This window comes from Melanaphis sacchari, unplaced genomic scaffold (assembly GCF_002803265.2).
Source record: "Melanaphis sacchari strain LSU unplaced genomic scaffold, SCAv2.0 Contig28_pilon_pilon, whole genome shotgun sequence".
In the NCBI taxonomy this organism is placed as follows: Eukaryota; Metazoa; Arthropoda; class Insecta; order Hemiptera; family Aphididae; genus Melanaphis; species Melanaphis sacchari.
In genome coordinates this window covers 1,518,774-1,662,952 of record NW_020271162.1, presented here as the reverse complement: position 1 = coordinate 1,662,952, position 144,179 = coordinate 1,518,774, and the positions used below count along the sequence as shown (strand labels likewise).

General features: G+C 26.2%; 5 protein-coding genes across 8 annotated transcripts in view; 2 read left to right on the top strand and 3 right to left on the bottom strand.

The window, feature by feature from the left end:
* The window catches only part of LOC112595682, a 58,968-nt gene extending 36,536 nt beyond the window's left edge, over positions 1 to 22,432 (top strand). For both annotated transcript variants that reach the window (XM_025340981.1, XM_025340980.1), the window contains 8 exons: positions 823 to 1,084; positions 6,959 to 7,089; positions 7,350 to 7,545; positions 7,653 to 8,027; positions 8,156 to 8,728; positions 11,309 to 12,112; positions 14,194 to 14,417; positions 21,489 to 22,432. In XM_025340981.1, coding sequence (XP_025196766.1) covers positions 823 to 1,084; positions 6,959 to 7,089; positions 7,350 to 7,545; positions 7,653 to 8,027; positions 8,156 to 8,728; positions 11,309 to 12,112; positions 14,194 to 14,417; positions 21,489 to 21,965 — 3,042 coding nt within the window. In that variant the 3' untranslated portion in view covers positions 21,966 to 22,432. The remainder of the gene's footprint in view (positions 1 to 822; positions 1,085 to 6,958; positions 7,090 to 7,349; positions 7,546 to 7,652; positions 8,028 to 8,155; positions 8,729 to 11,308; positions 12,113 to 14,193; positions 14,418 to 21,488) is intronic.
* A 7,567-nt stretch (positions 22,433 to 29,999) lies between these two features.
* Positions 30,000 to 39,449, bottom strand: LOC112595656 (chromobox protein homolog 3-like). Its single transcript, XM_025340939.1, has 3 exons — positions 39,302 to 39,449; positions 30,555 to 30,995; positions 30,000 to 30,368 (listed from the first exon to the last, which is right to left on the bottom strand). The coding sequence occupies exons 1-3, from the start codon at positions 39,310 to 39,312 to the stop codon at positions 30,086 to 30,088; spliced, it is 735 nt and encodes a 244-aa protein (XP_025196724.1). The 5' UTR covers positions 39,313 to 39,449; the 3' UTR covers positions 30,000 to 30,085.
* A 9,107-nt stretch (positions 39,450 to 48,556) lies between these two features.
* Positions 48,557 to 55,830, top strand: LOC112595650 (claspin-like). The gene is made up of 14 exons (XM_025340932.1): positions 48,557 to 48,792; positions 49,545 to 49,744; positions 50,346 to 50,494; positions 51,082 to 51,384; positions 51,515 to 51,649; positions 51,732 to 51,964; positions 52,031 to 52,080; positions 52,144 to 52,380; positions 52,452 to 52,570; positions 52,632 to 52,768; positions 53,027 to 53,119; positions 53,274 to 53,480; positions 53,604 to 53,834; positions 55,542 to 55,830. Exons 1-14 carry the CDS (start codon positions 48,790 to 48,792, stop codon positions 55,683 to 55,685), a joined length of 2,241 nt encoding a protein of 746 aa, XP_025196717.1. The 5' UTR covers positions 48,557 to 48,789; the 3' UTR covers positions 55,686 to 55,830.
* Positions 55,831 to 56,202: 372 nt separating this feature from the next.
* Positions 56,203 to 59,448, bottom strand: LOC112595649 (cytochrome c oxidase subunit 5B, mitochondrial-like). The gene is made up of 3 exons (XM_025340931.1): positions 59,176 to 59,448; positions 57,237 to 57,310; positions 56,203 to 56,600 (listed from the first exon to the last, which is right to left on the bottom strand). Exons 1-3 carry the CDS (start codon positions 59,276 to 59,278, stop codon positions 56,385 to 56,387), a joined length of 393 nt encoding a protein of 130 aa, XP_025196716.1. The 5' UTR covers positions 59,279 to 59,448; the 3' UTR covers positions 56,203 to 56,384.
* A 10,379-nt stretch (positions 59,449 to 69,827) lies between these two features.
* On the bottom strand, positions 69,828 to 135,672 carry LOC112595680 (lysine-specific demethylase 3A-like). 3 transcript variants are annotated; one of them, XM_025340977.1, is made up of 15 exons: positions 135,157 to 135,672; positions 92,396 to 93,374; positions 83,143 to 83,447; positions 81,361 to 81,625; positions 78,107 to 78,325; positions 74,921 to 76,750; positions 74,702 to 74,855; positions 74,513 to 74,643; positions 73,674 to 73,925; positions 72,702 to 73,025; positions 72,392 to 72,634; positions 71,891 to 72,174; positions 71,504 to 71,805; positions 70,383 to 70,699; positions 69,828 to 70,166 (listed from the first exon to the last, which is right to left on the bottom strand). In XM_025340977.1, exons 2-15 carry the CDS (start codon positions 93,233 to 93,235, stop codon positions 69,906 to 69,908), a joined length of 5,727 nt encoding a protein of 1,908 aa, XP_025196762.1. In that variant the 5' UTR covers positions 93,236 to 93,374; positions 135,157 to 135,672; the 3' UTR covers positions 69,828 to 69,905. The 3 variants fall into 3 exon arrangements, with proteins under 3 accessions (XP_025196762.1, XP_025196763.1, XP_025196764.1); XM_025340978.1 differs by having other exon boundaries at positions 71,504 to 71,790; XM_025340979.1 differs by lacking the exon at positions 92,396 to 93,374.
* Positions 135,673 to 144,179: the final 8,507 nt, after the last annotated feature.

The following is a 144,179-nucleotide window of genomic DNA, read 5'->3' as shown; positions in this document are numbered from 1 at the left end:
ATTTTTTCCGAAACTCCATTAACCAATTATAAATGTATATAATACGAGTAAGTTAATGTGTTCATAGATGAATAAAATATTATATTAATTTCAATTTCAATTAAGTATTGAGAAAACCTTGATCTTGTTTTTATACTATAATTTATATCAGGCAAAGCCTTGCGAATACTAAGTTTTGTCCGGTTATGTCAGGTAAATTTCTTCTAGCCTTAAATTAATGGTTAGTTCGATCAGCAATGCAATATGGATCGATAGTGCGGTCCTCTGAAACAGCTCAGGATAAATTACGTATCAAACGTGCATAGAATCACTTGCTTAGAGTGATTGCTCGATGTATGAATATAAAACACAAACCACGTGACTACCAATCCGTTTAGAATATCAACTTTAGATAGTCGTAGGAATGATGCTGATGTTAAGTTTTTAAATAATATAGTTTTTATTAGTATTCTAGAGTTGGATTTCAAAAAGCGATAATGGGTATTAGAACTCATGAGAGATATCATGTATCTATGGTACGAACAATAACTACCTAAAGGCTAATCTTAAGGAAAGCCATGTTTCGGGAAAACCATAACGACATTTTTTGTAAAATCGTATTTTTATATTGATAATGTATTATTTTTATGTGTAAATGTCCTAGTATTTATTAAAAACAAAAGCTGATGTAATTTATTAATTTAAAAAAATAAAATAAATAGTTATTATTTATTTATAGAAAACATAATAGCCAAAGCCTTAAAATCATGATAATACCTAAATAATATGATTATTACTTATTAGTAAGTACGGTTATTATATTAAACGTGTTCCTATTAACAGACTTCAACTGACGGAAACTCGACGACAAGTGTATTGACGTTTGTACCTGTTAAGCCAACGACCAAATCACGTTATCGAGAACCCGGAGAAGCTGACGAGCATAGAATACCTGATTATGACGGCAGGTTAACTTGTAGGGCCGAAAACCCACAGCACCAACTGTCGACGTCCCAGCGTAAGCACACAATAGCGGGTGGTAGTGATTCGTCTGATGATGCTGGAACACCTTTCATACAAAGCACATGGTTGTTACGTATACAATGTGAGTATTGTAGTGGAATTGTATATAAATGACTTATTATTTTATTCATACACGCAAACAGCTGCACATGTTTCTCAATAGCTACTACACCTGTACAAATATATGGACTGTTCTATAAATTATTTATTATTAGGACTAAAGTTTGCAACTAACCATGAAACCGTATTGGGTAATGAAAGGATAAAGGATTCGTTTACTATTTTCTTGTTCGAAGTTGTTATCGTAAAAACATTCCGAATCAATATTCTTAAATTTTAAATCCAATAAAGATATATTTATTTCGAGTTGACTTAACTATAATATATAGTTCTAGAAGAAAACTTAAATAACTACTCCGTTTTTAGTAGATATATCATGTCGTAAACAAGATGTTCTGTACTTTTGTTATCTATTAGTAATAACCATAAAATTTTAAAATACCTATATACATTTTCAAATAATTTTATAACTAAGGTTTATTTATTACACTTATTGAACGATCAGCATAAAATGTCTTTATTTGTCAGCGAAAAAGTACAAAAATTATAACTTGTTTTATATCTTAAACTTATAGATTAATAAATATGTACGTAAATAATAATTATATATTATTTATTGATTATTATATATACACTTATTAAGTATTGTATTTGTCGTTTTAATAATTAATATGACTGTGAGTACTGGATAGTTTAAAATACACATTTATATTTTAAATAAATCAATTGATATTGATAATTTAATTATTTGTGATAAAAATAAAAATGTAGAATTCCTAAAATCAGTTTACATTGATTTGTTACAGTTATAATATGTCTACTCTTAGTGTCTCTAATATGCAAACTAAAAATTAATATAAATCATTTTTTTTTTCTCATAAAGTTGGCTTAAAATTTTTGATGAATTAAGTCTTAAAATTAAATAAATACATAAAACTTAAAAATATCGAAATAATTAAACCAAATAAAAATAATATATCACATCTTCTACGTAAAATATCATTTTTTATACTCCTCAATAAAATACAATGTTTGATAAATCTATTTCTTCAATATTTTATGATGTGTAAACTTATAGTAGAATTTAAGTGTTATTTTTAATATTTATATATATTAGTATTTTTTTAAACAACAGTAATATACTAATGCACAACAGCTTAGTGTAATTTATAAGGTCGTAAGCAGTAAGCTATTAATTACTATAGCAGTTACACAATTCATTATTTCTATGGCAACGTTTAGTTAGGTCCAGATCATGAAATGGCAGAAAATGTACCAATCTTTTGAAATGGGAAATATCACGTTTTGTGTATAAATATTTATATGAACATTATGTAGCATTAAATAATTCAAACTTACTTAAAGCAAATACATCATTCAGTTTGTATTGTACCGAGGTTGTTTAGTATCGACCTAGATGGTAAAACGTAAAGACGTTTAATCAGTAACTTATTATTATCTACCATGTCGACGTATCTAGCTTCCGAATGTGTATACCTATAGTTAAAATAGTGATTTGTAGAGATGCAAACAATAAATAATTTTACCAAGTAAGTTTGACCGACTTTTTTTATGTTTTATAAAATATAGAAACGTTTAAAGTTTTAAAAGTTTTAATTATTTATTGAAAGAACAAAATTAATTTTAATATATTATTTACTCTAGAAAACTATATTCTACACTGTACCTTTTATTATTAATTTTGAATAATTTTAACCCTCGAAACCTGAATCTTGATATATAACCTTTTCATGATAATGTATTTAATTTGTAATTATTGTAGTATAATATATTATATTTTTATACATGAATAAATTAAAAATTTCGAGATTCACTGATAATGGAACTTCGAGTTAATACAAATTACCAATTTACCGAAGTTAATTGCTTTTTTGAATTATGAAATTGTTATCTTTTATTCTTTACTTATTTACTATATTGAGTATTTTCTGGAAATTTAGTGCATAATTAATGATTTGATGATAATTGGACGTTTCACTATTCAAAGATTAGCTAGGGTTTCTGTAATTTGCATTGAATGTCATGTCAACTTAATGTTCTCCAGAAACTTCAACACAGACACATATTTTCTCAAATGACAATTCAAGCAATTAAAATAGAATGAATGTTAATTCAATTACGAAACAGTTAGCAAAAAGATGAACTTGTAGTTTAACCGTTCGCTTAAAATGCGTACTTGATTAAGTGTAATACTATAATACTGTATGCTTTTTCTGTTTTGCTTACATTTCAAAAGAGCACGTTACGGAGATAAATATAATATAGTTGTTGATAAAAGGATAAAAGATGCACCATGCACAAAATACGCCCATAATATCTTGTAAGAAAAACTTTACTACAAAATTGAATTTAACTCATATAGTAGCTAACAATTTAATAAAAAGATGAGAAATCAGGATTTACTGTTCATTTAACTAATTAATATATTATTATCGTATAAATGTATACGATACATATATGTATTATAGCAAATATTCTTATAATTTTACATACTTAAATTACATTGAAAAATATCTGTATATATCATTTATGTAAATAGATATTGAATAATAAATAGGTACATAAAAATATAACTAAATGAGGTAAATAAAATAAGAAATTGCTTTAAATAAAACGATTTTTGAATAAAAATGTTATTTTTTTAATACTTTTTATTCGTATTTAGATATTGTTACAGTTCATTCTTATCTATTATAGAAATGGTAAGAAAATATTATTCTCTGTTAGTTGTCTTTTTGTTTACAATGAATATAATATACCTTTTTATATTACAGTGTAAAAATAAATAATATTGCTAATAATGAAATCTCAATGATATCATATTGATATATTTTAATAGCATATTTTTATTAATAAAAAGAGCGGTTATTCTATGTTTTATAGTCATAAATAATATAGTTATAATTAAGATCTAATTGTTATTAACAAATATAATAAAATTTTAATTACTTGATGAAAATTAATATTTTTTTTTATAGGTATTTCAATAAAAACTTTTATGTTATTTATTTTCAAATCAAATGTGTATTTAATAACTAATTATTATTTTGTTACAATTAATTAAGTACTTTATTTATTTTATAGTATTAATTTAACTCAATTTTATAGTCAAAAACATAATTAATTGTAATTGAAAATGAGATAGATAATACTGGATATTTTTATACTTCTAAAATAATGTTCTACAATTATTTTGTTTATTAAAATACTCAATTCTAAAATTATAATATACTTATTATTGTTAGTATAATACATATTACGTATATTTTAATAACATACTCAGTTTTAAAGGCTAGACATAAATGCCTTAATTATAAATACTCATAACATGCTACTTTTAATGGTGTTATTCTATAGAATTTAAAATTTTATTAAGTATAGTAGATGATAATAAAGTTAGGTCTATATAAAGTTATGTTATTAATAGTTAAATACTTATTAGCATGTTAGTTGTTACCTAAATATTTAGTTTATCGTTAAATTGTATATTCTATCTAAATCATTAAAACAAAAATTGAAGAACAAAATAGACTTTATAAAATAATAATACTTGCTATATGGTAGAATAATGCCGCAAACTTGTAAGTTTCAGGGGAGCGGTATTCGGATTTGTTTTAGTGTTTATAGACAGTTCTCAGTAAATTGTACCTACCAAGAAACTTAAGTTCAGTTGTTTACGACATATCTAGTTTCTTCCTATAAATTATTACTTCTAACAGATCGTTAGAAGTTTGTACAGGAAATAGGTACTTTCAGACTTTACTATTATTCTAGAGATTATATTCTACTTATTCTAATCACGTCGTTTCCTTAATGTTTGAACTGATCGTGTGTATTTTATTTTCTAAAAAATCTTTGTCATTCTAAATCTTGGAAATTAATGTATACTATCTAACTATCCTCAAGTGACTATATAAATTGTTCTCATTATGCAGAGCCAGTTTTACTTTTTGCTATATTTTCAATTTATTCTTTGATTACTGTAATTATAATAATTAACTACAGACTTTTTTTTGTACTTACAAAAATAAAAAATATTAGTGTATAATATTAATTTTAATCTTTCTTCGAGCTATTTGATTATTTACACAGATTGCTAAAATTGTGGTTGTTTTAATCGATTAATTGAAAGATATATATTTTATTTAAATAATACATTCAACATTACAAACATTGCCATCAATTAAGTTTTGTGAATCTGAAAGTGGAAAGTAGATATTTACTGGTAATACTATTAAAATTTACAAGTACTATAAATTCAAATATTAATTAAAAATAGTAATTATTCTTATACATTTAAGTTACAATGTAGTAGTAAATGATAAAATATTTTGAAATATATGGGTTGTATTATATGTTAATATTAAAATTTTATATCACATTTTTTGTTAGGTATCTTAGCTTGTTTTATCGTATATTCCAACTAATTCTTAAGATTAGTGTTAAATTATGTTCTCAGATTAGCTTTATAGATCTTTACAAAATGTAAACTGTCCATAGTATGTGGTTAACTCAATAATTGTAATAACTATTATTAACTTTAGAACTTACAATATTTACTAAATTACTAGTAAACTTGACTTAAACTTATAATTTACTGATACTTAATATTTTATATACCTAATAGGTATCAAAACTAATGAAATAAAATATTTTTCGTAGACCTTATAGGTATTAATTAAACTAAAATTATTATTTGTTTATAAATTATGACAAAATATAAAACATTTTTGTTCTTATACTGAACAAAGTATTGATGAAACTTAAAATAAAATTGTTGTTAAAGTACATATTTTACGGATTATAAATGTAATTATATTTTATTTTTATTGTTAAATAATCTAAAAAGTAAAATGTAAGCTAAAGATTTTTGAGATTTGGGTTCTTAAATTCAAAATATAATATTATATTTACAAAAAATTAAGGTACAAGTAATCTAAAATACATGAAAATTTAATGTTTTGAAAAAATGAAAACTGGTCATTGTATTATACATGAGAATTTAAAAATAACAAGAAATATAAACATGGAAATATTATTCTGAAAACAATGTATAATGCTGAACTTATACAATAGACAAACTTTGCTTTTTTGGTTTATTACCATAACCATACAATATAAAACTAACACACAAGTATAAATCAATATATATTACGGTGAAGGTAACGTATTTTTTAAACGTACGTTCCGTCAATTCACCTTTTTAAAAAATGTATCATAAAATACATACTATACGTTATAAGTTACCGTATATATGTATGTATTTTACGCGTACACTAGCTACTGTTGGTCGGCTTTACTACGTAAAACTGTCATTCTGTCATCCCGCAACGCTGCGCTGCTATAGCTCGTCATTGTCGTTATGTCCGGACCATTTCTCGTTGAACTCTGTCGCCGTGCCAATTTCGTATAAAGAAAAAGTGTGTTCTGCGTACATAAAAAATAAGTTAACTCACAATGTCTCGTCGTTTATTATGATAAAAACTATACAGAGTCGGTGGCATGAATAGTAAGGCCATTTTTTATTGTATATATACGAGACGGGTAGGGTTCCCATCCGCGTCGTGGTCAATCGGTCGTGAAATTGCTCTTCCACCCCTCTCATCGTCTCGTTATTCAAACGCTACCCTGCCTGCCAAAAAGTTAAGTCACCCAGTTAATAAGTTACCGTTGCTGATACTATAGTAACTATTGGGGATTTAAAAAAAAAATATTATTGAACAGATCATATTATAATAAATTGCATAGGTACGTAATTCGTTGGCAACGATAACACAATATATTGTATGGTACGCATCATATCTTTTACAGGGCTTAATGCTGTAAATAACTATCAGTTTTAAATAGTACATACCTAAAATATATCATTTTCTAGATGTTCCCGAGACTCAAATCACATTGGGTACAAACTTACGAGCAGATGACATACGTGAAGGTACAGATGTTTATTTTGATTGTACAGTGGATGCGGTGCCGCCTGCATATAAAGTCCAATGGAAACGAGATGTACGTTATTAAATTATAATATATTTTACAACATTAAAAATGCAAACCATTTATATAATTTAAATATATAAATAAAATGAATTCCCATTGAAAATTACAATATAATACAATATACAACATTATTTCAAAAAGTTCATCATTTTAAATATTATGAAAATCTCTTAAATTATTTATAATTAATAATATTTTATTAGAGTTCATTTTTGTTTTTAAACATTAAACGTTATGTATTATCAATTTATCTGCTTTCAATATCTTAGGGCGTTGAACTTCATCACAATGCTGGCGGAAGTGGTTCGATAACTGGAAGCGGATCAACCACAACAATTATTATCAGTAATCAGTCATTGGTGTTACAAGGAGTCAGTCGCCGTGAGTCGGGTCATTATACATGTGGTGCCGAAAATGCTGAAGGTCCCGGACCTCATAGCAAGTCTATTTACCTTGATGTTCTCTGTAAGTTTCTATTCATATATGATAATTATCAATGATAAATATTTTATTAAGTGTTATTTTAAAATAAAAAAAAATTATGCTTAAAAAAGTTTATGAATTTATTTTAGACGCTCCGACGTGTACACCGAGTAATAGTGCTGGGAAAGCTGTTCAACGAGTTGTTTATGGTGTAGCAAAAAAAGAAACCGTAACGATTGCTTGTCATGTACAAGCTAATCCTCCACCAACAGAATATCGTTGGTCATTCAACAATACAATTTCTTCAATTGCTACTGGTGGTGGTCCTGGGTCGACTTCAACGGGATCATTAATAAAACAACGATTCAGTAGTATTGGAAATTTAGCTGGTTCGTCTTTGAATTCATCAAGAGTTTTAACTTATGCACCGAGAACAGATTTTGACTATGGAACGGTTGAATGTTGGGCTCGAAACCGAGTGGGTATGCAAGCACATCCCTGCGTCTATCACGTTATTGCTGCAGGTCAGTAAGCAAAAGTGCCTATATTATTTGTATTAACATATTAACTATGTTATGTTTTAATATATTTATCACTTAACATTTTATACAAATAACCTATTTATTAACTATTATATAAATATTTTTTACAGGTCGACCAGATCGTGTAACTAATTGTACAGTAGTGAACTCTAGAGCTGCCATAAATCTAAATGGTACAAGAAGATTAAGAAGTTCCAAAAACTCAGGATCTCACATTTTTATAAGATGCACTGAAGGTTACGACGGTGGCTTACCTCAACGTTTATGGGCTGAAATCAGAGAGGATTCTAAAGTCCAACATTCGGACTTAGGTGGCGATGATTTAAGTGGAGATTTAGTACTTAATGTCACAGGTATTGATGAACAAGACCAACCAGGTTTCTCAGATTTAAATTCGGATGAAAATAAAAAATCGGAAAATGCAGCTTCCCCACCAGTAAAAGTATTTGTTGCAAGAGGATTGAAACTAGGAGCTGTTTATAGAGTGGATGTGATGGCTAGTAATGCCAAAGGGAGGTCAGAACCATTAACATTAATGGTATCAATACCAATGGGGATGACGGCAGTTGATTCTAATGAACAAAATCAAAATGGAATTTCAAATACAATGACCACAATTGAAGGTCAAGATCCTGACAGAGCTCGAAATTTACTACTGGAACAACAACGAGAACAAGAACGTGGTATGTACTATTTAAATATTGATAAAATAAAAAAAAACCAAGCTTAATTTAAACGTGCATTATTTTTTCATAAAAAAATATATAATATTGGTATACATGCGTGTTTGATAAACCGTGTAAGATAGTGTTTACAAAATAGTATATTTTAACAAGTTTTTCAATATTTTTTTTTAAGTAGTTAGAATGTAGTATATTATTATTAATAAAGTATACTTGTTTTAATGTATAATATAAATTAATCAAATAAAAAAAAGATAATTATTTATTTTTATATTTTAATTTAATTAAAACAACAGATATTTTAACCTATTAAATGTATTTAATTAAAAATCTCATAAAATACAAATGAAAGTAATGTAGTATAACAATTAGGCAAAAAATAGAAGTATTCAAAAATACCGTAGAAAGTAAAAAAATTATTTACAATGAAATATTAAACAAATAAATCAATATAAATAGCATTCCCTGCGGTTAATTAAAAATCTTAAGCCTAATTAAAAAGTGTACATTTATATTATTTAGTGAGAATCGTACCTGCAGTATCATTGAATATTTATACGTTAACAGTTTTCTTCATATACTATTTATTTACAGAAGCCGGTAACAATTCTCTTGTGTAACTACAGTCAATGTTGTCACTCTATAAATTAGTTTTCCCTCGCTACAATCAAGTTTATTATATCTAGAGCGGTAAAAAGCGCCTGTTACACTCTAGGTAACACTATTGCCTCTTGTGATTTTTATCCCCTTTACCTACCCTAGAGAATAAATTTATAGAAGGGGGAGGGGGGTTATAATTACATGTTATAAATATGTCTAGTAGTACAGCAGTATTAATTAAAAATGCAATTATATGTATAAATTTACACGTTACAACACCAACCGGAGGAGACAAAAATTCAAAAGAGTTTATTGCATTCGGTTTAAAAATATCTATATTATAAAGTACATTAATACAGTATATCCTAAGCGACCTAAGCTAACATGAAAGTAACTTAGTATGATACTTTATCATTTATAGTATTACAAATCAATAAATCTAGTAAACACAAAAAACATGTACTATTTTTATTTTATATCGTCTATTCATTATTATTTACATTAATTATTAATAACTAAAAATGAAATCGTAAGATTGAGTTATGAAGAATATATTCATCCTAAATACATAATATTACAATTCATACATCATTTTCAATTATTAAGTACAAAATAAATACTTTTAGGCTAAGTACAAAATTTAATATATTTTTATAACATTTTAATGAATTATTCTAATTTATTCTGTCTACACGTAATAGAATTAACAATAATAGTTGATAGTAGGTATATCATAGGTATACACTATTACAAAATATAATAAAATGTACCTATATTGTATTTATAATATACATTATACAATAATTTATTGTAATTATTTTGCTGATTTAGTTCAAAGCTTTAGAAACTTAAGTGAAATTTTATTTCATAATACATAAGTTATATTATTTAATTTATATATTATATCTACATTCTAATTACTTCTAAACTTTTAAAGTTTCAAACCTGTTTTTCATTCTCATTGATAATTTTAATTATATAATCACTCTTATTCTTACAAGAAACATGTACATAATTATATACATTATGTACTTTTAAATATTCGATAACCGGATGATACTCCGCGAGTAAAAAATTTAATTTTAGAAATTTAAAATAATTTATTAAATAATAAATACTTGACAATTTAAAAAAATAAATAATACTTACATAATAATTTTATATTATAATATTTAGATAATTCACAACAAATTAATTGCAATTTTTGTAACGTTATATTATTAATACATCACACAACTAACTGCATATGCAGTCTATGCAGTCACACTCGTAAGACGAACATCAGTCCTATAATTTGAGACACTTAGTGCCAGAAAGCCCATTATACCAATTTAATCCACCAAACATGTATATAATAATAGGTAGGTACCTATTATAGTTGATAATTAAATTGACCAAACCCTTTATAAAAATATTTTCTTAAGTAAAAACAGTTTATTGAAATACCAGATAAGCCTTAAATAAATATTCACAAGATAATCATACTTATCCGATTCTCGAAGGATTAGGACCATGCGGACCTGTTATGTAATTTTAGGTCTAAACATCTTAGATGAAAATTGTAAATAGTATTATTTAAAGACTATTAAATAATCCGCGTCTTTTAAAACGACTCAGTTTTAGGGTACTTACATAATAACACCAGATTTATAGGTACTACAGGTTAGTGGTACTAACATTGCGAATAATGCACCCCTGACTAGGATTAATCGAGATTACAATGATTCCTTTAAGAACACAGATTATTCTTTTTTTCTCCCGTTATGTTTTTGTTTCTTTTTGTGATTTACAGTTAATGATGAAAACAACTTAAAGCCGTTCGGCATTTATTTCGCGAGAATACATAAATAATATAGTTAATGCAGCGGGGCTGAATAATTGTACACGCTATTAATCGTATTATTATACGAGCGCGTATCAAGCGTAATTTTGCGTGTCCGGCGTTGCTAATCGAGAGCGGGGGGGGGGAGTTTTTTCGAGATCGGAGGCTGCAAGAGAACGGCGGCGGCATGGGTGACTTTCGGATGACGCGGGCCATGGCCATCGTGCTGCTCGTTGCCGGGTCGCTGGTGGTGGTCGCTTGCGGAGCGGCCACGTTCCTGCGGTACCGCCGGGACGACGACGACGACGACGACAACGACGAAAACGACCGGGACAACGGCCGCGGACCGGAACGGACCGTGGTGGACGCGAGCACGGTTTGCATCGCCGGGCCCAAGCCGGAAGGACCGGTGCACTGTCAGCCGGCCAGCGCGGACGGTGGTTGCGCGGTGCCGCCGCCGCCGCCGAACGGCTCGATGCCGAACAACAACAACAACAACGGGGGCGCGAACAACAGCGGCGGCAAGAACGTGACCGCGTCCGACGGCGGCAAGGAGTTCCACTGCGGCGGCAACGTGGTCGGGGGCCGAGTGGTCGGCGGCCTGCAGAGGATCTGCAGCAACACGATCGGCAGGGGCGGCGCGGTCCCGGTGGACGCCACTTGCGCGGACGGCGGTGGACCGCTACAGGACTCGGTATCCGGGACGCCGATCGCGCTCGTCCCGCCGTCGCGCGCGTCCCCGACGACCCTTTTGCGCGGCACGCCGTCCTCCAACAGCGCGCAACAGCAGTACGGCGCTACGTGCAAGCCGCCGTTACAGCAGAAAATGTCGCTGTCGGGTTCGGCCACCTTCGACCAACCGGGACCGGGACGAATGCCGCAGTCGTACCACAGCAAGAACCCGGACATCATTCCGGCGCCGCTCATGTCGCCCGGCAACGTTTACAACAACTACAACGGCGGTAAGCATCCGTGTCGGTTTTCTCTGTCTTATAATAATATTATGTTCTATACCCGATAAAAGTATTCGATTAAATTTCACGCAGATGGTTTTTTTAAAAAAAGTGTTTGAATAATCGGTAAAAAAAAAATAATAATAATAATAATAAAAGAGTACAAATCACAGCATTCATAAAAATGCTTGACGTTGATCGATTATTGTTCGTCAACGAAACGGCCGCTATTTGTTATCGAAGAGGTGAATGTTTGTGTTGTTACTAATGCAAATAAAGACGTTTGAAATGGATTAAATAATGTTAATATTATTATGTTAAAATGACTGATATACTCGTATAAAAAATATATTCATATAGGTATCTGTGAATAGAGCCGCACTTTAAAAGTATCTTATCACTTGTCATAACAGTTTAATTTGTAAACACTCACAAATATTTTTTAGCATTTTTTTATGTTCTACATTACATGAATTCACAGATAATTTGTTCCTCGTATCATTCAGTGTGACTTTAAATTGCTCATATGTTTTCTTCCAAAAATTATTTAATTTTTCGATTAGGTATAAGTCGCACAAAACGAGTATATTTTATGCATTACGCTACAGTAGTCTATAGAAATATTCTAATAATTGTTTTTAAAAATATTTTATTTTATATTTTGTAAGCAATGACCGTTCTTATTTTTTATACATCAATAATTTACTGTGAAAGTATTTATTGTACAGAACACTAGACCCACTTTATGAATTCGTATCATAAATAGTAATAAAATTGAATTTGTAATATTTTATATTTTAGTGTGGATCACATTCACTGACTCAAAGATATCCATTTCTCATTTTTTTTTTTTTTTTACATGATTTAATTAGTATTTAAATACAGATACTTTGAGAAAGTTTCTAAAATATTTTTTTCCAAGTACTATTTTCAAACGAATTTAAAATATATATTTGAATACTTAAAAAGTATTTGAATTATTTTACTTAAGTACTTTACAAAACTTGATATATTTAACTACAATTAAATGCTATATTATCATTTTTGACTTATTCACTAGGGTTCAACTATTGAGGAGATGCTAATGATGGTCCTTGAGCATCTCCTTTAAATTCGATCCTTAATCTATAATCATACATTTTTAAATGTATCATGATTCATAGTATCATACACTATACATGTTATGCTATGATTAGTTATTACGTACAAATCGTTCACGTTCTATGAAATTGTCAATTGATACCGAAAATTGGACCTATGTAGCCAAATATCCTTTTTAGGTGTAACGTTGAAAAGCTTAAAAATAAAATATTTTACCTTGTAATAATAATATAATTATTATATATGAGAAAATAACTGAACATGACATTTTAGATTATGTTGATTCCGACGGTTAAACAAAAAAAACGAATTATACATTCGTATAAAAAATGTTCTTTTTGAGTATAAACAAGTGAACTGTCATGAAATTTAAAATTTTATTATTATTTTTTATACAAAAGTTATAAAATATACCATTTGAAATATGTACAAAAATTCAACTTTATTGGTATTTTGGTAAGTTATACAAAATTTTAAAACTATCATTCTGGATCGAGTTACGCTTACGATTTATAACACTGAAATTACTATTTTTATTGTAATGTTGTCAAAGACGAATAACCTAAATATTTTTTTATTTCACAAACGAAAGCATAGTAAACATTTTTACGAATATTGAAGTATGAATACCAAATAGATAGTTATTTTTATTAACAAACATTTAAAGTTTGAACGAGCAGAGTACAATTAAAAAGAGGCTCACGTACGTCGTACACATCACAAGTATTCTTGGTTCGACAAAATAATTAAAAAAAAATCCACTATTGTAAAAATAATAAAAATTAAATTCTGTCTAAAATAATGGTCTTATGAATATTGTTTTCTTTAAAAAAACAAAAATGTCTTAGAAATTTGATTTTTATAACACATTAGATGTATATATATATATCTACAAAAAACTATTTATAATTTTAGTCCATCACTACATATTATTTTCCTCATTATTTACATTATAATATTTACAACGAAATAACTTTGGTGTTTTACAGATCATGGTGACCCAGTTGACTCCATGACTCATATTATGGCTTCGTCTACGTCGTCATCTCCGATACACAACCACCGTCAACAGCAAGTCCACCACCAGCACAACCGTTATAACCCACCAGGACAATACCAACCGGGCGTCATGACGCTCCGTCGGCCCGTCGTTATCAATACGCAATATTATGGTGGAGGTAATCTTCAAAGACACAACCAACAACCATCCGATGTAAGTACCAAAAATCAATAGAAAAATGACAATTAACTTAACGCGTATATTTGTCTAATATTTGATCTGATACACATTGATTTGTTAAAAAATAATAAATTGATTTTAAAGTAATAATGTTTAATTACTTATTTACTTCTATAAAGTAAAAGAACTTCTTCTTACTCTAAATGAAACTATTACCTTTTTACTTTTACATCATAATAATTACCACAAGGCACAAAGTTTATAAACTACAAAACCTAGTATAACGTTTAGAAACAGTTCTTACAATTATTAGGACACTGCTAGCCCATTTCTATAGGGATCACAAATACGAAAATACGAGTAGAACCAGTACCGTGCTAACCATCAGTGGCGCCCTAGGGCAATTAAATTTGGCGCCCCTAATCTCAAGTGGTTGTAAGAGAGAGGAGGGAAATTAGACATTTTCTTAAAGCACCCCAAAAATCGAAACTATTCAAAATGTTATTATTATCCGGTCACTTCACATTGAATTATTTATATTTATAATAATTAATAAATAAACAAGTAAAACAACTTAATTAATAAACAATGAATTTGGTTAGGAGGTAGTAAGAATAAATGTATAAAAACATGAATAACAACATTTTTTTTTTATTATAATATTGAATAACGAGTTTATAAATAACTTTATACAAATGTTTTTTTTCTAGCTTTAAGTTTTGAGAATTTTTTAACAAGACTTGTCCAACTGATATTCTTGACAATTTCATTTTCAATACATAATATTGATAATGCTGATGTTTTCTCATTTGATAATGATGACCGTAAATAGTTTTTAACTCTCTTCAAAACACAAAAGGACCTTTCTCCACTGGCATTAGAACATGGCATACAAATAAATAATTTTAAAGCAATTTCAACATTAGGAAAAGTTGTGTTTAATGATGGATTGTTATTAAGGTATTTTAACATTCCTTGCATGTTTTTGGTTTCGTTGGGAAAATTTATTATGTATTTTTTAAATTGAACGATTTCTTCAACAAATTCTACTTCTAAATCATTAACATAATACTCCACAAGCTTTAATGCTTTTTTACGTAGTTCACTTGCCTCAATATTTTCCATATCAGAAAAAAATCCGAATTTGTCACATAGCTTTGTATATGCTTCTTTTCTTTCATTTAGTTGAAGAATCAATGCATCCATTATAGGAATAAAAGCTTCATTCTTCATTTTGTCTGAATTAGAAAATATAACTTCACCACTAGGCTCTTCATCAAAAAATATATTTCTGCGTTTAGTTCTAGTTTCCTCCCAAGAAAATTTGTTTATGCCACTAATTTTTATCGCTTCACTTAAAAATATTTCAAAATTGTTTCTTTGCTCTTGAATATAACATACTAATGAATCATATAGAGAAACTACACACGACAAATCAATATTAATTAACTGAAGACTTTTGGAAGTTTTGTCAAATCTTTCTAAAAGAGGCGTCCAAACAACTAAAAGAAAGACAAAATCTAATGATTTTATTTTATTGTAAATTGATTTGGCTTCATGTTTAACTGCATTTCGTTGATTTAAATCATTATATATTATTTCTAAAGCAGCGAGAATTCCAACATATCCATTTTTAATTGATTTACAAACAGAGTGCCGTGATGACCAACGAGTAGGGCACAAGTTTTTTAGAAGTTGAGCATTAGGAATTTGATCTAACTCTTTCGATAAAGTATTCCACCTCGAGGTAGACGCAGAAAAAAAAGTATATAGGTTTTGAGCTCTCAAAAAAAATGTATTTCCCATGCTGGTTAGTTCTGCAGCAAATGTCCCAACTAAATTTAAAGAATGGGCTGAGCATGGTACAAATTCTGCTGTATTTGATTTTTGCTTAATCCGTGCTTGTAAACCATTATAGATGCCTGACATATTATTAGCGTTATCAAACGACTGACCTCTGCAATTTATCATATCAATGTCCAAGTTTTTAAACATTTTCATTAGTTCCAATTCCATTTCTTTTGCTTTGTGACCAACTGAAGGAAGAAACCCTATAAATCTCTCTACAGGTGAACCATCTTTGCAAATGTACCGTACTGCCACGGTTAATTGATCCACCTTTGTAACATCTGGCGTTGAGTCTACAATTATTGAAAAATATTTGGCAATTTTTATTTCTTTAACAATACATTGTAACACAGTTTTACTCATAAGATCAATAAATTCATCACATATTCTACTTGATAAATAAGATACATTTCCACGACCTTTATTAGAGTATTTATCAATGTGATTAGCGAGAAATGGATCAAACTTTGATAGGAGTTCGAGACAGCCAAGATAATTTCCATTAAATTTGGAACCAATTGTTTCATTGTCTCCTCTAAATGCCAGACCTCTTGTAGCTAAAAATAATATTGTTTCAATTAATCGATGAAGTAATTTTGTCCAATACTTTTCTTCTTTATTAATTTCTATTTTAAGAGAATTGTCTATACAGTATTGGTTATCAAGCTGCCTAGAATGCCATTTACGGACTGATTCAGTATGCTTAATACATTTTTCATGGTGATTAACATCCAATAAACAATTTTTCCAATCAATATACCCAAATCCTGGACGACTAAATTTAGTTTTTCTCTGAGCAAAAAGTAAGCAATAGAAACAAAATAGTGAATTTTGAGAGTGAGAGTATAAAAGCCAATTACGATGTTTGAATTCGCCATTTAGTAATTTTCTGATAAATGCTTCACGTGGCAATTTCCTATTATATTTACCAATTCTTCGAAAAGTTTTGTTAAATTGGATGTCCACTAAATTTGTCGTTACTTGATTTTTAGAATAATAATCAAACTCTGATTCATTCAAAACCCATTTGGCTGGATCATTACTAAACCAGCAATCATATTGAACATTTGTATCTTTTACATTACATTTAACCTAAAATTATAAAATATTTATAAGTAAATGCTTAATTTTAATATTAAATATATTAAGAATTTACACAAGGACATTTTTTAAAAAATGGTTAATACTATGGCACTTTGACAGTTACTAATTTCTTGACATAAATTATATTATTGTTTTGACTTACTTCCTTTTTACCATCAACATTTACAACAGACATGGGACACCTCACATTAATCTGGTTTTTGGCTTGAACTTGTAGTAATTTGTTGGTTTCATTCTAAATAAATAATAAGTAGGTACATATAAAAATCAAAAATATTAAATCATACCTAAACTTTTATTTGATACTTACAATATCACAACTATTACTACCGTCTACAGTCATGTCATCATTAATTTTATAATTATGAATCTCTTCTGTTTTTTCATTTACTTGTAATGTAGGAGTATCTGTTACAACCTTATTATGAACTTCATTAGGCTAAATCAATTAAAATTAAATATTAATGAACAAACAATTAACAAACATTTATTTTAATCAAGATTAACCACATTGTTCTAGTAAATATTTTAAGTCCCTTGTGGCCTCGCACAATTGTTATTATTATTATTAGTATTATTTTAAACTAATATAAAAGCATCAAAAGAGATTCGCCCTCCTAAAACCACAAACACTATTCCCTAAAGTAAAGAAATAAGATTTAAATTAAAATTTTAAAATTTACACTTACCTTTATTTTAAAATAAGTATCTAATTTTGTAGTTTTTTCTGACTAAATTTTCTTCTCTTTCTTTTTTTGCTTTCGACATTTTTCTGTACTGAAAACCACTTAAACGTTTACGTTTATTTGCATCAGCCATTTTAAAAAATAAAATGATAATCCACTTGAATATAATAAAATAACTCAATGTAAATAAACTATGTAAAAATTATAATAAACTCTTAAGCCTTCGTAGTTCGTTGTACGTACAATTGTCACTTTCCATCGTATGATGAAATACTGAATAGTGTGTGACACTACGACAGTGCGAGACCGTTTACGATTTACCATCATATTATTATTAATAAAAATATTTATATTAGTATATCAAGTTATTATCATGTCGATTATTCAATAACAATAAATTTTCCGAAAAATGGTTAAAAATAGCTTGCTAATTACCCGTTCAGTCACCCGCCCCTGCCGCCACCCATAGGTCAACAAGCCAGTGTAGGCACACACACCAGTCCATAATCATTACAATTTACAACACATTTTTCGTAGATAAAATATTTTATCTTAAAATAGATAGTAGATATTTCAATTTTTGTGACCGTGGCGAATTTGGAGTATAAACTAATGGAAAAGTACCTACTTTTTTGCCGCCCTATAAAATATTGCTACTTTTGCCGCCCTGGGGCACTTGCCCTAATTGCCCCCCCCTTTGCACGGCTCTGAGTAGAACAAATATTATTTACAATTTATTGCAATTATTTATGTTGATATCAATTCAAATCTTATAAAAATAATTATTTAGCCTATTAAGTACTTGTATATTAATATATAAATAATAGTAATACTAATATTAGATTATCAAAAATGAGTCCATCTTTTTATTCAACTATTTTTAACATAAAACAAGTTTACCTACTATAAATTTACTACGTACTACGTATTCCTAATTAATGATTTCCACAACTCACATAAATATAGATATACCTATTATATAAACAATTTCCTGTAATTGGCTTTGTCTGTTTTGTCAACTTTTGTACTTGGCTGTTATTTTCGTATTTTACAGAGATGAACAAGCTTTAAATTGGTTATTGATGAGAACTAGTGTTCATCTTTTATTCACGTCGCTCAAAATATTCATAACAGAGCAACGCACAACTAAATTAGATTTTAAAAAAATGCACCATCAACTAAAAGTTTATAAAAACTACTGGTTTATAGCTTAAAATATTGTGTCAATTTGTTAATATATTTTTGAATTCGACGGTGACATTAAAATAATATTAAGCACACCATTTTTGACGAATTTGGGTAATTAAAGGTATTTTTATTTTATCACTAATTGAGATGGTCCACTTATCCCTTTCAAAAAATACAATAATAATATTCATAAACCTTTGAAAAATAATAAACAATTTGGAGTTGTTCTGATTTATTTCCATTTTTGATTTTAATCTCATTCTACTTTCCATTTGTATTAATTATAATTTATAACTATCAGCAACTTCATTGTGTAATGGTTGTGCTATTTTTTTACAAGTCTTTGAATAGATAAATAAAATATTATTATATTTTAAGTACTTTTACTGCCTTTTACTATACCAAAAAGATTAGCCGGTCTTATAATATCCTTATAAATTATAACTATATAGAGCTTATAATAATTATGGACTAAATGTCCTAAAAAACCCTTACGATAAAGTATTCCCGTAAAAATACGTTATATTTAACTGTTATTATTTCACAACACAATTTTTATTGCTTATTTTGGATTATCTACTATTGCCATGTTATTTTGGTACAACAACAATCCGGATTAACAAAAAAAAAAAAAAAAACGCGTGTAGTGCGTTATTGATATATGGAGGAGCATTTCGCTATTTCAACAACATAAATGTGCAATGCATTGCATTTATAAAAAAAGGGGGGAAGTGGGTAACTGCTTTGCTGTACTGTAAATGTTGAATAAATCTCGTTATTGAAGAGTAGTCACTTCAAAAGTGTAATAAATGTATTAAATTTGAATTCAAGAATAAATCATTGTATACGAGAAACGATTCTGAGCGAAGACAGTCAGCATACTCGTATATCACTAAATATAATTTATGATATGTTTTTCGATATTTTTATAAACGCAATCTATTTTACTGTTAGTAATACAGAAGTTGAATTAATTTTTGCTAAAAACATTACGTTTATTATATTATTGTTATCAACTTTTGAGTCAATACCATTTAACCGTAAAACAGTACGGATAATTAGTTTAATAGTATAAACTTAATAGATAATAGTTTAAAACTAATCTAAATATTTTAAAAATATCACTGGGTATAGTGAAATTCAAAATATACACAAAAGTTTTATGTCCTCGTGAAAAATGTTTTTTTAATTATAACAGAATAACATTAATCTTCGTTAAAATATGTAACTTCGTCCAAATTTAAATTTCAAATGTTAATGAAAAAAAATTGTAACTACATGTTTGTAAAGTTAATATAAATATTTGTAATATTTTGTATCAGTATGAAGTACTTATGAGCAACATTTTATTAAATTAAATTTTCAAGCCAAACTATAAATGTATGCGTGTGTGTGTGTTTAATTTAAGCACTTAGTAAATTGTTTACTATTAAATTCAAAATTCTAATTTTTTAAATACCTGCCTAAAAAAAATATTGTGACTATGTATTTTCGATATTTTTTAATAATTAGTAATGATTAATGAACAACATACGTGGAGCCTTGTAGAACATTTTCAAACTTTATGACGAATGAAAATGTTTTATTGACACTTATAAAAAAAAAGGTTATACATTTTAAATATCTTTAAAATTTCTATAAATTGCTGGAAAAGAATCAAAATATTTCTGTAATTTATCGAAAACGTTAAAATAAACATTCAGAAAAATGTCAGGTACCAACGATTAGGTTAGATTAAATTTTGTCAAGTACAAATTAGTACTGATTTTGCGTAATAATTTCGGCTTTTCCTTAAATTTTTTCGTGTTTTCAAGTTATTTTGAAAAGTAGGTTACTACAAATGTTGACAACCTCATCCCTATAAGTACCATCTATATTTCATTTACTATCAAATTATGGCAAGCATTTTCACTGCATTCTTGCTGTGATAGCAAACAAAAAAAAAAAAACAAACAAACAAACAAAACAAAACAAAAAACAAAAACACACACATTTTAAAATCGATATATATTCGACGCTTCGCGCTCAGAGTCTAAAAATTAGCTGCGATTATAAAGGAAGAAAAATATGTAAAACATCATGCAAAAACGCTTACTAAAACCTTCCGGTGTATTATTATGAAACACATTTCCAGATAACTTAGACACTTAGTAGTTAGTCGTATTTTGAATTATTAATGAAAAATATGCAAATTTCCATAAGCCCTTGTCAGAACTTATAAAATATATTATTAGTTACGTCGTGCATAATAATATCACGTGTTTACACTGTCGAGCAGCCGATCGTCATGGTCAAAGGCGGCGTTTCGGCGGGAGCCGTCAATTATCCGACGACAACGTCTTCAGCCGCGGCCTACTGCACCCTACCGCGGTCCTCTTACCACCACCATCACCACCACCACCAACAACAACAACAACAACACCACCAAAGTCACAACCCACACGGCCACCCACACCACCATCAACAACAACAGCAACACTGGCACCAGCAACAGCAGCAACAACAGGCGCACCACCCGCAGCAGCAGCACCAGCACCAGCTTCCCGCCGACTTGAAAGTGGACGTGGTCGAACCGCCGCCGCCGCCCTGGCCGCCGCACAACCTCGCGGGCGCTTATCCGGCGACGGTGATTGTCGTACCGTCACCACCGTTGCCCTCGCCGCCGGTACCGCAGCCGACGTCGACGGCCGCGGCGGTCATCGTTCCCGCGCCGGACAAACTTCAAACGGTCAACAAACGAGAGAGCGCGGTATGACCGCGTCGGAGCACGGACGTCTGAACGACGGATATTATAAAAAGTATAAAATGATTATTATTATTTTACTGTTATCGGTTAGCAAATAGTTATAAGTAATAAAATTCGATTTCGTTTGTTTTGTTCGCATTACTTTTACCAGTTTTACCGTTATGGGTTTCGTTTTCGTTATTGTTGGGATTTTTATTCTGACTTGTAAATTATTATATTATTATTATTATAATCGATTATTTACGACTTCTTGTACCGTACTATACCTGACGTGTGTAAAACCCCACACACACACATATATTATACACGCACTCACACACACACCCACTCCCATGTCCACAATAACACACATACGTCGTTTGCACTTAATTTATAATTTACCTTTCCCTCCTCAAAAAAAAAATCCAACTCTTCCCGTTAGCAGAACACGTTCTTTTATAAAATATATGAATATATGAATATAAAATACAGTTGTATACTATAAATAATAGTAATAATAAAATTATTATTATTATTACTGTTATTATTATTATTATTATTATTATTACTATACAATTATTATTGATATTTAATTACAAAAAAGATTTTTATTAATACAATTGTATTCACAATATGTTCGTTAATTTTTTAATTCTGTACAAATACCATTAAAAAATATTATTGCATTGTATTAATTTATATAATATGTAATAAAGTTTCATTATTTCAAATATTTAAGAAAACAAGTACTTTCATATAACACTATAGAAATTTTAATAACTTTTAAGTTGTAATTTATAATATAATTTATGTCAATAATGCCGTTATGCCATTTGAGTAGATGATGGTATACTTTGGTAGCATGTGGCAGTTTGGGCTGTGATGAGATAAGTGAGGGCGGCGCCTCACCTAAGTATATAATAACTTGATAATTAGTTTTAATACAAATTGTTTTATTATTATATTATTAAAATTTAAAAAAATATTTTAGTACTTAAGTCAAATTACATTTTAGCATCAAAACAGATCTATTTTTTTTTTTTTTTTAACAAATTGAAATATTTAACTTTAAAAACTATTAAAAATATTTCAAAGTTTTCGATTTTTTTTCTGTTCGATATTCTTTATAATTTGTTTAGATACTAATTGTGAATTTATCATTTGTAAATAAAATAAAATACAACTAATTTTACTTATACATATTTATATTTTAATTTGGCCTGATTAAATATAACACATTGGTGACTTTTAAATCAAAGCCTAAAGCCCAAACATATTTAACATATAGACACTATAGTCTATATCTTCAGACTAGACCTGGTGATCAAGAATGGAAAAAATCGTAATACAGACGTGCTCATGTACAGTAAAAGTTAAGTAAACATAAACGTGCTGACGGAAATCAACTGTTCGTGCTGTGATGAAGGCACAAAACGAAGTTCATTAAGAATTATTTATTAATATGGCAGTTAGGTAGCTGTCAAGTAAGTAGTACATTAATGATGTAATACTAGTTCCGTATTTAAGGGAAATCGGGTTAGAAATAATTGCTCCTTATGATACTTCTCTGGAACCGATGAAAATGTCCATAAATGTTAGTAGAATTTATTGTTGGATACGATAATAACAACAAAAATAGAAATTATATAGTTATTTTTGTAATTCATTTTTACAAGTTTCAAAAATAATTTGAATCTATTGAAAAAAAAAAATTGACATTAATATATTTAAGTATAAAGTTATTTAATATAAACATTTTACTGGTTGTAGGTAGTTTTCTAAATTTAGTTTACTGAAAAGTGCAGTTAGTTTTTAATGAAACAAGCTGATTTGACTTAGTGTCTCTAATACGTATCAAAAATCACTAGTTAATTTCTATCTATTTTTAACTTTAGAAAAATGTAATTATTAAGTAAACAAATTTGAAATTATTGATATCTGATTTTTATTCAGGAGAATTGTAAATATTGATAGTTTGCCTTTGTCTAATATAATACATCTAGCATAAGAAAGTTTTATTTTTACCCCGTATTAATTATTAATCTAGTGAAGTGATAAGAACTCTGAAAACAGATTTGATTTTTTTTAAAGTTCTACTTGAGATAAACTTTTCTGCTTTGTTTATTCTATCCACATAATCCTAAAAAAAATTACAATAAATAAGTACAAATTAAAATATTAAAAATTTGGAAAACAACAAAGTCAATTGTAATTTCAGAGTTTTTATTGCTTCACTAGATCAATCATTATGTTAGTAATATATCACATTTAAATTATCATGTTGTGCTTGTGTTAGAAATACACAGAAAATCACCACTTCCAATCCTCTTAACATGGTATATATTATAGTATGAAGAATATAACTTAAATCTTATAGTAAAATACTTGACATTTTTAAAAATTACAAGATTAATTGAATAATGTGTAAATAATAATTACATATATTTAAACTTGATCAAAAAAACCTCATGATGTAGGTACCAACGAAATTACCCATCACAAATGCTGTCAACAAAATATCTCTTAGGGATTAAGGAGAATAATCTAATCTATTATCATTTCCCTTTTTATAATGATTACTAATGTAAAAACGTAAAGTGAATCAAATAGAGTACCTATATACATTATGCATGTAGGCAATTCATGGTAAATACTGTAAATTAGATGTCAGTGACTTTTATGGTCCTTGGATCAATAATGTAATTGTATTTAGTCCTTATATGTAATCAATACTCAATAGCACTTATGATAAATAAGTATCTACACTTCTATCAACCTACGCCTAGAATACCTACCTATATAATATAAACTTGAGAATTATTATATAAACTATCTCGTGTTATGGATTTAATATTTGTGAATAATTCCACATTTCTACGTTTATATATTATTATCATACATTTTTTTTTAAAGAAAAGATATACTGAAAAAACTTACAAAATGTAAATTGTAATTTACAGTATAATTTTTTTGATAATAGTTAGTACCTACTTTATTATTTAAGTAGTTTTTGATTTTTTTATTCTAGGTAGTAAAAAAGAAGATATAATAAATTTACAGACAGATAAATTGGTGCGTAGAATAATATTATTATTGCAAGCATGAACTATCATACAAATGATCACTTTTCCCGCTCAAGCAGAATGCTCCCGAATAATATATACACAAAAATAACTTGTTTCCGCCCAAAAACAAAAAAAGCTCGATTACCGTATCCGTCAAAGCGTATTTATTTAAAATAAGTTTCAGTTAAACATTGTTTTGAAAACCATGTAATCGCTAATCGATAGCATATTTTCAAATTTTTCCTAGGAAAATTATAGAAGGTCTTAAATTATTTTATAATTCAATATCTAATTAAGATTTGGATTTTTAATAAATAAAAAAATGTCAAAATATGTTTTAAAAACATAGAATATATAAAAAAAAAGTTAATAGGTCTATTGTATAAATTATTTTTTAGTTTTATTTATTCATCTTTATTGTTGGTTTTTTAGAAACTAATTGATATATAGAACATTAATATATTAGGAGATTTTAAAATTTAAATAAGTAACGATATGTCATAAAATTGATTTGTAGCAGCTGAAAAAGCGTACAATGTTATAATGAAGTATATTATTTCATACTTTATATATAAGATAGTATATAATATTATGTTAAATTAAATATAAAAAAAAAGAGAGCAAGTAGTCGGTACTCAATACTTACAGAAAATTTGCTGTAGGTGTTGAATAGAATACTATAATGTGGATGTGTTAAATTTAAATTCATTGATATATCATATACGAAAAACGATTCTGAGCGGAGACGGTGAATCAACTTATATCACCAAGTATATTTCATGTCATGTTTTCTGATATTGTTATTCAGAAGAGTAATTTATTTAACTTTTAGTAATACAGTTGATTGAATTGTTTTTTTCTGAAAACTTGCATTTGAAAATATCATTATGTATTTAAAATATAATAATTTAAATAAACATTTTATATCCCCGTGAATGACGTTCTTGAGCTATAAAACAATATTCATTACTATTGTTATTCGTATTAATTTAAATATTAAAATATATAATTTCGTTCAGATTTTAACTTAAGATGTCTAAGAAAAAATTAAACTCAAATATTGTTTTTTAGATTTTTCGGTTTCGTGAAATGTTTATAATTTATGAAAAATGTTGTATTATATTTTTAAGGCTTAAAAATATAACTCTATATAAATTACCTATAAAAATTATACATTTTATAATTTTTCAACTGGAAAACACACAAAAAATTTTGTATTTAATTTTCAACATTTTTGGTTAAGTGAGAAATTTTTTTCAACATTTACGGAAATACAATAAAAAAATTTTATTTCAATTATTTATTAATAATTCAAAGAGTCAAAATATTTTAAAATAATTTTATTATAATATATAGAAAATCATAATCTAAACATTTTGTGAAAATTAAAATTACCTACGGTTATTTGTAATTATATCAAACTGTTAACAACCATTGAAGAAAAAATAGTTATTTTACAGGTAAATATACAATTTCGTAAAAATTTAGTCTTCAAACGCTCAAAGAAAATTAGTTTTATTTTTCAACAGATTTTTTTTTAAGTAAACTTATGAATAACCTTGTATAAAATTTTTAAATTTTTAATGAAAGGAAAAATGTTTATGAATTTTTTACTGTATAATACTCATACTTTGAACATTTTCAAGATACTACACAAATTTAGTTGAAATTCTAAATTGGAATATTTATAAAAAAAATTGTGACTATAAATTTTATTTAATAAAAAATATATTATTATTAGTGGTCATTGATATATTTGTAAAATATGTTTAAACTATGAATAATAATTTAAACATTTTCTACCTTTAATAATTATTATTTTAATAGAATTTTGGTATTAGATTTTAGAAAAAAATCTAAGCTTTGGGATATGAAAATCGCTTTTCATTTTTAGTATTTTAAGTTAATCTATAAAATAATTGAATGAATATGTATAGTTTTACAGTTCACTTTAAAATATAATAAAAATAAAAATTTTTGTATTATACCAAAAGTTAGTGGTTTTTTTTTTTTTTTTATTCAAACAAAACATTTGAAGTTACTCACATATGATGGCATTCTATTAATATGATGATTGTAACAATTAAATTCATTAACTTGAGTTAAACTTAAATCACTGTGCAGTTTGTGATAGTAATATAATCAATAATCATTACATTATTTATTATTCTCTAATTTAATTAAACATAAATAACCTTAAAATATTTCTCGTCTATCTTTTTTATTTATAAATTGTATTAAATATTTTAACAGTTTTGAAGTTATTTACAACAATTTAAATGTAGTAATTTTAGTATTAAAATAATATAAATTATCAAGTTTGTGCATGTTTAAAAAAAATTAATACTTACATTTTTTGAATTTGATATAATTTCAATGTATACCATTCTTAATTTTAAATTAATTTGTATATATTTATTATTATTTTTTTTTTAATTTCAAATTTTAGGCATATACTTTACTCAAAATATACGTGCTAACATATTTGCACAAAAAGACAAGTGGCACTAGATGGCATTCATCTTAAAAGGACGTCTCACCCGCATGAGTTATGAGCATTTTCAGATATTTGTATTTTTCATACTCATAAATCACTTAAAAATCAAAATATCGTAAGAAAAGCAACGAGAGAACACAGTTAATTTTCATAACTAAAAGTTTGATAATAAGTCAATTCACTCTAATATCAAAACTAAAAGCACACTATTGAAACTTGCGAATGAAAATTTACCATGTCGTTATGTGTAAGAGGGTAACGACACATACAGGTGCGAAGTCCTCTTAAGACAAAAACTAACAAGATTATAAATACTTTTTTAAAAGGATTTTAGCCCGATCAATATTTTTCATACCTAAAATAGCGTTAAAAATATTGTAGTCTAACTGTTAAGTGTGAACATGCTTCTATACATTTTTATCTGATTTTTAGGTTCTTGATTAAGTTTGATTAGTCATTCTAATAACAATATATCATTAATACACTCTATTGGCTATTAAATCACTCTCTCACAAATAACTAGATTAAATTATAGATACCATTATTACATTATTATTTATTTTTTATTTTTTTTTAACAATTAATTATTATTAATTCATACATATATTCATATATGTATTTTGTCTTGAACTCTCTTGAAAAATACATATTAATGATCCAAGTAAAATTGCCAACAATTTAAACGCACAGCTATCATACTGAATATTTTCATTTTTACAATTCGGATTTTATACCCGTCCATATAAAAATATTTTTTTGGTTATCTATATTTAATTTTTAAAATTTTGTAGAGACTCAAAAAAAACTACTTTTTTGATATATTTGTATTCTTTCTTTATTTACTATAACTTAAATCTTTTTTTAGGAGGAGGGGGTTGTCATTGTAATAAAATTTAATTTTTCTCAAAATATCTTAAATTATAAAAATATTACAATAATTTTAATTGCTAATTATTAGCAAACAATTTGCAGTTTTTTAATATTATTTTACTTTAAATTACATACACTTAGCAATTGTACATCTAATTATTAATTCTTTATCAAACATTCAAACATACCATTATAATGGTATCATGATTTTTCTTCGATTATCGTGCTTTAATGGTTACTATTCAAATTTCAAATCAACTTCAATTGTTTAATTCAAAAAAGGAAGTTTATTATTTTATTAAAACATATTATAAAGTAATCAAGTTATTCGGTTATTATTACAAAATAAGTTAAATACGTCTTATAACAAAACAGCTTATGTACGAAAATTGATTAATAAACAGTAATTGAATATTTTTTATTTTTATTTTCATCAAGTTAAAAGGAAAACTACATGGTATTTATTAAATTTAGAAATTAAAATGTTTAAGTTAACATAAAATAAAAATTACATAATGAAGTTTATTCTATTATTCTTTCAGAAAATAAATTTAAGGGCTTTAATAAAATAAATAATTCTACATGATTTTGCTTAGATATTATTAAAATACAATTTTTAAGTGCAAAAAGAATTCTACAAAATTTTCTAACTTAATAATATAGACAAATTGGTTATTTCGAACTTCTTTAACTCGAAATCGTTGATACCTTGAACTTTTTCTCCGGTTCCTAGAATTTCCTATTTAGACAATATGAAAAAACCTTGTTTAACTCGAATATTTTCGTAGATAACTCAAAGTTTTGATTTTTATTGATATTATAAAATGTTAATATTTTCCTTATGTACCTATGTATACATTTTAATATCGAAAATAAGACCGTTGCTCATTAGTGTTATAGTTATCGATAAGTGGTTTAGAAGATTTACTGTAAACGCTGCGATCTAACAAAACTAACAAAAATAAATACCTTTTTTAAAATTACATATACATAATTCATAAATAAATACATAGTAAATATTTTTTATTGCATTACTTTATTTATAATAAATGCATAGGAATTAATATAATTTGTACTGTTTTAAAAGTTTTTAATTTGGATAACTCGAAGTTACCGTAAAAAAGTTCGAGTTAATCAAGTTCGACTGTGTTAAAGAGATACTTAAATTATTTAACTACTTTGAAATATATGATTTTAAATGGTACCTACTACAGTATTGTCTAAAATAAAAGATAAAATATGGTGAAAAAATGAATTTAATTATTAAAATTAATTAAGTATTGAATGTTTAGACTCAATATTTAAACAAATCAATACTAACTAATCTCAAATTAAAATATTTTTTGGCTTTTAAGATATAATTTTTTTACTGTTGCATGAATTTAATATTGAATTATTTATTGCATAAATATAAGCAAATCAATTATAAAAAAATTTAAAACTAATAACTAAGTTATATATATATATATATATATATAAGTTTTTGTATATAAACTGAACAATAAATATTTTTAAAGAGAACACTATTATTAAGCTGTATCACTGAAAAAAAAATTGAAAGAATGTAGTTACTAACATTTAAATATTTAGTAATTGTTAAATTAATAATTTTATCTTGAAGCATACCTACTACATAAAATAATTGAAGACATTTCAATAGGATATAAAATAAAATTTTTTTTTTTGAATTCTTGTCTTTCTTATCCAGCTCATAATAGTTAAGCATTATTTGAATTTTGAGGAGGATACCATGAAAGTCTTTCTTCATAAAACTTGATGACAATTTGTGGATACTTTACATTAGCCTCCTTAGATGAAATTAATTCAGTCTTTTCATCTCCTTTCTCTCCTTTCCATCTTAATAAAAACATCAATTGGCCACTAGAATCAGTTGCTCCAATAATTTTGTCAGGTTCATCTACAGAAGAAATCGAAGAATTGGAATTATCACTATCTTTACTACCAAAAAAACTCTCGATATCATCTTCAACATCATCATTAACGTTATCATTAGCGTTAACGTTATCATTATCGTTAACGTTAACATTATCGTTAACGTTATCATTATCATTAACGTTATCATTATCGTTAACGTTATCATTATCGTTAACGTTATCATTCTCGTTGACATTATCATTATCGTTGACATTATCATTATCGTTTATGTTATCATTATCGTTAACGTTATCATTTTCGTTAACGTTATCATTGCCGTCATCATTATCTTCAGCCTCGTCGGATTTATCCGACTTCTCAACTTTATAAACTTTTTTTTCCGGTAGAGGAGACTTCTTTTTACGTTCTTTAGATGGACCAACATCTGACGCTGCATAACTTGTATCAATAGAATTAGATGATGTACGTTTACGGTTACTACGCTCTAGTTGTTCCTTTTTTATTTTCAATTGTTCTTCTAAATCATCTTCAAATTCTTTAATCAATTCTTCACAATCAAGATTTTCTTCAGGTTCCCAAGTATTATCTGACTCACTGTAACCATTCCACTTAAGATAATATTCCACTTTGCCATTTCTTATACGCTTGTCTAAAACTTTTTCCACAGAATATTCCTCTTCCTGTTCATCAGCTTGAGAACTGGAATCTGATTGATTTTCAATTTCACTTGAACTGGAATAAAAATACATTAATGTTGATTATAATATATAAAAATAAATATATAATTTATTTTAAATACGTTTGCTATAGTAACACCAACAAGTGTTCGTTTTGTTTTTTATACACATAACCTTTATAAAAGCATTATTCTATTGAAGCGTTGTAATCATTCATACATTTTATTTTATTTTAGTATAAAAACAGTTAAAAAAAAAACAAATTCAATACACATATGGAAAATTACAAACCACCGCAAATATTACTAATACAACTTTATTTTTTTATTTTAAATATTCATAATATTTTAAAATAAAAAAATTAATTTATGAATAAAGGCGCAAATAAGGTGGAGTTTGAGGGGCTTAGGCCCCTTGATTCCATCTAAGCCCTACAGGCCCCAATATTTACTTTTTTTTTATCTTATTTAAGCCCGGAAACTGAGATAGGAACAGTAGTTTTTTTTTTTTTTTTTTTGAAAGGTTTTGTTTGTAAGGTTTAGTCAGTAGGGTTGAAACACGTGTGTTTATGTGGGTGCGCCATAGATTTGTCACTAAGAACTAAGGTGGTCACCCATCTGAGAACTAGTGACGCCGGCCGATGCTTTTCCTCTGATCACATTAGTCTCAGATCGCACCACACCAGGCCACACTATTTACTTTTATAATAACATTTAATGTATTAGTAATCAAATGTGGTTTTCGACTGCTCCTTATAGCTGTACATAATATCGTCAATATTAATTTTTTTTTACATTTTAAAAATAGAGTAAATTAATTTATGAAATATTGGGAAATCTAAGAGTCTAAGACTTATAAATAGACAAATTATAGTGTAAGAGGATGTCGCTATCACAAGTGTTGTCTCCGTCTTACACACGTACGACATGGTAAATTTTCGTTCATCAATTTCAATCGTATGATTTTAGTTTTGATATTAGAATAAATTAACCTAATATCTAATTTTTAGTTTACAACATTAACTGTGTTCTCTTATTGATTTTTTACGATATTTTAATTTTTAAGTGAGTTATGATAATTTTCTAATATTTTTTTCATTCTCATAACTTACTTAAAAATTAAAATATCGCAAAAAACCAATGAGAGAACACAGATAATTTTCTTACCCAAAAGTTTGATAATAAATCAATTAATTCTAATATCAAAACTAAAAACACACTACTAAAACTTGTGAACGAAAATTTACTCTGCCGTACGTGTATAAGACAAAGTCAACACATGTGGATGCGACGTCTTCTCAAAGGTATGATATTATACATTATGTGTATATAAGGGTAAACGGCTCGCAATAGGTGAGTAGAGGTACGTACGAGTTGATACCCAGGTCATTATATATTTTATTCAATATTTAGTAAAATATTCAGCCTATTAGCATAACCCAAGAAACACCACGAGGAGGTTTCTCAAAAATGTTGTCTTTTTTAATTTTTTCATATTTTGAAAATCATTCAATTTTTTTTTATTAATTACTTATTAAATTATATTATATTTATTATTATTAAAAACATTTAGTAGTAACTAGGTAAAAAAATATAAAAAAATTTAGTAATTTGGTAAAGATTTGTAACACATTGTTTTTATAAGTTGGTATTTGATAATGAGATTTTTTTTTGTAAAATCGCGCTTGATCTCGGTGGACATAAGAGTGAGTTGTGTGTGACGGTCGAAATCTTTATACGGTCGTAAACTCTTTACTCATACAATCTATTGATAATTGATATACAACAATAGGGAATCAACTCAATGGTGTCGGTGCAGGTAAACAGGTACCTAGGAATCAACTCGTACGCAGCCAAACGGCTAGTGAATTTCCCAGTAATTATAAAGCATATCATTGCAGTCATAACATCATTGTTTATTTTAGTTTATTAGTTGATTACCGTCTTATCAGTTGTCATTCACAAAAATTAGTTCTTTGCAGTGGTGGATTTACGGGGGGAGGGGGTCCATGGGGTCTGAATCCCCAGACACTGATATATACATGTATAATCAAATAATGCATACACAGAGTCTGACCCTGCAGTAGGTATACCGTATAACATAATAATATATGTACATATTTCAAATATAAATACCTAGGTTGATTATCGAGAATCTACTGAAATAATAATAATATAATAAAATATTTTACAATTGTATTTTAATAGTTTAGATAAAATAGTCTGTCGTAACGTTAATTCCCGATATTCTTTTTTATTGTGATAGTGAGTTTATCTGCGTATTTTTCCACTATGGAGGACAATATTATTATAACACTATTTCTGTTATTTTATACCTACAACTAAAATGTATAAATTAGTTGACCGACGACAGTTGACACTAACACTGACACACTGTAATAACGCAATAGCCGATATAGAGAAAATCATAAGTGAGTACGAACTTATTTAAAAGTTAAAAAACTTATTTCAACAAAATGCCGTCTAAAAACTAAACCATTTAAAATTTTTTTTTACCTATTCAAACTTCAAATGTTAATCAAACTAATACCTCAAAAGAAAATGTATCAACTAAAAGACCATTTGGTGGTGTGCGACCAATCATAAATTATTTAAGCTTAATTGGCGAAATTCGAGATTTCTTCATACATCCCAAACGAAAAAATGTTTTATCACACAAAATTTTAGATTTTTCTAATGACACAACAAAAAAAAACACTAAAACGTAGTTGTGCAGCGAGATGGATTGAACATACATATACATATTATTTTTTAGGATCCCCCCCCCCAGAAAAATTTTGAAAATCCGCCACTGGTTGTTTACACGTTATATCAACGTAGTCTGTACTATGAAAAATTATGTTATAATATGTTTGTACGCAATATTGTCTATTTCTATTAGTTCAGTCTTCAGTATAACAGTTGACAATTTGTCAAGTTAGTCAGTATGACGCTATAATATTAGTAGGTAATTACTAAATAATTACATGTAACTATAATAATCACTGTCAGTGTTAATGTTAAAAACGTTTGCTATAAACAAATCAATTCACCTTATTATATATATATAAAAAACAATTTAATTTATGGATAACAAATGAGTATTTAGCATTTTTAATATAAAAAAGTGTATCAAGTACTCATACTGAAAGACATAAAAAAAAACAATGATGACATTTTATAGTCATCACCTTAAGTTGTAAGTAGCATTTTTTTTTTTTAATTTTTCATTTAAATTAACATTTCACATTTTGAAAGATTAATTCTTTTGGATCTAAGAGTGTTACAACATTACTAGAAGAAAATGAAAATCTACTATTAAACTTCTACAAGGAGTTACAAATTAATAGTTTTCAGTTAAATACCAGGGTAAATGATTTAGGTGATATCGATTCAGGTCCTGCTAAACTTTCTATTTTAGAAGTAAATTTTATAATTTAATTATATACCTACCTAGTTATTATTTTTATGTTAAATCGTGCAGTACAAAAATTAGATATTTTAGTCTGTATTTTATTTTATTTTATTTTAATCATATATTACCTATAAAATATACATTATATTGTTTCTAATATATTTTTATCTTTCAACAAGTAGTTTAAGTTAGTAATAAACTAATAAATAATAAACAATAATTTTATTCTTCTATATAGAAATACCTTCAGACACAATTTGGTTTACAAAATAAAAGTTTTTATCCTAGAGTATATAGTCGTTTCAATTGAATAGAACAGGGGTCGGCAATTAAATTCTATGGAGGTTCAGAAAATCAAAAAAAAAAAAAAAAAAAATTCGAGGGCCAGTAAAAACTAAAAACTCTGATATTAGTTAATAATTGTTGTGTTATCGCAGCAATTATTGTAAATAGCAATAAACGATAAACACCATCGTAATCTCTAAATACATCCTAAAATAGATAAAATATATATTATGTATAGAAAACCAGCATTATTAAAAAAATAAATATTTTTTGTGGTCCAATTATTTTTTCTTCACGAGTTGCCTATTGCCGACCACTGGTATAGAGTATGGTGTTGTTGAAAATGTTATATTTTACTATCCATGTAAAATGTTAGAACTGTAGCTTTCAACTTAAGGATTTATAAATTGGAAAAAAGTAAGTGTTAAATGACTATATAAACATAGTTTAAATTAATTTAGTAGATTTTTAGCTCTAGAGGAATAGGATCAAAATACATTAAATCAAAGTTGGAGTTACATTCTAGTTGTCAGTACCATTTGACTTGTATGGCAAAGTGACAGGCGCATATTCAATCGAAAACTACTGATTCTGTTCATATGTTCATACATTAGTTACAAATGCAAACCGAAATCGAATATTAGAAAATAGAGATTACATGCTAACTTTAACTGATATTATATTATTTTGGGCACATCAAGGAATAGCATTTAGAGGTCATATTAAAAGTGAAACATCTTTGAATCAAGGTGAGTTAGGTGATTTTAGTACCATAATTTTTTTTTATTTATATAAATACCTAACTTATATAAATTAATTATATTCCTATTTATATTATTCATCATTTTTACTGTAGATAACTTTAAAGGAACATGCAGACTAATGACAAAATATAATCCAACTTTTGCTTTAAATTATGCTAAACCTACAAATTATATAAGTTGGTTAATACAAAATTAAATTATTGAGATATGCGCTAAACATATAAAGAAAACTATTGTTGAAGATATAATAAATGCTGAAATGTATAGCATTTTGTGTGACAAAGCTTGATAATTTCTTAACATTATATTATTTGTTTACTTAACTGGCCTTAATCTACATTTTGATAATAATTTTATATAAAAAAAAATCTAGATGTCACAACAAACAACAGTTAGCTGTGTGTTTTCATTATCCAAAAAACCTTAAAATAGAAGAATGATTTGTTGGATTTTTAGATGAATAAAAAGTCTAAATGCTGACAGTATAATTAGTGTTTTATTACAGTTTTTAAAATCTTTGAACTTAGATAAAATTAATATAATAGGTAAATCATATGACGACATTAATGTGATGTCGGGTTATATTGGTAGAGTTAAGGCTAAGCTAAAGAAATACATCTACAAGCTATTTATGTACACTGTATGGCACACAAATTAAACCTTATGGTCATTGATATATGTAAACATTTGAAGGCGAGATTAAATGTATTTATAAATGTAATAAATGTATGAATATTTCAGTTATAGAGTATTAAATTCTGTGTTTTAATAAAAATGATATGACATCAGGTATTAGAAAATTTAATTTTAGAGCGCACAACATTTATTTAATAGCTTGGAAGCGCTGTATGTTCATATTACTCAAAAATTACTGATATTAAAAAAAAACAAGGAATTAAAAAAAAAAAAAATCCTACAATTATCAGATAATTGACGGGTCTGCCATTATTTGAGTTGTAACTCAGTTATTACAAATTTTAAACCTATTCTATATGGGAGGTTCCATTTTCCTCCAAAAACGAGATACTGTTTTCCTCCACGGTCCATTTTCCTCCACATAAAAAAAGGTTGGTTTCCATTTTCTTCCACATTATTTTCGACTAAAATTATGTCTATTTTCCTCCAATATTTTAGCCAGTGTTGTTGTATTATGTTCCGTATTATAAAGATAGAGTAAGGCTAGGATCATATTTTGCGCTTATCGGTCGATATAATTACATCTGGTATCGACTGTATATTGATTGTTCATATTATGTCTAATTTTCTTTTCCTTAAACAGGTATTCATTCGTTGCTGAAATATCCAATGATTATAAAAATATTATATTATAGTTAATTAATTTTTATTTTGCTATGTATAAATTATTTATATGAACTATTTTATTATTTTATTCGTATATAACATAATATCTGACAAAAAAACAAAATATTATAATCAATTTCATTTTTTTTTTTTTTTTACTATACCTATTTTATTTATTATTTATTGGAGGAAATGGCTACGGCCTTCTATATATTTTTGATAAAGAAATAAAACTACAAAAAGATGGCAAAAAATGGGAAATTCGTGGTACATTTATTTGTTCTTGTTGATATTTTAAAAATTATTAACATTCTGAGAGCACAATTTCAATCAAAGTCTTACTTTAAGAAAATCAAGTTCCTAAGTATGTGGTGTGATTAATACTTTGAAAAATAATCGTTCAGATGTATAATTTAATTTATGATTCAAATTATTGATATAGTTTAAATTAATTCAGATGACTCAGACGTCGCAGAAGGGAACCTACATTTTTACAACAGTATGCTGTACTATCAATTACTTCAGCTTAAGAAAGCCATGTTAATGATGTACTAATGGATAGTTCAATAAATAAAATATATTGAAAAAGGCATTGTTTTTAACCTATACTTGATACTATTATTGTCAAAATGGAAAAACGATTTTCACCAGAAAGTATGGAAATAGCCCAATCTGTAGACAACTTTTTTAAACTAAACTTTAATGAAAGTATACGATGCATTAATCACACTATAAGGTAATTATTATTAGGAGCATTTTTTTTATAAACACTAAACCTAATATTAATTTATAATGTATTTATATTGATAAATTGTGCTAAACAATGTTATTGAATGCTTGAATCTACTTTTTATTTACCATATACTTTTGAAAATTAATTTGTAAATAATAACTTTTAGAATTTATTCAGTGTCTCCAAACATTCTTCAATATCAGAAATTATAGTTATCAAAAATGTCTTAAAAGTTAATATTGATTTGGAAGTTCTACAAAATCACTTAAACTCATTAAATAGCAAACAAATCATTCCAAATTATTATAAGCTATTTAATGTAGCAACTACTTTGTCAATCAATTCTGTTACTTGCAAAAGATAATTTTCCGCCGTTAAGAAATTGAAAACATAGATGAAATCAACAATTCTCCAAGAAAGATTCAGTAGTTAAGGGTTAATTAATATTGAAAAAGACAATAATACTGACACAGTATCAGTATTAAATAACTTTACCAAATCCAACAAGAGAATAAATTTAATACTATAGTTATCTATTACCTAGTTAATAATAAATATACATGCGTATTACATAATATTTTTATTTGATGTGGGGGGGGGGGGGGGGGATTTTGGTTGATAATATCGAAAGCTTGTACCCCCACCAATGTAACTCCCTATTTGCACCTGTGTAATAAATAAATTGTGATATAAATTATATAATAGATTAAATATTTTGCTTTGATTGATTACACCATTTTAATAACCAATATTTAACATTTAAAAAGAAATAATTAAAACTATGAAATGAAAATCATTAATTGTACTACTAAATTAATACCTTATTCAATAATTATGAGAACAAATTTTTAAAATGGACAGGAATCCTATAATTTCTATTCTACAGAACTTTTTAACGTTATGTAGCGTAAAAAAATATGACAGCAACGCACTAGTTAATGGAGAAACATATACGTAAACGCATAATAGGTGATCTCTATTAAACTAGTAGCAGAACAGTAGAGAATGTATTTCAACATACTTGCACAACTCGCTAATTAAAAATCAATTAAGTCACAAGATTTCCAAAAAACAAAAATTTATTTTTATTTTTGCTTGCTCGTCTGATATAATCAAAATCGAATGGGACAATTGTGCCAAAACAAAAACGAGCGCAATTAAAATAAATCCAAAAAACCGTTGTGAATGCACGGCAACGAATATTATAATGGACGCCGCACGTAAACAGGATGACGGCGACAGTTTTTGTATATATTGCATATTCTACTAAGGACTACGCAAGCAAAAATAAATCAAAACATTAAACACCGTCGATCTGAATAATATTAATCTATCATTTATCCATTGTAGATCTGAAATAAGATTTGTGATTTAATTTTTTACACTCAAATGTTTTTCAGTAACCGCCATAAATTTAGAAAATGGCGGCGGCGACATTGACAAGATGGTCGATAGTGTATGCCTGGAATATCATTCGATTAGGTATATTTTGCAAAAAGTCACAGTTCTCGATCACCCACAGCCGATATAAGGCTCTTATACACTATAGTTCGCGCGCAGACGAGATTTTAAATCATCGCGAACGTTCGCCTAAAATTAAGCATGTGTGATTGATCGCGGGCGATGGCGGATTTAATTCGCTTGCTTTACATAGTGTGAAACGTTTAATAACTAATTTAATACAAACTGTTTAATTTTAAGTGAACGTTTGCAGCGATTAAAAATCGCGTCCGCGCGTGAACTATTCGCCTATTATGTAATGGCCGTTTAAGGAAAACGTATGTAAACAAAGAAAATGGCGGATAAAAATCTAGTGGACGGGATATTGGAGGCCCGCATATGTGCACGCTAGCTTTTACTCACCTGGAATCCATATTAAAGACTTGCGAGTAAAAGTACTGAAAATCAATGTATGGCGTCGAGATAATTCAACCAAAAAGCGGAATCAGAAAAAAATGAACACTGAACTGAACAGTAAACACCGGGATAACGATGGCTTGACGGAATGCGTACTATGAGGTAATAAACTGTTTGTCGGAGAAGGACGCTACAAAAGTTCACAATTTTGATAAAAGCGAGCGTCGATCGACTAAATCAAAGAGATCAGTTATGCCAACTTTAGAACAATAAATTTCCCGCATTAAAATAATAAAAAAGTTTTTTTGCCTAACCAACGTTGTATCACAAAAATCCTTTTTTAAAGTAACTAAAAACTAAACTACCGCTTATCAACTATAACTACTGGTTATCAATACTAACTTAAATATGAATTTAAAGCATTTAAAATTTTAATTTATTAAATTAAAAAAAAAAAAAAATGTTTAATAGACCATAATATTATTTCATTACGTATTATTTGCCGTAGTATAAAAATATATATTTTCATTCAAACATTATTAAACAATTTAAAGTGAATCCCATTGAAATAAAATTATTTCCTTAAGTGATATTAGTGTGAAATACTTAAAACAAGTTTTTCGTGCATAAATTAATACAATAATTGTTGTCTAATTCGCATGAAACAGAACATTAGTATTTACAATGGCGTTATGTGGGAGTAAAAGGTATCATAATACAAATTGTTTTTTAAACCATAAAATGAGTTTTAAGACTTGCGAAAAACAAACTATTAAGTATACATAGAATATATTTAAATACATTACAGTATTATTGTAATTATTAATTAAACTATTCGAATTATTTCAATGCAGTTGAAGAACTTGAATGATCATAATATTTCCTACCGATAGATAAAACACTTACCTAATACTCTATGACCTAGGTCTATCTCACTAAGAGAAATTTCGTAAGTATATAAACTGATACAAAACAAAACTAATTTCAGTTCAAAATATAAATAATATCGAATTAATTTAATAAAAAAATACTCAATTTATTCTGTATAACTATAACTTAAAATTTATTAAAATAAAAACTGCATACGAGTTCGGAGTGACAAATAATCGTAGCAAAACCATAAATGTTTTTACCATGTATTGTATAATAAATATTAAGTAGGTACGATGCAATTATAATGTTGAATCTACTTTTTGATTCATTCTTTATTTTAATTATTAATCTAACATGAGCAATGTCTAAATGACCCAGTAAACTGGCCACCGGTAAGAACAAATAATTCATTGGTCTAAATATATTAGATAAATATTAGGATTGTTCAAGCAGTTTAGTATTTATTTTAGAAATCGTTTAGAACCATTATAAGCAATTATAAATTAGTTCAATTGGCTAAACTCCGATTGAGTACCTATGATTGACCTTTTTCATATTCCAATCCAGCACGGTTGCTATCAAACAATAGGAACCCAAAAAAACAATACGATTTAGCACCAAAATAGGTGCGATGTCGCCACGCTGTACCGTAAAATATTAAATTAAATACATTTAAACATAAATATTTGTAAATAAAAATTAAATAAAAATCTTTTATTAGCTTTTAATCACATATTATTATATATTAAAACAATATTTACTGGATATGTAAAGTAACCTCACTTATACATGAAAAAGTAACAATTTGTAAAATACACACTATTTTGAAGAAACACGAACGCGAAACAACAGAACAGACCAATTCTTATCTACAGCATAGTTATATACGTACAATAAAAGTTAAGTTAATCACAATTTAGTGCAATCGTTGTAGATCAAAACTCTAGTTTCCTATCTATCCCAATTCCCAGTTATTTTTAACTTCCGTGGGTGTTTTTCGACTAATATGTTAGTTACCTATTAGAAAACTACACAATATATGATCTAGTAAAAATTTGTCGACGTTATACACAAAACTTATTTTTTTTTTTTTATCATGCTCAATCTTATATTAGCGGTTCGATTATCTTACTAGAACAAACCTTATTATAACTTGTTAACACGAACATACTCATAATATTCATGTCATTTATGTTATTGATCAAAACCAACACTAGCAATATTTAATCCTAAAATGTCATTGGTATATTATGTTGTAAAGTATCATCAATATTAATATGTATATTTTTTTAATTAATGATGTTTATTATTTTGATGAGCTTTTTTAAGTTTTATGTTTAATTTTTGAAATATTTTATTTCATATATAATATTTTAAATGTACGAACAATTTTTAATTCTTCTTTTGTAAAATTAACGAATAAGTAACACCAATTATATTAGATGTTATACTTGAAATAGTGAATACATTATGTATTTTATTATTTTACTGAGATACAGTTATAAAAATGTATTGTATGAGTGATTTTACTGCTATTGAATATTTTTGCGATTCTCTAGTAAATCGTTAAATATATAATAATATTGAATTCTAGGTTTCCATAATATTGTAATAGTTTTTCGTTTAAAATAGATTTTAATTTTCACTTAATCACTATTTTAGAATTTTAATTTAATAGCATGCTTCCCTACTGTCCTCTTATACCTTGGTATATTAATCAATAACTATGTTATTTATTAAATATTAATACTAATAATCCTAGTTAATATACATTTATGGCATGTAACACGATTGCGCCCGGCTTACCTTATTCTATTAAAAAAAATACAAGACAATTATGCCCAACCAATTAGCACGATCGAGCCTGTTTTATCTTTTTACCTGTACAAAACACAACGCGATTACGCTTCAATAAATAAATGTGTCCCTTATATTATTTATATAACATATACGTATATTCTAACTATTTTCCAATACACTATTTATAAATCGGACTTGGTTTTCCTTAAACTTGGTTTCCAAATGTGTATAACCAAGTATTTTAGTACATGCACTTGAGTAATCAAGAAAATATTTTCTTGTAATTTATCTTATCTTCAAAGTTCAAAGTATAGATAAACGATAGTGCCGTGATCGGATTTTATACTTGAGATACAATTGACTTTTTATATACGCAATTATTTGTATATTAATACATTTTTTTAGTCTAATTTATTATACACTGGAAAGTTTTAAAACTTATGTTTATTTTGACAATATCTAACATTTTTTTTATTTAAATAAGAATACGTAAAAATATAAAATAATAACAAAAATATACACTAAAAATTAATAAATTTTATTTATCCTAAATAATGATATTCACGTGCAATTCGGAAACACCGTTATATATTATAATATATATATAAAAAAACACATATATATTGGAGCGCAATCATGTTGCACTTTGTACAGGTAAAAAGGTAAAACCGGCTCGATCGTGCTAATTGGTTGGGCGCAATCATGTTACTAGTGATGGGAATAATCGAATGATTTCGATAATCGAGAGATTAGTAATCGAGATATTATAATAATCGAGTAATTCACTCGATTATTTTAATCGAGAGAATGGTCACTATTATATAGTGATAGTCGCTAGTCCGATAACAAATGTACGATACAACTGATACAACATATAAATTAAATTGAAATATAGTATATTATACCAAAATAATATATATATTATGTGATCAAAATTATTATTTATAATAGATATAAATAATAATAGAAACCATTTCCTTAACAATTCCAGATAGTACAGATTAATAATAAAGTATAGTTATACTACGCCGCGGGCCGCGGCCGCCTGGGTATTTTTAAATATGTATTAGTTATTATTATATTATAATATTAGTGAATAGTAGATTAGTAGATAAGAATGATTACTGCCTATTGGTTCAGTGTTCGAAATTCGAATAGCTATACCAACTACTATAAAGTAACTATAAACTAGTTATTATAAAAATAGTAATTACTAATAAGTAACTACTAACTACTAATTTTTCATTCGATTATTTTTGACCGAGCAATTCGATAATTTTTCTAATAATCGAGTAATCGATTATTTTCTAATAATCGAGTACTCGATTATTTTCTCTCGATTGTTCCCATCACTACATGTTACGTTTCTTGAATGGAATAAGGTAAGCCGGACACAATCGTGTTGTACCGACATTTATACGTAACAACATAACGTAATGTTTTAGATGTGATCGACACCATTATCACTAAATTCTATAGGAACCTATTGCTTTAATTTTAAGAGGGGACAAAAAAAGTCAAAAAAGTCTCAAAATATAAACTAAATAAACGTTTAATCTACAATTAATCTTGCGTTTATCCACCAAATCGTCAATACGACTAATTATATGTATATATATATATATAATTTCAAATCCCTATACGTAGTTATAAAGAAAATAATAATTTGTATGCTTTTTGGTAATTAGATAATATCTATAATGGTAATACTCATTATAAGGTCATATTATTTTTCAGGGGGGCAAGTGCCCCGTCTTGCCTATGTTAAATTCTAATTTTTATAAAGAGGTGTCAGTGTTTGAAGTTTAATGCTTTAAATACCTATATTAAATAATTTTTTATTTTAACTATATGTTACATTAATAATAATTTTGCAATTCAAAATATACTTATTAATAAAGTATTTGTGAAAATAAAATACATACATTTAGAGTCAAGTGTCAAATTTTGTCTGCATACCTATTATGAGTATTATGTAGTTGCAACCTAAAGCTATTAACTATACGATTAAAGGTCTAATATGAATTGCAGCCTGAATTTTAATATGTATGTTACCGGAAAAGATGAATCAGTTAATGTCGACGATGACTATAGCCATCAACGACAATGCGTGATTTAACAAGGAAGTATCATAAATGACTTGTAATTGACGTTAGTTCATAAAAAAAAAAGACAATGATGCTGAATATTACAATAATATTAAAAAATTAAATGAATTAATAATTATTTATTTTTATTTATTACAGCACGGTAAACAACTATGACACTTAGAGTTACATAATTGTGCAAAGGTACGACAAGCACATCATTATGTTTTATTTTTACAGTTACATCTTATAAAATCTTGTGATCCATAAGTGCTGTTAAAGGCAACTTATTGATAAAAATAAAAATAATAACTTCATATTTACGTATATATCCCTATGATCTTTTGTTCACGTCTTCTTTTTCCGGCCGTGGATAACGTTATATTTTGGACTGCTTTATTTTTTCAATTCGCTTACGATATTTATTATGATTAAAAAAAAAAAGTTACATGATATATTATAATAACATGACCACTAGCTAAAATAATCATGGTACAATAAATGAACGGGAAGACCGATTTTTTCCTCAATGTTCATCATGTTATAGACTAAAAAAGAAACGATTATGATCGGGGACACTGCAAAGAACGCCTTCAAAAGTTAAAAATACTTTTATCAAGCGACAAAAAATTACCATTGTTCAAACAAAGAAGTATGACTGACTTTTCAAAATAACTTTTATAACAGTATTAAAATATGCAATAATATTGATTAACATTCGCATTTTTAAATTCTTTAATTTTGTTTTAATAATATGTAATGTATGGGTAGTTATAAATCTATAATATTTTTAAAGACTAAATGTACTTTTTTTTCACAAGACAGCACTCTTTTTTGAGGCGTTGTCTTTAATAAATAATAAGTGTTAAGAACAAGAAATTGTGCTCACTTTTAGAAAATACTACCTACTAATAATACACAGTAATGATTTTCTATGGTTTGATTACCTATAGGTATTAATTTATATTTTATTGTTCTACTAAACCGAATAATATGAAATGTAATTAAAATTAAATATACACATAAGAATCATATAAATAAATTCTTGTAAATAAAGTTTTAATTTTTTAATAATCATACATAAAAAAATTCATTATATTTTAAATACCTAATTAAGTTTTAAATTATTTTGATTAAAAAATATAAGCACAACTCAAAAAGTGACATAATATTAAAATTATAATGTAAAATGATCAGTTTTTATAGTTAATAATATTTTTTAAATAATAATAGAGTGATAAAATAATAAATAAACAATTTATTTAGATAGAATGATTCATGGACAAAATAGATAGAATAATATATATATTAGCTAATTATCTTAAAAGACAGGTTTTTATGATAAGGCTGGAATCCGATTGAGCATGATTGACCTTTTTCATATTCCGATCGAGCACAATTGTTTGATAACAATAGAAGCCCAAAAAAACCTTCAATAACAATACGATTGATCACGAAAATAGATGCGACGTCACCACGTTGTACCATAGAATATTAAATAAAATACATTTAAACATAAATATTTAGCGTTTGCTGGATCAGTGAAGTAACCCCACTCATACTTAAAAAAGTAAAAATTTGCAAAATACACACTTTTTTTGAAAGAAAACAAGAGCGAGCAACAGAACAGGCTGACTGTAACCATGTCTTATCTACAGCGCAGGTATATACAATTAACAGTAAAGTTTATTACAATTTAGTGCAATCGTTGTAGATAAAAATTCTAGTTTCCTATCTATCCCAGTTACTTTTAACTTCCGTAGGTGTTTTTCGGCTAATATGTTAGTTACCTATTAGTAATCTACACAATATACGATCTAGTAAAAATCTGTCTACGTTGTACCTTAGTACCTACACAATACTTATTTTTTTTCTATCATGCTCAATCGGATATAAAATAAAATAAATCAATTTCGTTATAAATAATTTATCCCTCAAACCAATTTAATTTTTGCAGAGCCGTAGGTAGGGCTTGGCGAGACTGACCTAGGGCATCCCTGCCCCCCCCCCCCCCCCTCCCAAAAAAAAGGAACATAGAAGCCAAAATAAAATATGCCTATATTATTATTAATATATATCATTTATTTAGATTATGTGCAAATTGTTATTCTATATTTTAATATAAATCATGAATATAGGGTAATTTTAGGCTATTCAAGATAGATAGCGTTTAATAATAAGTAATATAAATTATATATTTATTAAACAAATATTTGAAATATTACAAAATGCTTACGATATAAAATATATGACGTTATAATATTACATCGAATGGTAGTAATAGTTTTGAAAATTATTTGTAATATAAGCCACATTTCTGTTAAGACTAAATATTAGCCTCGTATAAACGCATTAGAAAAAAAGATCCTAAGGCATCAAGTTCCGGGCCTTACTAATAAATAAAACATGGATAAAATAACTAAATTTAAAATTTTTTTTGAAAATTTGTATTATTGACTTTTGACAAAACGCATTAATTGAGTTTGAGTTAGCTTCATTTAAAATACGGAACATAAATATTAAATGTTCCTTTAACTACATTATTTTGTATATAATTTTTTTATAATTATTATGACTAGTCGTTGCACTTGTTATAATATTATAAATACTATAATTATTAATTTGCTTTATAATTTTATATTTATGTTAAAATTATTAATATTTAAAACCTTATTTGCATATCCTACAGTTACTGGTTAATCTTATTTTCGCTTTTATAGTTTTATGTAAATAATATTAATATCAATGATACTATTTATGTAAAGTGTATCAAATATAAAAATATAATTGTAAAAACAAAACATTATGATTCCCTACATTATATTAAAATATTTAGACATTTTACACTTTCAGAACACTTCTTTTAGTCAAACAGATTAATTCACATTTTAATTTAACAATAATTATCGTATAAATATATTTGTAAATTAAAGTTACAATTTTTAAATTAAGGTTTTTTATCAAAAAAATAATTTTTTGCGGAGTAGTAGATATTTTTATTTAGCAACATCATCAGTACCCACATTTTTTTTTTTTTTTTTATTGAAAATAAATTTACTAATTTCATTGAAAATAGTTCAACAATTTGAAAATCGGATAAAATTAAAAAGTATTCATTCACTAAACACGGATGCGATCACTGTGCAGGACACTGCGATCGGTACCACGATTATTATTTAAACGACTTAGCACGTTCGACATTATCTTGAATTCTTGAGACGTATTGAGGAAGATAAGTATTTTGAAAATAAAGGAACACTTTACTTTAAAAGTATAAAAAATATATATTTTATTAAATACAACTTTAAAACAATTAAAAAGAATCTAAAACTCACTGCCGTAAGCTTGTTGTACATAAGTCTACAGTTACCTACTACCTTCTCTACTAATGTTAGGTGCTCTATCCGTATTTATGGGTCTTGTCAATGACATATGGTGGCGTGATGATCCTATATCCTAATCTTTAATGTGTTTTCATGAATATAGTGAAAACAACTTGTTATTTTCACCTCTTGATCCAGGCTTTACCTATTCCTCGTAAAACTATTGTAGTGATCATTATTACGCCTAGCCTGCATTATTTGTGGACCTTAATTACTTAATACATAATATGTATTAATAATATATACATAATATACATATTATTATATTATAATAATATGTATATAATAACAATACATATAACAAATTATTATATAACTTGTCGTTTTCACCTTATGATCTAGGATTTACCTATTTTCCGTAAAACTATCAATACCTACATTAGTTGTTAGCATAAATTATACTTTATGTATAATTTATTATATTTTATTATTTTATACTAAAGAGAATAATTACTTGGGATTTTGGCTTTACTACATCGTTTTTTTTTTTGTTTTTTTTATTGTGTGAAAATGCAAAATTATTTATTGTTAAAATATTAAAAAATAAATATTTGCATTAAAATATTTGAAAATATGTAAAATAAAATAGTTTTACTCGTATTAATGCTAGGTGATATAAAACGTGCTTATTTTTTATTATAATTAAGAAATCTTCACTAAATAAAATATGAATTTACATAAAAATTCACGTCATAATATGACTATACGATTATCTATCCAGTAGGTACCTACTACCTACAAAATATACTTTTATTATTTTGATAGGTGTACATAACTAAATTCTATAGAGCTAAAATTCACACACATCTGAGAAGTAAATTCCTCTTAGACATGTACTCATTATTATTTGTTTGTAAAATTGTAAATTAATGATTTATAATTTGTCATTAGAAGTAAAGCCAATAAAGGTATCTACTATCTAATACCTACTAAGTACAATCTAAGTTTTCATAACTTTGGAAGTAGAAAATCATGATTATGATTTAAATAATGTACACGAAAACGTCATGATGACTACACTGGTTTGCCTTATCATAGATTGTTCGTCACTCGCTGTTCTTTTATAGTTTTGCCCGCCAAAACAGCGTTATGATAACAATAGTAAATACGATATCAATAACTATTATTCACGTAACTGGATTATTTCAATACTTTATTAAAACTCAATTTGCATCTTGCAAATATTTCGAATTTCAATACGATGGCCGATTAACGGTAAATTTAATATTTAACACGTAGTGCACATTATCCGCGTAGTTTGTGTATTTAACTGATGTCAACATTTCCAAATTATTGAATTCCAACAATATCGGTTTTCTATAAATTGAATTGTAACTTGTAGTCTAGAATTATGGTAAGCATACATACAGTCGATTTTATGTTATTGTATACGTGACAAAATAGTTTAACTATTCGTTTTTGTTTGGTTTCTATACAAATCTTCCATAGCATTGTGTTTGAGTGCAATATAAAATTCAAAATATATATGATATTTTTTATTTCCCTTATATAATGTTATGATACACATATTGTAAGATATGTTAACTATTATCGATAGTATTTCAGATACCTACTAATTTGTCTTGAATTGTTTTGTAGTCAAATGTTAAAACAACTGAGTATTGATACTAATCTGTACCGACTACTTAAAGAATAGGTATACTATCATTAATACTGATTGTCCAAAAGTCACATTATAGTTTGTTTTGTGTCAGAACCTTCTTTTAATTTCTAATAAAAATTATGTACATTGATGTAAGGTTTTAAAATTAAATATGACAGTAACTTAAGTTGTTAAAAAATAATTTATTTTTGTGGACTTATAATTTAATATTCATTAACAGGATGCTATATTCATACTTAATAATTTTTGTCTTGATCTTACAAGTGTGTAATAACAAACTTTATTCATGTAAAATCTTAATAGTCTGAATAGTTTAATGAATTTACATATGTTTTTAACATTAAATTTGATAAAAGATTAAATCACTCATACTAAAATTAACAATTCTATGTGTAAACTATTAACTATAAATTTTCAATTTATTTTAATTTTTACCTTTTCTTAATTTATATTTTACGCTTAAATTTACATTTGATTTTTAGAAGTCATCAAATAATAGTAAAAAAACAAATATAGATGATATAAGCAGAGAAACTCAACGACTAATCAGTGATAGTCATGTACGCTTACCATATCATAAACCAAAACAAAAGTCATTAAAAGACTTTCTTAATAGACAAAAAATATCAACTCAGTATCAACCATCTTTAACGGGTTCCAAAAAATTACTTCACAAAGCATGGTAAGTAAAATTAAAAATGTATGATTCAATGAATAATTAGTGCTTAAATTATAGAATGTAATTTTTACATTAGACTTAAAGTATTTAAAGATATTTACTTTTATTAGTTTTAGAATGTAATAAAATTTAATATGGTGTTTGGAAATGAATGTTTTTTTAACTATTCCTGACCACGTGCAATTGTCTGGTTGTTTGGTACTATATGAATTATAATTATTGTTGGAAGCTGTTGTTAAATTTCAAAATGTAATTTTTAATTATTGATAAATTACATAGATGTAACAAAATGATACATAATTGTGGCGATTTTTATTCAACTAAAAATTTTTTTTTTTGTGTGTGTGTAAATTATAAAATTATAAATTTAAAAGTTTTTTAGAAATTACTGTTTATTAGTTAAACTTCATTAATTTTATGTAAATTTCATCTTATTTTTTTGATGAGGCTAGAATTAATAACATTTTTAATTTTAATGTGAAATATAATTTTATAATCATATCTATGATCTTTACAAGTTACAATTAAATTATCTTTACACAATAAATATATTAGCAAATAACTTATTTTGTTATTCATCATTTATTTATAAATATAAATTTAGGGAATTGATAGAAAGTAAAGAACAAACTGTAGAAAAATTTTACAATGAAGACAGTGTTCAAGAAGAAAACAATGACAAAGCATCTTTGAATAATAGTAATTCTCAAGCAGAAAATCATTTTTCTTTAAATGATAACAACTTTGATAAAGGTTTGAAATTAAATATTATTATTAATAATAAACTAACTATATGGTATATTTAATTTAATTCATCGTTTAAATTAAAACTAAAAGTTATCTATAATAGCTTTTCTTAAACTGTGGTTTGTGGAGATCATTTCAGGGTTCCTAGGAGCTTAAGTAATTTTTTCAAAATTTTCAAGAAAATTGTGTTAAAATATCTAACTTAGTAGTGGCTAATGGGAGGAAACAATTTTCATCAATAAAGCCTGACATTAAGAATATTAATTGTAATAATAAAAAGCAATACCACTTATCTTATTAAATTTAAAATGTAGTCTAATTAAATATTAAATCATTATAATACAATTATTATTATTTTTATTTTTATTTTAATATATTTTTTGAATTAAATATTTGTTACAGTATGAAATAATTATAATTTTCACTGTAAATAAAAGTAAATAATCCTAAAAAAAGTAGAGGTTCCACAGATAAAAAAGTTAAAGAAACGCTGATCTATTAAATAATACCCTACCTATCTGCCTATTGCATGTACCTATTGCCTATATGCGATGTTAATATTGTAATAGTATTTTATTTGTTGTATTAAACAGAATGTACTCTTAATGAAAACCATAATAATAGTTTATCTGAATTTAATGATGATGAAGAAAATTATGACGACAACTCAGTTGTAGCTAGTGAATTATCATCTGATGATGAAGCAATTAATAATAGTGAAGATGAATCAATTGATGATAATAAAGCAATTGGCGATGATAAAAATGAAGCGAACGATGATGATGAAAATGAAGGAACTGATGATGATGATGATGATGATGATGAAAATAACTTCAGGCAAGGGAAAAATTTGTGTTCTGAAGAACCTTTCATTGAAGATGATAAATCAGAGGAAGGTATAAAATGTTAAAATTGTTGATTTAATATTAATTTGTAATTTTTTGTTATTTTAGGAAGGTATGTGACAAATTAAAAATTATTAGAATATAAAAAGTAAGTTATTTTTTAACCTTTATAATATTATAGACTCCGAAGATGAATTAAAAAAGAATATTGTTAAAACATTCATTGATGATGAAGCTGAATTGTCTGAATTAGATTGTAGTTCAGGCGATGAAGATAATTTTCCTAGTTTTATCAATGAATCAGGAGATGAAGAAGGTAATATAGTTGATTTAAAAATTTTTAATTTTTAGCAATATTGTTTCGTTTTGTAAAACAGTACTTATATTTCTTCCTTTAGACCGTGATATTGAATTTCCTAAAAAAAAGAAACATAGAGCAATTTTGTTATCAGAAAGCAGTGATGATGAAATGAACTGTACAAATGAAAATGATTCAAATACAGAAATTAATTTAATATCAAATAATTCATCACCTTTATTTAACGAGTCTGAACCTATTGTATCTACACAACAACTATTGGGTTTATGTTCTGGACAATTTCAATCCCAATCCCAACAATTGGATGCTAAGGTTTCATACTTACCTTTTATTTTATTTATGTCATTAGCTAATTATAAATTGTATTTGTATTTATAGGAAGATAATGAAGAAGTAGATGATTTTGAAGATAATTTTGATTCTGAAGTGTAAATTAAATAATTATAAATTATTTTTTAAGTATAGTTTGTGAGTAATATATATTGTTTTAGTCCAATAAATGATGCTGACATCACAAATGAAGATGACGCTGATGATGATGATGTATCTCTCAAACTAGTTTCAGCTAAAGATTATTTTGACGATGAAGCAGAATTATCTGAATCAGACTGGAGTTCTGATGATGAAGACAAATTAGTTGGTTTGAATGACAAATTAGAAGAAGAAGAAGGTGACAAAGATAAGCTAGATGAAAGTCTTGTTAAGGATGGATTAGACAAGATATATATGTATGTTTACAAATATATTTTTAAATCTAATTATCATTTGGCTTAAATTATTTTTCTTAAACTAAACTTAGGCGGCAGCTTTTGGACGATGATAACCAGCAAGTAACTGCACTCAAAGAAATGCTTCTTGAAGATGGAGAATTGTATTCAGATTCTAACCGAAAAAGAAAATTTCAATGGGATGATGCTGGTTAGATTTCAATTTATAAATGCAATTCCTTTACATATAATATAATTTGATTCCTACATAGATCAAGATGATGCTGCTTTTAAGAAACCTTTGTTTTCTGACAATGAAGATGATAATGAAGATGACGTATTAAGTGATGACGAAAAAACAGAACAGTGGAGAAAAGAACGTTTTAAACGTGAATCTTATTTATCAGAAGTAACTATTAATATTTACATAATTCATAACGATGATTTAACATATTCAAATGTATATGCAATGTAAAATATTAGATCTACCCAATACAATTTATATATTATATAGATTTGTTAAATGTAATAGTTCTGTTTAAATTTTTACAATTTTACTTTGAAAAATAATATTATGTATTATTAGCAAAATCAATGACATGCCTTAATAAAAAATAAATAAATATTGATGAGTAAATTTATAATATATATTTAACTTTTTTTCCAGAAAAATAAATATTCTGATGAGGAAAGCAATGAAGACGAAGAATCGAGTAATATTTTACAAACGTCTGTATCAGTTGTGAAAAAAACCCATGTTGTATGTATTGTATTCTTTTATCATATTTTATACGAGATAAGCCACCATATTTCCAAGTTATTTAGTTATGTGGCCTATCTTATACATGATTAAGTTAATCAATCAAATATATATATATATATATATATATTTTTTTTTAATTTTATTATCTCAGGTTAAGTATCTAAATGGCAAAAATAGATTAATATCAAAAACATTTGATGATGAAAAAAGTAATGAATCAACACAGTTAAATGAACATGATGAAACTGATCCAAATAGCCAAAATTTAAGTACCAACTCTACCATTACAATTGAAACAAATAAAATTAAAACCAATGATTTTGTTGATCCCCAAGTTGTAAATATAATTTCATCAAAAGTAAGATCTATTTATTAGTTAAAATCTTAAGTTAAATTAAAATGATACAATATGAATACTTGGTCTATTATTTAATAATTAGTAACAGTATTTGTTTTTTTATAAATCATTAATATTTTACAGCATAATAAATGTATAAAAGGATCATTTATGAAACGTAATGGTGACAAGTTAACTAATACATTGCTGTTTGTAAATAAAAAAATAACTAATAACGATGGAACAAATCCTAAAAAATATGAAGAAAAGAATGATATAAAGTCATTAAATACAATCACAGCTACTGCTACTAGTAATCCATTTGCATATTTAATGAGAAATGACAAAAAATATGAAAATGATGGTGATTTAATGGTCTGTATTATTTATTTAGGGTTCTTTCATTATTTTATTTATTATATATTTTTGTTTATCTAGTTAATATAACAGTGGCATATTTACAAGGATGATATGAAAAATAGATTCCTTGTTAATCTTTTTTTTTTTTTTTTTTTTATCCTGATTTGGGTATAATATTGTATATTTTACAGTGGTAATATATTTTAGAAATACAGAATAAAATTATCAAAAATGGTACTCTATATTATAATGTTAAATATTGACATATTAAGCATTTAAAATATTATTATCAATTTCAGTTGTTTCTTACACTGCTTAGTGCTAAATATGATTAAAATTTTGTGTCATAAAATATCGTCAAATATCATTATTGTCAATAACCATATTTTAATATAAGTATTTGGTTGGTATTTTAGGTTATAGCTCATAAATCCATGTACATGATAAACATTATATAATCTTAATAGGTATTAACAGGTATATTTTAAGTAATAGCAAATATTGTTTTATACAAATATATATTTTTGTTTGAAATTCTAAATAATTACAATCATGCAATAGAATACAGGTAGAAATAAAATTAAAGCATTAAAAAATTAATTATTTTTATCATTGATTTTTTGTATTATTTTTTTTTTTCATTTCTGCATAACTTATTACTCTTTATAATAGCAAATTCACACTAGTGCACTACTCAAATGATTGTCATTAACTTATATTTAATGTTTGACTGAAGACTTAGAGTACCTACAAACTTTTACTGTAATTTTTGTTTAAATTTAATAATTGATTGATTTAATGGTTTAATTAATGTTAATTTATGTGTACATGGTAGATCATAAATATTTTATACTACTAGCACCTTACATAAAAATGTGTGTATTATCTTTGTTACCATTTTTTATTTAAAGAAAACAATTTGCGATGGTTATATAATTTTAAAAATCTCTCCTTACAAAATTTTAAATATGCCTCTGACATTGCATACTAAAAAATATATTTATGCTGGGCTTATTTTTCCCACTATTACATGTAAAAAAATAGTTTATCATGTATTGTAATATAAATAATGTTGTATAGTAGACCTTATTCTTTTTTGTTAGAAGTCTATCATTCATTTAAATGCATTTCTTTTTGATTAGTTAGCATTAACTTAATTGTGAAAATGTTCAGTACATATAATATTTTACTTCATCTCGATTTAGGTGCTTTTTATAGTTACTGTTTTAATTTGTTGGCCAATTTATTCTGCTTCAACGGTTGCTCTATTTGGTATGTGTTAATGTGCCCATTTGTTACATTTAAAAATAACCAAATTTTTCAAACTACTGTTTGCTATATATCTTGCATTACAGGTTATTTAGTTTAACGGATAATATTGTTAACAAAATCCATTATTTAAAAGTAACGATTTGTTCTTTTTTAGGTATAATATTTTTTGGGTTATGTCTTGGCTCCATATTTAATTTGGTAGTTATTAAATTAAAAATATTGTTTTTAAAGAAATAAAATTTAATCAAGAATAATATTTTAAAATGAAATGAGCCCTATCAATTAAATCTTTTTGTTAAAATTGTGGTAATTAAAAATTGGCTTAATAATATATTTTTAAATTACGTGGATTGGACTAAATATTATCTGAATCTCATGAATCGGACCAAAATATTAGTTAATAATGTGTTTTTATACATTTTCAAAATTATTTTTTTTTTTACTTTTCAGAAAATAGAAAAAACAGATACTACTATCAATCTTAATAAAACATGTATTAGTGTTAAAACAACTTCATACCTTCGTTCAGAAGAAAATCAGCAAACAGTCAAACTCAACAAATCATCGCATAGTATCTTGAAACAATTTGATTAATAAATCTGTAGATTACCTTTCTGTTTTTAAACAGTAGTAAGTTTATGATGGTGTTTTCATCTTAAGTTTTGTATGTGATCATGTTTATTCATGTTTTTATTATTTCAAGATAATTTAAAATGTATTATACTATATTAATTTTTTTTTACTTAAATAAATCATTAGGTATATTAACCTAATTTATAATAATACCTTATATAATTTATAAATTACAACTATTTATATTAATAAAATTGAAATTTTGTTATTTTTAATTGATAATATATTTGTCTGTGTGGGTTTGGAATTATCAAATTTCAACTTAACTGTTAGTTGAACCAAGTATATGTTGCAATAATAATTTCAAATTGTTAAAATGTTAGTTTTTCACACAGGATATAATTACCTCAATAGTGTACATAATAAAACAACTGTATTTAATTTAAAATTATAATCATAATTATTTTAGCAAAACTACAAATAACAGTTTGTCAAATTAACAATATAAACAGTTTTAAGTATATATAATACTAAAATATATTGTTGTAAAATTTTATTCTCTTTATAAGTCTTCCTTATTTTAGCTAAACAATTTAATAACAATTAATAACTGTTACTGATCCCAAATTAAATTTTTTTATACCAACTATAAAAATTTAATTGGTAAAAAAAATAAATTATTTGGAACAGGACTAAACAAATGCTGGTAACAAATATTTTTTATTCATACACAAGGGATTCTTTGAAAACTAATTTATACCAATGGCCACAGAAACAACGTTTTGGTTCTCCTGAATGTAGCCACATCCATTTGACATGAGATGAGTCTTCTTCACATACGCAACCAATAATTCTTGCTTCAAAGGCAGATGGAATTAAAGTGGGTTGATCACAAGTACTCGCACCGCGTTTAATAGCTTTCAAATTGTATGGATCCTATAAAAGAATATTAATAATATTATGGTATACATAATTCATAATGTATGACAGTAGATTTTTTAAGGATATTATTAAACAATAAAATCAATAAAAAACAAAAACAAATTACATTTTTTTTACTATGAATTAAAATTAATTAATACATTTTAATGAAATTATTCTTTTTAATATATAGAAGTAGACAGTTAATATTACACTTAAAAAATGAATAAATACATTGTTACTATTTAAATTATTTAAAATTTGTGTTTAAAAACATTCATTTTGATTAAAAAGTGCATTTTCTGAACAATCCTTTTCTGAAAATAAATTGCTTTTTAGAAAAGAAAAACACTTTTTTCAAAAAATCAAACACTCAATTCATTTTTTAAGTACTTTTGACCAAGTTGTAAATTAAAAATAATTGTTAATAATTTCAACTTAATAATGTATCATCTACTTTAAACAATTTTAATAGACAAACATGTAATTTTGTATTTTTTCTTTTCCCGACATTTAAAATTTTTAACTATAGATAGATATTTTTAAGAGTCGATAGAATTTTAAGTAAAATTTTTAAGTTAAACATTTTTTTTAGTTAAGATAATATATAATAAAATGACTAAAATAAAGAACATATTTAAAAAAACTTACATCATTCCCAGCTAGACGCAAAAGCATTTCTTTCTTTTCAATACCAGTAGCTAAATCCAAAGGATCAGGAAATCCTATAAAAATATACCAAATCCATGATTAATGTATTATTTTTATTATTTTAGTAATTTAAAATTAAATATGTTTATTAAACTAAATAAAATTATACTTTATTTATCTAGTTGTATTATATGATTTAGAGTTACTTTTCATAGTTTCATACAATCATACCATACACATGACAAAAAAGGATCTAATTAATTTACTATTCATGGTCATATATTAAATAGTATAATTTTTTACCAATAATTATATAACTAACTAGGTATATATCTTGTGAGTGCTGTGTCAATACTATGTTTATTCTAATTTCATATGTTTATTGTATATTTACATTTATTCTATTTCTATATTGGCACATGAATCACAGATTTAAAATCTACACTTTGTGTCAAAAACTTAAGAGTTTTGTAACCTTTAACCTAAGTAAAGTTTACCTAAATTTTTAATTACTTGAGTTAACTGCATCATAATTGTATTGAATTATTATGAGATGACTCTCATTAAAATGCTAAAATTTTCACCAACAATCAACAAACCAATAATATCTCTCCAGAGAACACCTATTAAAATTACTATTCGTAACTCCATCTCAAAATCTTTGTTCTGTGAGATAATAATATGTCTATACAAAAAAGTTATAATGACCTCTATTTCCAAATTGATTAAAAACTATTAAGCTACAACATGGTTCAATATCAATTATCAATGCTTCTAAAATTGTTTGCAACACAAAAACTTATTGTAATCATATTTTTGTATTAAATTCAATGAATCTAATCTGACTGAAAAAAACTTTAAATTAAAATACCAATGTAAATCTACAATAAAAACTAAGACAACCCAAAATTTATATTTAACTATAGCAATCAACCGAATTCTGGAAAATATTAAATTGCACCAATAATGCCTTTCAACTTAAAATACTTCAAACCATATGTCAAAAGCTACTATGACTTGTTCAATACATCAATTTGTTTTATTTATAAATTAATTCAAGTCAATTATAAACTCACAAACCTACTATACACTTAAATTTTATCGTATTACTCAATTTCTTAATACTTAGAACATAAATAAACAGTCTTCCCAAAAATATAACTAACCATTAGTCTTAACAGTGTTATATCCTTTCCAAATTAATAAAACCTACCACTTAGTACAAGACACAAATTGCATAAAGATTTATTGGCCTAATTACTAATAAGTAGTATAATACATTTTTCATGTTATGTTTCATTTTTTATCAATTTTATTTCATTATGAGTATGAATTGTAAATTGTCTTTTTTTGTTGTAAAAAAAAATAAAAAAAATATTACCTACCTAAATATGTTTATTTTAAATGTGTTCATTTTAATTATGTAATTATTATACATGTATATTCTATATTAAGCCAGGTAGAAACCTATCATTCAAAATTATATACAATTTCAAGTTTTTTAGATAAACCACTACATGGTTGAAATATTGTTATTATATAACTTACTCAACCGTCTCAACCTTAGCAGTAATAAAAATTAAATTCATTAATATCTTATCTAAACAGTATTGATTACATTTCAGTTGACCTTAACATAGTTAATAAAAGTATATTATATTAAATTATAACATACATGTATACATATATAAAAAAAAAGATTTGATTCATTGGTTACAACAAATCAAATGTTCAATAATTATTTTTGACACTTAACAGACTGATGAAAAAGGCTACCGACATCATATAATAGTTTTCAAAATAAAAAATTTGAAACAATATCAAGATTCATAGCTATAATAATTGCTATTATAAAATCGATAAAAATTTATAATACGGCGTATTTTAAACACTAGGACTAAAAATGAAAAATAAAAAATGTATATTTTTAAATACTCACCTTCATCCTTGACTTTGGTGAATTTTGCGGCCGAGACAGAAAACATTCTACTTGAATTCTTAAAAATGATCTTCGAGCTCAAGGCTAAGAGTTTGGAATTCATTTTTGAGCTACAGCAGAATATAATTTTAAATGAATGGACGGATACGAAGATAGGTAATAGTCGCAATTGGCAAACGCAATTCAAAGAATGATGAAAAGAATAAAAATCAAAAAGTACCGATTACTGAAGATGGTGAAAAAAAAAATAAAAATTGAAAAGCAGGCGATGCGTTATCAGCAGTCCACAGAACTAGTAAAACATCAGCACATCAGCAGGGCACACGATTGATAAGAGTATCACATGTTTCGTCGCGGCGGGTGATTAGAAATTAAAATAATTTAAGAAAGTAAATATTTTTTAATTAGGTATATATATATTAATAATTACTGTAAAAACTTATCCTTCTCGTACATAGTATTTTATTATTAATCAAATTTAGTTTATTAATTTCATAATTTCGCGTCAGATTTGTGAACAGCAATTACGAACATTTGAAGTTTTACTCCGAACTCCGTGATACGAAATCTCCTATAAACATTTAGACGTTTAGTTGACACGTAAACTTCTTTGTTGTCAAACTTGTCAAAAGTTTCAAAATGAAGAATAATTAATGTAAGTTCGGGTCTTTCAATATTACATAACATAGAGCAAGTCATTAATTATTAATAATATCTTTATTATTCTAAGGTTCATTTCCCATGGATGAATATTGTTAAAATAAATTACATTATATTATTTTAATTGTTGATATTATTATTATAAAAATATCTACCAACGAAATAGTTAGTTATTCTTGCAAAATATTCTATGCGTTTAACCCATTAGTAGACACAGAAAAAAGTGTAAATTTATTGTTACCAAATTTTCAGAGCTTGTTCTTATTTTGCTTAGAATGATTGGAAAAATATTTGAATTTTTTTTTTTTATTCTAAGTATTTAAAATGATAAATATTTTATATTATTATCCCATCATTTTTATTTATATTTTCAATTAATTTTTATTACCATGCAAACAGATTAATGTAGATGTTCAGATTTTTTAATGTAAACATAAATTATTTTTTTATTTTTATCCACTAAATATTGTATTTATATTTTTTTTATTAAAAAAGACATATTTTGCGTAGGTTTGATATATTGTAAGGCAACTGCAGGATGTGTTTTGGCACCGTTATTTTTTTCGTGTCTTTGGTCTATCATCAAATTTACTAATAGGTATTTAGACTATCTATAAGTCATAAAAATTGTAATACGTAGGTATATTATGAAAACCATAATGCATATAATATACGTATAATATGTAGGAATGTAATATATATTTATTATTTATAAACGTATAAAAAATGCTAGTAGGTACCAATTTCAAACTTTGAATGTATTTAATTAATTATAATAATATTTAAAATATATAATCAGTGGTGTATTAAGAGCTTTTTAGTCTATAGGCACTTTCCAATCTACCGTCTCTCCCTTTCCATTCCTTCTAAAATTATTAATAAAATATATTTAAATACACAATTTGTTAATTAGTATTTTATACAAAACAAAGATATGTTATTAATTATTACTTATTAATGAACATTAAATTACACGTAATGTATTTTTTTTTTTTTTGCAATTTACAAATTAATTGTAGGTACGTAAAACATTTTTTTTTCTACTTTTTCTTCAACAAATGAATCAATTAAATCATCACAATTTAAATTTGACAGTAAATATGTTTCGATATTCAATATTGCCAAACTATTGAATTATTCAGGACCCATAATCGATCTTAATAATTTTTAATTCGTTCAAAACACGAAAAAAAAGTTTAGTAGTACAGTTAGAAATTGGTATACAAATATATATTATAAATATTACATCTATATTAGGATACACGTTAGTAAGGTAATCTTCTAGTAATAATTTACACATCTATAAAGAAGAAATGTAATTAATTTGTTAATTTGAAGATTTTAAAATGTATGCATTCTGTTAAAAATGCTCTTTCAATATTATCTGAGTAACATTCTTGTAACTTATTGGCATGTTATATTATTTCCGAGATACTTTTAGAAATAAGCTTGTAGAGTACGATAAATTTAGAGTAGTAGAAATAATAGCCTGTCACCATCAAAATGTTTATATTTTAAACTTTTCGTGATCATTCATTTATGTATTATTATTGTTTTTTCATTATAAAATAATTTCCTCTTCTTTAGACTGGACTTTAAATCTTGATATAATTCAACTCCTTACATAGCAATTTGCTTTTTTTTAAATAGTCAAATATATTCCGTTTTTTTTTTTTTTTGAATAAAATTAGTAAGCGATGCATATAACCATAGGCGTAGAATGGTCAAATTTTTTGGGCAGGGCTGTAGCCTTTCTAGGGGTAGACATATATCGAATCGTGGAGGGCTTCGTCTGTATTTGAGGGGACTATTTTTCGAAAACTGGGGGAAAGGGCTCCCCAAGCTCCTCTTACTTTAAAGCAGTACCAAAATCTATTGCGGTATCTATTGTAAAATCTTGTAAGTTATTTTTAACTGTTCTAATATTAAATATAGTAATACAAATGTCCAAAAAACAGTTAAAAATGCAGTTTATAAGAATTGTAGACTTATACAAAGACCTTTGGCTTCGTTTCTAGTAATGCATTTTTTTTTTTCATTAATTTTAATATGTGAAAATGAGTTTATTATTTCTGACCATGATGCATTTAAATTAAAGCTTTACATGTATCCGCACGAAGCGATCATTGAAACTTTAGTTATTGATAAAGATTAAGTGTAGAGATAAGCTGAGGGGTTCAATTCTTTTATTCGGACCTGTAAAATTTTGTAAAATAAAAATTGTTGAAAGTCAGTGCCCTCCTCCAAAGGCCGTCGCTCTAGGCCCGTGCCTACAGACCAGCTGTACCTAATACTCCTTTGATAATTCAAATATAATATAAATTTTTAAACAATTCAGCCAAATGCATGTATAAAATAAATATAATTACCATGACGAATAAAAAGTGATATGACAATAAAAACGAATTGGTCTGCTTAAATTTTGGTACCCATATTAAAAAAAACTTAAATAATGTATAAATTAAAGCTGCTAAAGATTCCGAGTACGCACAACCGTGATTATAAATTTTCTTGTATACAAGGAATAATATTACAATAATATATAATTTAATTCATACGGCTTTATGGTTATTATAATATCTATTAATAGTTGGCTTAATTATAGTTTACCTGCTGTCAGTTACTTTTATCACTCAATATCACCTCCACAGTATATTAATTATAATATGAACTATGCACAATAATTTTACGCCTAAATTTCAAACACGTTTTCGTATTAACGCATTTCAAATCGCAAATTGTGCAATTGATTTCCTTGTACCCATCGTACCGAATCTCTTAGTCGATGATATATCTCTGTTGATACTCACTTGTACTTGTAATAATAATATATTATACTATGAATATAACATATTATTATTACAAACGTGATATATGGCGGTAATACACAAGTATTGTACACGAAAAACTAAATAGTCTTAATTTAGACCATTCTAATCATTTTTTTTTTTACATTTATATTTTTATTGTTTTGTACTTAAGTTGACGAAAAAATATTTCTAAAACGCGTTTAAAAAAGTTTGTATTATTATTTCGAGAATTCCATTTGTTATGCTTTTATATCAATTTTAAAAAATGGAAAACAAATCATTAAAAAAGTCTAGCTCATAAAAAAACACGTTTGTTACAAGAACGATAAACTTAATGTAATCAGTAAATTAATTATTATAATGCTCTCTCGAATGATGTAAAAATACAATTAATATTCAATTTCCAACTATCGAGTTTTATCGGACAATTAGCAGAGTCCTTCATCGAAACCATCTAGGCGACGGACGGCGTCTTTATATCGACTACGTAAGACATCATCACTTCTATAATATTTGATATTAAAATGTTAAATCTGATTAACGATTCTGCAAAATCGTTACCACGTCCAGTTCAATCTGGTTTTTTGCCCCGTCAAAATCTATATAAAACTAGATGGCATCTTGATCTCAACTCCTGCAGAGGTTATCATTGCATTATCAACACTGTCGAAAAATAAAATGTCATTAATTTGTCACAATGAGTGTGGTCTGACTATCTGCAGAGTAAATTAAAATCTGCATCAAGACCGCGGATAGCGCCTTGATCTTGTTTCTTCCTGAAGTGATCAATACTCGACATAGATGTGTAAAGCTTCGTTAAAAGACCACGTATGACGTGATTATAAGTAAGTTTTAATATTTTACAATAAAAATATATGTACATTTTAAAAATTATATTAAAATAAGTTTAAATAACTATGAAAACGTTTACTGCCGAAATAAATATTATATAATATTTTAACATTAATTGATCATTTTTATGGCGATGATATTTTTATAGTTTTTGAGTTAGAAATAAATTGTAATTAAAATATGAAAAATAAAACCAGATAAAAATTAAAGCCAAATATAACGTATAACAATGAAATTCAATAGGTTAATTTCAGACTATAAAAAAATAAATAATTATAATCAGTTAAAATTGATAAATATAATATTGTCTTAAATACTTATTTTTTTATTAATAAATTATTTAAAATACGTATAATGTGTCATTATACAGCCATGATAAATCATTTATAAACCTATTTTGGACAGAAGTGTGAGATTTTATAAAGATTAAAGAAAATATCTAACTTAAGTTAAAAGAAATAATAATTAATCGTATAGGTATTGAATAAAATGTTATTTATTGTTTATATATAATGCATTTTGTACAACAATAATATGAAAACACTGTATATACATTATACAGTAAATAATATTATGTAATTTTATTTTTAAGTTGAAAGATGCAATTTTTTGTTTGTTGTGTTCACAATTTATAATATTTTAAGTACAATAATATTCGACTAATTGAATTAAACACATCTCCTGACCTAACTGCAGTGACGTCAAATCAATCAAATATAATATTCGTACGCCATTATATATGTTAATCGCACATTTTACGTTTATACTCGTATTATTAATAATTAATAATTATTATCATTGCTCAGTAATTTTACATCCAGCAGAAAATCCGAGTACCTACTTAGATATTGTAAAGTATTAAATACTATTGGAATATTAGGTAAACGTCTCGAACAGATATAAAAGCCTAATACCTACGTATTTAACATTTTAGTTTAAATAAATCAATTTTGGTCAATTATATAGTGATTTGAAAATAATTTTTCAAGAGCTTTTTAATGAAACTTTTACCATTATAATAGCTACTAATAATTGTCTATCTTAGGAACAATATTTTGAGGTGATAAGATGTAAGTACTTAAATACTTTTAATTTTTTAACATCTTATTAGCCAGTTACAACATTTACAAGCTCGCAATGACTTATGTATATAATTAAATAGCTATATTTAAAGTCCACTATTAATATATCTACACCAAATGATTCAAATGTATTTAATCTATGACTATATTAATACTCACACTTATTTGATTTTGAAAGAAGTATAGGGAGATCTCTATCATATATTCTGAGGGAGGTTCTGTTGACTTATTATAATTTTCCTAGATCTCAGCATCGTTTTATAGGGGGTTTTAAATAGGCAATTTAAAATACTTTTTGAACATAATATTAATATAAAAATTTTTTTATAAAAAATGTTCCGACTCTGGCCAAATAACCGTTTTTAATTTCCGGAATCTGGCGATAAATATTCCGGTACCATTAGTATGTTTTAGAATTTATATAAGTTTCGCCCGATTATTTTTTGGATTAACACGGACTTTCGGGAGAATTAGTCTAGGACCTAGGTAAGGTCTATTTAAAATAAATATGGAAAAAATGACCATACATAAAAATAATTACATATAAAACCATGTTTTTGGGTGACTCCAAAATATGTACATCGTATTTTTACTGAATTTAGTTTTTGACATTTGAATACAAATAAGACAAAAAAGATTTAATTTTCTTTTAATGAAATATAGTATAAACAAATAAACAAAACAGGATTTAATAAAACTGAATAAAACAAATGATAAAATGTGTATGTATATTTACCTATTTCTGTCCATACACACATACACATTTTTGTAAAACGTAAAATAATATTAAATAATAAATTACTACATTTTTAAAAACACATGGAATAAAGCTTATAGGTTTTTAAATATTAAATATTAATGAAGATTGCTACTATTCAAAAAAACTTTTTTTTAGGTTATTTTTAAGTTAGGTCATTTTTCCTCTAATCATTTTTGTACTTGAAATATTTTAGTATAATATGATCATTTTTAATGTAGATGTAAATTCTAAACATCAATATTTATGCAATCGCATGATTAATTTTAACATGTAAGCTAAGTTATGAGCATTGAGCCGATAAACCATCCTGTATGGCTGTGTATATATGTACAAAAAGAATCTCTATTTCGTAATTATTTTGAAAACGAATCCGAAAAAAAGAAAAAAAGTTGTACTAAACCTTTAACATCTTATGAAATATTCGTAGGTTATATAATGCAACAAAGGAAAATTAATAAATACATTTTTGTCAAATAAAACAAGATTTATTTGATTTTTTTTCAACACCAAACAACATATAATATATATAAAGCTGGTAATTGGATATAATATATAGTCAATCAGAAGCACACCAAAACGTACAATATATTTTTTGAATATAACAATATATTACGTGTAAGTATATGAATATACTTATTGCGTAGTATTTTGTATGAAACCGTTTAATCGAAAAACGAAAACAAAAATAGTTATCATATGATACGTAAACGTAGACTTGAAATCACAAATATAACACGATGAAATGTCAAGATATGTGTACAAAATTTTTGTCTAACGTACTCATAAAATATTTGGATGGTATATAAATGTTATTATTTTATAATAGTTGCATTTAAATATTCAGCCGATTTAATAAAATATACATAAAAAAAAAAAATTACAAGTCCTTAACAATTATGAGTATACTAACATATTTTTATATATACTTATAGAAAGTATAATATAATGTACAAGAATATCAGTGTATCGAGAATATATTTTTTGACAAAAAAAAAAAAAAGGAAAACAATTACATCACATTGGAACGGTAAAATTTTAAAGGAGTCGATAACGAATATCAATCTTTTGGTTGTAAAAACCACACTTGAATTATTATACGCATTCGTCATATTTAATAGTATACCTACCAGTTATGATTATTCAATAACATAATTACCTACTGCATCAGTGGCGACCGCCCAAACGACCTCAAAATATTATGTACTGACTGTATATTATCATCGTTATCGAGTCATAAACAATCGCGGAAAAAACAATTACCTATACTATATAATGTTAAATTTATAACGTCATTTTCGAAATATACTCTAGTAAAAAAGAAATAAACGAAAAATGATGTTGGTGCTTTCGTATTTGTGGGTCTGCCGGCTGCGAAGGCCCAAAATATTACTTTTGCAATTTTATTCGAATTTGAGTTTACTAAGCTGTAATGTAGGTGGAATGACGCAGGATACGCCTACCCGGATTTCTATAAGGAAATTTCAACTAACGATTAATAATGTTATTTTATGGACAATTGAGTCAAAAAATGTATTTTATTATGTTTTTTACGCTACAAGACGTAATTAATACTGGATAGTTAAAAAGATTATATTTGATTGACCATCGAGCATTAAGTTTCGGAACTGAATAATTACCATGTACGATGAATGATGACGTTATTAGATGTAATATTATCATTGTTGTCTGCGGGGAATCGAATATGTTAAAAGAAAGTTGTTACCGACTGCGACAGTTCGTATTATTTTTTTGATACCACACAAATATATGTCGTATATGAGGCACATAAATAATGAGTACATGGGCTGGGTACCTCTATTATATTTTGTGTAGTTTCTGTTTATGCTTTTAAAATCGATAACTTATAATAGGTAGCTTAAATATATAAATATGATATTATAAACATATAGTAATAAAAGCATTTAAATAATGATAATAATAATAATAATAATATATAACTTAATATATAAGCCAAAATCCATCGATTACGATTAAACACAGCTTACAGTAACTAACCCGTTTGAGCGCCATGATGTGACGTTAAAAGTTCCAACACACTTTAATATAATCTTAATAATATTCTGTAGTAAAAATACAAATTAACACTTAATAAGTAGGTTTTCATAGAGCCTATTCATGAGTAGGAAAAAAAAACAACACATTATAAATGCAATTATAGCATATAACATCGAAAACATAATTTTTATAAGTATTATAGAAGACATTTTTCAATCATTATTACTATTTGTTATAAATATAATTTTTTGATAGCCAATAACACATATAATTATAATTTATACCTTCGACGGGTTGACAAAAACAATGCGATGAATACTAAAAACTCATGAAATCATTCAACATGCGCTTATAAATTGTAACATAATATGTGTTATGTGTATATTTGTACGGCAAGTGCCGAATGTCCGAATGATTGATCTGGACGAGCGACGGTTACTGTCAAACATTTTGTGGTATAATATAGTTTTTAAAGTATTCATGTGCTTTTTTTTGCCGCGATCTGATCGTGAAAAGTGATAAATATTGTTCGAATGTACAACGGTGCCAAACGTGGCAAATATTTTCCTAATAATTATAATCAGATAATACTATAATGTAAAGGCATAATATAAATATATTGTTTATCACATCGGATATAGCGTTAGTCGTGGAAGTTTTAAGTGTTAATAAGATTATTGTAATGCAATATTGTCACGTAAATTATTCCCTGCTTAAAACAACATTGAAGATCGAGAGACCACTGTGCCGAAATAAGACGTTAATGTAGGTTTTATTAGGTAATTAAAGTTAGTGTATGGGGCATATAGCTAGATTGCAAATTTAAACATTTTTATTTTTATTTTTATCTATGTATTCATCTAATTGGTTTCAGTTCGCGTTAATAGTTATTCGACGAGAGAGAACACATGGCTTAATTTTCAAATAAAAAACGATTGATTAATTTGTATTCTTTCGTTTAATGCTATAGTGCAGTTAGTGACAACGCGTAATATTTTGCACGACAAAAAGGAAAAATTAAGTAGCGCGTATACTATTCTATTATAATATATTATATAATAACTGTGCTTTAAACATTTATATTTAATATCAACCGTCAAAACAGGGTATTTATTTATATGTATACAACATCAACACACAAATTAATTTTTCAATTTTTTCAAAAAAATTTACCGGTTTAACAGATATACCGACTACGATTTAATGATGGTAATAATTATAATGGTTTGAGACTGCAACATAGGCTGGTAAAATCGTTCGCCAAATCGAATAAATTGTGATTCAAACTGATAATGAAATAACTCAATCGGTTATTTTATCCTAAGAAGTCGAAGATACAACAAGATGTATTAAGTGGGCATTATATATGTGTTATGAGAGGTCAGATTATGATATAACAGGTTTAGCGTACGGATTACCTCGTGACAACTAGTCAATGCGGTATAAAATGAATTGTAGGTACTTAAGGAATCCGCGATTTCCGGATATTAATATTCAAAAATTTAGCCCGAGAACAATTAATGTCGTGTATACGTAAAACGAAACGCGCCCGATCTATGAGCGAGATATAATAATCTAAAACTCAACATAACACACAAATTAAACCTAAAACCTATGTAGAGGATTACAAACTAATGTCATTAGTTGCTCAAACACTATATTATGATAAAATTGTGTGTAATGTCTGTGTGCGTATACGTTGTGTATGTGATAGGCGTGTTTAATGTTTATTTCACACGTTAACAAAGTAATAAATTAAAATATTACATTATAAATAATCGACATGCAAAAATAACGTAGATTGTCGTATCTAATTAATGCGTGCGATTTTATAATGAGATGACTGTAGTAAAGAAACAACAAAGTAAACAGAAATGAAAAACGATGCCCTTGTAGGTATTAATGAGAATGATTTTCTATTTGGAAAAGTAGTATGACATGCTATGTGTTTGTGGTTTGCGGAAAAAATAAAATGTATGAGATAATAAAAAAAAAAATTTACAAAAGTAGTAACGTACAAAAAAATGAATATATTGTTATAATCGATATTTCTTGTATAAATTGTACTGTATCTTGTTTGCTTTTTTTGTATTTTTTCCAAATGACATAATATATCGTTCTAATAATGAATATTACTAAAATATGATGTTAACAAAATCAAAGATAGAAAATAATAATACAATAAAAATAATAATAATAATAACTTAAAGTTCTAGGTACGAGAAGTTATATTATCACAATTAAATTAAACAAAGAAAACAAATATATAATTTAATGAAAAAAAACCCCTTTTTGCAGTGCTTTCGAGAGCATCAAAATAAAATTATGATGTTTTATAATGTAATATAAATATATAATATGTATATATTATTAATTTTTATTAATTTGTATACTATATGAAAAATAGTAATTTTAAAACGGGCTAAAATAAAATGTCGTTTATGGATTATTTACAAAATAATATGTGTGATAACAATGAGAGAAAATAATAATAGTCAAAATAAAATAATAATAAATTATCAAAGGCAAAAATAATAATCAAATATACGTCTACTGCTCTTGCTCCTGTTGTTTTTCCGGTTCTGTTGATTCCTGTTGTTCTCGTGGTTCTTCCAAATTTTCGTGCAACAATACAGAAATCGAGTCCTTGACCGCATGGAACATGATGTTCTTGATCTGCAGTTTGTCCTCATGGTTGCTGTGGTTGCTGGACAGGTCACGGAATTCGTTCATCAATCGGAAACACTGGGACACGTTTTCAGGCGACACGAAGTCGCCGGCCACCTTGATACAGCTATGTAGATTTCTTACCTGTGAATGACACATGAGCATACGTTTAATGTCGAGCAATGCGAAAAATGATAATGAATATTATATCGGGTCAGTGAATAAACGACGAAGAATATGACGTTTTCGTAAATATTGTATCCAAATTATGGAAGGTATATATTTAACAATGACAATACGTAAATATATCATATAATAATTGATTAGACTAGAATAATTATTTTATCGTTGTATAGGTACCTGATGCGGGGCTCCGGCAGGGATGAAGATAGCGTCGCCGAGACACTGTACCACTGCATAACCCTGGACACCATATTCGGTATACAACCGCGCCCTGAGATCTGCGTCCAAGTATGAGGATTGGTCGTGAATGGGATCGTGGTTGGGTTCCAGTGGTTCACCACGTTCAGCACTCACTTTGTTCAACAAATCGCGTATCGAGTCTGCGTCTTTGGCGTGATAAATGTGCCACACTGCGCCTGGCAACTCTTTAGTCTCGCGGGCCCGTCTTCTACTTGCCATGTCGCAGCCAGCTTCATCGACTGCCCGATACGCTTCTGTAACATCCATTATAAAGACAAATGAATTAATTTATCAAAAATACACAGGACTGTAGGCGTGTAAGACAAAACTAAAAAAAACATATTCATAAAATAAACCGATTAAATAAACTAAATAATATTATAGATTAATAATTAAAATCTACTATTATAAATTGTATAAAAAACAATTAGTATAAAAGTGAACGCAAAAGAAAACGAAAATAATAACATAAAAGATAAAAATGAATTGAAGCAAAATACATGTTTAATATATGTTCTTAGAAAATAGCACATCGCACAATTAGGCATTAGCGATTATAAAATAGAAAAATCGGCCAACTAGACAAGTAAACAATTTTTTTAAATCTTAAATTATACGATGGCTGAAATATAATTATCATATTACAGTAATGAATGGATAAAGAAATTTTTCTTTGTTGGGAAAAACATATCATAAAATAAATATGTTTTTTGATTATAAAGAAGCAATTATAATATTATAGCTACAAGATATATTCGTCACAATCGTAACTGTAATACAACATATCTACGTCACCATATCCACTGATAAAATCATAATAATTGTGATAAAAGAGACGTTTTACGAATTTCAGATAGACTCCAAGCTAAAAGATATATAATATACATAATATCATAAAATTCGTTGAAAATGATTTAATACAAGTATGATTTTTGATTAAGTTCAAAGTAATTCAAAATTAATTATTATTTATCGCAGCAAGACAGAAAAAATATATAAGGTAAATAGAAAATACTGATTCGCTTTTGTACATTAGTACTATTGCTCAAATTACTTACCCTTTACATGCCATTCGTGATCAGCTTCGTCGTCTTGGTTTCCATTCTTGTGGGAAATAGCCACATACACCATTACATTAACTGCATCCGACACGTCCAAATGTAAATTGGTTGTACTTATCAACCGTTTGCCGGAATCGCGATTTCCGACATTACCATAAGCCGAGTACATTTTTGGTCCAAGATCTGGTCGTACAAAACATGCCGGTAATCTAGCAGCTAAATTAAGTTTACCGTCGCGTAGAGTATAATCTTTTAACGGCAACACCCTCATTAGATCATCAAATCTGTATCGGAAAAGGCTAAATACATTAAATTCGTTTTACTGTTCAAGAAATTATAATAATAACTGAAAATAAATTGAATGTTATCAAAGAAATTAGTTACCTTTCCGGTAAAGTGTCCGAAAAATCAGAACCAACTGGCCAGTCTTTTAGTTTCAACAACATTTGTTTACCATCCACACTCTTCAGTCTCTTGCTTTCGTCCTCGAAACCGTCCCAAAATTGTTTCATAGTCTTGCCCTCGATAAGCATGCCAGTCGCGCAGTCTATCAGGTCGTTAGTGAATTCACCGAAGTCGCGACTAAATGAATTAGGACTCCAAAGTGCTGGATTTAATCTTTGACCTACGTCACTGACCATCACCGGCTGACCCCTTTTCCATTGTTCCTGCAAAAACACCCAACAATTGCCGTTAAAAATATGTAAGTATTTGATTCAGTTATATAATTTCACACGTCAAGTAAATATAACACTAATTTAATAAGATATAAGAGCCATCAATAAAAAAATGTATTAGATGCGAAGATCCTAATTATATATTTTAATAAGTATATACAAATTGTTATTTTTATAAATATATATGAATAACTGGATAAGAATTTACTTGAAATATGTCGTAGTTGGTTGGATCCTCAGGATCTAAAAGTCTCAATAATTTTCCGTCACATAACCACGTATGAGGATTGTTCGGGAAAAATTCTCGGCTCTCTGCCAATGTCATTACACGTGGTGGAAGCGGTTCACGTGGAATAGTTCTCAGATATTTATTTTTCTTTCGGACAAAGTGTTTTAAGCCCTCTCTTTTACCGGGATCAGATTGAACACTCACTGGTCTACCATTTGAGCTCTGCGAAATAAAAAATAAAATAAATAAGTAATTTAACTATAGTTTATTTTGTATATGTTTATTTTACCCCGGCAATTTGTGGTTCGATGTTAATAGTATTTTGGGAATGGCCATTATTCTTAGATCCTTCGGTAATATTGTTCGACGAGCTTTCAGCCGGACTATTTAACGAGTTCTCAGTAGCGCCATTTGTCGAGTTCTCGGCCGGAGTAGTTTTAGAATTCTCAGCTATTTTGATTTTTGAGTTATTTTCAGATTCGTTTTTCAAGTTCTTGGAAGAACTGGTTTCAGAACTTTCAGCAAGACTTTGTTGAAAATTATTGGCATTTGAAGTACTTGCTTGTGGTATCAAAGGCTCATCATCATCGTCGTCATCAGTACTGACGTTATCCTTAAAACATTGGTAATTAAATGAATAAATATAAAACCATTTTGACGAATATACCAAATTCAATATTTTATATATTTTTAATTTTTAAGAATTTAATTTTTACGAGTGATCAGAGATAAATAATAATAAAGCAACCAGGTAAGCAACTGCTTAACAGTATTTTAATAACTAGGTATGATTGTTAAGTATATTGAAAAAATTAAATATATTTAGAGGCAGAAATAATAAAACACGAAACTGAATCGAATGAATAATAAGCATTTTAAAAATAAATTGTGATTTAAGTCTAAAATACATTTATTTTTATTATTTATATAATAAAATAAAATTAATAAAAGGCCAGACAAGATTTAGAGACCAAATTTTGTTACTCATCTTACTACGCCTATTTTAACACAAGATAACTAATACAATAAATTATTATGATAAATATCATAAGCTTTGATTTACCTAGTAACTGTAGCACTATTTACATGTTAAAGTGTTTAAAAAAATTATGGATTATTTAAAATATTGTAACAATTATTGAATTGAGTAGATTATTAAATAAAATTGTAAAAGTATAAATGTAATTAAAATATATAAATAAATTTAACATCAACTAAAAAAAAAAAATGTCGTTCAATTTATATCGAAATAAATATTTACCTGTAGCTCAGGGAAAGGATGTCCTGGACAACCACATTCGATGGCAATATTCCACAAAGTACTGACTCTATGCAAATCTGAGAATACAACATCCATGGAGTCACTGGCTACGATTTGTGTAAGCATGAGCCGTTCAACGTCGTGATTATGTTTACTGTTACAAGTCATCCACGTGAATGTGTCCCTTTCTCGTAGATCCTTCTTAGTCATAGTCGCGGCATTTGGCGACTTAGATGAGCCATTGAGACGCGCCTACACAACAACCGTATTATAATTGTTTTAATTACAAGAAAACAATACTATTACGCGAAAAAAATATTTAAAATCAAACTTGGACTTCGTAAATATGTGATTCTCGATTTAACATATAGTATATATTATACATATAAGCAAAGAGAACACGTACATAATAATTTTCTTAGTGGAAAGTATGAGTTATTACGAATATACTATTGAAAATAAAAATAATTTGATATTTAAGGTATATAATTAATTTTATAGGTAACCAAAGTAAGGTTTTATTATTATAATATGAATTATTAAATTAATCGTGGTTATTTTAGTTTTTAATCGCGATTGTGTTTACAATTTTTAAATTGTATTCACTCATATTTATACAAATATATTAAATACATTCATGCACACATATTAAGAGATACAAATATATCATAATTTCTAAAAATATATTTTTTTGCATAATTTAATTTATTGGTGTATAGTTATATTATTCTCAGTTTGTTAAATCTTTTATAAAGAATAGTATCAAAAATAAAAATTAAAAACCGTATGCGTTTTGAGTTTAACGATTATATTTATATTTCATAAAAAAAAAATCATACCTTAACACAATCAATGCAAACTCCAAAACCACATTTTGCGCATGCCCAGTGGTAGTTAAAAATAGTTGTAAGACAAACGTCACACATTTCTCTTACACCATTCGCTGCTTTTTTCCATGCAATAGGTTTGCCTGTAAAACAAATAAAAAACAATTTATTGATTCACTTTAATTACGTTAAATTAATTACCTTGGAAATATGGTGAGAGAGTAAGAGCTTTATTTTCTTCTTTTACTAAATAGCAAAATTGACGACCAGCTTCAACTAACACTTTTTTTGCAACTTCGACATCTAACGAACTTGGTGGACATTTCGGGTTAGGTAGCCAAAGGTTCGCATCGTCCTAAGATTAATGTTTATTTAACAAGTTAGGTTTTTTAAATTTTATCATAATAAGCCCAAACTTACTTCAGTTATATCCAAGAAAGGATCAGGGAACCCAGCATTCATAAATTGTCCAGTTTTATTTGTGAACAGCCGACGAAATGCGTAGAACCGGCAAAATATATTATCAATTTCATCTTGTGTCATAACATCATTTTTCTTATTGTTTATAAATATACGGCATTCTCTACATTTATGTATTTTTGGCCCAGCATTTAAACATGGGCCCGATTGAAAAAACCGCACTTCACCGTCATTATTTTTTCCTTTTTTTAATGGTATACTTACAACAACCTTGGGTTTTCTACCTCTTTTTTTAGGAATCTTAATGGGTGGAACTTTCTTTTCTACTATTTCCAAAGGTTTGGCATTGTCTGTTGTGCTTTTATTTTCTGAAGTTGTTACGGGATTTGAAATTTTTCTTTTTTTGCACTTTTTGTTCCCATTACCCGATGTCGACGGTTCGGTATGTGAACTACTCGTGCATGGCAAAATTACAGGAGGCGATGTCACCTCAGTATTATCATCTGATGAGCTTTTAGAATTTTTTCTTTTTTTAGTAATTTCACACTGTAAAACTGGAGGAGTATCATCTATTTGAGAGAAAGAATGGGATGGAGTTTGGTCGATATTAACGCCTGCTTCTTTTAAATCTTCTGCCCATACATGGCGTTGTAACCAGGCTTTCTTTAACTTGTGATGATGAGTTTTAATTCCGCTTGACATTTCAGTATAAGTAGCAGGCATTAGAACCGGGGGAGGTGTAGATGGAGAAGAATCGTAGGTAGTTGTGTTAGTTATTGGGATATTTGAAGAGGTTGACACCAAGCTTGCTGTTGTAGCAATAGCTGACGATTTGGCTGTCAAACTCGTAACCGAGACTGATGCAGGAGTAATAGTTGAAATCTCCATTGAAGCTGTGGACGGAATGATTTCTAAATTAGAAGTTGAAATAGTCTTTGAATCAATCATTACAACAGTAGACGGAATAGAAGCTGGGACTTTTGTCAAATTATCTGTTGAAATGGTTATTAATTTATTTGATGAAAGTGTCGTCGATAAGATCGCTGAATTGGTAGTCAAATCGCTTGTTGATGTCATCAGTGATGAGTTAACATTATCATTTTTAGGCAAATACTTTTCTAAATAGTTTTGTTTTTTAGATTTAATACAAACATTTATATCAAGTGTGTTTGTGGTATCTTGAGAATCTGATTTAGCATTTTTGTAGTTAGCATTTAAATGTAAAGGAACATCAGTTTCAGGTGTAATTTTTTTATAAATCATAACTAGATCTAATGCTTCCGTTTGGAGATCGTCTACTGGTACTGCAACAGGTACAAATTTTGGTAGGGCACTAGACATCATTGCATTTAAATGTGCTGGAGGAGGCATGTCCAAATCCCTTTGAGCTTTATCAGTTGAAGGTGGATACAAAGCGTAACGACCATGAGTATTTAACAGTGGCCCAGGATGATGTGGTTCTGGAGAAGAGTTGTGACCTTTTGATTGACTAGTATTGACCAGAGATGATAATGGCCTGGAATAATGCATTGATTTGGCTTGTTTTGGTTCTTTATTAGTTTCTAATTTTACAGCAGGGACTGTGAGAATAGTAGGAGCACGATTATATGAATAAGCTTCTGGTACAGGTATCGATGAGTTTTTGTACGAAGACTCATTTCTAACTATCACTGATGAATTAGAAGGAGGTACATACACATGATTTGCATTCATGTAAGGAGCATATGAGATCATATTATTATGGTTTCCACCTTCGCTGGCATTGGTTAATGCATTTTCATGATCGGAATTCGATTTAGGAACAGTCCGGTTTCTGTAATGAGCTTGTTGCTATAAACATACATATAATAAAAAAAGTTGTTATGTAAGAAAACTAATTTCCAAAAATGTAATCAATTAATTTATTTATGTTTTGTATATATTAAACGAAAACTATACATGATATATATTATTCTTAATAGGAAAACATTGCTTTCAAATTATAAATAGTATAAAATATATATTCCATACCGTATACACAGGTATATATTGTAGATACATAATTAAATATAAAATATTTGTGAGATGAAGACAGCATAATATGGACGTAGTGTGCTATTAAGTGTTAAGAATTTAAAATCCATGGATAAATTATAAAAATTTCAATCATTAAGTGTACCTTTATTGAATGTACATATCTATAGTAATTTAATGTAGAGAACTACTTCACTACTTAGAATCATCAAGGATTCATTTCTACTTGATATCTATTGCATTTTATATTATATGTATATATATTTAATAGTATCGAAAAATAATTGACGATTTAAATTATACTCAAATATTTTGAACCCAACAAAAATATAAATGATTTTAGAAAACACTTTTTGAGCAGGTAAAAAAAAATTTTTTTTTAAATGGTTTCATATAGTCTCTCTGTAAATTTATATTATTTATACTTTAAATAGATTAATTATTATCGAAAATTTACAAGAATAAAAAAAAAATTAATACTAAGTAATTTTCACAACAATTCAAAAAACTGAAAAAAGGTCAATTTTTTAATTAACCTTTAAAAACAAATTTACAACTTGTGGGATCAAATATTCTTTGTTCTGACATACTATAAAATGTTAATAGAAAATAGCAGTTAAATATATTGAAATGTATAAAATACAATATATATTCCGTGTCCTGCAAAATGTTTGTAATATTAAAACTATCATGATTCATGAGACATTTTTATACACAAAAAATTGATTTAGTAATGTTAATATTAATTTTTCAATTTTTTTTTTTGTTGGAAATGTTTGTGATTATACACGTAATACAGTATTTAAGACGTAAGCCTGAGATTTTTAGTATACTATAATATTACATCATTATTTATAATTTATAAGTATATATATTTGAAACTCTTAATTCTAATTAATATATTTTATTATTTATTCTTAAGCTTATACGGAAATAGTTATTAATTAATATAATTATCTTTTAAAAGTAATTAAAATTTAAAAAATCACTAACATTGAAACTAATTTATAGATCTTCTCAAAATTATTTTTTTTTAATTAGGTCTTAGGTTGTCATTAGTTTTTACGAAAATCTTTAACTGATAAAAAATTGTATTTCATTATAATTATTTTTTAACTGCAAAATATATTTTTAAATATTCGTTAACATAAATATATTTAAGATTATACTTACGGTTGAAGGTCTAGAAGATGAAGGATCAACCATTGTTGATCTAGGAGATGCATATTTGTTTTTCTTTTCTTTCCAATCGTCGATTCCTCGATGATTGGCCGTTTGATTTGCGCCATTTAGAGATGGATGTCTTTGCTTAGATGTATCTTGAGTCTTGGATCCTTGACTTGGGTACACATTTTTCGGCGGGGAAGGTAAATTTGATATCCAATTGGTTCTCTAATAAAAACAATATTTAAATAATATATAATGTTATATTTTATACAAAAAACTTTTTTCAAATAAAATTTATATACATTCATTGTTTAGATACAATAAAAGTTGGGTGATTGGATTTAAGTTGAGTATATATTTATTTAATAAGTTTGATTGATTTAAAAAGACTATAATACAATTATCCGTAAGCAAATATTGAGAACCATCCTAGCAAACATTTAAGTATATAATATTTAATTTAAACGAATCAAATCTACGATAAATTTATAGTCTATAGAGTTGATTGGGTACTAGGGTAATATTTTTATGAATGCATGTTCAAATACAATGCATATTGCTGTAAGTAAAGCAAACGTTTCGCGTTATTTTATTTAATAATAATATTTACAGAAACATATACACATAAGTATACACAATAAGATTTTATTATTTCTTTTTTTGACTCTGCTCATATTTATGTTTATTTCCAAAATCGTTGTAGCCAATTATAAAGGTACGCTATTATTAAGGTATTATTTTTTTTTATTACCTATAATTTATAACCTACAATAAAAATAAAAATAAATAATGACGAGTGTATAATATTTAATTTCATACTCTATACGACATAAATTATTGAGTAAAGATTAAAAGATATAAATTGTTTTAAGACAATCTAGTTAGTTTAATACGTTCTCTTGCAAAGATAAACCAATTATCTAATACAAATAAAATAAAATACAATAAATACTTTGTTATTATAAAGAATATCAACTGCAGACTGTAGTGTTTTTTAAGCTGTGTATTAATCACACTATTTTTTCACGATAAATAATAGATGGAATATGTATAGTTAATAACAAGACTTTAAAATTGTTTCAGGATATTTATTAATTTTATCGGTAACAAAAGAAAAAAATTGTTACTTAAATATATTGTTAACCGTAAAAACTTATGTCAGAAATAATCTCGGTTCTGTATTAAATATTTATACACAAAGTCCTTTGAAATATAAAGTTTCACGAGTTTTATATTTCAGATTGGGAATGTAAAACTTTTTTTAAATAATATTATTGCAGTTTCATCAACAAAAAACTTAATACAATTTGGATTTTAGTATTATATTTCAGGTTTTACAATGACGTGTTGCATATTTATTAAGTAAAATTAGGGTATTTCAGGAGATACATAATATAATAATATAAAACTTTTAACATTTAGAAATTTGACACAATTGGTGGTACTCCAGTTACTATTTAGCACGGGTGCTTTTTGTATTTTATAATACTATTTGTAAAAGCTTTATAAAAACTGAAAAAGTTACAGCAATACCATTTATTACAAAAAAATATTTTTATTTTAGATTAATATACCTAAATAGTTATAAAGTAATTCTTCACATTAAAGACAATAATCGTTTAATGAATTCGGAGATAAAGGTTCTTAAAATGTCTACTATTTTTTATTTGTATAATAAAGGTTTATTTTATTTTTATAACAATTTCAACCTCATAAATATTGATAAAATATGTTTATACAATACATATATTTTAAAACAAAAGATTTATCTGTAGTGATATTATATCAATTTTTGCTACGTATAATTATTTGTGTAATGCACTAAATGCACTAATGGATATAAAATTTGTAACGTAATGCTAGGTCGATCGTATATTCGTATCCCAAACGTCTTAAAAGTATTTTAACCTTAGTAGTTTTTATAAGTGTTTTAAGTTGAAATACAATAAATAATCAGGATAATTATTTTCTTTCATAACGTTATGTTGATTAAATTTGTTGAAACTACCATAAAAGCTCGCTTCAGATGCGTATAATGGTATTAGATATTAATATAATATATTAGCATGTTACAAAAACGATCATATATCAAACACTAATTTAACTAGAATAATAGAAAAATATGGTATTTGAAAAATAATGTAAAAACTTTTTTTAAATTTATATTAAAAAAAATTAATTTTAAAAGACATAAAGGTTTGTACGAACAAACGTATGAAATGTATATAATAAATTTACAGCTTATACTAGTATGTTATAAATCATGAGTATTATGACATTTGAACGATTAAGTTTAGATTTTATTTTTTTTTTAAACGTGAGCATTTGGTAAAACAACGAGTATTTAAGAGGACACTATACCTACATGTGTATTTTCGTCTTACATAAGTAAAACATAGCATATTTTTGATAAACAGTTGCAAGTTTTGTATAGTAATCATTAATAATAAAGTGAATAGACCTATTATTAAACTTAAAATTAAGAACATTATCTGTGTATTGTAATGGAGTTTTTACGATATTTAAAATTTAAAGCGAGTTATAAGAAATTTAAATTATAATATTTTATACAAGCACTTTTAATTTGCTTAAAATATAAAATGTAAAAAAACCCCAAAAGAAAATACAAACAATATTCTTACCTTTAATTTTGATAATAAATCAAATCACTCTATTATTAAAAGTTATTGAAGAAAAATTGGAACTGTTAAACACAAAAGTGCTATATTTTTTTATATTAGTACCTCTTAAATACAAACCAACACATAAAATAAATATATATATAATATATATTTGTTTTAACTTTTTATATTCATAATTTATACTATCCAGCTTAAAACCGTTTGTGATGGTCCATGACGCACTTTATTTTCCTTATAAAAGTTTGAACAATCAACATTTTTTTATTAGCAAAAATTGTTTGTACGTTAGTATTTTTCCATATATTTTCATGATTATATTTTTATAGTATTTATTAAGATACTGTGCACTGGTGGATAAAAAGTATAATTTAATATTTTATTGCTATTGTTTAATTTTACACAAGTCTGAAGAAAATCAAAAAATAAAGAAATAATAGAAAATATAGATATAGGTTTTCGCAATTTTAACAAAACTTTTTCATAATATTAGTCTGAAGAATAATCTTCAGAGAATTAATAAAGTGTTGTGAAAATATGAGTATAACAATAAACCTAACTGTAAAGAAATTATGTATAAAAAAAAAAATAACTGAAAAATGATTAATCGAAAACTCTTACTCTTTGTTGCTGAGCAAGTTTCAAACTCTCCTCGAAATGCTGATGGACAGCTGCCTCGGCTTGTTGCTTTTCGGTATGTTCGCGATTGCCTCTCTGGTGACGGTTTATCATCCGTTCGATTTCCACCTGCCCATATTCGTTATTTGAACCATTTTCGATGGGCACACCTCCACTCCTGCTTTTGCCACCGCCAGCAGAGCCTGGCACGTACTGCGGTTGTTTAGCTCTTTTCATTTCTTTGTAAACGTCCTTTTCCGCATTTCCTCTGCGACAAAAAGGAAAAAAACGATATATGATAGACAACACAATATACTCGTACAGACAAGCTCGTTATATGAAAATCGGAGCAGGTTATAGCATGTTTTTTTTATGTCGTATGTACGATATACTTTATTTGATATAGTGTACAGACGACAATTATTATACCTGACAACTATACAGCGAGATATTATAATATATTTCATATATTTGTCATGTGTACATTTCAGTGTTTACAAACTTCTTTTCGTAAACAGATTCACGTTCTTCAACTTTACAAAATAAACTCGATCAACCCGTCGTTGTAAATTGCTTTATTTCATGCTCGAGTTATAAGTTCATACGTATTTTATTTCAGATTCATGAGCGGAATAATAAATTTATTGATTTTACAATCACGTGTATTTTTTTAGTTTTATTTCTATAAATCTCTCAATGATCAAAAAGCTTGAAAATGTAATCTAAAATCTCTCATATAAATTGTTCTTGTAATTATGTAAAAATATTTAAAAATACATAGACACAATTTATTTTTAAAAACATATGAAATTTGAATTTTGATAAAATTCTTTAAAATCACGAAAGCTTGCAAAAAATAAATTAAATAATCTCTAATAATTATTAAATGTTGTATTATTATGACTAAGGCTTAAAAAATAATACAGAATTCCTCATAAATAGTCCTTACTGAAACCAAAAAAAATGTATAAGCGCATTTAAATTTTAAATTAAAATGAAATTAAGTAACTTAATTTACAAGAAACTATATGTTCATTATTTTTTTATAATTCACCAACATCGTGGAAACTTAATACTTATTCTTCTATTATAATTTAGACCTCGGTACAAAATTATTATTATGGCATACAATTACTGAAAATCTCAAACGACGGTGCCCCTACTGATTATATTATCACAAAACAATGGTAACAATATCATGATTAACATATTAGTCGAAACGTTTTGAAGTAAGTTTTACACCGTTCGCACTCATTAAAAATGTTTTTAAAACAATAGTTTTTCTATTACTCTAATCGTTTTTTTTTTTTTTTTTTTTTTTAAATAAATAGTTTAAAGTAAAAATATTATCTTAACTCAGTAAGTTTTATTTAAATACAATAACAAGTGTCACATACATTGTGAATTTGTAACTTTAAATTCTTTGAATAACTTAATATATTATTAAAAATACAATCTATCCCTACCTTACATATAACTATTTTAATTTAGGAAATTATTAGTAAAATTAAACATTAGTAATAACTAAATTATAATCATTATGCAGGGAATATTTATTTGGTTAAATAACCAATTTAACCTATTAAAAATTGTTATATACAATGTGGTTAAAAAAAAAAAAAAAAAGAAGAAAACTAACCTAATGTAAAATTTAAAAATGTATAAATATGATTATAACATAACGTATTATTTTACTAATTAATAAATAAGTTGATTAGAAAACTGATAAACTAGTATTGTGCTCATATTTGAAACAATATTATTTATTATACACCCGTGTTTTACCTGCTATTTGGTTTGTACTGTTCATTAGGGCGATGTTGGTGGTAATAACTGTTGGCTGCTGTAGAATTATTGTTGGCGTTTGCCACGGCAACGGTTGGTGGTTTCCACAGCATTCCGGCTGCGCCTAGGGCCGGCTGCATCACAGAAGGTGTTGGTGCCTGAGGTGGCATCGGTGGCGGTGGTCCAACAGACGGCGGAGGAAAAGGCTGATATGGCAACATCATCTGTGGCATTTGCGCCGTGTTCGACATGAAAAGGCTCTGGTGCTGAACGCTGTCCACGTGTCTTATGGGACCATTCGGCGACTGGAAAGCACAATATAGCAAGTGAATAGCGGCAAACGAAAACACAATATTATAATATTATTTCAAACGATTGATATGCGGCAGCAATACCTATGTGCACCTTGAAAGATAAGTACGTAATATTCAATTTCATTTTGACGACAGGTTAACGATATAAAATGGCTAATATCTTGACAATTATTATCGTATTTTACTAACGATAGGGCGCACATGGTAACATTAATGTTCAATATACGTGAAATACGTACACGTATTATCATAGATTTTAAAATATACTAAAATACTAAATATTCTAAAATCAATGGTATAATACAAATAAAAACTAAATTAAATTCCAATAGAAATAAATAAAACAAAATTTAGATATTGTGAAAGCTTTTTGAGAGTTAATGTCAGATACACAAAGACAATAAGTTTTTTTTTCTTAAAACAATTAAGATTTCCCAATCAAAGTCGAGGTAGATAAAACTTTGTTTTGTTCACTATTTTACTGTGTGTGTACCCGGAACATAATAATAGCTTGTAAAATCAAACTATAGTGGACAAAGATTATTCTAATATGCAACTATTAATAATTATAATATAATATTATAAATATGTCAATTTCAAACATTAAGTCACCAACCATCGTTCAATGATCGTTGGCCGACGATAAATATTAAATTGATAGCGATAGAATTCTTTTGATTGAGACATGCTCAAGTGTAGAAATACAAATTATAATTATTGTAATGCAAATAGATGCAAATAAAAATGTACGTTATGCAACCCACCTAATGTGTTTAAGTATCTAAAAACCATGCAAAAATAATTATTAATTTAAACACTTTAACAACATATGAATGCATTAATAACAAATCTATGTATATATATTATATATAAAAACGATTGATTCAAAGCTAATCATATTATGTTATTTATAGTAGTTTTGACATTCGCGTAGCAGGTAATAATGTTATCTTGTAATAAAATTGTAATTGTAGCAGGCGATATCTATCAAATTTTATAAATATACCAAATGATTAACTATACATATCTTCTGTATAGGATCACCTTGGTCGATAAAATGGACTTTTACTTTTGATTATTAGTTATCTATTATATATTTATTACATATATAATATACGGGATTTACACCAAATGTGGATAATTCGAGACCCTATTATGATCATTTAGGTACGCGGAATTCCGATAATAATGTTTACCCACGAAGTTCAATATTATTAGTTGCACTGATTGTCCATTACGAAAAACATAATATTTTAATGAATTACAAATTGACGATCTGAATTATTTTTAAAATCCTTATTATCTAATGAAAAACAAATTTTAATAAATGGCGTATGTATTCAAAAAAACTGCTGCACGAATATTGATATTTTTTTAAAAAAGTTTAAATATTTTAGTAAAACGAACATAACGCTTCATATTAATATATTTAAAAAAGGTATATAAATACATTTATATTATATTATACTATCTACAACCAAGGGCGTTTGGGTAATCTTTGAGTTTGATAATGATGTGAATTAAATCCGACATAAACTTTGGACACTATAATCGGGTTGGGATAGAAAGAAGACTATGTGTCTATGCTTATACGCGAATAACATAATATTTCGTATAAACAATTTACTGATAAATCATAAGGTGAAAATAATGAAAGGTTTTAAAATGGTATGTTTCGTTCAATTTTTCAAACCCTACCCATAACACGCTCCCAATAATATAAATACGTCACCTATTTAAATGACACGTAACGCGTAATAATATAATGAATGACTATCATACATCAAAGTAGTCTATGTACACAACACCTATATTCTGAAACGTAATATTGATGGAATAATTATGTTTTAAAATAATATAAACGTGACGTGTGATAAAATGTTGCCCTGTGCGACTGACTGTTAAGTACTATATTATTGTAGAGGGTTGCACTCGGAACCCACACGTTGCGCTGACTTATCACGTCGCTGGCGAGATAGGTACCTAGTTCGTATTTTCATTTATGACCCGACGAGAGTTTATGACAACCCGGCGAGGTATACTCGTATAGTTGTTTATTTTATTACTATAATCATTATCCGTGTATAGGTGCTATTATGTTTTCCACCAAAACAAACATCGATAATAACAAGTTTAAAAAAATATAATATACAATATACCCACTCGGCGCGGTTTATTGTAGCTTGAATATATAATAATAATACAATGTACACTTTTAGGACACTACTTCCCAAAAGTGTCGTCGAATATGTTACTTTTATGAACTCTCAGCGCATGTATAACGTAGGTAGGTACATACTACACAAACTACCAGGTTATATCACATTTTTAAATCATGAGTTTTGATCGAATTTGAGATACATTTTTTTCGTCTATCTAAAAGTCAATTTATATTAAAATAGTTTGAAAAATACGTATTTTTCACAGAGTTGAGTTTAATATTACAGAACTGTATGAACGATAAAAAGAGGAGTGTCGATAAAGAATATTATTTGATATTCTCGAACGAAACTTTTAAAGGAATAACGACTTTTAATAACTATACTTATAAACATATAGACTTTTAAACGCGTATGGACCAAAAGCTAATAACAATATAAAGTATTATTTATTCATTTTATTTTTCTGTTTATAACAAACATAAAGTCAGACGCAAATATTTGAAATCAATAAAAATAAAGGTACTAGGTTTATATAAATAGTAAGCTGTGTAATAATAATAAAAAAAATGCTCATAAAATAAATATTTCATATTCAGATCTGTATAATATTACATACCTATATAATAATCTGCTGACAATCACCTATAATTTATTGAATGGCCAAAGATTTTTGGACTGAAGTCCGATTAATCAGCGTTTATTTCGTTATCTGTTTAGTAGTATTTATACTGTCAGAATGAAAATTATTGAAAAGTAAACAGTTGATTTGACATTGTGGCTCATAAAGCAACCAAATTATATTTAACACAGAAAAAAATCATTTTAATTAAATTGTATTCCATTAAATCGCATTTTATTTATGTGTACATATAAATGTTACATATAAGTTATAGTGCAAACTCTACTTCGGATTAAAACGATGAAATAAAAATGACAAACTGAGACATTTCTGCTTAATAAAAGGAGACTATAAATGCAATATTATATAATATTGGATTTTCGATATTCGGTTTATCACGAAGTAAGAGAATTAAAATCAAACCAGAAGACTAAATTATTATTTATTACTATACAAATAAAATGATATTATTTACAAGTTAGTTATTTTTTTATTTATTTATTTTTTAACATTGGATAATGGTTAACTAAAAGTGATAATAAATTAACAAATATATAATTTAATACGTCTCTATTAATGAAAATAAAAATAGAAATGCCTTATAAAAGCTTAAGGGCTGAGTAATAATTTGCAGCCTATTATTACGCATAGATACCATTAATTAACTTTAACGAGAAGAAATATTAATTTTATACCTTTTGGAGAAAGCTTTGACAAAAATTAAATTATTTTTAAATTTTGCCTTTAAACTAGACATAATTTCCAAAATATTATATTTCAACAATAAAATTCAAATTTAAGTATTTTTTAAACTATGCCTCTTCTCACAAAAACTTATATTTTAATAATTATTTTATTTTTTATTATAAAGGAGGGGCATAATTTCTTGATATTAATTTATTATTAATTTTGAGTATCAAATTATTACTTATTAGTTATTAGAACATAAATTACAACACATTACAATTGATGTACTAATTAATGAATATAATTTACATTTTTACTTTTTATAATGCTCATTATAATAAACCCGCACTTATAAAATAAGATCGAATTTTCCCCAAAAAAAAAAAAATAAATAAAAAATAAGCAATAAATATTAATATTTATTAATTATACTAGAATACATATCTTTTTTGATAAGGTATTTTATAAATTACTTTATTGATGAACAATATCATACAATAGGTCCTACAGTTATAGTTTAAAACAGTGAAGACCAACCTTTTTCTTCGGTTTGTCACTTTGGCAAACGCCAAACTTTGATAATTTTCGACCGGGCTACCAAATATAAAAGTACGAATAATCTAAATCTTAATCTTATACGTTATAATATAATTTAGTTTCACATAATAGGTATATATAATACATAAGGGTATATATTGGACTTGTTTTCTTATCTCTAATAAAAGATATCTTTATTGAAAAGATTACAAATTAAGGTACACATTGTAGGTACACATTGAAAATGTTATTAAAATATTATTTCAAAAGTTTGTAATGAGCCATATATAGAATACCTTCGCAGGCCACGAGTGGCCGCCCGCGGGCCGCGAGTTGGACATCACTGGTTTAAAAGAAGTTTTCTACTCGCAATCACTTGTAGTACAACTTAAACACAAACAACTAATCTCACTCCTAAACTGATAAAAATTTCTTAATTTAAAAACAAACTTTAATAATCTGTAATTAAAAATTATTTTAGAAAACAATAATTATTTGAAATAGGTATCAGATTCATTGCTTTATAACAAAATATTATTCTTTGTATTTTATTATGAACTTTGCAATCAAAAGAAAATATATTTGTTAAACTCACATAATAGATTTATCATTAAAAAAAAATAATATTAATATTAAAATGCATTTATTGATTAATTAAAATCAACAAGACAAATTAAATAGGTAGATAGTAACAAGCAATAGCCATTTACCAAATAAATAAATTAAATAAGCAAATATACAGGGCAATTCAAAATTTATATTACAGCTAAATATCTAAAATGATTAGTAATTAATTTTTTTACAATTTTTGAATTTTGGTGGCCAACTTGAGAAATTCAAATTGGAATCAATACTTTTTTTATAATTATAATGTAAAGATATTTTTGGAGTAGTTCGATACATAAAAAAATCGAAATTTTAACGAGTAATTTAAAAGGAATAAGAATTATTTAAAGCTTAAGTGAGTGGAATAATAGACCAACATATTGCAAGGTATCCCCATCCTACTTTACTCTGCTTATCAAAACTTTAAATACTTATCTCATAAATTATTCATTCAAAATTCGATTTTATGTATCGAAATACTCTGAAAAATATTTTTCTCATTAAAATAGGTTCCCATTTGAATTTCTTAAGTTATCCTTGAACCCCTTTATCAAAAATATTGAAAAGAATATAAAAATTACTAATTGTTTTAGATTTTTTTAATAAAAAAAAAACTTTTGTGTTAAATTGTTTTCTCTATTATAAATACTTAAATAATAAAATGGCTATAACATAAATTTTAAATCACTCTGTATATAAATATATTTATTTTTATAAATAAGTTATTATATATCAAAATAACAGTTGTGAACTAAAACTCAAATACTGGACTTGGGACGTACGATAAACGGAACAGAACTATAAATATTATACAATATATACCTATATATAATATTATTATCGCTTGTAAATAGTTAAAAATAATTTAAGATGCAGTTTCATTATTTATTGACCTACAAATAAAAAAAAAAAAATATATATTTGGTTTAATTTTATAAAAGAAACAATTTTTATTTTATTTTAAATGATCAAAATTTCAAAACTCAACATAAAATATAAGTACAAAAAAATGTATTTCTTATCAAGTTCTAAAATAATATTTTTTTAAACAATCACTAATATAATGAAATTATATTTTTCTATTTGTTATTTTAGTTGAAATTTTAATGGAAAACTGTAAGTTTATGATACTATTTTAAATTTTGTCATTAAATAAGAAAATAATAATACTAACACTAAAGAGAAATACATAGAGTATTTTAATTATTTTTAGTCATAATAATATTTAAAACACAAAATTCGTAAGAACAAATTTTAAATGTTATGTCCGTTTTATTAAACACGTATAAATGATGTCGTGCATGAACACTATCCGCGATGGTCGGATATTATCTGGTCGAAATGAACAAGAATAAAATAAACCATTAAACCTGTTAAAAATGTTAAATCTATTGCTTACAGAACGTAAGCATAAGTCACATTAATTATTACAATATAATATACGATTATACGTATAAAAACAAACAGAAAGGTCGTTTACGTGTTACAAAGGGAATCACATGCGGGAAAAAGCCTTTCGACTGATGAGCTGCAGTTGGTCATCACATCGATATCTTATATTATCTACTTATATGTAATATATGTAGACACCAATGGGATAAAACATGCAAAGCAAATTATCAGCTGTGGTACATAACATTTTATAACTATTTAAAGTTTATGAAATATAATATGATATATTAGAGTTTCGAAGTATTTGTTATTAAAACATTGTTATCGTTCTGCAACCGTTAAGTACATAGTGTATAATGGTAATACCCGGTAACCGTTGGTTGGTAGTATTTCATTTCAAAATTCTCAGTTTAACATCGATATTTCTTTGTATTTTGGTTTATTGACAAATTATTACATTAAGAAAAGTCTAGTACGCAGTAAATTATTTATGGAAAAGGGAAATTATACTCTGAAATGAAAATATCGAATTATTGTGTCGACCAAGTCAAGTGGTCAACCGTGTCAAATGTATTTTTTCAAATTAATTTAAAAACGTTCTATAAATATGTTGTTAAAAATTAATTTTAACAAATTATTCATCAAAATATTTTAAATAATGGCATTGCGTCTTAGTTTTTATAACGAAAACATACAAATTATTATCGTTAAAACATAATAATATGTAAATAAAATGTCCAACAGTAAATAAATTATTATAAAAGGATCGCTAAAAAAAATGGCTAACTTTTTTATTTTATTTTATCCACGTGTAATTTTAGAATATATTAATTATCGATGCTACAATTAATAATTGTTGGGAAAGATTAATTATTATTATTATTTACCTTAGTTTGAAACTTTGTTACGATACATATAAAAAATGTCTGAGCAAGACTGACGGTCGCCTGGTAGCGGTGCGATAACAAACAAGTAACATTATTAATATTATTAAAGAAAACGTCTCATACGAAACCACTGTTATTGCATACAATGTTCTGTAGTGATAAAAATAATATATACTAATTATTATAAATCGATAATAAAAAAAAAAAATTCTATTACGTAGATGTATACAATCAGCTTCTATAGGTCAACTATTAATGTTTTGTAAGGCAAAAAAGAATGGAATGTGTTTCTTTTTGAGAATATGCTGTGCATTCGTAATAATTTGTATAAGACGTAAATTGAATTTATTGCTTTTGCGAGACAAAAGTTACCTATATAGAAAAATAATAAACTTAGAAACAACTGCAGTGACGTCAAAGTTTTCCGTCGACTAAAATCACAATATACATCAATTAATTAATATCGTATAACACTATACTATAAGTAGCGCGCTACTAATATGCAAAGAAAATAACATAAAATGTAATTTAATTGGCTTGTTGTTTAAAAATTTTTTATCATCAATAAGCGTTACGCGTCTTATTATTTAAGAAAAAAATATATCATTAAAGCGTAGGTAGCACATAATATTTAATAGGTATATTATTAGGTTATGTTTTACTTATTTAATTTTTCATCAAAATCCATAGATAAAATATTATAAGTAGGTACCTACTACCATTTATTTGTACAAAAAATCAGCCACACAAATTGAAACTAGACTGTGCTTGTAGCAGTATGTCAAATTCGCAACTAGTTCCTACCATTGCGACGTCCTTTTAATGATAGTGTACGATAAGCACAAAATACGATCTATCTAATAATTTATTATTTGGATATATTTCGTTACGGTCGAAACGCTCTCTTCACTTCAGATTGTGTTGCCATATCACCCGTCTGCATTTTTTTTTTCGGTCAACGAAATTACTCAAATTAGGTACGCACATTACTGCAGATAATAATATATTAATGATCATTTATAATCGAACGTTATTTCAAGTTAAAATATCTGCGTAAACTTTTTAAATAAAATTTTTAACTGATTTATTTCGTATAATTTGACTATTTACTTTATTAACATAATATTTTGTATCCAATAAATATTAATTAATAGTAATTAGTTATAATATTCTAAGATCAAATGACAAAAAAAAAAATTCTATCGACAGCATTATTGTAACTGATTTGTCAATACAGTTACAGTAGGTACCTATATAATATCTTAAATTTATAAACCGTTTTCAATAACAGTTCACGTTTGTACACGATTCGTTTTTGAACCGTTTCGAAACGTGTTTAATAGATTTTCATACTTATTTAATATTTTAAAATTACAATCACTTACATGGCATTTAGCTGTTTTTTCGGTTTTACGTAAATGTATAGTGAAATATGTAAATGAAATCGTTTATTTTTATTATTCTTAATATACGAAATCTATTATGTATAGTTTTACGAGAATATACCGACATGATTTGGAACTCTATAATATTACCTAAATGGACTACCAATCTAAAACATCATAATACAGCACTTAAACGTTTTTCGCACATTGTAACACTTTACGCCGTTAACGCTCCCCTATACGTAATTGCAGTTTTGAGTTATATTTACTTTGAAAAAAAAAAAAAAAAATGTTTTTCACGGACAGTTTTTTTTCTCTAAATTTTTAGATTTGAAAAATCTTATTATCAAATGTAGCTTTTAACATACAAAACAAATAATGTTTTCGATCCAATCATCGTCGATTTGTGTATGCGCGCGTGACAATATGATAATATAATATATAATATGGTACGAATGCATTTTTTCGGTGCATTCGAATAAAGAACCCAATCACGTCCTCGCTTACGACGATAGGGGTGTTATGCGACACAAAAAACAAACAAGCATGCCATCACTCAAGCACCATCGCACCATCGCACAAGCACTAAAACACGCAAACACAAACGCAAACACACATACACACACACACACACGCACACACACACACAAACGCACACACGTACCTGCAGCATGTGAGGATCTCTCCAGACGGGTATATTGTTGAACGGAGACGGCGGCGTTTGATGTTGTTCGTTGGACGGCGACGCGGCGGCCGCATGGTCGTCGGAACCGCTGAACGCGCTGGAATGCGATCCGGACCGTTCGTCGCCCGAGTTGAGCGTGCGCGACGAACTGAGACCGGAATCAGACCGGTCGGCGGTCTCGGCAAACGGCGTGGCCACAGCGGCCATGGTGTGCAGCACGTTGTTGGACAAGGACTGTTGTAGCTTCGACGGAAATGGTGCCGAGTTGACGACGACAGCGGTCGTGGTAACCGTGGTAGTGATGGCCACGGCGGTGGCTGAGTTGATGGACGTGGTGGAATTGACGGCCGAGCTATTGGCCACTACGGCTGGATACTGGTGATGACGGTTGCGATATTGTTGGTATTTTTGCAGCTGGTGTTGCTGCTGCTGCTGCTGTTGTTGTTGTTGTTGTTGTTGTAGTTGCTGCTGCTGCTGCTGCTGCTGCTGTTGTTGTAGTTGCTGTTGCTGTGGCTGTTGCTGTTGTTGCTGTTGCATCTGATGATGTCGTAACTGATCGTGCCGTTGTTGCTGTTGGTGATGATGGAGTTGTTGTGGCTGTTGTTGCGGATGGTGTTGATGATTCTGTTGCTGATACATTTGTAGTTGTTGTTGCTGCATATGTTGCTGTTGTTGCTGCTGCTGCTGTTGAAAATGGTGCAGCGGCGGCGGTGGCAGCGGTATCCTTTTGGTTTTGTCGCCGTTAGTAGTGGCGGCGGCGGCGGCGTCTTCTGTACCGCCACCGACTGCGCTCCGAATACCGCCCAAATCTTCGTCCATGTAATGTGGTGGTGCCCAGTGCACATTCCCATAAGCATTATCGACGGGACCTGCCCACGCCAGAGGTTCTCCGTGTCCTGACGTCTTTGTACGATTTTCTACACTTTGCCCTAGCCAAATTTGCCGATGGCACGACGCACTGCAAACAACATCACCACACATCGATATTCAATTACATATACATTTGTCTCAAAATATCGTAATATTATTACAAGTATGTTATACATGACGCTGAGCTATGTATAACAATTATTATTAAATTAATGATACGCGAAAAGTTGGGTTCTCGTCGGCGACCGAAACGCACACACATTATCTGGAGTAGGTACCTCTAACCATGACAAATTAGATTTGTCAAGCCCCTAACCTATATATCCTCTTTCATATTGGTATTTAAAAAGTTTAATACGTTTCAACCGGATAAAAATATAAGCATTATATTATATAGATCTGACTTTCAGTTTTCAGAAAAATTCCGTTAATTTATAATTACAAATCTCCCCGTTTTAGCCCTTTTAACGGACTTCGAAATACCTGCAAAGGTATACCCGCGTATAGGTTTCTTCCAGAGAATTAACTCTATATTGTAAAACCAAAATAATACTTAATATATATATATATATATATATATAGGTACCTATATTCGATTAAACCTTTTAAAGTATTATATTACACAGATCATATAGAATTCCTCATAAAATATAATACCTGCACGATGATTTACGACCATATTATACGTAGTGTATATCACGATTCCCAAACAATACTATTATTATTACTGTTATTATCATCACGAAAGATGTTTAGTCTGTGTGCGCTAATACTTCAATAAAAATATACGAAAACGTGTACTTAAATGAATTCGACCCTACCATAAAATTTTATACTTTTTAATGGTTCCCGAGACAAAAACAAACATTCAATAATAATAAATAAATACTATATGAATTGGATAAACGATAGTCATCTAACGACTCATCTCTGCACATATTCCCGCATCTGCAAGTCATTATATAATGACATATTTTAATTATACAGTAATACTTTATGTATTAGGGTAGTAGTCTAAGACACTTAAGAGGGTATGCGCTATAATATAAATTACCTACAAAATAATTATTATCTTAAAAACTATTAAGAAAATAATTATTTTTGGCGGCATCGACTGTTTATATAATGTATAATTTTTTTTTATATGTATACAGAAAGAAATCCCGACAGTCGAAGATCTTTATATATTATTGTTGCACTTATATCACCTAAAATTTATAGATGGGGGAAAAACTCGCTTTGTCTTATTAAATGTATTCAAATCATTTAAAGTATTCATTTTTATTGTATAACTAACTACTTTTGTTGCGTTAAAAATATTAAAATAAACTGTACCGTAATTATTAGTATGAAATCTCCATTTACTTAAAACAGTTAAGACATTCACAGAAATTATTAAATACGCTAAAGTGATAAAAGGTCATTACACCAGTTGCATTATTATAAAGTAGACACGATAACATAATACTAAAATATATATAAATTATAATATATATATATATATAATAATATTTTATGACGTATACATAAATAGTATATTACACTATATAACATATCTAATCTGCTGTTGTCATTATAATCAATTTGTGTTTAATATTATAGAGGTAAAGGCAACAGGCATAAAGCTATATAGGTAATATTACCGTTAAGAACTATAAATTATATTTTGTCAGTATAGTTAAAACTTAAAACGAGCGAACACGTAAATACAAACAAAATGTAATGTACGAGTATAGTACCTGCTTATTATGATAGTGTACTGGCCCCATTGTACAAACCTATACAATGTCTTATTAAACAAAACTTAATTAAAATAGTGTCTGATTCGGCGTTCAATACGCGTTATTGCAGTATTGACGGCATAAATTCAAACACAAATTTATAATTAAAGCAAATGTTAATATTATTATGTTATTACTTATTTAATAGATAAAACTGTATGATGTATTAATTTCAAACAATATTAATTAAGCAGTATTTTTAAAATATTTAAAATAAGTGGTTACTGATTCCTAAGCTAATAAATTTAAAGTGAAGCACATAAAGTTTATTAAACGCAATTCAAATTTAAAGTATCTATCTATACAATAAAAACTTTATTTAAGTTAAACCTATTGTTAGATTATTACAGTTAAATTAATTTACAATGGAAGTATAACGAATTCGTGACAATTTTGCATTGAAGCCTATTTCAAAAAATAATTAACATCTTATAACTTAAAAACTTAGTTTATTTTACGAACAATTTCTAATCAAGTTAAAGGACACACAATTAATATAATTGCTTTTATTTAATTCGAATTTTTTGTTAGAATAATTAAAGAAAATCAACTACCCATAACAATAAATGTATAGACTTTCCAAGAAAGGTGTTTAATATAAAACTTTTGAATTACTTTCGCTGCATAAAAAAATGTTTTCCGAACCGTTTATAAATAAATAACTGTTCTCAAGCAAATAACTATGTCCAAATTTAAAACAACCAAATATTTAGAAATTAATTTAATGCAAATTCAACTGAATACGTAATATGTCATTTGCATGAAAATTTCTTTGATTTATAAAACAATTAGCTAGTGATAAAATTAATTCAACTAACATGGCAATTAATTTGTGATTACTGTACTATTTGACAATTAATAATAAGTAAATAATGAAAATCGAAAAGTATTAAAATATAAAAAGAGGTTAAGTATGCCTATTTTAACTTACTGCAGTATAATTTAAAAATACTTCTCCGAATTTTAGACACACCTGCAGGCCTAACCGGTATCGGTGAGCATGGTCAGTAATCGACAACACAAAGCAAAATATTTATCGAACAGAAAACACGAGAATTCGTTACTCGACCCAGTATCTCTGTTCAAAAATATAAACAAAACTAGCATTATATATATATATAGAAAGAGAGATACGTTTGTTGTATACAAAAAGAAACATCTTGCGGCAACCCACCGAACCAAATCCTGTGCCTTATGAAAACAACAATTCCTTTTTGGAGCGAGTATATAATATAATATAACCTACACAAAATAAGGACAGTGTTTTTCTTCAGCTAAACCGAGGGTTGTTTACTAAACCACCTGTTTGAGTTCCGTGAAAGACCATTGGCATAGTTCTATATCCCCTCAATCTCCAATATCATAAAGCCAATACATACTGTAGGTATATAAGTAAAATTCACGACAGTTGTTTGATATAAATTGGTTGTTTTCACTACGTTACTGGTATGACATATATCTATGGTTATGCGATTATGAGTCAGCAAAATGCCAACGTACGTTTTAATGGTTTACACTTGTGTGAGTATATATAGACTTAAAAATACACCCACGATGATGATTTAATCACGCTAATAATTTATAATGCGGGTTCTGTATAGTAAAATTACAAGTACGAGTATATTCTCCTTCTTAAAAAAATTTTTTTTTTCATAACAAAAAAAAAAAACAATAATTATTTCAGATTTATGTAATTAATTGGATGAAAAAAAATCAACTGTATCGTTATTTTTAATTGCTACAAAACAATTTTTAAATTCAAGTTTTTGTAAGCATATTGCAACGGACCTCAAGTTAACTACTTATCAATGCATTTTAAAAATAAACTTAAACTTTTGAAATAGGTAATTAATTATACAGTAAATCGGTAGTTTATTTTTATCATATTGTAACACATATATTATATGTATAAGCGCATAAAGCTGATAATACGTTTCTATGTAAGCAAACAATATTTTTTTAATTCAGAAAAAAATGATAAAGGTAAAAATGATTAAGATAACCTACCTTGAATGTATTTTTTTATTTTATACGGTAATTTAATTTATGATGAATTCACTTTAAGAGATAATAATAATTATTATAATTATTATTATCATTTTTATAATTTTAATTATTTTTTTAAAGTAATTTACACACTTTATAGTTATTACATCACTAAAATAATTTTTAATTTCAATAATGTTAATATTATACACTCAAGTCCTAATATAATATACATAGTTTCACTCCTGATTTGTCAGTGTTCAGATGTTTGTGTTCAAAGAAAATAATAAGAAAAATGCTTAAAAAGTATACCATTTTAAAAAATATGGTAAAATATAATTAATTATGGAAAAAAATTTCAGATAACTACTTACAAATTAAAATTAAGAATTGTAATTGGAAATTTTAATAAATTTATAAAATTAATATTTTTTTTCCTATAAAAAGCATACGTAATATTACAAAATATTGAGCTAAAACAACTAAATATTCTTTAATGTATGTAATATTTTTCAAATGTTAAAAATAACTTTATTTGTTGAACACTATCATGTTTAATGAACCATTTTAATTTTTCATTCCCGTCAGGCTACTAACACTCAATGAAGATACGGAAAAAATATAAAAATCCTGACTCTTATTGATTTCGTTAAATAATATATTTAACATCATAAAATGAAATACATTTTATGTCTTACAACTTATTTTATCTGCTAGTTAGTTATCATGCCAATACCATTATTATGTCTGGGAATATTTACAAAATTAAGATATTTGTATCGGATGAAGAAAACATTAAATAAATTAAATTCAATAGATAAAGCCAATAAATTTAAAAATTTTCTATACATGTATCAAACGATTCTCAAGTAACTATTATATTATAAACTACAATGACGCTAAAATGCGAGATATCTTAATAAACATTTAACTCTTGTAACTTAAGTTCAAATAATATTCAGTCTTCACCATAAGCTATAGGACATCAAGTTTCCACAGAAACATTAAATTGTATGTATTAAGTACCTACATAAAGTTATCCGAAAGAACAGATCACGTTATCATGGTAGTGACTCAAGGAAAGTTTATAGGAAACCGTTTACTAATATGATATACTGAAGATATTAATTTAAGCACTCCATTCTTAAAATAATGAGCACAAGCAATATGTACATTTAAAGTATTATTGGTACCGGCTATTGCAAAGTTATAGATCAACGATTAATAATCTTTTAAAAAAAACTATTAAATCTATTTTAATAGAAAAATGAACTCACTGAGTAAAAATTGAAAAATAAAACTTGAATACACCGTTTCATAAATATGTAAGCTGGCCACACAGACATTGCAGATTTTGGTTATACTAAGACTTCATTCCATAAAATTATCTAGTTATAAATGTTTAACACATTTATACGGAAGCAAATTAATCCAAATAGGTATAAGAGTGATTAGTGGCGTATTTACGGGGAAGGGGGTAATATCCCCCTTAACCTTTATTTTTTATAGATAGTTGTCTCATTTTATTTATTTCTTAATATGATATTACTTTTAAGTATGTCTGTTTTTTAAATGTTCTAGTCGTGGTAATTGTACCACTCTAATATAAAGTTATGTATTTAAGAATTTAGTATGGAAGAGTGTTTATAATAAATTCAATAAGTAGTCGGTAAAAAAAACAAAATGACTATGAAGACCAAGGATTTACTTAGGGCAAAATTTGTTACTATTAGGTATAGGACTAACGAATAATATCGTGATTAGTGAATCTATGAAAAGTAGATATTATGGTATGATCGTCATTCCGAATACTGACTTTCTACCATATTAACTATTGTTAGACTTTATTTAATAAAATATAATTATAAACTTTATTTATTAGAACCGATTTAATGGGTTATATATGTATAATATATATATATTAAGTTATATATGTATACTATATAGCATTTATAATAAATGCTATTAATTTTTAGGTAGGTATTATACAATTTGTGTTAATTCTTATTTCACTTTGATCCACATTAACCGCAATAGATAATAAGTTAGGGGATTTTAAAAATGTATATTATATACGCATTGATGGCCTTATGGGTATTTATTAATTATTATATATTTCATCCCTCTTGCAAAATTTCTAAATACACCACTGAATGTGATGATTGTGCACCTATATATTATATCGAAGATTAGATAGGTACCTTTAAACAAATAAAGTTGATCGAATTACCATAATCCATGATACACTTCAGAGATTTATTTAAATGCGCTTTCTGTATTATAAATATAAATCTAAATAAAAAGCATTTGTACGGAACTTAATATCACGCTCGTGTGTCATGGGAAATACTATTGCATTAATCAAATAAAAATAAAACGAGTTATTTAATCATATCTAAAACGGCTGTTTTCATCTAAACAAATTTAAATATACAAACATATTTTAGGGTTACTATGACACTGAAAACACTGAAAACACGTAGGCATTTCATAATCTGACTGATGTATTAATATAAATAAACTAAAATCATATCATTCCATCGTAGGTACATTTTTGAACGAATTTCTTCTGCATAGTCATAGTGCAAACATCATAAAGACAAACAATAGTGGCAATGCAAATTATTTGTTTAGTTGTTTATATTGTAATGGAAATATATTATGAGTTATTAGTATATTATAGTTCATTATAATAATTACTAATACTCTAAAAAATACTATGTACCTATTATACCTATCTACACTTCATCTAGAATTGTTTAAACCTCGTTAGACTTAAAGTATTTTAAGAATTAATCGAATTCATAGCATATAACAAATAAATAAAATAAAACTCTGGAACATCAAAAAATAAACAGTTTAATAAATGTTTACACTTCGATAAAAATGTTTCATAAAATAAAAAAAACTTGATTACGACCAGTTTTTTTTACTAATATCTAATATTAATTTAAATAATTTATATTTTATACAGTGAATTCATAAGTCAAAATACAATATCTATTTCAATATTCGAAAAAAATTCAATTTTTCCTAACATATGTTTCAAGTGGTTAATACCTACTTATGTATAGAAATATGAGAAATTGAGTCGTAACTTGTATTTAAATTCTTATAAAATAAGTACGTTCTATCAAAGGTAACATAATTATATTAATGATAACATAAATTATTGATGTTATTATCGTATATATATACACACGTGTATATATATATATACCCACTTATAATAACGTTAAGTTTAAACTATTTAATTATATTTCTACAAGATATAAATTTCAATAGTTAAATCTATATCATTAAAAAATTATTAAGTGCCTACAATTGAAGTTTATCATAACAAACTACTTTATGAAAAAATACATGTCTTAGAAATACTATTTATTAAGACAAACTCGAAAACGAACGATTATACAATAACTATATAATAAGTGCCTATTATAGATATGTGACAATAGTATTCTAAAACAATTTTATATTAAATTTGAAAAAAAATAATGAACACATAATGCAGAATTTATATTTTTTAAATTATTTAAATTTTTGTATTATTATTATTAAAGTTTAAATTTATTAAATCCTTTCATAATATGTATGTCTATACCTATTTATAGTGGTTATTATCCCACAACAGCAAATAATTATATTTCAACCCAGTTAAGTACAAATAATATTAGTTATTATAACTCTAGAAACCTAATCTTATTAAAAGCACCGGTCAATATAATAATTAAAAGATTAAATATGGTTATTAATGTTCTTGATAACCATTGACCATACATAAACAGATTCAAACTATTTAATGTTATTAATTAACTATAAATTTAATTTATTTCATAACAAAACAATCGAAAAAACTTAGTCGTATTAAATTATATGCATACAATTTAGTTAAGTATATATTTTAATTGATAAAATATTTTTAGTATTCAGCGAAAATGTACAACTAATCAAAATCAATGAAAGTGAAATAAAAGAAAAATAGTTAAAGGAATATGTAGAGTTCAGTCCTAGTATATCATGGCAAAAATTAAAGTAAAATATAAACATTAATATATCTATATATTTTTTCAAATAAAAAATTGTATGTACTCATAATTGATTATACTCACAATGCCTATTATAATAGGTTTATTTATAATTATTATATGCAAAAGTACTTTGTTCATTTTAATTCATCTTTAAAGCTGAGCTGCAATATACAACAATTATACGCTAGATAATCGGGTAAGATTAAACATAAATAAAAAAATTTTTAATTCAAAAAAAAAAAAATTATAGTAATAATAATACGTAAATTCTCAACATTATTTGGATTGTGGTTATATAATTTACCATTTATTTTCCATTTTTTTCTAAAACAATTTTATAGTTTTATATTTCTTATTTTGTTTAGTCAGATTTTTTGAATAACTTTCTAATTGTATCTGAATTATATAGATAATATGCATATATTATAGATTTTATTCCAAATACTTTTGAAATGTTATAACGGTTCAGTATTTTAAAACTATGTCGTTATTGTTGTATTCCCCCAAATTCCCTGAGTTATATAGCCTTGGGAACTGAATAGATTAAAATATATAGTATATTGTTCAAATTCCATTCCTTATTTTACTATATACCTTCTATTGAAGGTTACACGTTTTACATTTTATTATTTTAATAAAATACTAATTATCTAATATTTAATGATATGCAAGCAACGTGAGTACGGTTATTTTTTTGTTTTACTTGGACACGGTAACAATTACAATAAAGTGACGAGTAATTATTTTTAAAAGTATGTTAGGATAACATTGTTATTATTCGTTTAATAACTTTACCTGAATATTCAAAGAATATGAACCTTGATATTCAAAATTACAAAGATTACCCAAATATACTAATTTAAATTTACTTATTAAATAACATTAGCAAATAAAATAATTTATTGGATAAAAAACATATGCTATTAAAATACCTACATAATTTTAATAAAAGCATGAATGCATTCAACGTCATTGGAAATTAAACGTTATTAGTTATTATGTAGAAAATAAAGAGCAATAAAACTTCAGTAGCATATAATAATTATTAATTTTTAAGTGGTAAGTGATAAGTAATAACCATTATAATAAACATATACAGTGAGAGAGAAAATTTAGCTAAATTGAAACATGCAAACCTAAATAAATCTAAAACCAGAAATTTTTTTGTTTACATTATTCTAATTTAATAAACCTACTTTTTAACAGAAGTTGTGAAAATCTATAACAGTAACTGTATGAGAATATATTGTTAAAATTGTCAATGACATAAAAATTAATACATACTGCAGAACATAATATCATGATAGTCATGTTTAAATGGAATTGTTTTTAGAGAGATTTCACAACAACTGTATATACTTAATATATATACCTATATTGAATTAAAAATTGTAGCATATATTATACACATGTAAATAATATTTAGGAAAAGGATTATAAACATAAAAGTACATTATTGTTTAGTAATTTTATCAGTTATTCGCACTGTCACTCATTTAAGATAATATAAATTAAGACCTACGAATTATCTAGTACTTACAGTTAAATTAAAATTGTATGATAAATAAAGTATTTGAATTGTATTTGAATGTATCAGATTAAGTATTGTCGCTATTAAAAATGATTGCATGGCCCTCTATTAATTTAAATAATACATTTGAAGCATAATAAATATAATATAAATTAGTCCATTTAAATCAACATTGATGATAAAATAAATCTTCAGTATAATTATTTAGAATGATGTCTAGAATGCATTTATAATTATTTTCTATAAAAATTATGACAATATGATTGAAAAAAAAATGTTTAAATACAAATGATAACAATATAATTATTTTTAAATTAGTGAGTTAGCAAAAACAATTTTCTTTGATGTAATAACAATAATACTATAAAGTAAAAATATATGATAAGTACTTGTATGTTTAAACATTTATAATTCATTATTGTATTATATTATTTAACCTGGAAATTAAAAATACAAAATCGATTATTCGATGAGCAAAAATAAAGCTCCTAAGGAAAATGCCTGTGGCCTGTCTAAGAATTTATATTATAAACAATCATTTAATTATATTATACTTTAATATAATTTTAAGATTAAATTAAACCAAACCACTAATGATAAACTTTAAAGTTATTATTAATTCATTCAAAACTATAATGAAATGTGTAAACGTCATCGGCTACATATAAAAGTCAACCGTTTATTATGCATAATAGAAAATAATATAATAATATACAAAGCTGTGACCGCTTGCCAACAGAGAGAATCAGATATAACTATTTTTGTAAGACGTGAGGAATCATCACTATTTAATGAGCACGAAATCGCGTTGAACACTCAAATATCAAATCGGACGTGTGTAATTCGTGATGTGCTAGTTTTACTGGTAAAGATAGCATGACATATATTGATAATATTTATGAGAATATATATGAAAATATTATATAATTTAAAAACTGTATAAGAACAAACATAAATAATAGACACTAATCTCATTAAGAAAAAAAACGTGAAAACAATAGGTAGTTAATGTCTAATTAATGTAACGTAGTCGTAATGTATTTATAAAAAAAAATGCAATTAATAAGTTAATGATAATAAATAGAGAAACACAAAAGTTTAAATTTAAAACGTTGAAGAACAATAACAGTAAAATATTAAATTGCAGTTCGATTAGTTATTTAAAGGAAAACGATTTGAAATGTATTAATTAAAGCAAATCGACATATGGGCGAGTAGTTTTTATACAACAGTGAATTCACACCATATTATTATTACGTTACGACAAAAATAAATCATTCAAAATTACGGATATTTACAATAATATGCGAGTTAAAAAAAAAAGTGAAAAACAATAATCCATTTTAAAAACAGATGACGTTCTACATAAATAAAAATTGTTGAGTCATAAATAATAATAAATATAAATCTAAAATCAGCTTATTGATTCAACAATATCTACAATAAATTATCAAAAATAAAAAATATATCGAAAGAATTATGAAGTGTTGATAAGTGTTATAATGTGTAAATTAAAAAAAAATTGTTCACGAGCTATTATTATTATAAGTAGGTATTTCGTATTCATTAGTAACTGACGTTGAATCGAACAATAAATAATTTTGATCCTTCATTTTCATAATATGTAGTTTCTCAGTAATAAGCACTGCTTAATTATTCTTTAATAAGAATATTTTTATTTATTGCTAAAAATTAAACAAATTATTCAACTTAATTAATATATTTTCATACTTGAATATAGTGAATTATACAACTAAATTATATTGTATTAGAAGATAATTAGAAACATAATGACTATATATTTTACACAACCGTTAAAAAATATAGTATATTATATTAAATATGAGTAATAAAAACTACTGTTAAGCAAACTGAATAGCTGAAGATAAAACATTGAAGTTAAACAGACATTTTATACTAAATTAACATTTTTATATTTTTAATTATTATACACCACTTATTGCAATAACGAAAAACAAGTTAATATTTTCTTATGTATATTCCTACCTAACTTGGTTATTTAATGTTGCGAAATTATAGAATGAAGAACTTATATAGGAATGTATATAATATATAAATATATAAATAGATTTTGTGAAAAATTTAAGATTAAAATATAGTATATTTTACCTAGATAGATACTTCACAACGGTTTTTTTTTTTTTTACTTTTATAAGATCACAACTGCAAATAACAATTATTCAAGATTATTTTTTATTGAAAATGTATAATTCTTTGTTATAGGATATTTTATGGAGATAGTTTTGTTTTATACTTTAACTGTTTCTGTTTTATTCAAAAAATATTGAGGAACGAACCGATTAAAAAAGAAATCTAAAATATAGAGAATAGTTGTTTGAAAACAATTAGTAATGGAAAATTAATCAAAAGTAAATAATAAGATTTTAAGGGATAAAATTAATAAATATTATTTATTTTTTCGAAACTTCGAGTTTTAACAACAAACTATGTTTTATTAATCATTCTTTAAACATAAGACATTGTAGAACTTTTAATTTAAAAAAAAATCGATCAATAGTTAATTATAACTTTATATAGTGTATACATTGTTGCGGAATCACATAAAAAAAAACCACTTCAACGAATATCAAATTTTAATATGATCCACCAACCCCCATTTAAAAATTAAATTATATTTTGTACATAATAATATAATATACTGAATTGGAAGTCTCAAATAACTGTGTAAAAGTTAATTAATAATAATTATTACTGGTATATTAATAAAATTACAATTATTATTTGTAATTCCAGATAGAATTTACTACAACGAATCCCCCTCTTTCCCATACACATGAGTACTCGCCAGGTTTAGAGTTCATTGGTGATGCGTATATTTTAAATAACAATGTCAAATACTATTAAACTTTATGAAAAAAAAATATATAAATATTTTCTTTGATTGATTGCCGCGATACAATAATTCTATTAAAACACTGATAGTAAATACTGTCTGTAACATTAAAGATTGTCATATGAAATGATTTTTAAAAACCTTAAAAATCATTTTAATAATATAATGTTAATTCCAGCATTTACTAAAAAAAATAATACATTCGTAGTAATATTTTATGAATATAATTATATTTCAATATTTATGTTTCAAATTATGTCGCAGTGGATACACAATATAAATATTTCATACTCTTAATTGTATGTACATTGTACAATTATTATTAATTGCATTAACCATCCGTGCCATACGTACCTCCTACTACCTATACTCAATTGAAACGTTTATTTTTATTCACGAATAACAATTTATCTTTAAACCCGCATTATAATTATATAATTATCTAGTATTGTTTAATACTCTTGACCCTCAAGCTCGTAATAATATTATAACAGTGAAAATAGTACATATTTATGTGTGTGTGTGTGTGTGTGTGTGTGTGTGTGTGCGGATCGTCCCACACAATCGAATAAAATATCGGAACAGTTAAAACACTGAACTATGTTTCCAATGATTTATAATGGGATACGTTTAGCGCACTTCGATTAGCACAGACACGGACGCACGACGACGACACAATAAGTACACACACACAGACGACAAAATTAAAAACGCACACAGCTGACTGAGCAAAACGCGTGCTGTATATACTTAACATCGATGAATGATAATAATAATAGTAATATTATATAGAACCTGAAAGTAGCAAAAATTATTGTCAATGAAAATTAGCATAAACTTAATCGGTCCGATCGTCTGTAAAAAAATAAAAAATAAATTTTCCACAATATATACATATAATATATGTGCGTGTGACTGTATATATGTGGTCGTTCACATATTTTTTTTTTCATTTTTTCATCGTCGCAGGCATTAAAATAATTGATTTTAATATCGGATAATGGCTCGAAAACGAACAAAAAAAAAAAAATCGTTTTATTGTATATTGAACGCACGCACGCTATTTATGAATGCGACGATTAGCAAATTCGGTCAAAGACGAACGGATTTTTATGGCGACCGGTTCGTCGACGCCGCCGCTCGTCAGAAAACGTGAGGCGGTAACAGCGGCGGCACGCTAGCTGGTGGTGCAGCACACAACACAACCCGTACGGGGAATTTTGAAAAGAGAAAAAAAAAAGCCCGAACGAAAGAATGAAAGAAAGAAACCAGAAAACTTCATAGTCGCCGTCGTCATCGATTATTTCACACACGGTGTATAAAATATAAATTATGTATTAAAACAAAAACACGTTTGCTACGCGTGTAAGGATCTACGGCGGCGGAGGGAGAAGAGGACCTGCTTCCACACATGTAGCGACGACGACGACGACGACGACGTCTAATACCGTTTTTCCCCCCTGTTACCTCACTGCCATCATCTCACTAACCACCCAACAACGCCACTAACCGAATAATGATATATAATTTCGTGCGCGTTTTGAGAGTGCCTAGGAAAAAAAAAATAATAATAACAAAACGGAGAAAACGTTTTTATTGCCAGTCGCATAATAAAAAGAACAACGAACACAACGGGCGGCGGTGTAATTATTATATTGTGCGCAGAGAGTGCAAACAGGTGGTGGTGGTATTGGCGGCGGCGGCGACCTGCAGGTCGAATTAGTGTGTACACACAAATACGCATACGGTTCGGCGGCAGCGGCGATGGCTGAGAAAAGGGCCTATGTGCGGTGAGGACGGGACTGCGACACACGGCGACGATGGATGACGACGACCGTTACGGTCATTACGCAATAACGCACGCACATGATATAATAATCAAGGATAGGGGACTTATGAGCAATGGTAGGTATGTTTTTATTTTTTTTTTATTCTTGCAGCGCCGTCTCTTGAAAACGTTTGGTGAGTAATTAACGTTGTCCAGGAATCACCTCGTCAATTTCGTTACACGCGATATTGTATTTTATTTTTGTTTTGCGCGTTTACACTGCACATATTTTTAGCATATAATGCGTATATTATTGTTGCCCGTATTTTCAATATATTTGAACGTAAGTAGAGTTTTAAGGCTAGTTAGGATAGATGGCATATAATTTGCGTTCCTGATTTTGATTTGATAACACACCACCGGTAACGACGATAACGATTTAAAAATACTGTACCTAAATTTAATAAAAAAGTACCTACGATAAACAAGAGATTTAGCTTCATAAAAAGTGACTTAATCCGATTTATTTTAAAATTATAAAATGTTGTTTCTCGCTTATAACAATAGTCAGGAAAATACTGGTAAATTATCATTGTATAAGTTCTATTATGTTTTTATTGTATATTTTAGCACATTTTAACAAAATAAAAATTTACTATTTTGTACATCATATTATTGATCTTGGCCCTAATGATTAGTGATAATATTATACCTGCTAACATTTACCCCGTTAATCCAATATATCGGTTATGCTGGTGAACGATACACCGCGGTATACAAGTTTAAAAAACAAATTATTTTCAGAAGCATTACAAATATGGATGGACATCGAAAATGAGTAAGCTTATTACCCACACTAAATTATCTTACTACATTAATTGTATTTATACTCGTTTGTATACACTTACACACATCCGACCCATTGAGAATATATTTATGGACCTATTGTCGATCGTCAGTCACGAGCGGCACGCTTCTGATTATAGCTATAATACCGTAAATGCTACATAATATAATATTATACTACACTCTGAGGTCGTTTATAGGTATATTCGAATACCACACTACTATAATACAAACGACTGCGATGATGGTGATGGTGGTGGCGACAGCAGTGATAATGGGACATAAATATATTTAAGCGAAAAAAATTGGATTCAAGGTCGATTCGAGTGAATAAATTCGGTTACGAGTTCGTTGGACGTGTTTGCGTATGCATATATAATATATATATATATAATATACTTCGAGGTAATTACATGCTGCAGAAAGAAAAGTGGAATTATAATTCGATTTGGAATAAGCGAAACGTAAAAATATTAATGTATTTAATTTACTATTTATAGGGAAAAAACACGTATAATGACAACTATCAATAGATAATTTTTAAATTATATTTTAATAGTTGATTAATAAATACAAATTCGGAAATTTCTTGCTTCGTAAATACAATAATATACATAAAAAATATTCCAATAAACACTTTGTACTGTATTTCATAAGATTTTCCTACACGAATATTCGAACAGGTATTACTCATCAACCCAATTCTTGTTTCATACCTTATAAATTTATTCACCAATCAGTCAAAAGTAAAAAATGTTTGTCGATTCTATAGGTATAGCGTTTAAAATTTAACTGGTTATTTTTTACATCAGTATACAACAGTGGGTAACGGATAGCGGCGTCGAATTTTAAAATAATATAAATACTAATATGAAAGTATAAATTGTTATCTATGTAGATCAGTAGCGTCGTTAAACACTATATAGAGCATAGGCACGCAAATTTAATATTTTTTGCTGTACCTTCCTACTGTTAAAACAATTTTTAGGTAGTATTACAGGCTGTTATTAACTTTGGCATTACCAATTCAATTGGTTACTTTATGTTATACATGTTCGTGTGCCTGGCAGTTATAGCACCCAACAATATTCTCCGTTACCTACATATCCTATGAGCAAAACTCGATTGATCAAATTCTGAAAAAAAGAAAAAACTTTTGAAACGTATAGGTCAGTGGATATTTTTAACAATTATTACTGGGCGACATAAAAAAAAAAAATGTCATGCGATACGTCATAATCAAAATCAACATATATACCTAAAAAATAGTTTTCAGAATTAAATATACAAAACCTTACTTACATCTAACAATACCATCAAAACTCACAACACATAAACAAGTACAAATAATTTATGAGTTAAATAAACTTATTATTTTTAGTTAAAATAAGGAATCAATAACATACAGACATACAATATACACTATACATATTATTATATTAGTAAAAAAAAAAACAACATATTATTAAAACAAATATAAGAATTTGCTAGTAGGAGCCAAGACTAAAATAAAATCGAAAACAATTTGTAGATATTTATTGGAACGACTGATAACCAGATGAAACATGCCGCTTTTTCGCATAAAATAAATTACTTCTTGCATACTGGCATACTGCAGTATTCTATGAGTACCTAAGGTGATCGGTCACACGGGTTTTCCATTGTAAAAAATTTCAATAAATATTTGTACTTTCAAATTCAAACGATCGAACGAAATAATATAAATATAAATAAATAACAAAATTAAGCATAAGAAATAATTATATAATAATTTTAAACATCGTCATTTTTAAAAATAATCGTTGTCGTCCAGTAATTAAATATAATATGGTATACTAGGCGACAAAAAGTTTTTAAATACCATAAGAAGTTCGCGGTAAGGCAATATCCGATGAAAAAATAAAAAACGATTTTAGAAATCTCAAAATAAATTGCTAACTACTAACTATATCTAGGCAATACTAGTGCAGTGCACCAGTGCTCTCAAGTTGGATACCTAATATGATTATTTACTATAACTGAGTTACTTGTGTTTTTGCACATGTTTTATTGTGAAGTCTAGTAGTGATCGGTTGTCAGAATAAACCTATGCACACAGATACACACATGCACACACCTCTTATATATAAATGTATAATTATGTATTTAGAAATATATGTTTAAGCTCTCATACTATGATCTTGGACAACTGGCGCCATTTCGTTATCCGCTAAAACCGGTTCCATCATTCCCGCTGTAATCACAAGTGAACCTCGTCACCGCTCTGATCGCGATCTTGTATATAATATAATATGAAACAACACCACTATTATTCTACCGCTTTGATATAAAACCGCTACTTCAAAATTACACGCGAACGTGTGCGCTTGTAAACATTGTACTATATACATTACAAGACATATTTACTATAGAAATATAACTTCTTGAAATATTATTGTATTTTTTTCCTCCATAAATCGTCTAATCCTAGCAAAAATAACTATCTTCTGTCAAGCTATATGCGAACAATGTTCGCACAAATCAAAAACATCAGTTCACCGTTATACTCAAGTAATTAAAAAAAAAAAAAAATTGTGTTCTATAATTTTAAGTTTTTTAACTTATACTAGTACAGCAGTTTTCAATTCAAAACTACTAAAAATTAAAATAACCGTTTCATAATAGCACTAATACTTACTACCCATAACCCGAAAAAGAAAATTAACGATGTCAAAATATAAAAAAATCCATAGAAATATGATACAGTGCATACATTATTTATGTACTATATATTTTCTATCTTCAAAGATAACAGTCTTGAAAATTAATATGAATTATTTAAACAATCCGATTTAGAAAAATGCATAGAACAATTAACTTTAAGTGATAATGATGGGATTTAGTGTTAACATTTATTTTTATGGATGATAATAATATTTAATTTAAATAAATAAGTGAACACAACAAATTCGATAATGATATTAAAGCATAATAGCAGGTAAATTAATTTTTTTATTGATATTTCGGTCAATAGTATTTTATTCACTTTTTTAATTTTCATTAATATTTTAACTGTTAGAAGAATAAAAAATATATTATAACTAATTACATCATTAAATTATTTTCTAAAAATCATTTTTCACGAAAATAATTAAAGTATCAACATTAATTTCTATATCTATTAGCGTTTCAATAGTGTACAATCAAAATATTTGTATTCTGTCCATATCCACCTCGATATCCACTGTGAACACCATCAATAAATAATAACGATTAATGGCATGACTCATTTTTAATAGAAAAATAAGTTAAAGGTAATTATTAGCCCAACATAAAAAATCAATATATTCTTATACTATTAGTATCTGAATTGTAGATGATGATATAAACATTAAAAGCAACGGCAATTAATTATTTTTTAAAACAAGTAATTTTACAAGTAATATTTTTATTTAAATAAATGTATTATATAAGAAAAAAATTTATAAATTTTATAAAATATGTCTCAACATAGTTATCAATACTTATCAATTCAGTAACAAGTGTAAACACTCAGTAACAATATTTTTATTAATTTGTATTATTACATATTTATATTAAATTAAATTACTAATATAGTAATGCATTTGAGTAGTTGGATACTATTGGGTGAATGACCAAAGAAATCATATAATTTACACCGTCATATGAATTTTATTCTATAAATATGTAATCATTAATTTCAACTCAATTTAACAATGATTATTCTCGGTATAGTTTAAGAATAATTTAACATCAATACTAAAATGTAAATTCAAATAGTAATTGGAAATTTCATCAAACGTTTCTATATTTTTTTAGTTGTGTTATAATTATTAATTTAATTAATAAAACGAAATTCTAAAGGAAACCCTGCTAAAAACATACTTTTAAGTTATAAATAATGATAATAATGCTCAATATGCTTGATGAGAGTACTATTAATTATTATTATTTGTATTTATATTTATTTGACCACTAATCCATAAAAATTTTAACCTTGTTTATATATATTTTTATTGATGAACAGTAATTTTATCTTGGTGTAGAAAACAACGATGACAATTTTAAACTAAATTTATATTTTAATATTTCTATACCAATTATCACAACGATAATTTTGTTAAAAATGTTTCACAAAAATATTATATTTTATTTAATCATGAAATTGTGTCAGTGGCTTGTTAAGTACAAATAAAAGTGTAGATACCCATTGTCAGTTATATCGAGTTTATAGGTACCAGTGTGGCACACATGTATGTCGACATTAAGGGTGATCAATTTTAAGCCTTTTTATATTAACTAATTTATGATTATCACCAAAATTATTGAAATTTCATTTTAGTTTTGACATCTAAGATTCAACATTTACCAAATCATTTTTAACTCATTGATTTTATAAATATTGCTAACAATTATTTATTATAGCAATGAGCAACCGCATGTGCTGTGTACTTAATTGTAATAATACATGTTATATTATAGTAAACACGTGATATTCTACAGTTCTCCAAACAGACCTCACGAAAAAGATTTAAAAGAATATTGGGTAAAAGTTGTTAAACGTTCATAGTAAGTAAATTATTAAATATTTATTTTAGTTTAATTAAAAAAAGAAAAGTAGTTATCAATGATTATATATTATATTTATAGTGAAAATAGTCATTTATGGCAACCAACGGCTCGTGATTTAGTTTGTAGTCACCACTTCATTCAATCATTAGCAACAAAAGATCTAAAGATCCAAGGAGTCCAGTATATTATGTTTCATCTGCAATATTTCCTAAAATGTAAAAAATACAATATACTAACGAACAACAAAATTATAGGTATCAACAAAACCTCTAGTATCAAGATAATGATCAAAAAACATTTAAATAAAGTACTATCTTTAAGTTCTGACAGTATACAATGACCCAGGTATAAAGTATATAAACAATACAATAAAATCGATAAGAGAACAATAATTAATACCTTACTCAAAGAATTTAGACAGAACTATCATAATTATCAGTGTATAATTGACTATACTAAAATTAAAACAGAGCAGCTAAACATAATAATTGAACAAAGAGCTTACATGTTTTCACGATACAAAAATAGTTTATACTATTAAAGTTTTGGTGGCTATAAATCTTAGCGGTTTTATCTATTTTTTGTCCAAGTCATATGGTGATAGAACAATAGTGATTCGTATATTACTAATGATAGTAGATTATTATCATTATTAGAACCAGGGGATGAAGTCCTGGCAGATAACAGGTTCCAAGCATTTAAGTAGCCTTTGAAGGTTTAAAAAGTATACTGGTTGTACCACTTTTTCTTTACAATGTACACTTTTCCGAGGATGAAGTATTAAAAACATATACTATTACTAGTGTTGCGTACACATAGAAAGGGTTTTTGGCAAAATTGAAAACATATTTAATTTTAAATAAAATTACCTACTATAGATTTGTTACTATATGTTGATAAAGACATAATACATGTTTGTTGCGTGTTAACAAATTTATAAAATCCTATAATAAATGATAAATGTATTTTAAAGAAAATGTGCTTAATATATTATGAATAATTATTACATAGAAATAAGATTCTGCAAATAAAAAGTAAAATAGAAGAATTCTAGTCTAATATTGGTTTTAAGGAGGAAATATATCTTTCAATAGTTACAGTCACTGATTCAATTTTGTTGTAAACAAACAAATTATATTTTTCTAACAGTACATTAATATCTGGTACTGGGTAAAATATTGATGACATGGATTGAAAAATATCTTATCATTTTCATATTTTAAGTAACACTGATTTTACCTTGTTAACCTAATATTTTTTTCATTTAATAGAGATATTACAAAGTTTTTTTGATGTTCAACAGATACAATTTTAAAAGATTTAATTTTATGTACTTTTACTACTCTAGCTGATTAATAATTTTTTAATTTTATGCTATGAACCGTTCTTAGATTGATTTTTAGTTGTATTAAATAATTCAATGACTTCACATTAAATTTTTAAAATATAACTCTTTTTAAATAATATTGATTTTCTGTACAGTTAAAAGAAAGAAACATTTCAAACTTAAAACAAATTTATTTAATTTAATTAGTATATCAAACAAATATGTTATCAATAACAATTTTTACTTAGTCTATGATATATTCTGAACACTTTTTGCTCTTTATGTAGGCCTCAAAAGTGATCTTTGATAATAATTCTTCTTCATTATTAATATAATAAATAGTATCAACTATGTATTCGCATTTTTTTTCCAGTACAATGCAGAATTACAATTAATTACATTTCTCAAGAGATTTAAGATAAAAAAAAAGAAAAAAAAAGAGAAAATGTAAATTTAACAATTCAATACAGTTTAATTTAAATTACAAGTTTCCTCCAATGTCACTTTACAAGGTGGTAACACATTCATCTAATTACATAACTAGTAACAAATTAATATCTATTTGGTTGTTGGGTTTTGGTTATTTTATTGAATGATCATGTTTACTTTCAACTAATTTGAATCATTTATTATTTTTGAATTTAAATTCATAATTAATACTTTGAAACTCACACTTTAGAATTATATCAGATTGTATCATTTTTATAAAAAATAAATAAATTTATTAACTAACAATTTCACATTTAATAAGCGATTATTTATAAACATAAAGATATTAGATAATAATTTAATTTACTTTGTTGTGTAATAAATAAGAACCATCAACTTTTAAAACTACCTATTAAATAAAAATAGTAACATGTACATAACATTTCAATATACTAATAATAAAAGATCTTATAAGTTTTAAGTCAAAACGCGCTATTTTTCACCACATGCACAGTGCCTATAGCGTATTCTATAAAATATTGATTTTAATTTGTCAATATTTTAATGCAAATTATTGTTGTAATTGTTGACAGCACTGTCAGTACTATCATAATTAGTATCACTTAAACTCATTCAAAAGTTTATACTAAAATAAAATATTTATTCAACTCAATATTCTAGTAAAAACGATTTTCGTTACCCTTTCAGTACTAATTAATATCAAAAATTTATTGGATAAAAAATTAAATCAGTATAGCGCTCGATATTTACAACTTAAAGCATTATTACAATTGCTAAAATGTATACAGTACACTCAATTATAAAATCATATACAATAACTATTCAAGAAACAACAAGTTGCAACATTTTTAAAAACAATATTGGAATTCGAAAATAACAATGATTTATACAAAAGGTTTGAATATTATTCACTGTAAATGTTATTATAATAACTATAAATAAATTCAATGTATATATTTAGATAAATAAAATACTATTTGAATTCAAATCAGTCTAGAAATTTAAACTTTGATCTTTCCAGACAAGCTAAAAAACTAAAATCTTATCAATAACAACAAAGAATATAAGTTTTTTTTAATAAACACGAAAAGCAGCAAAAAACATACAATATGATTAAAATATTCTCAATAGCGAAAAATAAAAGTATAGTATATAGATGAAAAAAAATATAAATTCAAAGCCAACAAATATCGAATTTATTTAAAACGAAATGTTTTTTTTTTTTTACTTAATAGTATAGATATATTCATCAATTAACTATTATAAAACCAATTAGTGATTAATAAACATAGCGATTCTTTCTACCAAAGAATTTCGAGAATTTCCGGAATTAATATTACATTTTTTAATAATAATGTATCTCATGATGGATGCCATCAGCAATATTTTAATTATTTAAGCTTTTAACTTTATACTCTAGATTATTTATAGTTTTTTTATAATTCTTTACAATAACGGAAATATATAACAAAAGAAATATATAATCTTAAAAATAAAAAAATTCACCTTTTCTTTAGACTATAGTGTCTACTGTATGCACTAAAAGTTGTTTGTCGCTTAATTATTTAGCTTGGAAGGTTTTATTAAATTCAAACCATAAAAAGCATGAACTGCTTATACAGAAATATAGAGTGGATGAATTCCCAAATGAAAATACACAGGAATTAGATACGTAGGAACCACGTATTAATTTTGTTTCAGTTCTAATGTTTTAAGTTACTGGATGATACTATAATACTTACATCAATCCGATTTTTGTTATTTAGTGTTTGTTTTACTTCATATATGTTAACAATGTAACATAAAAACAAATTCCGACAATAATACTAATAAAATAGATACACTCAAAATACATATATTATGCGTGTCTGTTTGATTCTTTCTTGATCAAAACAAACAATTTATTAGTTTCACACATAGATAATTATTCAACACTTTCTTAAAAATGAAAATAAAATAGTAGGTTGAAGCCGTTGAAGACATGAATTATGATTTATATTTAATTTTAATTAACTGTTTAATGTATATCATTTACGTAAATCTTGTACTTTATAAAGCTAATAAATCCATAACATTTTATTAGTTATCAATGACATTTCAAAAGCAGTCGTCTTTAGATAATACCATTTATATAAACTCATTAGCACTATACAACACATTATTTTACTAAAATAGGTTTCAACTATTCAATAATTAAACATTTAAACATGGCCGATTTGTGAAACTATATTTTGTTTCTTAAGTTGTAACTTATAAAGCTATTATACAAATGCATTTCACGAAAACAAAAAGTAGGTATATAGCAGAAATAATTCTATACAGATATACCTATTAAAAAATAAAGATTTTATTTTATTAACATCCATATAAATATTCATAGTAAATTCGAACAAAATTAAAAAATCCTTTCCTTTGAATAAAACAATAATAATATCGTTTTAAAATGTATCCGTTATAATAAATTTTGAATATGTATACTAACAAACATAGTAGCCATTACTGGATATAAGAACCAAACAACTTTATTCTTAAACAAAAATACAAAAGTAAACATAAAAATCTAATGAAATATACTATATAGCAATCCATTACAACGAAGAAAAAATAGGATCCTAACATTTTTTTTTTCTGATATTTATTGGACTGGAAAAATAAATAAACAATTTACCTAACATAATATAAAATAAAATAAAAATATTTCATTTCCTATCTTAAATATAAAAAGATCCCCCCATAAATATTTAGTATTACATGTATGAATATATTTATGTTATAGAATGATGGCAACATAAATATTTATAATATGATATTACATTTTTTATTCGATTTGTCAAATTCTTAGTTTTTCATTTTTTTTTATTTTTATTTTTTTTTTACTTAAACTTTAAATATTAATAGTGTATACAATAAATTAAACAAACGACGATCGTTAATTGTTATTATTTGTAACTTACACCATAGATGACGTGTACAGTATACACAATATGTACACATATAACGATATTATTTTTCGCCACCTACATAAAAACATATTCTAGAAGGCCACATGATTTATATTCCAACGTCAAACAACACATACATATATACTATATAAATATATTACATCAATTTCGATAAACATGAATTGATGTTATTTTGTATGCAGTCTTTGGGATAATCAAATGAAGGTACGTACACGTGGCTACGTACTGAGAATACTTAACTACTTTGAGAAAACAATTAACCTGTTAATAACTGTAGTTAGTATAGTAGGACCAAAATTATGTTTATTGAATTGTAATAGTCGCCCTCGGGATGACAGTATTTTCTTGAGATAATGAATATAAATGGATAATTAAAATTATTAAAAGTTATTATGATTACCAATAGCTTGATAAACAAACTTTAACAAAATGTAAAAAGTTATAAAAAAAAATCATCACAATAAGTATTTTTTTTTTATATATATATATAATATATTTTAAGCCACACAAATGATTTCTTATTAACTAAAAAATAAATGAGAACTCAATTTGAAAACATCTGATAAACTAATATGAGCATTTCCATCATAATATTTTGAATAAAACTATTTTAAAGCTTAATTGGCAAATATTTTATAAAGAACAAAGCTATGATTTTGTATACAAAACTATTATTATGAAAATAACACCATTTGTAATGATAATTCGTCAAAAACATTGTGCGCTCCTTCATAAATATATTGCTAACTTAAAATACCTACTCTAATGGCAAATAACATCACAATACGTATACAATTGAATAATTTGATAACTTTTTTACTATGTAAAATAATTACAATTAATTCAGTACATGATCTCATAAATTTGATAACTATAATAACAAATAATATATATAACAGAAAGCCCGGAAATGGGAAAAATTTGATATAATACTACCCTACAATAATGAGTATTATAAATTAATGTTCTTGGTTGCTTGCGTTTCGCTGCCACTAGGAAAAATAAAATTAATGATACAAGTATATAAGCATACTACTGAGTAATACTGGTTTGAATAAACATTATACTTCAATACTCTTCATCAAAGTAGTTGAATAATTAGTTTAAATCAAAAGGTAAGCGGTATTAATTGGGTTAACTAACGATCCAGTATTACATTCAAGATTACAAAATTGTATATACAACAATCGAAAGTTATTATTCTTAGTCTAAAGCTGCAATACGACAACTTTAACGGTAATATACCATACTATCAGTATGAGGAAAACAGGCACAGATGTTGCGAAACGAAGATAACTGCAGATGAATAATTATAATATTGAAAAAAAAACATTAAACCCGAGTATATAATATTTAGGTAATGATGTTTACAGAACGTTTAAATTTATCTTAGTATATATAATATACATAATATTAGAGTTGTACGGACGGTGTATAGTAATAATAAATACATAGTTAGGTACTAAATTATTTAAATACAGTTTAAAAAAAACCGGAAATATCCTTCTGATGTATAATTAATTTTGAGAGTACTGACAAGAACTAATTATTAATTGTTGTTTGATTAAAAAAAAAAAAAAAAAAAGAATTAAGTCACAAATCCTGTAAGTATAATAATAATTTATAAGTGAGTAGTTTATGTTATTCCACTGCCACAACGAGTTATCTTCATCAAACAGTTTCTCCACAATCGACTAAAAATTAATTTATAATATGATTTTTTTTTTTTAAATTTATACATAACAAAATCTATTGAATAAATCGACAAAAATTTTTTATTCCCACTTGTTAAGTCGTGACACGCACGTCGATGAATATCAGTCTAATACGTGTCTAATATTAAAAAATACGTTCCTGTATACCACTAGATAAATAATAATAAAATAAATAGGGCAGAGGACATGTAGCACATTTATTATTTTTTCAATCGCTAAGAAAAGCCAGCTGAAAACTTATTTCATCTTATGATAAAGCAAAACTTATAGTATTATACTATTATGCTGAATATTTTAATAGTTTTTAATTTTTAAGACATGTTAAAGTTTATTTTTATTTATCGAGTCGAATGTTTCTATTTTAGATTATTTTTCAGATTTAATTATAAAACGTCAATCAGTTCTTAATTCATTAGATTATTCAAAAGTCTCCATACACTAACGAAATAATTTCGGGTCGACTGAGTAATTATAATGTATAAGACTAGCCTTATTAGGTTTTATCCTGGTCAAATTTAAAGTCATTTCTATTTTCGATGCTATTTATTAGGTAATTAAACTGCTAGGTAAAAATTGTGTAATAGCTTTAGGATTTTTAAGTGCACAAGTGTTTGCATATTTTGTGCTGTATTAGTGCCACATATCATGTCCTTTGCCCTAATAACAAACCTCAGCCATAAACGTAAAAGGTACACAAATAAAAATGACAGGTCGATCGTTACGCATTTTTATTAGCTTTTTGTTAATATTCAATTCGTAATTATGGTGATCTATGGAACTGTTACGGATGCATACACGGATGTTTTCGGGTAGGCGTTATATAGGTATTATAGGTATTATGGATATTATTTTATTCTGTGGTTATATTATATCATCCGTAATCGTGTAATTGGGCAATTATTAATAAAACGATAATGTATACACGGAACGAGAGGACAATATATCGCGGTTAATTGAACAAGGCGAATCGCGAAAAAAATAAACAATCGCCAATCGGTAACAACGATAAAATTAATATTAATCTCTTTTCGCAGCCGGACAATCATCTTATTACCGTTGCGTTCCTCCGCCACGGTTAGTCATCCATCGCGTCTCCCACCGCCGAACTCTACGCGCACGCGATACCTATATTTTATCGTAAGCGTGTACACTGTACAGTCATCGACGTCGACACAATATTATTATTATTATTATTATTATTATATTATATATATATATATTATATATTTATTATGTCGGTGAACGCGCGTACAATATTATAATATATTGCGTACAACGTCACTATTACTATATACCATTGCATACATATAGAGCGTCTGACCTAGTGCTATATTCTATTATAATATTATTATTTATCATATTTCGCGTTATTCTCATTCACTTTCCAAGCGCTACTCGTTTTCAATAGGTGCGCCGCCTCCTATTGAATACAAGACAACCGAGAGACCTAAAAATAAAAACGATACCACATGATGATAATAACAATCGTATAATGATGATATTATAGTACATCATTATCGTCATTATCATCATCATCATCATCATCATCGTAGTCGTAGTCGCAGTCGTCGTCGTCGTCATTGCTATGCGAACGCGGAGGCGGGACCGTAGATTATAACGACGTCTACGACACACGCGGACATCATAGACGACGGCGAAGACGATTACTACGACGACACAAACGCAGGAGAACTCGCAGAAGACGTGTACTCGAGATGTATACGAACGAAACAAGAGTCATATTATTATTATTATTATTATTTTCCGTGCGGCAGTCAACCGGTTTCAGTGCTCGCGGAGACGGGATCGGTTTTTTTTTTTTTTATATTTTATCTCCTAGATCAAAACAATGACGGGCGGGCGGGCATGACCCGCGCGCGAGACCGCCGGTGGCCGGGGCGGACGAAAAACCGGTCCGGAGCCATGTGCAGCGTGCACACGGCGTACCTGTATACTCGTAGTAATAATAATAATAATAATAATAATAATAATATAAACGATAAACCGGTAAAACGCGAGCGAAGAAGGTACAATAACAACAAAAAAAAAAAAAAAAAAAAAAACGATCATCTGAGGAAACATTTTCTCCCTCCACCCGCTGTTGTGTGAGCAGTGTAATATCTTGTATAGTAATAGTATAGCAACACACACGATTATGAAACGAAAATAATATTATCGTCGTAAATAAGGGGCAACGGAACAAAAACGAATCGAGGCCGAATTTATAATAATAATAACGTAAAAATATTATTAATAATAATACGCTGCACGGACGCAGAATTAAGATGTTTTTTCGCCCGGGAGCAAAACGTTATATTTACTCTCACCCCTACCCGCCGCCTTCCGACACGCCGACACTATATTATAATTTTAAACGATGAACAGCGTGGAAAAAAATTAATAATTTCCCCATATTATCCATGCCGATGAGTGGTTTTATGTTTAAACTGTCGAGCGACCGACGTGACTGAAAATTCGCGTATTGCATATTATAATTATGATAAACACAATATTCTCAGTGTTTTATGTTGGACCGAATTTATTCTATCTATTATTACGTTTTAATGTGATAACCGATAACGTGATATTTTATCTGTATGGGCAGCAAAACATTTAAACGAAGTACACAAGCATAAGTATGTTATTGTATATACGAGTACCAAGTTGATATAAGCCATATAACTATACTATAGTTTATAACATTACACACAGTTAACATTTCTGTTTAAAATATTTTTACCTGTAATATGTGCCCACCCTTTATAATTTAGTTTTGTGCAATAAAATAAAAAATATATATACATAAACTGTGGTCTTCGGGGGGAATACTAACGTGAACACTATCGAGAAGACCATCGTTACCAGTGCGTTTCCGGATAAAAACCAACAACCTAGACAAAAAAATCCGCAGAATCGTTTACGTGATCCGAATTTGATTAAGGAAATAACGTGTGGGCATCTTTATAGCGGTAGCCACCGGTCATCACAATTCTCTCTAGAACAGTACCTTTAACTAACATATACCGCTCAGAAATGCAATATACATTATACATAATGTATAAAAACAAATATCATCAATGTCGTTTAAATGGATTAAGAAATACAATAATATAAACATGGTCATTGCTTAGTTAGACATACAAAAATCTCGATTTCAATACAATTTTTAAATTCAAGTATCTATTAAAGAAATATACATTAAGTACATAAAATACTTAAGAGATTTAATTATATTTTAATAGCCTATGTTGCATAATAAATATATAAATATAAGTATAGTAAGAATGTATACTGTATAGTTTATTAATAAACTGAAGTTTGACGTTAAACGTCAATATTTTGTAATAAAAAAAAATAATCACGATATCTATATCTCAAAAATTTCGAAAGGGCAAACTAATTTTTGTTCACTTTAGCTTTTAAGCTTTTTGGCTATTATCATTATAAATATATATTATATATATTCAATTAATTAAATTTTCGTAAGAAAAACTAAACTCCGGCGAAATATTTTTTTTTTTAAATACATTTAACTACAAACACTTGTTATTCAATAATAAATTATAACATATACATACATACCCACATCCACATAATTGTACTGCTATTCAGAAATAAAATTTAAAAATCCTGGAAATGTATTAGACCTATGTTGTGTTTTGTATCAATAAATACAATTATGTTTAATATACGAAATGTTTTCCAAAGCAATAAACTATAATTTCAGCGTAATGAACTTGAATCAATTATTTAATGTAAACATTATTTTATATGGCTTATTAATAAATTAGTCATCAATTGTACAGACATAATATACCTATAAAAATGATAAAATGTATTTTATAGCATAGTTTAATTTTTGAAACAAAATACTAAAACTATCTCTATCTACATTTAGCTATTTAAGGGCTATTTATGTCAATATTATACATAAAGCATAGGTGAAGAATAGATGATTTTAAGTCTTTATTAAACTGTATAATGATAAATTATAATATGACACATGACTTAACAATTTATAAAACCTGTCAAAATAGAAAATAATTATTATGTCCGTGTGTAACGCATTAAATGCATAGAACATTTAAACACTTAATTTTTTAGTTATAGGTACTTTATACTAGGTATTGATATTAATATTTGATAGTACATGACAAATGAAGCAAAAAAAGTGAAAAGTTATCCGTGCATAGAGATATCTAATTTTAAACAATCTTAAGAATAATCCTAGACATAAGTAATTAAAATTATTTAAAAATATATATAACTATATATAACTATCAATCACATTTTATAGTACCTAAATCATTTTATTGTAACATGTTATTTGTACTTATGCAAATCTCATTTAATTAGGTATCTAATACATAAAAAAAAAAAAAAGTATCTAATACATAATAGTTATTTATAAAGCACAAAAATGTGTTGTATTAAATCATATTATGTCAAGTAGATTAATGTACAATAGCAACTACAGTTTCTATATCTTCCTACTTTATTAAATTACTGAAATAAAATTAAGCTTTTTATGTTTATTATTTTTCTTTAAAAAGTTTAATTTAATAATTAACTCTATTAAAACAAAAGTTTTATAATTAAAATTTAATTATTATTTGTTAATAGCAAGAATTAATTTTAAAATATTCTTATACATCAACCGTTATTTTTAAATAAATTTAATAATTTAAAATGTATTTAATTAAGTAATTATTCTTATTTAGATATTTTACATTCTAAGCTCTAGCAACTCAAATCTAAATAGTAATTTTTTTTAATCACGTCTAAATAATAATGCATTTCTACAACTATATGCAAAGATTTAGTTTGAAAATTTATTTACAGAGTTCGCTTTTTCTGTTAATCATATTATTATACATAGGTATTAAATTATATAATATATATGTACATAGATACTTAAAATATATCAATTTGCATACAAATTAAATATTTGTTGGTTTATTATTAATTTCAATCTTTAAATAACAATCATCAACTATACTAAATTCGCGTTCATTAATCAATTATAAAAGATAACTCTGTATTTATAACAGTAATTGTGTATGTTAATTAAATTGGGTTATTGCTCCACATATAAATTTGTTAATTCTAATAAAAAGTTAATTCTACTCCGAAAAAGTAGATTTGTATAAAAAATATGATACCATTTTCCAAACAAGAAAGTATTAAGTGAAGTCAAATCATTATGATTAAAAACTGGGTATTAAAATAATAAAAAAATGTAGATAAAAATAATGATAACACAACAAATAAAATTAATTGATATTTTTTAAATTGTACGGAAACTGATTCTAAGTAAATTAATAGTAAAAAAATTAATGCCATTATACAATCTTAGAATTATTATTAATAAAAATAACACAGCCAAACTTTGATGTTATTCCGACTTAATAATTAAAATAATTTGATCTTAACATTATCATTATAAGCGCCTAAAATATGTAAAATAACTATATCTATAATTTTTGTTTCAGAATAAATTTTTGAATGTATGAATGTATAGAAATCATTATAAAATATGTAACAAAATATAAACAGTCTTTTGATGAGTGGCTAAACACATATTTTCTATTTTTCTTTTCATTACACGTTAAATTTTCCTAATATATTTAACCATAAATAATATGTATAATATTATACGCATTTTATTACATAAAAATAATTTAAATAATTTGGTGTTACTAAAGACTTAATAATTATTTTGATTGTTATATTACGTTAATTTTTATAATTCAATGGTTAAGCGCACATCAGTATTAAATACTCATTAAGTTACAAAAATTATTTTTATTTATTTAAATACACTCATTTGAATTCTTGTTATAAAAGTAGGATATAGTCGTGCATAAAACACTATTTTAAATTGAAATATATTTTTATACCTCCCAACAAAATTTAGGTTTCATTCGTAATAACCACGAAGCCTTAAAAGTACAAAAATAAATTAAACTGTATAAATATGTCATAAACATGATTTCATAAAATATGACTTCAGAATAAATGAATAATAAATTGATTGCAATAAAATTATAACTACTAAGAGTACTATTTATAATTTAAAACCAATAACAAAATGTCAAATCAATTTAGGAAAAATCTAATATTAATATAAGTTATTCCTTTTAAAATATTGTATTTACAAAATTTAAATTATATATTAATAAATTGTAAACATAAAAATATTATAATGTATAGATAAATATTAAAAATAGGTACAGAATAATACAGACTGTATTTGCAGGAGCTTCCTTTATATCAACACAGGATAATATGTTGTATTTCTAAGATATTTAATAGGAAACCAACGATAAAAACAGCAATTGTCAACATTTTTCTGGTGATTTTTTTAGTAAATAAAAACATTTGAGAAAATTTAAAAATTATCTGTTCAAAGTATTTATAGAAATAAATAGGGTGGCATACTTCTTCAACTCAGACAAATTTTTACAAAAAAAAGTGAAAGTAAATAATAAATAAAAAAATAATGACATGCCAATACAAATAATAAATACTCAGTGCACTTTAGTCTTTAATCGAAAACTAAAATAAGAGTAGATATCTAATGAAATTGTAAATCAAATAAAATTGTTTTAATTAATTTTAATAAATAATGTACTCTTTTTTTTTTTTAATTAGTTAAAGCATTGAAATATTTAATACATATTAAAAAATAGTCTACAATGAAAACTTCTACAAAATATCAAAGTGTATTGGTGAACAGAACAAATAGAGGCAAAGTACTTTTTAAGCATTTTATTTTAGGAAGCAATGTAAATTTAAAGAAAATGTTAAATTTTTAAATGCCATCTAAATGATTATATTATATTTAATGTATTTTATACGTGAATTTTTTTTTTTTTTTTTAATTTGTATTATTTTGTAAAAATTCAATTATAGTTCATGTTTAATATTCAATAAGTTTGAACACTGAAAGTCAATCCATAAAAACCACAACATTCTATAAAATGTACGTATTTAATAGACAAATCGGATAATATATTAGCATTATTAAGTTAGTGGAATAAAAATTATTATTAAATTACACAATGTAAATTCATATAAATATACTCTGAATACACTTGAGAATAATTATAATTGATACATTTTTAGACCATGTTTGATTGATAAATAAATATAAGAATGATCAAATTGAATTATCATTTATAAGTATATTTAATATTTTAATCTGTTGACTAAAATATCCTCAAAGTAAAAAAATAAATTTATTAAAGTTAATTTTTTGGTCTGTTTAAAATTATTTAATAGGTGCTTGAAATTAAAGTTAATGCAAGATCTAACATTTCACAATCTATTTATTTATTTATATTTACTACTCTGATACTAAAATACTAGATCATTATTTAATAGGATGTCATTCTATTTGTTATTAACGTATTTATTTAAACCCTATTTTCTAATTAATTATGTTTAATATGATTAAAATTATTTAGCTTACAAAAGATTTGATAATACGTGAGATACGAATAATAAGTAAACAATAACAGACTTATTTAAATATATAATGTAACTAGGAGTATAAAAAAATATATTAATTATTTTTTTGTTCGGAAATTATTTACATTTAAATAATACTTTAGTATAAATATAAATATAAATATCAATAGAACTTAAATAAGTAATAAAAATTATTTTATATTTTTTTCAAGTCCTTATATAATTTTATCTTACAGCGAAAACTGTATAAATAGAAGCGAATTGAAGGTATTACTCTGAAACCATGTATATTACATTTTATCCAAAAGGGAATAGAAGTTCGTCCTCTATACCTTTAGAAATAATAAATTTATTCACCAACAAACCGTTAGTACAAAACTTATCTGTTACAACATCTATAAGCTTCATATTTGACAATAAAAGTAATAATTTTATATTTTATAACAAAAGACAAATATCACAAAATATAATTTTTATTTTCTTCTGATTTATTAAATAAAAATTATGACTTTAGTTTATAAAATCTCCAGTTGAACATTTTGCGGAACAAATGATTTTATTTGATAGCAATTGTTTGCACAAATATTTAATTTAGATGTAAAAACAATGAAAAATATATTATTGTTTTGGTGGTAAGACAATTATTAGATTATTATTAATTACAATTTAAATTATATTCTTAAATTTAATTATTTACTCAAAATTCGATCACATTTATCACACTTTGGTTATAGTGTTTTATACTACATCGGTCACAACTATTATTTGTAAATTGTAGTAGATTGATATTTTAAATTACCACTATCGTCTATAATAGAACAACCGAGTCTTTATCATGTTTGTAAATTGCGACGCTATCAATCTCCTGCGCCGAACATAATATTATAAAATTTCCAACATTATTTTTACTTATTAACATACAATAATATTTAGAAAAACATTTTACAAATACGTTTTTTATAAGAAATCTAAGTTTATATATGTACATGTTATTTATAAATTTATAAATAGTAGATAAGTACAAATATTATGATTACCACACTAAACATTAAAAGCTATACTATAATATTTTGAATCTGAAGAAATATGTTTAACTCGTTATCGCATATTAATAATATTTCGATTGATGGACTCTTCATAAAAATAAATTTAATTTTAACAATTATTTATACTATTATTTATAAAATATATTATACTAAAAATCAAACCATCAAAAGTAAAAACCGAATTTATAATTAATTGAAAATTATTGATTTTAGTTTCAAATAGTATATCGTTTTTAATTATGTCCATAAACTCGATTTTGAATCAAAAAATGTTCTAAAAGTTCCACACAGCTCTTTATATATGCAGACCATTAAATATAAACATATTTTAAATTAATGGGTTTTTAGAGGTTTTAAAATTGTTTAAATAAATTTTCTTGAAAGTATTACTTGGCTGATGTAATTTTTTTTCTTATGGTATCGCTACATGGGGGTGAACCGTTTGCACAATACTTACACCCAATTGCATAATACTTAACCCCAACACAATACTACCCTTAAGATGTAACACATTAAAAAAGTCGTTTCTTCACCTGTTAATTTTTATTTTGAAGAGGTCTAATAATAATGAATATACATAAATTGTAAAATTTTAATATGAATAATATTATGAGTTTACCTATACTCTAATATACCTAAAAATATAATATTTATTACATACCATTTTTTAATTTTACAACAGTATAATGTTTACATATAAACATTATAAATATATAGGTACGAATACAATAGGTATAATAAATTAATACATAAGATAATTCACTGTCTCGTATTAAAGTTCTTTTTTAAAATGTCTAGTTTAGGTGTCAGATTTGATAGTTTAATATAAAATTTGAATACTTCTAAAGTAACAAATAGATATTATACGTTTATTAGTATATACCTTTAAATACATTAGAAAATTATTGTTTTTAAAACATAAATTGTAAATTATTTTTATTATTAAATATTAATTAAATACTAAAATAATATTAATATTTAATCAAGATGAACGAATAGCTTAAGCCTATATGTAGTAGGTATATGTACCGGTCTATATTATATATTGCTTTAATTTACTTATATAATATAAATAATAAGTAATTTATATATTTTTTTAATATTAAATAACAATCTATACGACATGAAAATGATATATATTGCAGAATACTTAAATTCTTGATACCTATTTTAATTTAAATTATTAAATAAATATTATTGGGTAAAAACACTATAAACACTACAAACCATGACCATGTATCTTGAAAATAATCCAATACAAAAATAAACATTAATCTAAATGTTCATTCGATAGGAGCTAGGAGCAATTTCAAATTTCAATGAGACAATATACAATACACAGTTCCGAAAATGTTTAAAATAATTCATTCTAACGATTGAACTCAATTTTAACAAATAACTATAAATTTAATTCAATGTACTTTTCACTTTTTTTGTAAAAATTTTACTTTGTGTATTTAAATGTTCATACATATTTCATGCAGCAAACACGTTGTAGTAAAAAAAAATTAACTGGTAACACTTGGCCTATATTTCAAAGTTAAACGCGATTTCCAAAACTAAAATAACTACTTTTCGCCCAATATATAAAATTTAATTTACCTAGATGATAAAATAAGATAACTATAGTGGTGGTAATATTACAGTGGTCCTTACATAAATATGGTGGTTTGTCCTTGGCGAAAACTATTTTATTATTATAGTATCCTTTCCCGTGATATAAAACCTACATAATAAATATAAAAAACTTATCATTCACTACCTGCTACGAACAGGTTTTGTTAGAACAACAATTGAAATTTGAAAACCATAGAATACAATTATTATTACAATACAATAATTATTATAACATTTGAATATTTGTTAAAATACACTTCAAAACATGTGTGGCTGTCACCGAAAATAATATAAAATATTAATTACAATGTTCCTCAAACATTTATATTATGGGTAGATTTATATCATATTAAACATTACCCACATATTTAGTTTCATAACAACTTTTTATCAACAAACATAATTTTAATATACTTCAAAGTAAAACAGTATTCCAATAATTAAAATATTAATATCATAATAGAATATGATCAACAAAACTACATATTAAATTTTTAACTTTTAGTTAAATATACGAACAAAGTATAGAATATATATGAATGGAGATACGTCAAAAGCTTCGAAAATGTAAATACACTAATTTGATGTTTTAAAATATTAGAAATCTAATGTGTTTTAAATGTTTGTATATAATAAAATCATACTTTATGTTTTTTTCCTTAACTAATTAATTTTACGATTAGAAAAAATTTTAAATTAAATTAATTTTACAGTATATGAATGTAAAATAGTTTAAAAAATAATAAATTGGTACAGTCTGTTACTTTTATTTGTTAGTAGAACGAATTTTAGACATAAATTGTATTTATTTACACAATTGTAATTCTTTAAATTCAATCAAAAACTCAAGTTAAACGGTGGTAACATATTTTACATTATTACAATTTAACTATAATTCGAATTTAAAAAAATAACTTCAAGAATAATATTTTAAGTTGGATATTATTCCGTAAAAAGATACGTGATGTTATATTCATAAAATATTAATTATTCAACATATTAAATACATTAAACAATTTTGTATTTTAATTTTCCAATCAATCTCAATATCTTATTTATTTTGTTCAATGGTATTTAACTTAGTTACTAACAAGAAATGTCTAAATAATTTTATAATTGCATTCATAAGGAAAATAAACGTTAGGTATGATAGCGCACAAAAGGAAAGTAAATGTGAATCACGGACAACAATAATCAGAAATCGACATTTACAAACAATAGTAAAGTTAGTCGCGAAAAGACATGACAAAGAACGGCCGTTATTTCCTTTCTAGAGGACAGATTTCGAGCAACAGGAGTATATATTTTTATTTAATAAATGTACTATATAATAACAATAACATTGACAATCCAAGATTGGTTTAAATATATTATATAAATTGGAATAGGAATATAAGACGATTAGAACGACCCAAGATAACAAATTAAATTGTCATAATATTATCAATGTTATTATAATTTTCTAACAGCAATAATTATATATACAAAATTTACAATTAAAACAAAGAATAAGTACATTTTTAAGTAAATATGTAATATGTTGTAATAAGACTCGCATGTGTCACATGTGTTCTTACAAACATTCAACATAGTAAATTTGCGTATCAAGCACAACCAATTTTATGTTTTAACTTTAGTATTAATGTAAATTGACCTATAATCAAACTTTAAGGTAAGAATAATATCTGTACTTTAAATTGATTTTATAAGATATTTTAGTAATTATGGAAGTAATGAACATTTTTAAATTACAATATTCTACGTAATCATAACTCGTTCAAACGTTAAAACATCATAAAAAGCATTAAATATAGATATACTGTTCTTAACTTTAAATTTGATAATAAATTTATACTTATATCGAGACTACTATACAAAATTGATTTTGCTAAACGCAAATTTTTTGTCGCACGTTAGTAAAACAGAGATAATAGTTGCAGACGTGACGTTTTCTTAAGCGGTAATAGAATGTTTTAAGAGGCATTGAAAAATAATCATGAAGTACACACCATAAAAATGAGAATCATAAACACTTATTGTTCAAACTATATAATTCTTGAGTACTTAGACAATATTTAAAAATGTATAATATAATATATTATGTGCAAATGTAGCTACAAATTTAGTTTAAATGTTTGTATCAATACTTTTTAACTATAAATTTATAATACACAATCTTGGTACCTAATTACTCAACACAAAAATATAATATAGGTACCGTTTATCTATATTGCAAATAATTACAAATTAATAAATCTAATGATAGTATTTCTTTTCCAATAAATATACCTATTCAAGAGACGATAAGTGAAAAAATATTTCTAGATATTTAATTTATATTTTTAAAACATTTTACTATAATATAGTACTATAGCAATTATATAGATCCCCATAAATATCATTAAAATATTTTATTTTGTGATAATATTTAGATAAATTTTAGATTTAATTTAATTTTTTTTTAATTATCCAAGTAATTAGCTATTGACCTATTAAGCTATTTATCTTAATATCTTTTAAATGATGTATACGATATATATATTCAATGTTACAAATATCATATAATATATTAGAAAATCGTTTTAAAAAATCGCTAAGTAGAATTATAGAGACCTATAAAATAAAATTTGCTTATATTAGGTTTTATAACCGTAATATTTTATTAAAACATAATTATATATTTATGACAAGACTTATTTTTGCCTAGATTAAATGACACTAATTTAAAAACAATAAACAATAATCATGATGCATGATAAAATATAAGTTAGATATACCTAAATATTCATTAAAATTCTAATATAGATATAAGGAATTAAGCATACCGAAAATAATACCTATTACATCTTACGAGTTAAATTTAACTCAAATAATAACTTGAGGTTAGATCGATACTATTTTACATAGTAACATTTTTGTGAATAATTTCACTGGACATAATATATTGTCGAGATCATTATAAACTATAATAAATTGTAATAGAATTATTATAACGGCTTATTATAACTTGACCTTGGTAAACAGATTTCAACCGACCAAATAATGTTAGTAACATAATATAATGACATCATAAATTATAGCCAATACATTTTTATTTTTTTTTAAGAATTTTAATAACTATTGAAAAATATAACTAGTTAAACATAATAAAGTATTGTATGATGAAGATATTTTTGTTTAATTATTTTAAAAACCCTAAATTTTACTTTTCATATATATTTTTGTTTCTACTGTATTCTTAACAAAATTATAATAAAAACAATTTATCTTTACCATCAATGAAATCACTTTTCGGTCAAAAACTGTTAATATAGTAGAAAATAAATTTAAGAATATAATATATTGCGAACAAGAATATAATTTCTGCATTAAAAATGATGTTTTAAAAAATAAAATAATGAATAATTAAGATATAATAACATATAAAAATTAAAATTATAATATACTCCAGCATAGAAATATATCAGTAAAATTATAATATGACAATTCACAACTTCATAAACTGAAATTCATATTAACACATAAATTGTATAAAACAAATTATATACAACGTAAATTAATTTTATATTTAAAACACATTCAGAAAATTATATTTTCTTTAGATTGTTTTCAATCCCAACTAATCCCGCATTTTTGTGTAATTCTTAATTAATCCATAATACGTTTACGGTACATTATGTTAATTCTTAAAGATGAAAAGTGAAAAATTAAAAATAAATGTTATTTTGTCTGGCTGTAGTCCGTTGTATAAGAATCTTCTACAGTGCCCAAACAAATCAATAGATTCTTATATCTAAGTTAAAATGTACTTATTAAGAAACATTATTATTTTATTCATAAAAATTAATCTAACATAAACGTAATAAATTACTTTTGAACTTTTTTCTTAAAATGCAATATATAAAGGATAAATAAAAAAATGTATTATCAAACTTTGTTAAATATTTCATAAATTCATAATAAATAAGCCAATTAGTTATTTTGTTAGGCGTTATGCATTTAAAATATTATATGAAGCGTAAAAAATGAAAAACGTGATAACTAAAATGTATATTATTAAACATATATAAAAAGTATTACTCTGATTATTACATTTTATATTAAGTATTTTCGATTTTTATACCTAATACATTGGTATAGCTGTGTAAACTAAACATAATCTTACATAATAAATATAGGTACTATTAAACAAATATTAAATTGTCAAACATTAGCTCTTAAGTAACCTTAATTAGAAAATTATACAATTAATTTCGTGAGTAAAAATAAATCAATATTTTTTAATTATTTTTCTCTATTAAAAGTTCTAATAGATTAAAATGAGTACCGATTAAGTTGCTTATTTTGCCTGAATAATAAGGAAGTATATCGAATTTTTGATTGTTGATTAAAATTTAAAACGGTAACATATTATAACTCAATTTAATCTATTACAATTTCAAGTACCTAATAAAAATTAATTTATTACCTTTTAGTTATGTATCATTGTCTAAAATATAATTTAAAAATCGAATACCTCTCATAATAACAATGTTTCTAGAAATAACTCTGAACACGGTTATTGGGCTATTGGGGGGGGGTCACCTCTTCTATACACATAGTTATAATATATTGTAGAAAATTGCAAAAAAAAACTTATTAGTTGTACAGATTTATAGACAGCGAATTTTTTAAATTTTGACTACAGACTTACTATTTATTATGCATTTAGTACCGTACTACAATAATACAATATGTAGGTTGATAATAAAATGTAAACCACGGTTTTCTAATTACGCAAATTCATTAGTATTAATGATAATACAAAATATCGTTAGGAAGTATATTAGTATGATGATAGAACACGTGCCAAAATCTTTGTGCAATACCTGATAATGTTATTTTTTAAATTTGTTATTGAAACATTCTTCGGTAAGTTATTGAAAAAAGCAAATACTAGAAAATTCTTGATAACTCAGTTATAACGTCAAAGCCATTTGTATGCATGAGTATTTCACCGTTTCTATTTTTAGTAATATGTATACAATTTAAGTATTTATATTCTATACCTGGATTAAACTTGTACCAACTTTAGAAGTACCCGGAAATGACATTAATATAAATAATTGAATAATGATAAAATATTTACAAATTGTTGTTAGTTGATAGTTGATACCAAGTAATAATTATTTTTGGGTAACCATACAATAAATTATATTTAATCAAGAGACAATAATTACATAACTCTTAGATACCTCATACAAACCATTATGTCAAAAAGTATCAACATTTTAATACAGGAGTAGAGAAAACAGAATTGATTTATCGGTTGTACTCAATAACAATTTACATAGAATTATTCAAAAGTGATATTTAACGGCTAATTTTTTCTCAACTATAGTAACGTATTTTTAAGGCCGAATAACCTTTCGCTTATACTAAGTATGTCAAAAATAAACAATAACGATTTTTTTTTTTATGACGGAATCAAATTTACTAAATTTTGTTTGAGATTTAAATGATTTGTTTTCATATAAATACTGAACACGTGCTCTAATAAAATATGAATGCCTTTATCCTTACCGGTTTTAGTTCGATGTTTCTACTGGTCAATATATAATGCCGCGGGTACGTAAAACGGTTAAAATTCAAATATTTTAAATATTTTTATTAGATACCTAGTCATCTACCCTTTATTATCTACGTCTCCCTCGTTAAAGTAAATGCCCAATAACTTACCAAAGAAAGACAAACATACAATAAAAATAGAAAATCCTTTTGTTATTATAAAATACAAAATAATAATAATAATAGTAAGTATTAATTATATATAATAATATTAGTGTGAATGTCAAAACGAGACCGCTTATCGGTCGGTATAATATTATTACAGCTGGTGTAGGTACTCACGGGAAGTTGTTATGAAGACGTGGTGTCCAGGGTCTTCCGGTGCCGCGTACAATTGGGTCAGGCGTGCGTTTAAGTACAGGTAGACAGGTAGATAGGTAGGCACGTAAAATGAACGATAAAACGATGGGTGCGAAATATGGACAACGGTAGGTGGTAATATTATAACGATAATATTATAAGTGTCGAAAGTGTTGGGGGACTCGCGGCGAGTGCGCCGGCGGACGCGAAACGTCCGGAGATTATGGCATCGACGACGCGGAAACGGTCAATGAGGAGAAGATTCGTGTTGACGAGTCGAAAAAACCGAAACCAATGACGGCGACGTGCCCACCGGGTGAGACGTCGGTGGCGCTGATAAGGGGCGGGCGGCGCGGCGCCGCACGACCGTTTGATGGGTTGTTGAGCGGAGGATAATACAGGGGGGGAGGGAATTGGGCAAGTGTGCGTGCGTTTCAGCTGCTGGACGCGGCGGACGCGCACGACAACGACGAGTAACGACGTGCTGCACAGACGGCGGACGACTGGCAACTCCCGGGCCTTCGACCGACGCGGCTGGTGCGTGCCAAGCGCTCCGTAATCGTCGTCGTAGCCGCCGCCGCCGCCGTAACAGTCTCTCAGTCCGGCTGCGCTCCCAGTGGCGAGTTTGAGAGTTGACCGGCAGCGGAGGCGACGTCATTTTCCGCTACTGCCGCTGGGAAAACGTTGTCCTTAAAGAAAAGTGTGTGTATTAATGCGTTGGCGTTTGACTGGAAAGAAACCGACAACCCAACCCTCCCACCGCCACTGCAACCCGATTATCCACCATTCCCGTGTCTGGGAAACCGTCTCCTACAGTTCACCACTGCCGTCTCGGGCACCGACATGGGTTTTTACTTTTCATCCGAGCTCCTGCTAATTTAAGTTGGGAAAAAAATATCTTGCCGTTCCCCATCAACTATATCGTCTATATCGGTGGGTCGACCGCGAGACGTGCACACGAAATGTTTAAATCGATTTTTTTTTTTTATTTCTTCGATGTAATTTGATTGCGTCTACAAAACATATATTAGTACCTACACATACATATTTACTTAACTTCTAGGTATTATATATTTATAATAGAATCGAGTCAAACCGTTAATAATTTATTTAGAATAATGTAGTGTTTATATTATATTTTCCTATCTGAAAATTATTATGACAATGTATACAATATATATATATACCCATTATAGTTTATACTTATTTATACGGAAATATTTTTGCAAAACTTGGTCGTAAAGTTGTAATATTATTAGGTACGCTTCGAAAAGGAGTAACGAAAAAATAATGTTTTAAATTTATAGATTTAAAGAATATATTTTACGTTGGTTGTTATAAAAAGCCGAAACAAAAAATATGTTTCAAATTGGTCCTATAAAAAACCTTAGACTGCACAAATAAATATCGCCAACGATCTTTAAATATGTTTTTCATGACATTTTGTAAATTACATTTCCAAAAGAAAAAATCTATTCTCTTTCTGTTTTTATTTTATGTTACGACGCAGAAGTTCCCTTTAATACAAAGTATGTAGTATCCTTTACCTCTTTATACTTCGTATATAAGTTAAATAAAAATTGCCACGCACTAATTTATCCTTGAGTAATTAAATACAATAATTATAATTTATAATTAATTAAAATAATAAATATAATATTTTTAAAAAGTGTAATAATTTCTACTCCCAGTTCTAATCGCATGAATGGGATAGTTGAAATTTTTATCAATTGATATTTTATTTACAAACATATTATATCAATTGATAAGTATGACTGTTTAAATCGTGCCAGGAATATTGAAAGTAAACTTTTATTTTGTGTTTTAAATAAAGTATTATTTATTTATTATTGATACATGTGTGTATGTTTGTGTGTGTTGAATAAATATATTAAAACTATATTAAATATTTACAAATAATATTGTTTGATTAAATATGTTAATAATATAAAATTTTAAAAATAAAGTGGTTGCACCAACCACTTCAAATATAAATCTCAGTCTATTGTCTGTAAATTAATATAATAAAAATAAATATTGATTTTAATTTTATTTAAAAGTAAATTTTAAAATATTAACCTTTGTACCTGATATTGATTTATGACTATTCTACAATCTAAGGGTCAATAAATCATATCCTCACTAAATGCCTAAATGTGACATTAAAAAGTACATTATTTTTATTGTTTTGCACTAATCTTTTTTATTATATTTAATCTCATATAGGCATAGTCATCAATTTTTCAATAATTTATGATATAAATAAAATTTTTATTAGTCATTTGATTTATTAAAAAGATAGATAATAGGAATAAATATTTATTTATTAATCATATAATATAAACATATCAATAAAATGTACATCATGAATGGATATTATATATTAATGATTCTCAGATTTTTTTTTTTTTTTTATCAACAGTTTTATCGAATGTTAATATAATTTATAAATTGATAATTGAATATGTTTTCTTAATAATATTGACTAATCAATATTCACCATTGTAGTTTTATCCGCTTTGAATTTGAACTGCTGACTCAAAATACAATTATGTACTGTTTATTACTTTTATACTCAAACTAAATAGAAGTTATTATAAATTGGTATTTGGTAAAGATATTTTAATTTTTGTTTAACAACTTTGATAACTTTAAATCTCTAGTATAAAAATCAAGTGTGAAAAGAAAGTTTTGGATTGCGTTTATGAAACAAAACTGGCATAAATATGTTAATTAAAAAATATGGTATTTTTTAATTTTTTTTTTTTTTTTTTAGTTAAGAAATATATTTTAAATATTAAAAATTAAATTAAATTAGTATTTATATGCATATAACGATATAAACCAATCAAAATATTAACGTAAGTATACCTAGTTAAATATTGATAAATGATAATGCTGTAAAATAAAAACAATATATACCATGAAAAAATAATTGCTTAGAATATGAAAGTGCTACATTACTTTCAAATTTATCACCAAAAATTGCAACATACGTGCAATATTTATCCAACTTTTCACTATTTTGAAACTATAAATGTATAAAATATAAAAATAATAGTAACAAAATTAATTATTTTATATTCTTATAGACTAAAAGTTTATGACTTGTGCAATATTTCTTGTGTAGTAAAATAATATATTATAAATATTAAATTGAAAATAAATTATTTCAAACTGTAATAAATTTTATTTAAATCGTAGTTATACAAATTACCTGGAAAAAAATATGTTAATTTATTTAGTTAAAATATTTTTGCCAAAGTATATTAGTGATGTTAAAAAAACATACATTAATAATTTAAAATATTGTATCTATATAAATGTGACCATTACTATTTACATATATTAAGTTCTTTAAATAAAAAAAAAACATTCTGATAGGAATTTTTTCTTAATTTTTTAAGTAAAAGATATTTTTAAAAAAAATTCTATTTACATGCCGCGTTAGCGTTTCCGATTACCTTCCATGTAGAAAATAAATATACACTAATGTAAGTGTAGGAATGAGAACAGCATAAGGTTAATAGACTAAAAATTTAAATCAGTAAAAATGCAAAACAAATTGGTATAGGTCATAAAACAGTTATTCGAAGTGAAATGCAAAAAAGTGAAAATAAATACATATATCTATATGTTTGAATTATTGGCTATACGATAATCATATTCACGTAAAGTCATTGAATTAAGATTGAACAACCCATAATCATTTGCAAGTTAAGCAATATCACACACTGCATAATATAGGTAACTGACTTTATTATATAAATCAATACAAAGAACATTATAACAATACAAAATCAATATTATTATGTATATTATTTACTATAGGTACCTTAAATTTGGTTCTGTTATAGAACTTAATATGCAACTTATTTAATTATGTTTAATATAGGATTATTCTATATTATAACATGGGTGGCATAGGTACTATGCATATTTATAACTTTTCGTTTCTTGTAATTATTATAATTTATAGTAACATTACTAGCAGTGAAAGTACGTGTAAAGTTTTACTAAATTAAATGTATAAAATTATATCTTTAGATAAAAATATTTTATACTAAACTTACAAGCTACTGTTTATAAATAAAATTGAATAAAAAAAAAAACATATAAAATGTTATTAAAGTTAAAATATTATTAAAATAATTATATAATTATTAAATTATTATAAACTTTGTAATAAGTTTATCATTCTTACAGAAAAAAAAAATAAATAAATAAAAACCTGAGAAGTCACTCTTCAGTTTGGTAGGTTTTAAGTGTATCGTTCATCATTGAGTAGGTTACGATTGAAATGGATGCTGTATTAAATATTTTTTATTAAATTATTATGAAAAACAATTTTATTATGAGTTATAAAGACGAATCCCTGAGTTAATAATTAATATTACTCTTAATAACTAATAAAACAGTAGGTTTAATTACTTTTTATAATAATAATTGTAATATTATTATATCGTGTACATATTGTTGATGTTGATTTCTTAAGTAATTCTAAATTTATGGTATAAATATATTAAAATTAGTCTAAGTAATTTGATAATGTCATTGTGTACAGAAAATAATGATAAACAAAGTGTCAAAAAGTTTCAAATTCCTCGATTAATATTTTTGATATTGTAATAATTTGTACAATAATTTAAATCGTTATATCTATTTAATACCTATCAACCTATCTATCTATTTAATTAAATTAAGATTAAAATTTAAAATGTGAACAAAAAAATTGTTTTTTGATATTTTAAGAATGATGTGAGACTAATCTATGAAAAATCTTTTATTAATTTTTTAAGCTTTTTACTTGAAAATATTTTTAAAATAAAAACCAAAACAAAAGTGTCGAACATTTTAAATACCGATAATAGAACATTGATGGTAATAACCTTTATTGAAATCTTACTATAGAAACTATTATGAAGTTAAAGATTGAAAAAATTTTCATTTCTCTAAAAGGTGATAAGTGACGATAGATACATAAAAAAATATCCATCATTCAAAAACTAATAAATTCATCACACATTTGAGTCCACTCAAAATCGAAATAGAAAATTATAAATGATGTCAATTTAGTTAGTAACAAATTTCCAACAAAATATCACTGTTAAAATATCCAAAAACCAATATTTTTATATTTAAGGCGTTCATTCATAGCTAGGTAGCTATCTAAACCTACTGATGTGTACATTTTTTTTTTTTTTTTAGAAACTAATAGATGTCATATCAAATAAAAATTATATAGACAGGATAAAATATAGCAGTAATATAATTATTGCATAATAGATATTATGTACATATAAGTAGAATTCAAGTATAGATATTATATTTTAATAGCACTAACAATGTGTTATGACGTAGATTATAAATAAATATGATAAAGCATAATATTCTAAAATTATAAAAATTGTATTAATATGTTGAAAAAAAAAATATTGAGTAATAAAAACTATATTACAAATAGTACAATTAAAAATATTGACACTTGACGAAGCTATTTATAAACTATTTATGATTTACCTTACATTCAGTACTAACTTTTTATTTCATAAAAGTGAAACAATTAAATACAATCCATTTTTTCCTATTGTTGATTTTTTAATATTTAAATACCGTTTTTTTTTCTATAAAAAAGAAACATTTTACAAATGTCAAATAATTACATAGCAAAAAGGCAAAGTAATACAAAATACTACTATTTACAAATAACAAAATGAAAAATCAGAATTTTCAATAGGTATAGTATCGTTGTTTAGTGATTGGAAAACGACCATGTTAGGGTCGGACCACACTGCGGTATTTTCGCAGTAGAAGCAAAGTGGTTTCGCGTCGTGGTTCTTACGTTTACGAAAAACATACATGTTTAAATTTATAGTAAGCCATATATAGTGGTTTTACCGTTTGTCACCATTCACCGTTTACTTTAATTTTACATTTACATATAAAACAGTCAAAATAATATGAATAGAAAAAATAGTAAAATTTATAAATTTTAATATATGAATTATACAACATACATCTATGACCAAATATTTTTATCTATTTATTTAACACCCTTAGGGTATCCTCCCCTTTAAAAATAAAATAAATTTGATCCAAGCACATCACTGTCGTGATTTTCTTATAAATTACTAATAGATGTTGAATTAAGTTTAAGAAAACATCGTATCTGTTTCAGTTATAATGTTATATGTGTTTAGACTCGTACCTAACAAAAAATCATGTACTAGATTCTTAGTACAGAGTACAAAATACAGCTTATTACAGCAAACTAGTGTGTTATTATCAAATTTGTAGTGAAAAATATGAACTGTGCTTGAGCGAAAAATGTTTTTATATTTTTTATTTTATTATGATTCACAAGTACTTGAATAATTTAAAATTTAAAATTCATATAACTCGTTTTAAAATCAACACATATTATGACAAAAAACTCTTCAAGTACAGTTCATATTATCTTTCATAAATTCATTAAGAAGTATATAATATTAACAATAAATAAACTGTAGTAAGAATCCGGTACGTAGATTTGTTATATTACGCGTGTGTAAGACAGACAACACATAATATATTTATTACGAAAATCAATAATAAATTAATAAATTGTGTCATTACTTATTAATATTTTAATTTTTTTATTAGTAGTAGTAAATTAATTATAAATACAAATATACTTCCAAACATTAGCAAAAAATAACAGGTATACCATTTCCTCGAACAGGTTCCATTTTTATTTCGTCATCAACTAATACTATGTATTGTATACATATAAATATATATATATAGATAATAAAACATGTTTTTCAACTAGGCACTTCATAATAATTTAAACTCGGTGATTCCAAAATAAAATGAACGGTATTACTACAGTATTATATAGTACACATAATATATTATTTACATATTCACCTCTCTTCAACAGTTTAACCTGTTTCTGTTTCATATAAACATAACCACTTTTTATAATATTTATAGTTTTATATTATACTTAATTTATAGCAATATTATAACTACTTATTTGCATACTTTGCTCAATACTTATTATTTAAGAAACTTTTATTTTTTTCACGACTGCGCCGAAAGTTCAATATTTTCGATTCCAATAATTTGAAGCAATGAAAAATGATTTTATATCATCCAATGGGTGGAAAATTTACTATCCAAATCAGAATAATATATACTTTATGAGCGTATTGATAGATTTTATCGAATATATAAAAATAATACTAGCTACTAAATTGGTTACTCTCACGCTATTTGCAAATTTAAATATCAAGAATGGGATGAATAGTTATGGATTATCGTAATGTTGATAGGGGCTGGACAAAATAATGATATTTTTGACTTATGCGAGATGGAAATTTAAGTTATGAATGAAATGAAGCTCTCAGTTTACTTGCCACAAAAGATACTAGTTTAGTTCTATACTTATATTTTATTAACTATCAGGACGTGTTGTATAATATGTTTATAAATTAACTGTAGGTATTTGACACTTTTTGACAATGATGTAACGAACTAAATAATGTTAATTAAATATTCATTATACATCAAATACAGTAATTTTATGTGGTTATTGTTGTTCCTAATTGTATGTAAAATTTATCGGTGTGTTGTTGGTTTAGGGAAATCGATGAATGATGAATTCATTGTATTCGTAAAAATAAGCTTCTATTTTGTAACCCCTAAAGTCATAAAATAAATCAATATTCCACAGTTATTTGGCAGTAAACGAAATAAAACATGAAAATCTATAATCTGTATATTGCATATTATAAACTATATATTCATAATATTTTACTTGTTTTTTAGGTACTCTTTTTTACTTCGTGGCCTTTGTACTTTGAAAGAGGTTTTTTTTAAATTAATTTAAAAATGTATTCAACAAAATATGAAAACTGAATGTCCGATTAGTTTAATCATTTCGATGTATCATAGATTGATTAGGTCACTATAATACTATATAATATTACACTGTAGGTATAGGCATATTATATGACAGTGTTTCTTAATCTTGATTCACGAAATATTTTTTATGGGTTGCTAGTAATTAAAATATTAAAATAATTAAAATATACATGAAAATAATTTTAACAGTAAATTTATAAATGTCTAAGTTATGTTTTATTTGATATTTCTACGTATAGTAATAATGTGAAGTCTCGCTAGTATTGTAGATTCTACAATTTTTAGATATCAATGTATCTTTAGTAAAGTTTGTATTATATTTTTATCTTATCGGTATATGTGCTAATGACTGTCGATGTGGTATTGGTCAATTGTTCATACAATTGAGCAATAAGCAGTACATATAGACTACGAGAGTACCTATATGTACAAATGAAAAGTTTTAGTTTATGATTAGATTCTCATTTTTAAATACTTAAATTTTATATAATTTATATTAAGTTTTAATTTTTTGATGGATAAATTTATTGTTTTTTAAAGCCGCATAGGTCAACTAACTCCATCAGGCAGTTTAATACAATACAACATTTTTTTTTTTTAGTGTTGGTGGGGGTGGGTCGCGTAACCAACAAGCAGTAAATTTATGGATCACCATTACAAAAAGGTTGGGAAGCACTGCTATATGGTATAAAACATTATTATAATTTATAGTACATAACCGAATGTCAACCATTTTTGCACATTTTAGAAAAAAAATAGTTGACAGAAATTTGATAGACTGTGAATTTGTGAACACTTTTATTAAAAGGTCATGTCACGTTTGAAATCATTATTAAACACAAAAAAAACTCGGCAAGTCGCTAGACACTAGGTGCGTCAGTGTAGGTACATCGGTACATGTCTACGTGTTCATTGAGTAGGTCACTATAATGGTAGTGTTAGAATTGAATTCATCGCCAGAAACAGCCCTCAAAGATAAAAGTCAAAGCATCATTAACGTTTTATAAATGACGTTAGATAAATCAAAAATGAAGAGAATAAACAATAAATATTATATTAAAATCATTGATTTTATCACTCCGCTCAGAATTTAAAAT

Coding starts and splice junctions, on each gene's coding strand:
- LOC112595680 (XM_025340977.1), bottom strand. CDS start 93,235: ATGGACGAAGATTTGGGCGGTATTCGGAGCGCAGTCGGTGGCGGTACA. Junction 70,700..71,503: donor TCACGAATGGCATGTAAAGG/GTAAGTAATTTG, acceptor TGGATGTTACAG/AAGCGTATCGGGCAGTCGAT. Junction 70,167..70,382: donor CTGCCGGAGCCCCGCATCAG/GTACCTATACAA, acceptor TGTCATTCACAG/GTAAGAAATCTACATAGCTG.
- LOC112595649 (XM_025340931.1), bottom strand. CDS start 59,278: ATGAATTCCAAACTCTTAGCCTTGAGCTCGAAGATCATTTTTAAGAAT. Junction 57,311..59,175: donor CACCAAAGTCAAGGATGAAG/GTGAGTATTTAA, acceptor ATATTTTTATAG/GATTTCCTGATCCTTTGGAT. Junction 56,601..57,236: donor TGCGTCTAGCTGGGAATGAT/GTAAGTTTTTTT, acceptor ATTCTTTTATAG/GATCCATACAATTTGAAAGC.
- LOC112595650 (XM_025340932.1), top strand. Junction 52,081..52,143: donor GATAATTTTGATTCTGAAGT/GTAAATTAAATA, acceptor ATATTGTTTTAG/TCCAATAAATGATGCTGACA. Junction 52,571..52,631: donor ATTTCAATGGGATGATGCTG/GTTAGATTTCAA, acceptor ATTCCTACATAG/ATCAAGATGATGCTGCTTTT.
- LOC112595656 (XM_025340939.1), bottom strand. Junction 30,369..30,554: donor GATAACGTTAACGAAAATGA/TAACGTTAACGA, acceptor TAATGATAACGT/TAATGATGATGTTGAAGATG.